This window comes from Solea senegalensis, linkage group LG21 (assembly GCF_019176455.1).
Source record: "Solea senegalensis isolate Sse05_10M linkage group LG21, IFAPA_SoseM_1, whole genome shotgun sequence".
Classification (NCBI taxonomy): domain Eukaryota; kingdom Metazoa; phylum Chordata; class Actinopteri; order Pleuronectiformes; family Soleidae; genus Solea; species Solea senegalensis.
The window spans coordinates 1,548,572-1,692,750 of NC_058040.1; the positions used below are offsets into that span (position 1 = coordinate 1,548,572).

Below are 144,179 nucleotides of genomic sequence, written 5' to 3' on the forward strand. Positions count from 1 at the left end.
TAGCAGACAGCAGCTCCTGTGTCCCTGCCAGCTAAAATCACTGATTTTCTCTATGAGGTTTGGTGTGGGAGAGTGAGTGGTTTATAAACTTCAGTTTCCTGTTAGAAAGGTGTGTCTAACAGTGAGATAAAGACGTGAACATGTTCTTCAGATATCGTAAACTGACGTAGATTTTATTTATTTGATTTTGAGTAAAAAGTTAAATAAGCAGAAACTTTGGAAACAAATAAACCAAATCCTTTCTTAACACACACACACACACACATACTGCCACTTTCTCAAATGCCACTTTGATCAGACATGTAACGTGAGCAGGTGAGGAGTTCTTCCTCTCAGAAGAGCATCTCCATTATTTTAATGCAACATCAACAGGTCGTTCCAGGTGATTTTACAGAGAGCTGCTCCTCGTGAAGGCGTTTTCATCATTAACATAAAAAGAGCAATAAAAAAGGTCGGTGCAGTGCACCTCAGTGTGCAGACGCCTCACACTGAAACTTAAAATAAATATCATTTTCTGAGTCAAGTCTCCTGGTTCATCCAAAACACAGTACAGTATTTTTAAATACGAGGAAGCGCCATAAAAAACTATATTCAATATTCATGAAAGAAAATAGGAATCACTAAAAACTAATATACAAAATATGACTCATCTTCACTGGGGGCTGTGATACAATTTGGCACTGGTTTGGATTTAGTGGGTCACATCACATGACATGGAGGAGAGATTGGTGTCATGGGAAAAAAAAGAGAAAAAAAGATCAATATCAATGTTTCCCTGGGGAAGGAGATTAATGTGGGACGAGGATCTGCTTGAAAGGCAGTTAAGTAGAACACTTTCCCTCAGAGGAGATCAGTCACATCTTAATTAGCTGTTAATGGAGCAGATAGTCATGTAATGTGTGTGTGTATTGTCAAACCAGAGGTGGCGCTGCTACTAACACTACATGCACATATGTGTATGTAAAAAAAAAATATATATATATAATGATATTAGCAGCAGCGTCACTAGCACAAGCAGCAGTACTAGCGCTACTAGTTAGTGTAACTAGTAGCAAACAATACTAGCATCAATAGCCACAGTAATAAGGTGGTACTAGCGATAGGCAACACTAGCAGCGGAACTAGCACTAGCAGCAGTAGTAGCACTACTAGCGGCGGATGTCACCACTGCTAGTACCGTTAGTAGCTGGCAATACTAGCAGCAACAGAGACAGCTGTGCTAGCAGCATTTGAACGGGTATGAAAGATGAGTGATAAATGCGCTGTAAGTCCGTGTGAATGGGTGTGAATGAATGGGTGAATGGCAAACTCGAATGTAAAACAGCTATGAGTGGTCATCAAGACTAATACAAACCATTTAACATTTACTAGTGGTACTAGCAGCACTGGTAGTACCACTAGCAGCAGCGGTAGGCAGACAACACTAGCAGAGACGGTGCTAGCGGTGCTACTAGCAGCAGTGTAAGTAGCACCAGCAGCCGTGAGATCGAGATGTGAACGCTGAATTAAGCTGAAGGTGAGACTTCTGTGGCTACGGTCAGTTTTTCCTTGTGTCTCCAGTCCTGGAATCTTGAACCCTCTCTTTAACCACTTCTCTATATGTGCATTTCCAAAGTGGCCCACTCAGATATTTATGGTACTTATGGTATTGTCAGGATTATGACTCATCACAGACTCATTAATGTGTAAATGTGTTTCCTGTCTTTGTCCTCGCTGCTGGAAGCTGCTGGAAAAGTGGTAAAACCCACAAGCTCCAAATCAACAGACTGGACGAGCTGCAGTGAAAGAGTGGGAGGACACTGCATTGTTTACAGAAGCGTAGTGTTTGACTCTGTGTGAGTCAGACTCTCCCGTCATGCAAAAATAAGAGTTTTCTCTGCTGATTATGGAGGTGATTAACACCCATTACTGCCCTCATACATCTCAGCTGTGTTTTTTCCCGCACAGGAGAGACACCACGGTTTATTTGTTGTACATGAACCTTCCCCCAGTGTTCTACCTGAGCTGACCTCTTTATTAAAGCATAAACATTGTGTTTTTTAACCTCATGAAATCCTCCACACTAAGTATCTGAGCAAATAATATTGGTCATCGCCACTTTAATTGAGTTTTGAGTGAATTATGATGAATGAGACCTTTTGTGTTCCTACATAACCTGGAGCTCTGGGCGTCACATGACCTATGAACTGCCATGTTGGCAGGAAAAGATTCAGCAAAAATAAACAGGACCGGAGCTGGATTGGACCTGTCAGAGTTCACTGTCAGGTGTAAACAACATTATTCCAGTATTCTGACATCTTCCTGATTAACTTCCCTTCACTGACGATGCTGACAGCACGCCTACATGCCTCTTTACATTCTGAAGTCACATTTAATCACAGGAGTTCTCCTGTTAGCATGTTAGCCTGTCCCCAACTGTTTTGGCACAACATCTATCCCCCCAATGGAGAGGAGTTGTCTTGACATATTGATTTATTTATGTGTTATATACAGTATATACATCCAAAGAAGTGAACTGTTTCATTTAGGCGTCACCTTGCTCATATGACATCAGCCTCCTGAGCTTTATAGGACCTAGAATTGAACCCTGTGGAACTTTAACACTTTAACGCTTTTTGATGAAAATTCACCTGAGCTCACTTTAAATTCTCTGTCTTTGAGACGGGATTTGAACCAGTTAACAACAGTGTCAGAAAATGATATCATGGTAAACACTAGATGGTGCTCTACAGTGCTTCAGAGAGCAGTGAAAATGCCAAGAACAAAGAAATAAGGGAAGGGGAGGTCATTATTTTGAGATCCTGGCGCCAGGTCCCCACTGCATGACATCCTGTGTGTGTGTGTGTGTGTGTGTGTGTGTCCATTCATTTACATGAACATGAATCCTTTAGTATTATGTGCTCCAGATATCCTGTGAGCTGCAAAAATCAGATTACACCCGATCAAAAAAAGGTTAAATGAGGATGACATCACAGCTCGTTACAGCAGATGAGAGATCTAATGAGATTGTAAGACGATATCTTACACAGCAACTTGGTCCTAAATCACTCAGACCCTCCTCGTGTGTCCGTGTGTCCAGCTGTGGCTCTGAAAAACAACACCCGCCGCTTTCTCACAAAAGCGTAAACAGCTGCTACAGTGACGTGAGGATCCTGTGGTGCTTCACACAGACAGAGGAACCTGCACATTTCTAAAGATGTCCACACAGACACATACAGAACAGAATGTTTTTGGTTGCCAAATCAATGTGGTTTATTCACAAATAATCCACAAATGAATCCTTGTAATCTTTGTTTCAAATACCTCCAGAAATCAACTTATCCTACAACTAAACAAGTAAACACAAATCATACAATTTTAATGTCATTTTAAAACAAAAACAACATACCCATAAGATAAAGATAAGGTCACATAAGATAAGATGATGCTATCTTCCATCTGTCACTGTTGTAATTCTGACGTGGGCGTTCCTTCAACAGAAAACCTGGACATTTGGAAACCAGGATTTGTCTCCTTCAGAGTGTCTTTGTGTCCTCTGTGTCCGCTGCTCTCTCTCGTTTCCCAGTGTTTTGTTGCCTGCTTTGTAAGCCTTGCTTTACCACATGTGTTGTTTGTCCTCTCTGTCTCTCAGTTGTGTTACAGCTGTGTCGGTGTCGTTGAAGAGCAGAGCTTGTTTAAAGTTTGGAGTCTGCAGACTTTTATTCCACTTCTCTCATTATCTTCTTGTCATCAGCCTTTTTATGAGCAGGGGTCAGTGAAGGCAGCAGACGATGGGATGAGTCATTTAAGAGAGACGTTAATGTGCTTCATAAAAGTTCTCTGCACAATGGACGTTCACTTTAATCCTGTTCATGTGTTCAAGAGAAACTTTTCACTAAAGGGATACATCACTGATTACCTATGACACTGACTTTTTTTGCTTTATTATTTTTTTGTGTTTTAAAAAAACTTCCCTCTCAAAACTTTACATGTCACTTTTAATTAATTCATTTTAAAACACCATCAATCCAACATTAAAATAATCCTGCTGGATTACCAGGAAAATTAAATCTATGTTGAACTGAGGAAAAGTGGTGTGTAAGATGTTGAATTGCGGGAAAAAGTATATACATTATATATAAATGTAAACAACATAAAAGTACAACATGGAATGCATGGTTTTATCTTCTAAATACAGAGAAATACTAGTTTTTAATTAAGGGGACAAACTATTTGTTTTGCACTGTGTATTAAAGATATGTTACACTTACTTTATTATTTTTTATGAAGCACCTTAGGCTAAAAGTTACTTTATACTTTCAGTAAATTTAGTCTCAAAAAAACTAAATTAGGTTATCTTAAGTATTTTCACAAGGCTTTCATAGGCAATTTATGATAATACACTACCACCAGAGGAAAACAGAAGAAAAACGCTCAGTATGATATTATTGCTAGATAATACATTTAAGGTCAGGACCCTCAAAATGTTAATATAACATGGAATGCATGATTTTAGGCTCTGAATACAAAATGTATTTACAATGGGTTTCAATGGGTACATTTTTGTACTTAAGGGGACTAATGTAACTATTTGTTTTACACTGTGTGTTATAGACATATTACACTTGTTTTATTATTTTTACTTTTTAAAAACGGGCCGCACGGTGGTGTAGTCGTTAGCACTCTCGCCTTGCAGCGAGAAGACCCGGGTTCGAGCCCCGGTTGGAACAAGGGCCTTTCTGCATGGAGTTTGCATGTTCTCCCCGTGTGGGCGTGGGTTCTCTCCGGGTTCTCCGGCTTCTTCCCATAGTCCAAAAACATGCAATGTGGGGATTAGGTAAATTGGACACTCTAAATTGACCATAGTGAGTGTGAGAGTGAATGGTTGTTTGTCTCTATCTGTGTGTGGCCCTGCGATGGTCTGGCGAACTGTCCAGGGTGTACCCCGCCTATCGCCCGATGTAGCTGAGCACCCCCCGCGACCCTCTGGTGGAGGATAAAGCGGTAGATGATGACTGACTGACTGACTTTTTAAAAACAACTACTCATCCATTTTATTTATAAAGCACATTTAAAAACAACATTGTTGATGAAAACATTAATTTACAATGCATTTCAACTGGTACATTTTTGTACTTAATGGGACAAACGTAACTATTTGTTTAAAACTGTGTGTTATAGAAATGTTGAAGTTATTATTTTTGTGTAGTATCACTTTTCAAAAAGAACTCCTTATCAACCCATTTTATTATATAAAGCACTTTTAAAAACACCATTGCTGATTCATTTACAGTGGGTTTCAATGGGTACATTTTTCAACAAGCGTAACAATTTCTTGTACACATTTTTCTATTACAGTCATGATACACTGTAAATGTCCACCGGGCGCCTTTCTTCTTCACAGCCATAAATTTGACTTTATGTATTTGCAGTAAAACAGACCCAATACCACGACCCTCGTGAATCATGCAGCATGAGAACATGCAGTATTTAGAGGGTTCAGAGGCTGCAGTCACACGACGGGGACCTTCAACTCAAACTCACTGCACCTCAGCATTAATGATTCACTCACAGTTACCTGGGGATTCAGTGTGTGTGTGTGTGTGTGTGTGTGTGTGTGTGCTGCTCAGGACGGCTAACGCAGAGATGATTGAAAACATGAAAAAGGTCAGTTGAGACTGCAGGATGTAACAAGCGCAGGGTTCCTCATGTGTCATAGAACTATGACACATGCATGAGGCTTCTTCAGTGTTTTATGGCTGTAGGCTTACAAATGTTATGTTACTGCCTTTATCTCACTGTTACACAGACTTTCCCGAGTTTTCTCCTCACACCAAAGTCCAGAGAGAAAATCAGTGATCTTAGCTGCGGGGACACAGGAGCTGCTGGTCTGCTGCTGCCTCGTGTGGTCACTTTATGTCACTGAGGTCAATTTAAACAAAGGATTTCATTCACCAAATAAGAAAAAAAACTCTTTTGAACTTAGTGATGGAGGCAGCAGTGGATCAACAACTCCTGTGTGCTGTGATGTGAGAATCACTGAAAATCACTGATTTTCTCTATGGACTTTGGTGTGGGAGAGTGAGTGGTTTACAAACTTCAGTTTCCTGTTAAAAAAGTCTGTGAGATAAAGACGTGAACACATTCTTAAGTTGTCTAACTGCCTTTTACACATGGATTCATGTCATGTGCTCATGAATGATACAGTAGACATGGTGATATCTGACAGAGACTTTTCTCTTTCTGCCACTGTGTGACGTCCGTCCTCTAACACACACACGAGGCTGCGCGCATATAAAATGACTTTTGGCCTCCATCTCCCATTGTGACAGGGCATCTGTCTGCGGCCACGGAAACATCATGAATAAATGGAGAACATGGAGAGAAGAGGCAGGATTTGTAACGTGTGGACCGGTGTACGGGGCATGCTTCCCTGAACCTCATCTGTAACATATTTGATGACAGTCGTCATGACTCATGCTAATACTGAGCTGGTTCAGAATACGTAAGGAGGCTCTCTCCTTCAACCCCGACGGTTTTAATCAGCATTTTTAATCTGTGCTTCCTTTTTTTATAAAAACATAAAATCCTGAAAAATGTGTGAACTGAAGCGGAAAAAAGTTGATTAAAAAAATATGCATGAAAGTGTTAGGTTGTAATGAAAAGAGGTGTAAAAGCATTACAAGAAAGGTATTCAGAGGTGACTTAAAGGAATGGTTTGGGTTTTTGGGAATGTGGCTGTATGAATCCAAAGAATCAGGGAATAAAATCAAGAGTTACTCAAGTCTACGATGTCTTCAGAACATGTTCAGACACACTTTAGCTCATAAGTGCGATGTATAAGTAAGTGTTGTCGTCGTCGTCTTAGTCGAGGACAGAGGGCACAAGGGAGGGGACAAGATGGATGCCGATGATGCCAAAACTCAGCTTAAACTTAGCTAAAGGAAGACAGTATTTAAAGTTAGCTTCACTAGGCGCCATGCTAGCAGCAGCTTGACACAGCAGCTCCCTTAGTGTATTAGTGTTTTCTTTTAACTTTTAATAATTAAAGTACCTTTTCCTAACTTATTATTTTCGCATCTGGAGTGACACTTTCCGGAACAGTACTCCACTACTTTTGTGAAGCCAAAGTGAGAGCCAAAGCGAGGAGGTACAAACCAGCCGTACCTGCAATAATCACGGGGAATGTGAGATCTCTGGGGACCCCGGACATGTTTGTGAGAAAGAGCATCTGTGTAGCCCGGACATGGAACTTTTGGCTGTGGGAATTCTCCTCAGAGAATACACCTCCATGACCGTTGTGGCTGTCTTCATCCCTCCCTCAGCCGATGCAGCGGCAGCAGTAGACGGTGTCCACTCTGCTGTGTCTAGATTACAGACACCATCACTGGGGATTTTAACCACACCAACCTGGAATCTGTTTTACCAACCTTCCACCAATATGTCGTCTGCCCCACCACAGACGATAAAACACTTGACCTTTTGTATGCAAATGCTAGTGATGCATACACAGCCACTACCCTTCCCCCCTTGGCTTGTCTGATCACAACCTGGTCCAGCTGACTCCCAGGTATGTCCCTGTCCCTGTAGTGAAGAGGCTTCCTACCTATGGCTCTGCAGGAGTGGATTCGAACTTGTGACCATTGCATTACATTACATTACATGTCATTTAGCAGACGCTTTTATCCAAAGCGACTTACAAAAGTGCATTTAAACATTTGGGTACAAATAAGAGCTAGAAGTAAGTAAGAGCTTCAAGTAGAACAAACTATGAAGTGCTAGTCATAAGTGCGAAGGTTTTTTTTTTTTTTGTCGTCTTAGTCGAGGTAGAGTGCATCCATGATGTATTTCGCAAACAGGATACCGGTCTTGACCACTGAGCCACTCCACACCCGCACTGTTCATTGCTTTCCCAACAACAAACCTTAGATTACCAGAGATCTGAAGACTCTCCTCAACAAAAAGAAAGAGGCCTTCAGACATTGGGACCAGGAGGAGCTGAGGAAGGTACAGCGTGACCTTATGGAGAAGCTAAGGCAGAGCAAAGACACCTACAGGAGGAAGCTGGAGTCCAAACTCCAGCAGAATGACAAGAGGGAGGTGTGGTCCGGAATGAAGACCATCACTGGATTCAACGTGAAGGAGAAACCGGGCTAACCAGCTGAACCTCTTCTTCAACAGGTTCAGTTCACAGTCTTCAACACAGCTCCCTGCTGCTTCCTCCACACATCACACCTCCCTCCCTCCCACCTGCCGCTACCCCTCCCCCCTCTGCCCCCCCCCGGAGAACTGCTTGGACACTGTCTAAGACTTTCAACATGACTCTGTGTCATGCCACTTGCAGAAGTTCTCCGATGACTCTGCGGTGGTGGGGTGTATGAGGGATGGACAGGAGGGGGAGTACAGGACAGTGGTAGCTGAGAAGTGGGCCAGTGAGAACCACCTGATTCTGAATGTGACCAAGACCAAGGAGATGGTGGTGGACTTCAGGAGGAAGAGGACAGCTCCACAACCTTTGAGGGTACTGGGGAGGACATTGAGATGGTGGAGGAATACAAATACCTTGGTGTGAGGCTGAACAACAGACTGGACTGGAAGGCTAACATCAGTGCTGTGTACAGGAAGGGGATGAGCAGGCTCTTCTTTCTGAGGAGGCTGCGATCCTTTGATGTATGCAGCGAGATGTTGGAGCAGTGCTGTAGTGTGCTGGGGGAGCAGCATGGGAGCCGGTGAAACTAACAAACTCAACAAACTGACAAAGAAAGCCAGCTCCATCATCGGCTGCAAACAGGACACCATGGAAACGGTGGTGGTGAGGAGGATGCTGAAGAAACTTTTTTCCATCATGGATAACACCGATCATCCTCTCCACCACATCCTCCAGGCCCAGGAGAGCACATTCTCCAAGAGATTCAGACAGATCCACTGTCACAAGGACAGATTCAGGAAGTCATTCCAGCCATCAGCCATCAGGACTTATAATAACTCTCTGTAAAAATAAAAACTGACTGCTCATTTGAGATCTGTTATGCCATTCCTTTATTATTGCACTATTTTTTTCCCACTGTGGCACTTTTTATATTTTATTTTTTTTTGTATTGTATTGCTGGTATGTTAAAACAATTCCCCTTGGGGATGAATAAAGTATTTCTATTCTATTCTATTCTTAGACTTGATTATCTGCTGTTATCAATTATCTATCTATCTATCTATTTCTCCGTAGGTTTTAGGATGTTTTTTTTATAATAATCTGTTGTGATTATAAAACTCAACAGTGTGTGACCACACACACACACACACACACAGAGACGTCAGTCAGTCTCCTCCTCCTTCACTGACTGATGGACGTGAAGACAAAGCAAAGAAAAGAAAAACACAGGAGGAGAAAGTTGACTGTCTCCATTTAATTACCTTGGCTTTTGAGTGAAGGCTGCAGGCTGGCATTTGTGTCGCACGCACACACACACACACACACACACACACACACACACACACCTCATTGTGCTTGTGTGTGTCATCTGTGTCCAGGAGACGAGAGTGATTAGAGGCTTGCAGTGACCTGCTGTCATCACACACACACACACACACACACGAGGCAGCAGAGGACCAGCAGTTCCTGTGTCCCTGTGAGCTAAAACCACTGGTTTTCTGGACTTTGGTGTTGGAGAGTGAGTCTCAGACTCAACAACGATTCCTGAACATTTGAATTCTGAAAACGTCACGTCCTCTGGTCACATGACTGAGTCTCCTAACGGTGCCTGTCATGAACGTGAGAGAGTAACTCAGACAGAGGGATGGATGGAGATTGTGGAGATGAAGATTCTCTCTCTCAGTCGTGGTGTCTTCCTTCTCTGTGCGTTTGCACATTTCACACCTTTAGCATGAAGACTTCTTAGCCTCCAGCTCTCAAACGTCTACTGCGGTGATGACACTGAGGACAATGGCGTGCGTGTGTGTGTGTGTGTGTGTGTGTCGCTCTGGCTCAGGGTTTGTGGTGTGAGACACTCAGTCGCCCTCTGTCTTTATGATCATGACATACACATGCATGCATCAGAGATCCTGGTTAATGGCTGCAGGCTCATTGTCTGTCTGTGTGTGTGTGTGTGTGTGTGTGTGTGTGTGTCAGTGACTGTAGCTGCGGAGACACAGGAGCTGCTGGTCCTCTGCTGCCTCATGTGGTCACTTTGTGTGCATTTTAGATGCTGGGTTAATAAAATCAGACATTAGAACTTGTGTGTGTGTGTGCTGTGATTAAAAGGCTGTTTACAGGTGATTTACCTGGGCAGCAGTCAGCTCTCTGTAACATCTCCCTGAAGTAAACACATCATCGAGTGTGTGATGAGTCATAAAATCTGACAGAACGTTGAGACTGTCTTTCATGTCCATCACTTTCATGACTGTCCTCTCTGTGTTCCCACTCACATACACATGCACACATGAAGTGTATTTACAGTATATAATCCCTCCCTGAGGAGCCAAGCACAAACATGAATATAATATCAGCACAGCAGAGTCTCTGTGAACTAAAGGTAGACACAAAACCACACTAATGATCATTGACTTCTCATGTAAGTGCGTGTGTGCGCAGCTCCTCAGCGCAGCTCCTCTGTGTCTCTGCTGCAGCTCAAAAAACAGCAGCAGCACTGTTCACATGAAGCCATGAGGTAAATTACAATTTATCAGATTTCACAGTGAGAGCTGCTGACTTTGACCTGCAATTTCTGTCTTTGTTCCAGAAGAATCCAGAGAATAGTGTGTGTGTGAGCACTGAGCAGCTAAATCAGTCGCTCATTTTCAGTTGTTATGCTCCGTCCATCAGCTCCACCTGCATGTTCCCGCCTCTGGACAGGAAGATTTTGTACCTCCCTATAAATAGCTGCAGATAGAGTACACTGAGGTTATGGAATAATCACACACACACACACACAGGCTCTCAGTGTGCACACGTTTTCACTTCATTTCCATGGAATCCCAGGGATTTGACACCAATTACATGGATCTGCACTGGGCTTCATTAATGTCAAATGTAAAATGAAGTGCTTTGTTATGGGACTTTCATGTGCTGAAAGAACAAAACCAGGACATCTCTCGCAGCATCGAACTACTACCACACTTCCACTGGTTAAAAATATGGTTTAATCCCAGGTTTAGTTTGGATTTTTAAACCATTTGAATACAATTTTTATCAGCTTTGCGGTGACACAGGAGGTGTCACCGCAAAGCTGTGGTCACTTTGTGTCACTGAGGTCAATTGGAATGAAGGGTTTTAAATGCAGAATTAATAGAATAAGACATTAGAACTTAGTGACGGAGGCAGCAGTGGATGTTAAAATCACTGGTTTTCTCTGTGGGGTTTGGTGTGGGAGAGTGAGTGGTTTACAAACTTCACTTTCCTGTTGGAAAAGTCTGTCACAGTGAGATAAAGACGTGAACACAGAACGTGTCCCCGCTCGCTGCCATGAGTGAACATTAGGGGGCGCTCAAATGCACTAATTCAGTCCTGACAGAACAGAGACGGTGTGACTCCTGTGGAGCGTCATCTCACTCTGAATGAAGACAGCAGCAGCAGCAGTAACAACAGCAGCAGCAGCAGCAGCAGCAGCAGTAACAACAGCAGCAGCAGCAATAACATCAGCAGCAGCAGTAACAACAGCAGCAGCAGCAGTAACAACAGCAGCAGCAGCAATAACATCAGCAGCAGCAGTAACAGCAGCAGCAGCAGCAGTAACAACAGCAGCAGCAGCAATAACATCAGCAGCAGCAACAGCAGTAACAACAGCAGCAGCAGCAGCAGCAGCAGCAGCAGCAGCAGTAACAACAGCAGCAGCAGCAATAACATCAGCAGCAGCGTAACAACAGCAGCAGCAGCAGCAGTAACAACAGCAGCAGCAATAACATCAGCAGCAGCAGTAACAACAGCAGCAGCAGCAGCAGTAACAACAGCAGCAGCAGCAGCAGTAACAGCAACAGCAGCAGCAGTAACAACAGCAGCAGCAGCAGCAGCAGCAGCAGCAGCAGCAACAACAGCAGCAGCAGCAATAACATCAGCAGCAGCAGTAACAACAGCATCAGCATCAGTAACAGCATCATCATCATCATCAGCAGCAGCAGCAGCATCATCAGCAGCAGCAGCATCATCAGTAACAGCAGTATCAGCAGCAGCAGCAGCAGCAGCACAGCATTATCAGCAGCAGCAGCATCATCAGCAGCAGCAGCAGCAGTAACAGCAGCAGTAACAGCATCATCATCAGCAGCAGCAGCAGCAGCAGTCAGCAGCAGCAGCATCATCATCAGCAGCAGTAGCAGCATGATCAGCAGCAGGCAGCAGCAGCAGTAACAGCAGCAGCAGCAGCATCATCAGCATCAACAGCAGCAGCAGCAGTAACAGCAGCAGCAGCAGCAGTATAAGCATCAGCAGCAGCAGCAGCAGCAGTAACAGCATCAGCAGTAACAGCATCAGCAGCAGCAGCAGCGTCGTCTCTCCACACTGAAGCAGGTTAATAGGAGACACATGACGTCCACAGATGTGTGTGAGGGTTTGTTTTGTCAGAAAATGCATGAGAAAGAAAGAAAAGGAAAAAAAGAAAAAGAAATAATTTATAATTCATAGAATAATTAGTTTGGTCTGAGCTGGTGTTTCTTCATCATTCTCACACAGTCTGTGTTTTTAATCTCACTGACTTCATGTCGTCCTCCACTCATAAAATAACAACTTTCACTGAATTCTGACCTTTAATTTGTGGTGTTTATGGTCAGAAACGACCATTGAAAATGGGTAAAGCTACGATATGTTCATTCAACAGCTGAAAAGCATTTACACTCACACAACCACTTTGATTGAACGATGAAGTTTGTATTGGACTCAACATTTGACATTTAGATGTTCCTGGTCATAAATGACCACCATTGAAGATGAATGGGTGAGACGACACTACACTCACAGACACCTTCACTTTCATGGAATTTTGAGTGGTTTATTCGACTTCGATTCAGAAGTGACCACTATTGGTAAATGAATGGGTTAGACTGATTCATGTTCATTAAGCACATGAAAAACACAGCCACGCATAATGTTTTCATTGAATTTTATTGTGGTTTATTCTACTGAAAATACCATTCATTTAAGATTCTTCTGTCAGAAGTCAACACACACACACACGCACACACACACACACACACATCCTTCTATATTTCACTGTAAACACAATCATGTGATTCATACGTTTCACCATTCAATCCTATTAACACGTGTGTGTGTGTGTGTGTGTGTGTGTGTGTGTGTGTGTGTGTGTGTGTGTGTGTGTGTGTGTGACTCACCTCTCCTCCTCTAATGGACCAGGCTCCAGCTTTCACTCTATAACTCTGTTATGATGATGATGATGATGATGATGGTGACATCGTGTGATTAATGAATCCATGAAATCGGGATGAGAAATGTCACTTGTGTGTGTGTGTGTGCGTGTGTGTCTGTGTGTGTGCATTATCTCTGCTTGTGTCTCGTCTGTGGTTCATAATAATGGAAACCAAATGTTGCCTCCACCTTTAATGGACGAGTGTTGACGAGTGTTGATGCACAGTGATCGGACCATAATGGCCCCGTCATCGCTTCATGTTTGTCCAGCTCTGCTTTCAGTGTGTGTGTGTGTGTTCCCTGTTGACGTTGTGTTGCCTAAAGTCCCCTAACATTCACTTGTTCATCTACAGAAGTTCCTACAGTGCAGGAAGTTCAGGAAGAGCTTAAAGCTGCAGTATGTAACTCCTCTAGAAGGCTGAACGTTATCTGTCATTTATGTTTCAGAGAACTGGGGTTAACTCCTTAACCTAAACGTATGGATCAACAGTCGTTTCATGTCACTTGCGTTTCAGAGAACTGGGGTTAACACCTTAACCTAAATTTCCCGCATCACTCTGTGTTTTTTTAAGTTACATACTGCAGCTTTAAATGCAACATTGTTTTCCTCAAAGACAAATAAATAATTTAAATTTAAGATTTCCATCATAAATTCATTTCTTGAGTAATAAAAATTTTTTTTTAAAGAAGTGATTCTCAGTCATGTCAGATAATTATCTAACTCGCTACACCTGCGTTGCCCCGCCCACTTCCTCAGCTGCAGCCATTCACTCGTTACTCCCTCACTTTGTATAAACACTGGTCCATGGGCACAGGTCATGGTTTTTGTCTTTTAGCTTCATTGAAACCTTGAGGAGAAACATTTTAAGCTTGTAAAATAACTAGAATGTGACATTGTGCTGTGTGTGGTCGTTTCATGTGTCACACTTTTAAACTCTGCAAACATCTGCTGAGTCATGTCAGAGCTGTCCAGACCTTTGAGAGAGGTTTAGGTCTCTGATCCAACATCTACTTACTTACTTTATCTTTTAATCCCAGTTTATTCTTATTTCAATCACAGTAAACAGAACATTTTCCCTTTTGTTGAAGAGAAGAGAAAATAAGTGGTTTGGAAAATAAATAAGTGGTTTGGACACAAACAGAGTCCTCTCAGATGTCATCAGATGAATTTTGTCATGTGAGATAAGCAGTTGACACAGTTCTGACTGTTTCTGAAGTTAATTATAGTTTTCCATTCCACTGGTCAAAAACCAACATAGTCAAATACCCAAATAAACCGGTCATAAACCTGTCTAAACCCAGGTAAAACATGTCAAATCCATTTCTATATATTAAAAACCCAGTTTAAACTAAGTAAAAATGGGTCAAAAAGTAATACAAATGGGATAAATTGGTAAAAACCCAATCAAATCGGTGTAAGTTAACTCTTATAAGACTGTCCAGTGACTCTATAAACACAGCTTGTCAAAACCCTGTAAAATGGGTCAAAATGGTAAAAATCTGGTTTAATGAGTCAAAACCCATTTAAATGAGTTAATCTGGTGAAAACTCTATTAAAATTCGGATAAAATGACCAAAAAAACTATTTAACCCGAGGTAGAACAGGTCAAAAACCCACTTAAACAAAAAGGTAAAAATGGGTCAAAATAAATACAAATGGGTTAAAGTTGTAAAAAGTCGTTCAAACAGGTCACATCTATAATCAAAACCCATTTAAATGGGTTAAAGTGGTGAAAAACCTGTTAAAATCCAGGTAAAACCCATTGAAACCAATGGATCCACTGGATGAAAACACAGTGACTGATCTTCTTCATTGAAACATCAATGTGACGTCACTAATTCTGCTCCTTTGATCCGTTGGCTGGAAACGAGCGGTGGAGTGGAGGAGTAGAGGAGTGTGTGAGCGGAGTGTGACTCGTAACCCTCAGTCCACTCCACACTGTTGCCTCACTGTTACCTCACTGTGGACGTCCTGTGAGTGAACAACAGCTGTGACGTGTTCACTTTTCTCTAGAAACCCTGAGGAAACCATCAATCAGCTGAGAAGCAGCTGATCAACGTTACACTGCAGCAAATCATTGGAACATGTTTATTCTTTGTCCTCGATAATGAATTCTGAATAACACTCCTGAAACAATACAGTTTTAAGGAGAGTGGATACATAGATGCTGTCTTCCTTAACTAAGTTTGAGCTAAGTTTAAACTAACTTTGAACAGATAAATACTGTCTTCTTTTAGCTAAGATTTGTCTGGATAGATAGATACTTCTTTAAGCTAAGTTTAAACTAACTTTGAGCAGATATATACTGTCTTCTTTTAGCTAATATTTGTCTGGATAGATAGTGCTAAGTTTAAACTAACTTTGAACAGATAGATACTCCTTAAGATTTGTCTAGATAGATAGTTAAAGCTAAGTTTAAACTAACTTTGAACAGATATATACTGTCTTCTTTAGCTAAGATTTGTCTGATAGATAGATACTTTAAGCTAAGTTTAAACTAACTTTGAACAGATAAATAATGTCTTCTTTTAGCTAAGATTTGTCTAGATAGATAGTTACTCCTTAAGCTAAGTTTAAACTAACTTTGAACAGATAGATACTGTCTTCTTGTAGCTAAGATTTGTCTAGATAGATAGTTACTTCTTAAGCTAAGTTTAAACTAACTTTGAACAGATAAATACTGTCTTCTTTTAGCTAAGATTTGTCTAGATAGATAGTTACTTCTTAAGCTAAGTTTAAACTAACTTTGAACAGATAAATACTGTCTTCTTTTAGCTAAGATTTGTCTAGATAGATAGTTACTTCTTAAGCTAAGTTTAAACTAACTTTGAACAGATAGATAGCCTACTGTCGTCTTTTAGCTAAGTCTAAGCTAGCTTGGCTTGACAGATAGATGAGCACCATTTCAAATGAATGGTTAAGACTGTTAAGTTATGAAAAACACCAATTTCATTACATTTAGAAAGGTTGTGTAGGTGGGTGTGGCCCAAAACCACAAATGAAATGACGTTTTTGTGCGATGTGACACAAAAACCTACCCGTGTGTGTGTGTGTGTGTGTGTGTGTGTGTCATCTTCTAAGGTTCTGCAGAGATGGAGTCTGACATTTAACAATGTCACACAAGAGCCTCGAGCACAACAGCTACTTTCTAACAGGATAACGTCCATACTATTGGATTACTCTCTCTGTCTGTCTGTCTCTCTCTTTCTGTCTCTCTGTCTGTCTCTCACTCACTCTCTCTGTCTGTCTGTCTGTTTGTCTCTCTCTCTCTCTCTCTCTGTCTGTCTCTCACTCGCTCTCTGTCTGTCTCTCTGTCTGTTTGTCTATGGTCTCTGTCTCTCTGTCTGTCTGTCTCTCTCTCTGTCTGTCTCTCACTTGCTCTCTCTCTCTCTGTCTGTCTGTCTGTCTGTCTGTTTGTCTCTCTATCTGTCCTTTCACATGATCAGGGGACACAAACAGAGCACAGAGACATAAATATTTAATCTAATATTTTAATAAACAATAAATGAGGACACTCTAAAGTTAACAGTCTCTGCTGCCGTCACTGCTCCATGTCTCCTCACGGTGGCGCTGTTCAGGGAGTTTACACACACACACACAGTGTTATGGGAGTTTAGTTCTGTGTGCGTTTCCAGTGCAGTTTTGTTGCTGCAGGTGCAGAGAACTCACAACACAATAATATCAATCTCATCACTCATTAACATATGAAATTCAATTGAATTTTAATGGTTCATTTAACACACGTGTTTCTGTTACATTTAAATAAAGGCTGTGTAATCTGTTTGAATTATTCACAGCACTTTTCTTCCCCAGTGACCGTGAGTTCACTTGTGTGTAAAGTCACTAACACACACGACGTACATGCACCAGCGTCCCGAGACTCATTATTATTGAACGTCTCTTTAACTACAGATGTGCTTAATGTGTCGCACATACATACTATATATTACACTGTTTATACTGTTTATACATTTTTTATTTACTTTTACTGTACAAAACACACCGACTACCATTACATCTGCCTTTTGTTGCACTATTTGTATTGTTATTTGTGTTGTATATTTTAGGATTCAATTTTAGTAATTTTTTGTATTTTAGTGTTAGTATTAGGAAATGTCTGTTGTGTCTGTGCACTTTAACTGTTTTCTCTGCGGGCGAATGAGAAACATCCTCTCGATTCTTTTTATGTCTGGTACATGTGAAGAATTGACAATAAAGCTGACTTTGACACTAATATACACTAACAGTCCAATAATATGACTGTGTTTTTTGTTTCTCTGTGCAGGAGGAATTATTCTCACGATCATGAACATCGTGTATATTCACTTCATCTCTTTTGACACAAACGTTCACCTGGACTCGAGGATCAGCTGATCAGCCCACTGTTCATGGTCAGAATATCTTACTAACACAGAGATGGAATCCTTTTGTCATTTAGTATAAACGTTCACTTGGACTGAAGTATGAACTCACTTGATTGTCAGGGTCGAATATCATATCTATTTATGTATGTATATATATATATATATATAGATATAGATAGATATATATCTATATATATATATAAACAGTACATATGTATATACAGTATATATATAGATAGATATACTAGATATAGATATACAGTACATTTTCTTTGACTAATCATCATAAATTCTTGGTTTAACAATAACAGAATCAGTTGAACACATGTTCACTTGGACTGAGGTATGAAGTGAATTGATTATTCACAGTCAAACATCATATATGGTCGCTGTGACCTTATGTGGATATTTCCTTTTATGTTAAGAAAGTCTGAAGGGGATCCTTTCAAATTTGTTACAAACGTTCACTTGGACTGAGGTATGAAGTGAATTGATCGTCATGGTCTCTGTGACCTTTGTACGTCTAATGAATGGATTATTTTAGGAATATTTTTTTGGCAGCCTAAAGTCACTGCGACCTCAGAAATCTGTTTATTTTCCACACAATCGTTACAATAACTCAGAAACGCCATGAAAACAATCATTTGAACTGTAGCACAAACGTTCACTTGGACTCACAAGTGACTTCATTGTCATGGTCAAAAGTCATGATCTCTGTGACCTTAGTAACTAAATACAACTAAACACTGGATTATTTTAAGAAAGCTTTGACACAATCCTTATCATAACTAACACAAACGTTCACTTGTACTGACTGATTTAAATTTGGGTGGTCAAAGGTCAACTGCAATGTTATTATCTTCATATCATTCACAGATTACTGTCGATAAATCTCAAGAAAAGACCAAAACCATTGGTACATAGGTGCGATAATGGATTGTTAAACACATGTTTGTTCGGACATTTAAAAATGAAAGAAACACTCGCAGGAAACATGAGGCAGTGAATCTGCTCCTCTGTGTCTGTCTGGCAACAAATGTGCTAAAGTGATTTTACACACAAGCTGCATTTGACAGCTTTTCATCAGCTTTTCATCAGCGTGTGCGGGTGTGTGCGCGGGTGTGTTGTCGGCCTGTCAGCAGCTGGTGTCTGTGATGTCACTGAAGCTGCTGCTGCTGAAGTGATTTATGAACCGTTGCTGAATGTACAGAGTCACATGGCAGAGGCTTAATGTGGCGTCATAAGAAAGACATTAAAAAGCCAATACCATAATGTCCCGGGGCTGTAAATCCATCACCATAAAATCACAGGAAATAACAGAGGACTTTCACTCTTCGACCGGCGTGAGGTCGTCTGAGTCACGCCGGTCTTTGGGAATTACACGATCAAACTTCTCCAGAAACTGCTCTTTCAATCAATCATTCAATCCTGAAATGACTAAACAAAGAACAGCTTCTCATTACATTGAGACAGAAGGTTAAATGTGTCTTCTGTGAGATATTAACCGTGATAAACAACACATCCCACTCCTCACTTAATTATCACCTTTCATTTGATCGTTTATTCATTTAATGTGATAATGGTTTTCTGGCTCAGTCTTTTGGAAAAAGAACAGTGGAATATTTTTTTTTTTCTTTCACATATTTATTCAGGTCAAATGTCACCAAAGCAAAGATAATTCCCCTGTGACATAGAACAGTGACGGTAAATGATTTCATGATTGTGTGAGTGCTCACAGTGGATCCACCCACTGCCTCTGAAACAACAAGCAAACACAGTCACTGTCACATTTACAAAAGTCTGTGTTTAACCCTTCAAATCAACACAGAAGCACAGCAACACGTCTCTCACTGAATCACAAAATCATTTCCTTTTCTTTCTTTGTTTTCAATTCAAACTGATTTTTTTATTGTCAACTGTAAAACACATAAAAGTCCATTCATGCTCAACATCACGTGTGTGTGTGTGTGTGTGTGTGAGTGTGCGAGGACGAGGGATGTAACAATATGATCAATTTCACAAAATCTGTCTTTTAAAATCTGCTGGTGCATTCCAGTTACATCAGAAGTGGGAACTGTGGCTGATTTCCTGTGAACGAACGCGTACAATCCTTGTCCTGTGTCGAGGTTTGTGAGGTTGCTCCGAACTTTCCTGAGTTGGAAATCTTTGGAAAACGTATAGTATTCTGAATATTCCTGACCTCAACTGGAACACACTGCTTTATCCCACGCTTACCCATCATCCTCTGGGTCTCCTGTCACTGCCTCAACATGGGAAAGAACATGAATATAGAATAAAAGAAAGAGACAAATATTTGTGAAATTGTGGATGTGGACGCACCAGCAGCTTTTAAATCTGATATGTCGGAACATTTCCGGCTTTTTTCTGTGTCAGGAAATGAGAAAGGACTGTGACGACCTGCACGTCTCCGAATATTAGACTGACGTCCTGAAGAAATGAGCGTGAAAGAAAGAACTGGAGTCAAGCAAAAAGGAAGTGTTTAGAAACCTCAGCAGAACATGAAGACCAAGATCTACGTCCGGATTCAGAAGGTTCGTAAACGTGAAGGAATGGAATCACTGGATCTGATATCAGGAAATCCAGGGTTCTCCTAGTCCTGGTCCCAGGTCCGTGTCAGGAAGAGCATCCGGCATAAAAAAGTGCTGCAAAATCAACGATGACGATCACTGGAGACATACGAGGACACAAGGGATGGATGATCTGCTGTGGCCTAAATCACTTCTGTTACTAAACGTGATCACATCAGGACTTTGTCATATTGTTACATCCCCGTGTGTGGATCTGAGATTCCAGCTGAAAACATGAAGAAAACAGCTCAGAGCTTTAGCAGGAATAAATAAGAGAGTGTGTGAGTGTCAGAGACATGTGTGTGTGAGTGTTTTTGGCCACATTATCTGTGATAAATGACATTTAGACATATTTGTTCTCTTCCAGTAAAACCCTCAGGCTCCTCGAGACACAAATGCACAGAAGCACATACGCCGTCTTCGTGAGGCTGAATGCAGACCCTGTTGTCCTCTTGACTTCTGTTTTCCTAATGTGATCAAATTATGCTCTTCAGAGTCACTGAACATACAATTACACTGTATTCGGAAATAACATTAAAGATAATTGATTTGGCCACTTTGCTGTGGTTTTCCAAAGTCTCCATCTTTGTGGGAGCGGCTGTGACTCAGCCGACGGACAAAATGGATGCAGTCTCCTCCTTTTTTTGAGTGTTTACATCGATTTTGTGAGCGAGGTCAGTCCTGGTCAAAAACATGAAGAAGTGGTTTCTGATGACAAACTCCTCTTCAGAAGAACGTACCCTTGCTATCTCTGCACAGAATCCTCTTGAAGGCTCTCCTGAAATCCTTGTTGAAGATGGTGTAGATGACCGGGTTGAGGCAGGAGTTGCAGTAGCCAATCCAGAAGAAGAACTTGAACAGAGGGTTAGGTATGCTGCAAGTCTCGGGACACACTGCCTGGAGGGAGTAAGTGAAGAAGAAGGGGAACCAGCAGATCACAAACACTCCCATCACTACGGCCAAGACAAACGTGAACCTCTTCTCCCTGTTGACCAAGGCCTTACGACGGGAAACCAAAGTCACCTGGATCGCAGGATTTCCTGCAGAAACCAGTTTAGTGCCGGATGATGTTATCATTGTGCCTTTGTACCTGGTGGCCAGGTTTAACACCTGCACTTTGAATCCTTTGCTTTGGCTTAATCTTAAGGTTTGCTCATCAGTTTTTCCTCTCTCTTTGTCGTCGTCCTCTCCGAGAACACCTTCCTCACCCATGTCCAGCTCAGAACCGGAGCTGGAGGTGTTGTCTGGGAGCACCTCCCTCCGCCCGTCAGGATGTCTCTGAGCGGTCTTGCGTGGAACGGCTGAGAAGACTTGGTTGTCACACTCAAGGATTGAAGAGGACGAGTTTGGAGCCGCTCCTGAACTCGAGCGAGGACACTGCAGAGCGGCGTCACTCGCGGTGCTCTCGTTGGGTTTCTGAAGCGTGGCAGAATCCAAGCAAGACAATTTGTGGATGGACCTCTCTCGCTGGCTGGCAGTCGTTCCTCCTCCGTCCCCGTTCTGTTGCGATAACTTTGTCACGGGTTCTCTAGTCACTCTCGTTCTCCCTCCTCCTGTTGATTTCTGCTTCAGCCCCGGTGAGCACCGCGTGTGCTGCTTAGCGATCTGGTAAATCCTCATATACACCAGGATCATTATCACGCAGGGGACAAAGAACGACCCGATGGTGGAGTAGAGGATATACCAGCGCTCGTTGTTTAGTTCACAAACTTCTTCACCTCCTTCACTCTTATCCAGGGAAAGAAGAGGCGGGAAAGAGATGACAGCAGAGATCAGCCAGACCACGATAATGCCCGCCTTGATGCGTGCGGGAGTACGTTTGGCGCCGTACGACACGGGCCTCGATATTGACAGGTAGCGGTCCAGTGCTATCGCACACAGGTGGACAATGGAGGAGGTGCAGAAGAGAACGTCCAGCGCCAGGTAGATCTCACACCAAATGGAGCTGAACGCCCAGTAGCCCTGCAACTCGTTTGCCAGAGAAAAGGGAATAATGAGCGTGGCGACTAAAATGTCCGCTGCAGCCAGAGACACCAAGAACAGGTTCTGAGCCCCCTTCAGGGAACGAGATGTCAGGACAGCAATGATGACCAGGATGTTGCCAACGATCGTCACGATCATCATGACGGTGATGGCGACCGCGAAGGCTGCGGTGGCCTGCGGGGTGTAGGGCGGCGTCCTGACGGTGCTGCGGTTGCAGGGTCGGGTGCCGGAGATGAAGCTGATGTTCCTGGTCTGGAGTCCGCTGAGCTCTGACAGACAGGGAGCATCTGGAGCAGCGGCCATGACGGCGACGGTGAAGTTGATCAATTGTGGAGGCGGAGACACAACGGAGCAAAGCGTCGAACATAAACCATGGAGACGCGCGACGTCTCCGGACTGAGGACCATTGACAGGTTAAGGTGAAGCCATGCGATGTTCACACCGAGAGGGAGATCTACAACACAGAGACACAATATACAACAATGAATATTAATATGTTGATATATTAGAGTCGCCCCCTGGTGGCTAACTTCGTCTTCCATCCCACTTCCTGGGATTCACATTTTTAAAACCATGAAGAAACTACGCCCATACGATAACAATAATATCAGTCACATTACAGTCATCGTTCATCTGTTGTTTTCAGCTGCTACGACACATTTATGCTGATTCATTGAACACAGAGTGACACAACAGTTTATGAAACACTCTGCTGCAATAAAGAAGAAATAAACGGTGCAGGGAAGCATTTAGGAGGAATTAGGGCGGGTTTGTGCTTTTCTTTTTCCAAAATACGCTAATTATTTTCATTTATACCAGTTGATTGGTTTAACTAAGAGCTCATTTTGAGCAGGTTGTAGGTCCAGTGTGTAAGAATGAGTGACATCTAATGGTGAGAGTGCCGATTGCACAAACAGATTTGGACACATGGAGCGTTCCATTTGTAGTAGGATTTGATGAGGAATGGAACACGTCCATTTCCACCTCAGAAATCTGCGTTCAGGACGTGTGTTAGGATGTTTGTGTGCACGTGGAACGACTTTCCCGACTCAGCTGTGGAATGCTGTGAACTTCCAGCTCCGACTTCCGAGTTCTGAGGTAAAGGGAACGCAGAATGATTAATTGGACTCTTTACTTTTAACGCATCAGATCTTACCGTCGATAAAAGGCTTACTCTAAATCAGTGATGTTTTTATTGTAAAGTGATTATACACTTATACAAACATACTTGTGGGCAGTTCATTCAATTTCCGCCTCCTAAATGTTACACACTGGACCTTTAAAATCTCATTAAACCACTGAAGCTTCACATCTGGACAACGTCACAAACTATAAGTGACCATAACTCACGACAGACGGCGACGAGGAACGATGTTTATTATTTTAAAACTGTTTATATCCCTTTTTGCAGCATCAGAGGAATTAAAAAATATATAAAATTAGCATTCTGTGCATTTATGAGATATGAATAAATACATATTCATACAGTAAATGCAGATATTTGTTATGTAACAAGCGTTGCACAATGTAACAGAGATTTAAAACATTTTAGAGACAAGTATTTGTCATTAAACGTGACTTAATGTCCGTTTATTTGTGTTATTGTGTTATTTTTGCAGAGTCACAGCAGTGAAGCTGAAACTAACGCAGCTTTGTGTTTTTTTCCAAAAAACTACTTTCATTTTTGCTGAAAATATAATGAAATCTCATTAAATCACCAGTGATCTACACAGAAACTCTCGTGTGTTTCCAAGAAATCCATTAATAACTGAATAAAAGATTCAGTCAAAACGTGAACAGAATCATAAAAACAGAAGATTGTAAAGTTACCGGAGTATGAAGAGCTTCATCGTCCTCACCACAAACAATCAAAGTTCATTTTATCCAAAATGTCCGGGGATATAAAGACAGAAACGTCCACATAAATGTCCACAGACACCGAGGAGAAGAAGAAGAAGAAGAAGAAGAAGAAGAAAAATGCAGCTTCAGGGGGGAAAAAGGAGAGAGCGACGACTAAAACGTCAGAGAAAAATAAATAAATAACAAGAAGCAGATGAGAAGATTTGTGTGTGTGTTTAAGATGCTCAGTCTCATCCCTGGTTACTGAAGACACTGAGAGACGCTGAGAGACGCTGAGAGACGCTGAGAGACGCTCTGCTGTGAGGCGACACACAGGAACACTGTCCACACACACACACACAGAGAGAGAGAGAGAGAGAGAGAGAGGGTGGTACAGCTGTTCTTCAACAAGCACTTAAGCAGTTCATCAGGTATGAGGTTCTGCCTCATTAAGACCAGGTTTTGGTCTCATGAGACAAGATCAGAAAACGTCCTAAAGAGCTTGTGTGTGCAGACATTTTCTTCATCTTGTCTTCAGAACCTGTCTTCAGAAAAAACAGGGATTTTTCGGTACCTTTAAGACCTGGTTTTAGGGTAAGATGTGGGTTAAGTTTACTTTGTTGTGATGGCTGAGGTTGAGGTATGATGTGTCCTCAGTAACATATAAAAACAAGAGTGAGTGTGTGTGTGTGTGTGTGTGTGTGTGTATAGCAGGTATGTTGTGGGGACCTAAACATGAGGACACACTCACATAACAGGGACAAAAATGAAGTCCCCATAGAATATTATTACATTTTCAGGTGAAGGCTGTTGTGTGGTCGTGTGGACCAGGTTTAGTCTGATTCCACACCTGTAAACCAGCATCTGCATCCACTATTCAATCTACTGGTAATACTCCACCATCTAGTGGTGTGGATGAGTTAGTACAACAATCACTCTTGTCTCCTACTGTTACCTCCCAGAATTCAAAAATATAAATAAAAATGACTTTCTTTTATCTATTATTATTGTTGTTTTGTTATCTTATGCAGAAAACTTGTAAGATAGTTTGTAAACGGAGATCAGAGTGGAGTAAGTCTGAACCCACGCTTGAGTTTGGTTTGTTTTTATTCAGAAAACAGAAGAACACACTGTAGTTAGAAGTCTTTCCTAAACACCACAGTGCATATTAATCTCGCTTATCAAAAATATTATTAATTAAAAGTTTTTTCTCTCGAGTGACAGTAGTGATTCTCACAGACGTTCATTTATGAGACGCATTTATTTGTATTTGTCCTTTTTCCAGTCACCAGTTTTTTTGTGTTTTAATATATAAAAATATGTTTGTTGTGATTATCAGGAAGGGAGGGAGGGGGCGGGGCTAGAGAAGTTCTACGTAATTAGCGGGGAACAGGCCGTAGTGTCCGTCAGGTCCGTAACCTCTCCACCAACCCTCGTCCACCATCTCTATTCCAGATATGATGTCCTCGGGGTCAAAGGTTATCTCAGTGTCGTCCACTGTGAGAGAGGCAAAAACAACGCATTACACGTGTGTGCATGTGCATGTGTGTGTGTGTGCGTGCGTGTGCGTGCGTGCATGCGCGTGTGCGTGTGTGCGGTTACACACCAGCCTGGTAGTCGTACAGAGCTCTGGCGCAGATGTTCTGACCGTTAGCGTCGTCTCCTCCACTGCGATCTTCAGCCTTTTTATTCATTTAAGACAAAGAAACAAATATTTCACGGTGTTTGTATTAAAGACACCATGACACTGTCTCAGCAGGTCAGAGGTCAGAGGTCAGAGTGGACTCACCGTGCCAAAGTGGTGCTCGACGTTCTCATACAGGTCCTCCACTGTTGCCGTTGATGGAGTTCCTGGTGTTTGTGCAGCAGCTTCATACAGGTCCTCCTCTGCAGATGAAACATTTACTCTAGATTTCTCAGAATTTGACTTATATACGTATTTTTCGCAGATGAAAGAAAACAAACAGTGTAGGTTTCCAAAAACACCGGTCACATGTGGATAAAAAGACTTTATTTGGAATTTAGAACTGCAGTCCACTTTCATATATTAGTATTTGCGTGTTTTTGCAGGTTTTTCTTACCTGGAGTGGGTTCATCATCAAACTCATCGGACCACTCGTCCTCCACTGCTGTGAGGACACAGAGGTCAGAGACACACACACACGTTTTTAAACCTGATGTGTCAACATTTCTAACCACAATAGTGAATTAGTGTATCATATTATATGTATGTGTATATATATACACACATACATATGTATATATACATATATACACATACATATGTATATATACATATACACATATATATGTGTATATGTATATACACATATATGTGTATATATACATATATGTGTATATATGTATATACATATATATGTGTATATGTATATATACATATATATGTATATACGTATATATACATATATACACATATATGTATATATACACATATATGTGTATATATGTATATACATATATATGTGTATATGTACATATATGTGTATATATGTATATACGTATATATACATATATACACATATATGTATATATACACATATATGTGTATATATGTATATACATATATATGTGTATATGTATATATACATATATATGTATATACGTATATATACATATATACACATATATGTATATATACACATATATGTGTATATATGTATATACATATATATGTGTATATGTACATATATGTGTATATATGTATATACATATATATGTGTATATGTATATATACATATATATGTATATACGTATATATACATATATACACATATATGTATATATACACATATATGTGTATATATGTATATATATATGTATATACATATGTGTATATACATATATATGTGAGATGGTTGTTCCTCTGTTTGTCCTGTGATGGACTGATGACTAGATAACTGATCATCCCACAAGTGTCTCACTGAGGACACACAGGTGTCTCACAGAGGACACACAGGTGTCTCACTGAGGACACAGGTGTGTGCGGCGCCATCTTACATGTTGTTTGGTTGAGAAATGTGAGAGATGTTGGTGATTGTGTGGTGACGGTGTGTGAGGTGCGTCTGACCTGCACCCTGAACAGGTGAACTGGGGACCTCTAGTGGTTCAGAAGACACCACTGCAGCCGGGGAATAAGACATGACAGGTGAGATGTGACGGACGGGGGACAGTGGACGGACAGGAGCGGCCATGAAGGACGCAGAGGGAGGAAAGCGGGGCTGCGTCGGTGTTTCTGTTTCTCTCTCAAAGGATTTCTGAGACGTGAACACACTCTGCAGTTTCCCTGAAGGACACAGGACAGACGTCACTGATGTCCAATCACCACGTCCACGTTCGTCGGCGTTTGTTTGAAGTCACATGTTTGTGTTGTTCACCTGGTTTGTGTGACGTGGGAGACGAGACGTCGCCGGAGACGTGGAAACTCTGCTCCCTCTGTTTGAAAATGTCTCTGGGATTAAAAGATCTCTGAGAAATCAGGGATTTAGCTTCCTGTGGAGGACAGACAGGCAGGCAGACAGGCAGGCAGGCAGGCAGACAGACAGGCAGACATGCAAACAGACAGACAGATGTTTGAGGAGGACGTTGCTGGAGTAAATACCACGTGTGTTTTTACTCACGTCAGCTTTCTGCACAGATGGAGCAGATCTGATGCTCGTCCTCTTCATTTCTTTCTGCTGCTGATTCTGAAACACACACAGTTTATGTGTGTGTGTGTGTGTGTGCATGTGTGTGTACGTGTGTCCAGGTATTACTAATGTTGTGGGGACCTAAACCTGTTTACATAGTCACATTATGGGGACTTGTCTTCCTTGTGGGGACAAAAAGCAAGTCCCCATAATGTAAATTACTACATTTTAAGGTGAAGATATGTTTTAAGGTTAGGATGAGATTGAGATTAGGGTTAGGGTTAGGATTAGGATTAGGCCAGTAGTAATTGTGGTTATGGTTAGGGTAAGTCTCCAGGAAATGAATGTAAGTCAATGCAATGTCCCCTCATGTCATGAATGTCGAACATGTGTGTGTGTGTGTGTGTGTGTGTGTGTCGCGGTGTGTGTGTGTGTGTGTGTGAGTGTGTGTGTGTGTGTGTGTGTCCGTGTGTGTGTGTGTGTTCTCACCTGTCTCTGTTGCTCTCTCTCTCTCTCTTCCTCTTCCCTTTGATTCTGATAAATCCTGAAAACAGAAACAAATCTTTACAGTGAAGCAGAATTATTGATCATGTATTGATTGAAGTTACATTAGATTAGATAGAAACTTTATTGGGAAATAGAATTCAAATGTAAATTAAATGACTTAATCTATTAATGATCTAATCAGTTTGATATTGATTGACGTGATTACTTTACAGATGAAACCAAACTTTTAACATAATATTGTAATACTTATATTTCACTTTCTTGTATTTATTTTTCCTCATGTGTTTATGTCTTTTTCCACATTAATATTCCTGTTTTTTGTTGTTTTCCTTGTAATTTATAAACAGTATATGTTTTTATCATGATGGGAATCTATTATTGATGTAAGCATTAAAAAGCATTTAGCATGGCGTTAGTCTTCCTACCATCTCTGTACTTGGTAAATGGTACTAGTACTAGTAGTAGTAGTAGTAGTAGTTGTAGTACTAGTCGTCGCTCCATTCCCGATCACATGATCTGAGTGTCGGTCTGACTCAGATTTATTATGATTCACACACTCATAAACCCTGAGTCCTGCAGCTGAAGATCAGTTGAGTGGTTTTGTCTCTTGTGTCCTGGTCCTGGTCCTGATGGTCTCACCTCTCCTGCTGGATCCTCTCCGCTCTCTCCTTGGTCAGCTTCTCCCTCTCCCTCGTCTGCCTCTCCTCCACCTCCTCCCTCTCCCTCTCCACCCTCTGTCTCTCCACCTGCGCTCGTCTGTTCTCCTCCTGATGACGCAGCTCCTCGTCCCTCTGAGGACGACATGTCTCAGTCAGTGAGACAACACGAGACAAGACGTTTGACCTCTGACCTCAGCTGCACCATTTGTTTTTCTTTTATAAAATGAGCAAATAAATGAAAGTGAAGTTAAAAACTAAAGACAAACCTGGGTCTGGACCCAGAAATCGTCCTTTTTAGTTTGCTGGATTTCCTCCACGGCGTTGACCTTACGATACACTGAGCCCTGGAGAAGCAGCACAGGTCCATTATAATGTGTGTGTGTGTGTGTGTGTGCACGTGTGTGTGTGTAAACGCGTGTGTGTGTGTATGTGTGTGTGGTCTCACCACAGGTCCTCTTGGTGCGTCTCTGTACTCTGTCTGTTTGTGGAAATTAAAGTTGGCTCCAGACGCTTTGGCCACTTTGGACAGGATTGTCTCTGGCTCCACGTCGTCCTCTGTGCGGGCGTTGATGGTCACATGGGCTCCCTGCGATCACACACACACATATACACATGTACATATTTACATATTTACAGATGTCACACACACACACAGAGAACACGGAGCTACCATGATTGTATTATTACAGAATCAGCAAAGAATCAGTGTTCTCTGTGTAAACATGGAAACAGTTTTTGTGAAAGGAAACTGACGTGTAAAGCACTCACTCTCCCACACACTCACTCACTCACTCTCCCACACCAAAGCCCACATCACACACACAGGAGCTGCTGGTCCTCTGCTGCCTCCTGTGGTCACTTTGTGTCACTGAGGTCAATCTGAACAAAGGACTTTAAATGTCAGAGTCAAAATAAGACATGTGAACATAGTGATGGAGGCAGCAGTGTGCGTGTGTGTGTGTGTGTGTGTGTGCATGTGTGTGTGTGTGTGCTGGCGGTGTGTGTGTGTGTGTGTGTGTGTGTATGCGTGTGTGCATGTGTGTGTGTATGTACATGTGTGTGTGTGTGATGTGTGTGTGTATGTACATGTGTGTGTGTGTGTGGGACACTGGTGTGTGTGGTCTTAGTTTCTTTACTTGTCCTGTTAGATCTTAGTGCTGCATTTGACACCATTGATCATGATATTCTACTGCAGAGATTGGAGCAGACTCTTGGTATCACAGGTGCTGCCCTCTGCTGGTTTAAATCATACTTATCTGATAGATTCCAGTTTGTTCACGTTAATGATAAAGCCTCACTACAAACACAAATTAATTGTGGAGTTCCACAAGGCTCAGTGCTTGGGCCTATACTTTTTACCTTATATATGCTTCCTCTAGGGAACATTATTAACATTATTATTACACAACATACACTTTCATTGTTATGCAGATGACACACAGCTATATTTATCAATGAGGTCAGATGAAATAAATCAGGTTGTTCAACTCCAGGAATGTCTCAGAGACATTAAGTCCTGGATGACCTGTAACTTTCTACTTTTAAACTTTTATACTCGGCCCTAAACACCTCAGAGAAAAACTTTCTGATCACATTGTCACTTTAGATGACATCACCCTGGTTTCCAGTTCCACTGTGAGGAACCTTGGAGTTACTTTTGACCAGGAAATGTCATTTGATTCACACATAAAACTCATTTCCAGAACAGCATTCTTCCACCTGCGGAACATTATGAAAATTAGAAACATTCTGTCTTTACAGGATGCTGAAAAACTAGTTCATGCTTTTGTTAATCTAGATTAGATTACTGTAACTCCTTATTAGCAGGATGTTCTAACAAGTCTGTTAGAATCCTTCAGTTCATTCAAAATGCTGCAGCACGAGTTCTGACAGGAACTAGAAAGAGAGACCATATAACTCCAGTGTTAGCTTCTCTACACTGGCTCCACCCACAGTTTAGAATTCAATTTAAAATCCTCCTCCTCACGTACAAAGCACTTAATGGTCACGCCCCTTCATACCTGAAAGACCTAGTCTTACCCTATCACCCTAATAGACCACTTAGGTCACAAAATACAGGTTTACTTGTGGTTCCCAGAGTCTGTAAGAGTAGAATGGGAGGCAGAGCCTTTAGCTACCAGGCTCCTCTCCTGTGGAACCAGCTCCAAATGATAGTTCGGGAGGCGGAGCCTCTCTCTGTATTTAAAGTTAAACTTCAAACTTTCCTTTTTGATAAAGCTTATAGTTAGAGCTGGTTCAGGGAAACCTGGACCATAAGACCTTCCCTCTCTCTCTCTCTGTATTCTCATCATGCAGGTTGCAGGATCAAGATCCAGTTTTCGAGGCTACGCTCATCGTCACCATTATTATTATTTTGTAATTTAAAAGTCGATATCAGTAACTGTATAAACTTGTAACTTGATACAGTTGTTGTGTATCTGCTGCTGGTCTCTCTCTCTCTTCTGTCTCTCCCTCATCTCCCTCTTGTCCTTTCTCTCCCCCCTTTCTGTCCCCCACCTCTCCACTGTCCCCCATTTTTCCTTTCACCCCAACCGGTCGAGGCAGATGACCGCACATCTCTGAGTCTGGTTCTGTCAGAGATTTCTTCTTCTGTTAAGAGGGAGTTTTTTCTCTCCACTGATGCCTAGTGTTTGCTCATTGTGTGAACTGTTGTGTTTCTCTGCTCTCCTTGATGTTGTCTATGTACAGACCTGAGATCATGTATGTTATGATTTGGTGCTATACAAATAAAATTGAATTGAATTGTGTGTGGGACACTGAGTGTGTGTGTGTGTGTGTGGGAGAGAGTGCGTTTGTGTGTGTGTGTGTGTGTGGGAGACTGAGTGAGTGTGTGAGTGTGTGAGGTGTGTGTGTGTGTGTGTGTGTGTGGTGTGTGTGTGTGTGTGTGTGTGTGTGTGTGTGTGAGTGAGTGGTTTACAAACTTCAGTTTCCTGTTGTTACAGTCCGTCTCACACTGAGATAAAGACGTGAACATGTGACTCAGATACTTAACCTGACGTAGATTTTATCACATTAAGTCTTTAGTGACGTGGTTAAAATAAAAGATTCCCCTTGTGTCTGGTTCTCACATATTAAAGTACAGTATGTGATAAATGTACAGAAACTCACCTTTAAGAAACTGGCCATGGAGCCTACGTGGTTAGCACAGATTCCTTTACGAGAGTCTTTCACTCCTTCACCTGTCTGTTACACACACACACACGCACACACACGCACACACAGTTCAATGACGTGTGTCAGACACGTTCATGTCTGTCTGATGCAGAAAAACATTAAAGAACAGAGACATAAGTTAATTCAAACTGAACTCAATAACTTTGATATAGGCTTAAATCATTTAATCTTAATCAGAAAGCTTGTCTTAGTATGTGTGCGTGTGTGTGCGTGTGTGTGCGTGTGTGTGTCTTACCCAGTTAATGAGGACATATTTGGGCAGACCAGAGTTTGGATCCTGGACACGACAGAAAGCGTACATGACCTTCCCACTGTTCAGCTCCTCCACCATCTCCTCTAAACCTCCTTCTACACACACACACACACACACACACTTTCCCATGATCCTCCTTGTTGTTGTGACATAAATGAAGCTTTTTCTTTAGCTGAAAATAAAGTTTGCATCATCAACTCAAACACAACTCTAAATAATAAAAAGATTAAAGTCATGTGAAGAGAAGAACTCAACATACCCTCACAGGCCAACACGTTCCACTTTGTAAAGGTTTATCATGTTTGTGTCATTGTTTTAAGATAAAAATAACCTTAGATTGTGCCACTATATCTACTTGAACAAAGTTATATAAATATCCTTTATTTAATATTGGGCAAAGGCTCATTGAGATTAAACTCAGACACGTGACAGGTACCAGGTTCTATCACTGATGGAAGAGGAAAAGCAACTTTAATTCTCTTCAACCTTTGGTTCTGGTGTCACTCGTCTTTTGCTCACGTGGTCAAATGAAGAACAAACTTAAAGTCACCATGACGCTGCAGTTTTGTCTGATTCACATTCTCTCACAGAATCAGCTTAAATTTTAGCAGTTTATTGTGTATTTATGTGGGAGAGTGAGTGAGTGAGTGTGTGTGTGTGTGTGTGTGTGTGTGTGTGTGGTGTGTGTGTGTGTGCGTGTGTGTGGGAGAGTGAATGAGTGAGTGTGTGTGTGTGTGTGTGGGAGAGTGAGTGAGTGAGTGTGTGTTTGTGTGTGTGTGTGTGTGTGAGAGTGAGTGGTTTACAAAAGTGTGTCTCAGTGAGATAAACACATGATCACGTTAAACTTAAACTGACGCAGATTTTATGACATAAGCCTTTAGTTAAGTGATTCTGCTGTGTTTTCACTGAGACTGATCCTCCATCATGTTTCAGTCTGGTTCTGGTTCTGGTTCTGGTTCTGGTTTTGGTTCTGGTTCTTCACCTCAGGGAGTAAAATGTGCAGAGAAGTGCTCACCTCCTGTTTCTGCCAGTCTGATGTCGTTACTGTTCCCTTCATACGTGAACAGAGCCCTGTGAGGACAGAGGACACATGTGAGGGCAGAGGACACATGTGAGGACAGACACATGTGAGGACAGAGGACACATGTGAGGACAGAGGACACGTAGAGGACACAGAGAGACAGTGGAGACAGTGACAGACGAGGACAGAGGAGACACATGTGAGGACACAGACATGTGAGGGACAATGACAGAGGACACATGAGGACAGGAGACATGTGAGGGCAGACACTGGGAGGACACATGTGACATTTGAGGGCAGAGGACATGTGAGACAGAGGACGTGAGGGGACACATGTGAGGACGAGACATGTGAGGACAGAATACACATGTGAGGACAGAATACACATGTGAGGACAGACGACATGTGAGGGCACGAGAGGACACAGCAGGACACATGTGAGGGACATGTGAGACGCGTGAGGGCAGAGGACACATGTGGGAGACAGAAGACACAGAGGACAGAGGACACAGGAGGACAGAGAGACATGTGAGGGGCAGAGGACACATGTGAGGACAGAAGACATGTGAGGACAGAGGACAGAGGACACATGTGAGAGACAAGACTGAGGGCAGAAGACACGTGAGGACAGAGGACACATGTGAGGACACAGGACACATGTGAAGACAGAGGACACATGTGAGGACAGAGGAGACATGTGAGGACAGAGGACACATGTGAGGACACAGGACACATGTGAGGACAGACAAGACATGTGAGGGCAGAAGACAGGAGGACACATGTGGAGGACACATGTGAGAGGACACATGTGAGGACAGAGGAGACATGTGAAGACAGAGGACACATGTGAGGACAGAGACACATGAGGACAGACACACATGTGAGGACAGAGGACACATGTGAGGACACATGTGAGGACGAGGACATGTGAGACAGAGGACACACAGAGACACATGTGAGGACAGAGGACACATGTGAGGACAGACGACATGTGAGGGCAGAGGACACGGAGGACAGGACGAGACATTTGAGGGCAGAGGTCACATGTGAGGACAGAGGACACATGTGAGGACACGGGACACATATGAAGACAGAGGACAGAGGAGACATGTGAGGACAGAATACACATGTGAGGACAGGTGAGGACGGAGGACACCGTGGTGAGCACAGAGACATGTGAGGACAGAGGAGGCGTGTGAGGAGACAAGACATGTGAGGGCAGAGGACACTTGTGAGGACAGACGAGATATCTGTGGGAAGAGGACACATGTGAGGACACAGGACAAATGTGAGGACAGACGAGACATGTGAGGGCAGAAGACACATGAGGACAGAGGACACATGTGAGGACAGAGGACACATGAAGACAGAGGACACATGTGAGGACAGAATACACATGTGAGGACAGAGGACACCGTGTGAGCACAGAGGAGACATGTGAGGACAGAGGAGACGTTTGAGGACAGGGGTGTGGACAGGTGTCACTCAGATAATAATAAGGAAGTGAAGTCTCTTTTTAAAACTCACCAGTTTGTGTCTGACTTGCCGTCCACCACCTCTTTATACGCCGCCATGAGCGCCGTGCCATTCTTATTCAGGTTCACAGACATTTTAGTCCACGTGTCCTCGGCCACGGTCCTAACACACACACACACACACACACACAACCTCCTTGAGAAGAAGTGGCGACAAAAACAAACTAAACCAAAATAAAAAACACACACACAATAATCTCAGGTGTGAGAATAAAAGTGTGAGAGCAGAGAGTGAGCGTCGGTGTCACCTCCTTCGTTCACTGTGAAACAGGTCAGGGGAGAAAACACAAACCTGACAAACAACATTCTTACACAACAAGTCACCTGTGGAATAATCTCAGCTCATCACAGTCTAAAAAAACATCTGCACGCCTTAAAAAACTGAACTATATTAAAAAGTTAAATAACAAGAAATATGTGTCTTTCCTAAATGGATGAAATATTCCTTTAATTAAAAGTTACTGACTTTGGTGTGGGAGAGTGAGCGGTTTATAAACTTCAGTCTCCTCTCGTGTCACTCCTGTTTCACAGTGTTACACTATTGTTGACATTAATGTGAATGCACACACACACTCAGTGTGTGAGGGGCTGACAGATGATCCTGTTAGTAAATGAAAGGGTGATTGATGGACTGAAGCTCAAGAGCAAATTACCCCCTGGGGCAATAACATACCCCGCCCCCCTCCCTCTCTGCTTATCTGCTCTGACGTTACATTGTCCTTCACACCTCCACTGTGTGTGTGTGTGTGTGTGTGTGTGTGTGTGTGTGTGTGTGTTGCCACTTTAAGACTTTTTCTCTGTCATAAACAGGACCAGTCAAGGAGACCAAAACCTGGTCCTAATGAGGCAGAACCTCATTTCTGTGGTTTAATGAAAGTCAATACAGAGTCTTGAGAAAATAGCTGCTCAAACCTCTGTGTGTGTGTGTGTGTGTGGGGTGGGGGGCATTTTGTCTGATTACCACAACTTTAAATGGCTTTTTTCACATATAAGACTTGGTTAAGTTAAGGGTTACGGTTAAGGGTAAAAGGGAATACATTATGCCTATGATGTGTCCTCACTAAGAGATTGTGTGTGTGATGTAGATAATGGCGCCCGACAAATAACAACAAACTCACAACAAACTGTCTTAACAGTTTAGTTACAGAGTCTCATTGTCTCATTTCCTCTTGGTTTCTTTGCTGTAATGAGCTCAAAAGCTGTCAACACACACACGCACACACACGCACACACACTTGCACGCGCACACACGCGCACACACACACACACAGGTCTCAGCATTGACTTCCATTCATTTCAACAGACTAAAATAAGTCTTATCACCAACTACAGTTCAAATCTGGTTCTGGTCTCCATGAGGACATGAGTTGTCATTCACACTGGTCTCAAACCAGTTTAAACCCGGGATTAAACTAGTTTTTGTCCAGTGTGTGTGTGTGTGTGTGAGTGTGAGCACCAGCTCCACGCTCCAGTTTCACGCCGACATCTCGAGCCGGACCAGATGTGACGAACCTGAGACCGACATCGGCCCCGGCGCTCACAGCTGGTTTGTGCGTTGCAGGACACACAAACCCAACTGTAACTGTAACTGTAACGTCTCTCACCGTCTCACAAATCCAGACACACACACACACACACACACACACACACACACACACACACACACACACACAGAGCAGCAGCAGCAGCAGCTGTGTACATCAGCAGGAGGTTGATACAGTGGGGCCTCAGAGTTTGACTTTGGCTCAAGTCCAGACACAGAAGATCCTCTTCCCTAAAGCAGGACATATGTGTGTGTGTGTGTGTGTGTGTGTGTGTGTGTGTGTTGGGGGCTGCATACCTCTGCTCAGTCGTAACCCCCAAAAACAGCCTCCTACTGTAACTGTAGGTCAGTGTCGTTGAACTCCTGCTCCAGTTAGCAGTTCAAGAGAAAACACATGTGATTGCGTGTGTATATGTTCATTCATTCATAAATTTATTCATTCACGAGTGTGTGTGTGTTTAAGAGATTTGAGTGTGTATGGGGAGGAAATCCCTCTTTTGTTTCCTGAGGAGGCCGAGAGTGTGTGTTTAATGAAGGATGAACACGTTTCCCTCTGACAGCTGGAAGGACACACACAAGCACACACACAGACACACACGTACACTCGCACACACACACATGCACACACTCACACACACACACTGCATGCATGCACACTCGCACACACACAGACACACTGCATACACTACACACACACACATACATGCACCTACACACTGCACACACTCCACACACACACACACACACACCGCACACACACACACACACATGCACTCCACACACACACACACACATGACCACACCACAGACACACCGTACAACACACATGCACATACATGCACACGCACACACACACTTGCACACACACACATACACTCACACACACATTTCGCACACACACACACTGCATGCACTCACACCCTGCGTACTTCACACGCACACACTCGCACACACACACACACGTACACTCACGTACACACACTCGCACACACCCAGACGTGAAATTCTTTGTGCTCAACGTTTTCACCGCGTTTCTGAATCGCTGCATCGTGGCTAACAGCTAGGCTAACGTCTGGGTCTGACTCCATTCCTCACCTTTAGAAATTCCATGTTCTGACTATAAGTGGAACGCAGCGTGACACGTGCAATACTCGCTGTCACCATTAGATGTCACTAACTCTTACACACTGGACCTTTAACCAGCTCTAAACTCTAGAAGTCTGACTATAAATGGAACGTACCATTTACAGATGTAAAGCAGTATCAAAAATAAAGTATAGAAGCATAGAATAAGAAATACAAGAAATTTTTTACAAGAAAAAAACTAATAATAATTAGGATTATTCAGATTTAAGAAGCTGAAAAATCACACAAACTGGTTTTAATTCTTAAAAAAACACTGGTATATAGATAGTGAACTGTGAAATGAGATCAAACTGTGTGGTGTCTTCATTGTACAAACAGACATCACAACACTGATTAATTGTCTTTATTTTCACAGACGCAGACACATGTGCTTCAAATATCCAGATGTTGCAGTGGTTTGATAAAATGCTTTTTGTGGCTGGATCAATGTTCGCCGGTGAAATCTGAGCTGAAGATATGAAACACAGTGAAGTCTCTAAAAGAGGACACGATGGATGTGATTCAACTCCAGCTTCAGAGTCTTCAGATAACAGTTTTCACTTTTCAAAAAGTTGCTACAAGAACATTTCCATGGCCACAGTGCTGCTGTTATTGTAAGAGTGTAACTTGTGGGAGGCAGAGCTGAACAAAGAGAGTTCAGAGCAACCTTGAGACAGAGGAGAAAACAAACAAAGACACAGAGGGAGGGTTCACCAAGCTGTAGGCGCTAATTACCACCAGGTTAATCTCCACAGGGAGGCTGCTATTTAATTGCAAGTGGGGGCATTAGTGTGTGTGTGTGTGTGTGTGAGAGAGTGATTACAATGCATGTGTATTTAAATTCAAACAACTTTATTTGTCCCACTAGGAGCAATTGTTTGAATATTTCCTTAGCATATCATGTAACCAATAGCAATAAAAAGTCAATAAATGTGTGTTTTCAGAGTCAAACAGCAGTAAATACCTCCTGAAAACAAATCCTGGAATGTTCATTTGCAGATGTTCTTAGAGAATCTCTTCACGCTGAAGTTGTCTGAGAGAAAAGGGAATAAAAAAGACAACATCATGGCTGCCAGCAGCAACACGACGTATTTCAGCCACTTAACAAAAAGCTCACCCTATAAAATCTAGGTAGGTTTAAGCCTAAAATGAAAATGTGTTTAAACCACTTTATCTCACTGTTTAACAGGAAAGTGAAGTTTGTAAACCACTCACAGAAAATCAGTGATTTTAACATCACACACACACACACACACACACACACAGGAGTTATTTTGTCACTTCTGCATTTAAAATCCTTCATTTAGATTTACTTCAGTGAGAAGTAACCGTGAGACAGAGACGTGAACTATGTTCTTAAGACATAATAGACTTAAACTGGCGTAGATTTTATGAAGTTAAGTGGTTAAATCTGTATGTTAGCATCTGGGCTTTAAGCTACTTCTGGCACAGTACGTGCAGCATATAAGCAAACCTTTAACACAAATCCGAACTGTCTCTTTAAAGTTGAGCAGAGTTTGTGAATGATTTGCTGCCACAGACAGAAAAAACTGCGCCTTTAATAACAAATCTGTGTTTCCTCAGCAAACAAACGGCGTCTACCTGTTGTTCCTGATCAGGGATCAGTACTTCAGTGAAGTGTCCTGCGGGGGCGCTGCTGAGCGGATCCAGGCTGTATGAAGATCCTCCTCCTCCTCCTCCTCCTCTCTCTCTTCTTCTCCTTCCACTCTCCAATTATCCAAGAAGAAAAACTTCTCCTCCAGACTCTGCAGAGATTGAGATTTTACGGGAGCTATCTTCGGGATTATGCTCGTTTCGAGCGGGAATAACGATGTAGGGAGTGAAGTGAAAAGAGGCCTGGACTTTTCTTTCCCCTCTGGACAAACTGCGGAGGACGTAAACTTTTTACGGCTTTCACTCCGCGGGTAATGATCGATATTTGTGATCGGCGCCTGACTCACTGCAGCTTTTCTTTGTCAATAAATGTACACATTTTTTTCAAAGAGCCTCGTCTCTATGGAAACAAGCTGAAGGAGGATTTCCACACCTCAGGAATTTTCCACGCCACCAAAAAAAACCTGAAGCGTCCGTGAACGCAGCACGGAGCTAGCTAGCTAGTTGGTGTTGTTGTTTTTTTACACTTTTAGCGTAAAACTACGACTTAAACGCTCGCTCCGTGTTACGTCAACGTGCGCTGCGATGTTTTTAACGCGGAGTTAACGTCACTAGGAGGCTGCGTGAACGTGGTTCCCGGTGTTTTGGGGAGTGTTTTTCTTTGTTTTTGTTGTTTTTTAATGAAAGTGTGACTTTGGTTAGCTTAGCGCTGGAAACATGCCGCAGCTGAGCGGAGACGACCTGGGAGCGAACGACGAGCTCATCCCGTTCAAAGACGAGGGCGAGCTGGAGGAGAAGCGGAGCGTGTCCGCGCACCGAGACCTGGACGACGTCAAGTCTTCTCTGGTCAACGAGTCCGAGACCATCAGCAGCTCCGACTCCGAGGTGCGTTCACTGACCACTCTCTGCGCCATCGATTAAGACCGCGAATAATCGATTAATCCTGTCGCACACAAGTTGCAAAAAATCGCGTAAATCTCACAATGAGGAGAAACAATACAAACATGGGCCTGACGGTTTAATCGTGACGCTTCAATGTAAAGGTTTTTAACGGTTAACTGGATTATTTGTCATTTGATCAGTTTGAGTGTTTTTTATATAATGAAGTTGTGTTTTTTTAGATTTTCAGCTTCTTAAATTTGAATGTTTTTTGGGTTCTTTACTGAAACAAATATATTACTTAAACTAAATAATTTTGGTTTGTCAACAAAATTAACACATTTAAGAACATTTCCAGGCTTTGGAAACAAAAATCAAACAACCAATCGATTAATGTATAAAATAATCATCAGTTTAATCGATTTACAAAAACAATCACAAGTTACATCATGTACGAAAGCGTGCTACTCTTACAACAAACAATGAATTAATTACTAACTTAATTCTCAACTAGTGTTCTTTTTAAAACTTTTTAAAATTACGTTAGTGTGATTTTTTTGTTTCAGCTTCTTAAATGTGAATAGTTTTCCTCCATAAAACAAAGAAATCATTAAAACTTAATGATTTTTGTTTTCGGACAAAAACATTGAGAAGAATCGACAGGTTAGTCGATAATAAAAAGTGCGTTGACAAGTGACAGATATATAAGTTATAATTTTTTATTTATAAAGTTAATTGTTTGTCAGATGGGGGTAAAAAGTTGTGTTCTACTCGCAGCTTGGTTTGTTTCCATCAGACTGTTTTTATATCCCATAAAAGTTTTTAAACTTAAAATTAGGGCGGCAGCTAACTCTTGCTTTCATAGTGGATTATTTTCCTGATTGATCAATAGTTGTTTGTTCCATAAAATGTTGAAAAATATTGATCAGTGTTTGTCAAACTGGGAAATGATGATGTTTTCTAAATGTCTTGTTTTTACCCACAAACACAAAATGATTAAGTTTGAATGATTTCTTTGTTTAATGGAGCAAATAAAGCTAAAAAAATATTCACATTTAAGAAGCTGAAAAATCGTGAAAGAAATTCACTCACATCAATCAATCACCAAAACAGTTTGCAAATTGATTGTTGCAGTTTTAACTTAAAGGGAGTTGTAAAAGTTGCTGGATTGATGAAAGGTCAATGAAAATTAATCCACATCTACACTGTTTGAAAACACACTCCATTTTAGTTTGAAAACTCCAGGACGGTATTTTAATCTGGACTATGGGTGGATATGATTGTTTGAGTATTTGCTGGATTATAAAAAAGCAGATCACTTACTGTGACGGTTCATAATTTTTTAAAATTCAAAGAATATTTAACAGGTTTCTTGAATGCATCTTGAAACTGCTCCTCTAAACTCAACACGCCATAGAAATCCAGCAGGAGTGATGACATTTACCAGGGTCTTTGAATGCATCTCGTTAGCTTTCACACACTGCAGTTAAGAATATTCAAATATGCGGGATTATTCTAGTATGTATCTGTCTGAATTATCTATGAATAATGCTATTGAATATTCATGTAGCATTTCTGCTAAAACAAAATCCTCGTCCTTAGTGACGGGAGGAAAATAAGAGTCCTTTCAAATTAAAGAGGCAGTTACACAAATTAACTTTGTTACTTGTTACCTTATTGGCCACAAATTAACTGTCAATTATGAATGAAAAACGCCTTCTTTCGCCCCCTTTTTAGATGAAAAGTAAATAATGTGGACGTAGCCATGTCTCCCCCATGTCTCCTTCATGTCTTCTCCATGTCTCCTCCATATCTCCTTGATGTCTTCTCCATGTCTTCTCCATGTCTCCATGTTTCCCCATGTTCCAGGTCTCCTCCATATGTTCCCCATGTTTCCTCAATGTCTCCTTCATGTCTCCTCCATGTCTCCTCTATGTCTTCTCCATGTCTCCTCCATGTTTCCTCCATGTCTTCTCCATGTTTCTTCAGGTCTCCTCCATGTCTCCCCCATGTTTCCTCCATGTCTTCTCCATATGTTCTCCATGTTTCCTCTATGCACTCGTCTTGTTTTTCTTTTCCAGTCAGTGCACACTGACTGGCCTTGTCCTCCTCCTCACATCAGGGTCAGAGGTCACTGTGAGGACAAGATAAACATAACAGTGAGCTGTTTAACAGCCGATGCAATAGATTTTAACAGGTTAAGTTTTATTAGTTACTGTCTATATTCTGTTAGCTTTTCATTTAGTTTAGTTTTAGTTATATAGCCATAACATAAAAAAATACACACTAATATCTTACTCCATGTTTCTTCCATGCTTCCTCCATATGCCCCCCATGTTTCCTCCATGTCTCCATTTTTCCCCCATGTCTCCATGTTTCCCCCATGTCTCCTCCATGTCTCCTCCATGTTTCCCCATGTTTCCCCCATGTTCCTCCATGTCTCCTCCATGTTTCCATGTCTCCTCCATGTTTCCCCATGTCTCCATGTTTCCCATGTCTCCCTCCATGTCTCCTCCATGTTTCCATGTTTCCATGTCTCTCCATGTCTCCTCCATGTTTCCATGTCTTCCATGTTTCCCTGTCTCTCCATGTTTCCCCATGTCTCCTCCATGTTTCCATGTCTCCTCCATGTTTCCCCATGTTTCCCTCATGTCTCCCCCATGTCTCCCCATGTTTCCCCCATGTTTCCTCCATGTTCTTGTTGTCACTCAGTGTTTCCTCAGACAACAGTAGCTAGTTTGTTTGTGTGTGTTTCTTCTGGCTCTGTTGACGTTTGTGTTTTGTGGTTTTTCTTCCACACACAGACACACATACACACACACACACACACACACACACACAGGGTCTGACTCTGTTGACGTTTGTGTTTTGTGGTTTTGCGTCCACACAGACAGACAGACGTCCCAAACCCCGCCCAGACCTGGAGAACAGGGCCAGACACAGTCAGCTGTTTGAAGAAGGTATGATGAACTCTCTCTCTCACACAGTAACGTGATTTCTTTGACCTCAGCGTCTGTCGTCACCTCCTTCATTAACATGTAGTCACTCTGTTTGTGGTTTGAAATCTGTCAAAGCTGAGGCTCAAAAACACTTTTCATCCTCGAGACATAATTGCACTCAATATGAACCTGAAAGCTGTCGTCTGTGACCGCAATAATGTGTTTGTCTCATACCATAAATATGTAAACGTGAGTGTTTTTTCTGTATTCATTCATTCTATTCATTCATTCTTGTTCTTTCGTGTTGGACTTAAATCATATCCAGCTTCACATGTTAATCTTTCTCTATATTGATTTAGAAGTAGAAAAACAATCATTTCTTTATCATTTTGGTTTTGATCACATCTTATCGATTCATTTTTTATGGAAATATTCGTTAGTTTCAGCACAGAAAATAATTATGTTGACGTAAAAGTAGAAAACAACAATAAACCGATGATATGATGATTCATTGGATATGTAAAGAATAAAATATGTTCTTGTATGTTTTTATAGAAAAGGGTGAAAAATTGGCCAAGATACAGCCCTTTGAATTTGTTCAAAGAAGTTGTTAAATTTTCTAGTTGCTTCAAACTAGAGGTGAAACAATTAATCAATTATTAATCGATTACTAAATTAATCAACAACAACGGGTGATGTCCGAATGTCATCATAATCTACCAACCAAGCTGGCAGACCCTGAACTGTAGCAAGGAGACCTCCGAAGACCACTAGCTCCTTTAGCTCGGCTTAGCTCGTTAAACACATTAAACACGGCACTTTACTCACACACTGCAGGTGATACACAGCCTCTCTTATTATTGTGCAGCTCTCACAAAGTGGAGTAACTCAAAGTTTGCCCTAACCCGGTGTTTTTGGATCCAGTAAAACAAGTTTCAAAGCGACAAATTCTCTAAATGCCACGCTTGTGTTTTTATGTTTGTGATTAATACACAACTTAGGCGTCAAAGATGTCTTCTTCGTTTTCTTCTTCTTGTGTTTGGGTTTTGTACAGAAATTTTTCAAGTATTTTGGTGTCATTTTGGAGGAGGTTACATCAGGTGTATGAGGACTTAAAACACTGCCGTGTGTATGTGGAAAACTGTAAAAGAAAAGGGTTGTTGTCTTCATGGAAAAGCTCTGAATTTTCTGCCTCTTTGTGGTATAGCGTTGAATGTTTTTCAGCCTTGAATCTTTAACCCTGTCATGACCATCGTGAGGATTTATTTAGATTTTATGGCTGGAGAGTGAGTTCTTCTACTCCTTCTTCACTTTCCATATGTGACAGTTATTCAAGCGTTTAGGAATCACAGTTCTGAGAAGCTGACGTCACAAACATGTGACACGCCGCTGAAGTCCTGAGATTCTACTGTAATGACAAGTATATGAGTGCAAAGCTCTGTTTCTCTGCTTTCCGTATCCATCCATCTTCCACTGTATCCTCCACACCCTGAACACATCGCCACTCCATAGTTTTTGAATTTTCCGTCTATAGGAGTTACAGTACTGTTAAAATCAGTTGACCTGACCCTCTGTTGTTGTTGTTGTTGTTGTTGTTGTTGTGTTTGTGCGTCAGCTCTGAGGAGGCAGCAGGACGCCGGTCTCTTCCAGCCCTCGCCGTACATGGGTTATCCTTTCTTCATGATCCCAGACCTCGGGAACCTCTGTAATCCCTACCTCACCAATGGAGCCCTCGCATCAAGTGCCCAGATGGTAAGAAGAGGCACAAACATTTAAACTCCAGTGATGATCTTTGAGCGTTGAATAATACTCACCTTCTAAATGTCACGTTCTTTAATTTTAAAGATATTTTCATGCTTCCTTTTTTTTAAAATAACACAGAAACCCTATTTGCTGCTGCAGCCGTCAAGTCTTTTATTGTAATGTCATCAGGATTAAAACCATCACACTGACACGCACACACACACAGGCACACACACACACACACAGAAGACAGCCTGCGGCTCTTCAACACACACACACACACACACACACTCAGTCAGTGTCCGCCCCCTTGTTCACAGCTCATTGTTGTCATTAGCAGGTTTGAATGGAGCTAATGTGTGGATCCACAGGGGGCGTCGTTATATCTCATTATACTGAACGCACACGCACGTGCACACACACACACACACACACACACTCACTCACTTGCTGTAGACATGAAAACATGAAGTTTGAAAATGATTTACTCTGCAAATAAATCACATGTTTATCTCAGGGCGGTCACTTTTGATGCTTTTCCACGCCATGGTCCCGACACGCCTCGGTTTGTTTTCCATGACTTCATAGTACCTCCTCATAGTGGGCGGAGTCATAGCACGGCTGAATGAAATCGGACGAGGTTCAGCTGATGTGACGTCGTCAGACTGGCGACCTCTGATTGGTCAGAGAGTCGTCACTGAAGAGTCATGAGCGCGAGAATCAAAGCAACAAATGTAGATCAAAGTGACTAAGACTTAAAAATACTACTTCCTGTTCCAGAATCTACTTCTACAGTTGTGCTTGTGTGTGTGTTACACACTGATTTGCGCTGGTATGTCCAGCAGCTGGTTCCAGTTACAGCTCTGATCGTGTGTGTGTGTGTGTGTGTAACTTTATTTATTGAAACTCCATAACTAACCACTCAGGGCCGCACCAAGCCTTTATGGGGCCCGGAGGTGAATTTTTTTTTTGTTTGTTTAAAAACTCTAAAGTGATTTGACGGCTTTTAACAGTTTACGTTTCATTTTTATTTATTTTGGGTGATTTGTTCTCATTTAATCCGTTCATCATCTGCTGCTTCATCCTCCACCGGAGGGTCACGGGGGTCACTGTGCCTCAGCTGACATAGGGTGACAGGTGGAGTCTCACCCTGATAAGTGAAGATCTATCACAGGTACACACACCTTCAGTCTCACATAATAATAATAATATGAATGTGTGTGTCCACAGTATCTGCCGTTTCAGTGGCCTGTCCTGGACGTCCCGGGACGATCGGCAGCCGTCAGAGACGCTGTGTCTCCTGCACAGCTGGTCAGAACACAGTATATTATAAATAATGTGGACGATGAGGATGAATCCTGACACCTGGTGGACAGGTGGCAGTGCTGCAGCTGTAGTAACCTCCTCTGTCCTCTCTGTAGTCTAACAGCGTCCCAGTGGTGCAGCGTCCTCCTCACATGTCTCACCTGCACCCTCTGCTGTCCTACAGCCCAGAGGCCTTCTCTCCTCAGAGAGCCTCACCTGGATTCTCTCCTGACGCAGGTGGGTGTGTGTGCGTGTGCGTGCGTGTGTGTGTGTCTGTCTTTCTGTCTGTGGCTTTAAGAACATTAAGAATGGTGGTGTCTCACCTGTGTAACAGGTGTGTCAAGGACTCTTCCCACTCCCTGCTACCCCATGTCTCCTGGAGGCATGACTCAGATTCCACACCCACTCGGATGGCTGTGAGTTACACACACACACACACACACACACACACACACATACATACACACAGAGGTCATGACCCATGTTTGTGATTGTGTCCTCAGGCAGGGACAGTCCATGTATCCCATTGCAGGGGGGTTTTCACCTGTTGCTCTGTCGAGGTAAGCGTGTTTGTGTCACTCGTGTCCTTGTCTCTGACGAGGAAGCCTGTTCACCTCCGCTACACTAGGTGGCAGTATTTTCAAATCACAGGAGGCGTAGTATTTGTTAAAAGCCCAAAAATGTGTGTTAAAATGTAATTTTGCTGAATTATTGTGGTGATCTTTGCACACGTCTTGTTCTGCAGACTAAAGAAAACTTGGTTTGGCACAAAAATCACACAGTTAATCATTTTAAATGAAAATGAGAATAATGACGTAAAAACTGAGCGTGCTCTCTGATATCGCAATTCCTGACAAGAAGAATCGCTATTAGATATTTAAAATTGTCTTCTTATTTTACTGAAGTGACTATTGATTACTTTGGGAAGTAACGGTTCATTCTGATTGTCAGAATGATTGTCAGAATGAACCGCATGCTCCCTCAACTGCAAAGTCAGAACAACCTCACAAACCGTGGCCACACCCCTTTACTTCGTAACTTTTCATCTTTGATGTATTTAGTACAAATTTTCGAGGGGTTTTTTGGTATGTGAGATTGCACGATGAATGCGCTCGGACGAGTTTGTACCTTATACAAAATGCGCAAATTGTGAAAATGGACGCCAAATCCAAAATGGACGACTTCCTGTTGAGTTGAGGTTGTGTTCCTGATGGACTCTTTTGTTCGTGTTGGGCTGCGACATGTTCCCACTAAGTTTCTGCAAATTTGGTGAATCTGTTTCACCATGTGGGGGCGCCACTGAGCCATTTTGCAGCACTTTTACACACATAAAATGAATCACACTTATTTTATAAAATAAAATAAAATCACACTTATTTTATAAAATAAAAAATTGCACCAGTTGTGATTTGGGAGCCAATTTTCGTCAATGTTTAGTTTATGTTAAAAATGAATAAAAAGAGTAATTCCACTGTGTCTGGAGCTCTGATGTTTAACTGCTTTTCTTTGTTTCCTCGTCCACAGTCTGATGTCAGGTGGTTTCTCTCCACGCTTGGTTCCCACGCCTCAGTCGTCCATTCCTCACCCGGCCATCGTCTCCACTGTGGTGAAGCAGGAGCCGGGCGGCGGCTGCAGCAGCAGTCAGCACGAGTACGGACACAGACACGTTTATCTTTGATTTACTCATGATAATAGTCACAATAATAATAATAATAATGATCATAATAATCAATAAAACTGTGTGTTTGTGTAGGAACGTAAAGTGTGACGCTGCTCAGGAGAAAGAAGACGATAAGAGAAACTACGTGAAGAAACCGCTCAACGCCTTCATGTTGTACATGAGGGAGGAGCGGCCTAAGGTGGTCGCTCAGTGCAAAGTGAAGGAGAGCGCCACCATCAACCAGATACTGGGACAGCGGGTGAGTGTCACGCACACGCACACACACACACACACACACACACACGACACTCAGTAAAGATTGTAATAAAAAACATATTGTCAAACTCATATATAACTGCTTTATATTGTGTTGCCACAAGGGGGAGCTGTTTCTCTCCAGTCATTCTTGAACCTCACCATTTAAATGATTCTTATGAAACATTTAATCATTACTTTGACACCGTTTCAGAAGTATTTACCGTACATGTCAGTTACACCAGTTTGTAAAATTATGTTCAAAAAGGTTTCATTTCCAACATTGTTACAGTTATTATTTTTATTATAAGATTTTTGACACCTTTCGTTAAAGTATAAAAAAACGTTTTTAAAACATTATTGTGACGTTCCAACATTAAATAATAAGAAAAAACATTTGGATAACATCTTTTGTTACAACTTGCAACATTATTATCAATTATCAGTTTTTAATGACCATCAGCGACGCAAACATTCCAACATTTTGAAACTGTTTTTTATGTCTTTCTTTGTTTTACAAATTGTTTTCTGATGATCACAAAATGTTTTTAGAATGTTGCAAAATTTTGTGAAAAAAGAAAATTGGCCCCTGATTAAAATGTTATTGCGACGTTCCAACATTAAACATATTTTATTTGATAACAGGTTTTTTTAAAGGGTATTGTGTGTGTCTGTGTGTCTCATGTGTCCCTGGTCTCCACAGTGGCACTCTCTGTCCAAGGACGATCAGTCCAAATATTACGACCTGGCTCGTAAAGAAAGACTCCTGCACTCTAAGCTGTACCCGGGCTGGTCTGCCAGAGAAAACTACGTACGTTTTATAATACGTTAAATATCATACGTTACATTTATAATAAAGCCGTGTTTCTCATCAGCTGATTCAGACGTTAACTTAACATTTTTCAGGGTAAAAAGAAGAAGAGGAAGAGGACGAAGAGTGAGACGGAGCAGATGGGTAAGAAAAGTGTCTCCTCTTCACTTCCTGTTGCCTCTGAACATTATTATCATTCTTTTGATCAATAACTGATGATATTGATTCTCAATAATTCTCTTTGATTTGGTGCCTTTAGCTGTGATGAAGAGTGTAGTTTTTACCTCACCACCAGAGGGCAGACTCTGCTGTGGCTGTAAATCTTTGTCAAATTACTATGACATCATTATTGTATTGTTTTGTCTTTTCTGTGGCTAATGTTAGCATCTCTGCGTTTATCTAGCAAAACCAAAGTGATGCTAACATTAGCCACACAGGTCATTCTGCTGCTAACAGTAAACACTAGCTACACATTTGACCATATTAGTGTTAGCCTCTTTAAACTGTTGCTAACAGTAGCTACAAATTTTAATCATAAAAAGTGTTAGCTCCTTCAGAATGATTCTAACTGCTGACTGAGGCGGGGCGGTAACGTATTGTGTCACTTCCTGTTCTTACATTAGCTACACAATTGACTTTAATAAATGCTGGCTTCTTTAAAGTGATGCTAACAGTACCCACACATTTAATCCTAAAGAGTGTTAGCCGCATTTAACTAGCAGCAGCAACGTTAGCCACTTTCAGCATTTTTTCATTGTTACAGTTTGCTGCGTATTCGCTAAATTTAGCTAAATGAACCCACATTTTCAAGCACTATAGTAATTATTATTATTGGATGTTTGTGAATCAGAAAATGCTAACTGTGCTAACATGTTTTGGTTCCCAGAAAGTTTCTAAAGCCAAGTTTGAATTAACATAACATAAACATTGACACGTTGTTTCTGACCCTGGTGAAGTCTACTTTGCCCCTAGTGGTGAATATTTGCCAGCACATGTTCACTCATCAGTGATTTGTTTTTTTTTTTGTTTTCAGCAGCAGACGATTTGTCCCCACAGCTGAAGAGACCGTGTGTCTCCACCGCGGCCGACGAGACACCGCACACGCACCCCCACACGCCGCTCGCACACCCTCCCCCACAGACTGCACACGCCCACAGCCGCCCTCACACCGTCTCCCACCTGACACACACACACCTGTCCCAGGCGAGCCCCGCCTCCTCGCTGGACTCCCCGGCCACGCCCACCACATCCCTGGCCTCGCCCGGCGCTCCAGCACCGACGCACACCGACCACGCGCACTCGTCCTTCAGCCACAGCGGACACATGTCGCCGTACGGCGAGCAGCTTCAGCCGCTACCCCTCACCACCAAACCCCACCGGCCCGCACATCTGCTGATCCACCGCGCTGCCACCGTCACCCCGGGACCCTCCACGCCGTCGTCCTCGTCCTCCGACACGCCCGCCCTGTCCCCGCTCACCGCTGCGTGCAGGAGTCCTCTCCCTCCTCCTCTCCTCTCTCAGCCGTTCCTGGCCCCGCCTCCTACCTCCACTCACCAATCAGCAGCGAGCTCTCACGGTGCCTTAGCTCAGCTGCTCAGACGAGCCCATCAGCCATGAGCAGCCCATAATAAAAACCTCTGTAAATAACTGTTTTTTTAAAGACTTTTTTAAAAAAAGATGATGTATCACATTTTATTTTGCTATAAAAAATTAGTCAATATTTGACTCTAACTTTTTAAAAACTCACTTTTTCTAACGACGTTTTGCAGATAATCACACGTTTGTTTTTAAAGCTTTTGTTTAAAAGGCTTTTTCTCACATGGTTGTTGTTCACTGACTCTTGGTTTGTTCTCTGGTTTCTTCCCTGTGTCAATAAATATTCACGAGTTCTGACGACGACGACATCATCATCATCATCTGGGTGTTTTTAAGCATGGATATGTGTATACATATACATGTGTATATATATATATCATGTATATACATATGTGTGTGTGTATATACGTGTGTGTGTGTGTATATATATATATACATATATATGTGTGTATATATACATACACATATATGCAGTGCCTTGTCCATTGTATTATATCTGATGAGCGTGGATTAATGTAACTCCTACATTAATGTATATGTTAGATTTACTGCTGTAGATTTTAGGTACTTGTACTTGACCACTTGTCTGGGTGGTTTAATCTACAGTGACACATCAGATTATACTGTCTAAAATGATGTGATTGTAATATGGCTGCAGAATCTCCTGCCAGATTTATTAAGGTTCCTGTAAGATAAAGAGTTCATAGCGTTACCATGTTTACTTTAACTCTTCATGTCTGTGTCTCAGGCTGAGAAAAATAATACGCCGGCATTGACGGTGAAGGTTTTTATGTGTTTGAACAGCATGATTAAAAAGATAATGAACTCTAAACTCTCCATCAAAATAAGTAAATAAACTAAACTCAATTAAAATGAATATATAATATAAAAGCTATTCAACTTCAAACAATACTACCAAACAACTTAAACAACCAAATAATAAATATATGATGAATAATAATTAATAAATTAATTTAAACGTACAAAATTTCTTGCTAGCTAGGGGGAGCCGTAGAGCTTCGAGACATAACCGCCAAATGTCGTCTACCGCCTGCCATAATTAGAAGAAGGAAATAGTGATGGGAAGTTCGACTCTTCTTACTGACTCGGATCTTTTACTCTCGGACAGTAAATTGAACTTTTCTTTTTTTGAGTCATTTCGTTCATTTTTACAGCAGGTGGCGCTGTAGCCCTCTTGTGGGCGTTGTAAAAAAGACCGCGGTTCACATGGTTTGCTTCAGCTGACAAAGTATAATAAACAAAATGCCACTAGCAATTCAAACCATGCGAAACCCTAGGAAAGCAAATACACACCACAATAAAGTGACTTGTGTCCTGTTTCCTCCCTGACGTTGTTGTTTAACAGCACAACGGTGACCATGTAGCTGTCACGTGACCTGAGGACGGACGCTCAGTTGAGTGAATCCCGAACTAATCATTTCTGTTTCCTGTCCTGCTAAATGAGCTTATGCTGCTGCCTGTCATCGTGTGGCGAAGGAAGGTACTGCATGAACATGAACAAATCACTCACTGAGACGACTCATTACTCCCGAGTCATACAAAAGACTAGTTCATTTTGAACGAATCGTTCACGAACGACACATCACTAGAAGAAAATGGACTATCTCATTTCGCAGCTTAACTTCCGGGTCCTCCGAAGCGGTCGACAGAGGACCGCGCACTTCGTAGGGTCCAGCCCCTTAATTGGGACACGGCTAATATCTCTGTCACCTGCATATTGTGACTTATTCCTCTTATTGTGAGAGCAGCACAATAATAAGAGAGTCTGTGTATCAGCCTGCAGTGCCGTGGTTTAGCGAGCTAATCCGAGCTAAAGGAGCTAGCGGTCTTCGGTGGTCTCCTTACTACGGTTGGGGGGTCTGCCAGCTTGGTTGGTAACACTGCAGACATCATGACTTGGATGTGGGGAGTGCGTGGAGAAATGATCCAGGCTGCGTTGGATACGGAGAGCCCGCTTGGAGACGGAGAAGCGCACAGCGCTCGCCATCCACTCAGAACACAACGTTAGCTACTACTCTTTAGCACAAACAAGTGTGTGCAGCATGCCTGTTGTGTTGTTTCCGGTCGAGCTAGATCTGGTGTGGTGTTGTAGTTTTTATAACGTTACTAGTTGTTGCAACAGCATGTGAAAAAAAACATCAAAAAGAACGTTAATCTCACGATAAAAAAGAGAAAGACGCCGTTAAAATAGGTTTGTGTTTAACGACGTTAATAACGTGCTAATAACACGTTTCACTGACAGCACTAAAAAAAAAAACCTTCTAAATATGAAACAAAGTCATGGAGAATATTGTTTTTAATCTTCAAACTGTCAGGAAACATCACAGATTGACTTTCACGGTGTATTAACATATAACTTTATATTACATGCTGAAAAACTAGTTCATGCTTTTGTTAATCTAGATTAGATTACTGTAACTCCTTATTATCAGGATGTTCCAACAAGTCTGTTAGAACCCTTCAGTTCATTCAAAATGCTGCAGCACGAGTTCTGACAGGAACTAGAAAGAGAGACCATATAACTCCAGTGTTAGCTTCTCTACACTGGCTCCACCCACAGTTTAGAATTCAATTTAAAATCCTCCTCCTCACGTACAAAGCACTTAATGGTCACGCCCCTTCATACCTGAAAGACTTAGTCTTACCCTATCACCCTAACAGACCACTTAGGTCACAAAATACAGGTTTACTTGTGGTTCCCAGAGTCTGTAAGAGCAGAATGGGAGGCGGAGCCTTCAGTTACCAGGCTCTCTCTGTATTTAAAGTTAGAGTTAAAACTTTCCTTTTTGATAAAGCTTTTAATTTTAAGTATTAGATGTTAATACGTGCTTAATAATGACTAATACAGTCTGGTATGCTACTTATGTGCATGTTATTAAGTAATAAAGTAATAATGGTGATTATGTGTTCCCTAATCTAAAGTGTTATCCATGTTCCAACATTTGCTCTGGAAGAATCAAACAGTTGTATGTTCACAGTGCGTTGGAGAAGAAGGTCGTGACCTTTAGCATCACGCGCTCCGCGTGTGTCAGACACAGAGCAGCAGCTACAGTCAGAGCCGCAGTGACGACCACAGCCGTGGTCAGACGTTTCAGTGCAGATGACGGTGTTTGCTGCGCCCGAGTCTCTTCACTCTGACTGTGTCGCAGTGTGTGCAGCTCCTCGCGGGTCAGAACCGCAGGACGCAGTTCAGACAGAACCTCCACAGCCGCTCGCTGTCCAGCCTGCACGGCGCCGCTCATGTAGCCGCACCACTGAGTGGCTGTTTCTGTTCCTGCCCAGTGGATCCTGGACGCCAACACAAAAACAATGAGAAACAATGTTACTGTTTAAACTCATCCATAAATGTTCATATTTACATACGAGAGCTGTCATGCATGTGTGAGCCAGTTTCTCTTTATAAATCAATACCAGTGAATACATTTTCATACAGGTTTACTTGTGGTTCCCAGAGTCTGTAAGAGCAGAATGGGAGGCTCCTCCTCTCCTGTGGAACCAGCTTCCAATGACAGTTCTGTATTTAAAGTTAAACTTAAAACTTTCCTTTTTGATACAGCTTATAGTTAGAGCTGGTTCAGGGAAACCTGGACCAGCTCTTAGTTATGCTGCTAGACTCACACTCACTCTGTCACACTCAGGGTTATGAATATGACTTCATTATATGTCATTAACTTTGTTCTTTCGCTCTATAGTTTCTCTCTCTCTCCCTGTGTCCTCGTCTTGCAGGTTGCAGGATCCAGATCCAGTTTTGAGGCTTACACCTTGACTATTATTATTGTGCTAGAATTACAAATTGATATTAGTATACTTTTATGAGCAGTCTCTGCTGCTGCTTATATAAATGACATCGCAGTTGTAGAAACATGTCATCACTGACTCTAACTGTCCTGTATAAACTTAGAACTTGATACAGTTGTCGTGTATCTGCTCCTGGTCTCCCCAACCTCTCCTCTGTCCTCCACCTCTCCACCTCTCCTCTGTCCTCCACCTCTCCTCTGTCCCCCATTTTTTTCCTTTCACCCCAACCGGTCGAGGCAGATGCTGCACACCTGAGTTTTTTCTCTCCACTGCCCCCTAGTGTTTGCTCATTGTGTAAACTGTTGTGTTTCTCTGCTCTCCATGATGTTGTCTGTGTACAGTGCCTTAAGATCATGTATGTTATGATTTGTAAAAGAGTACAAAACTGTCAAATGAAGTCTGAGCATATAGTTATTAATAATAAATATGGATTAAAAAATAGTAACATTTTAAACTAATAGATTTAATCAGAGTCAAAGTCAGGAAATAAAGGAAACATTGGTTGTTAATTGTCATTATTAGTCATTTATGCTTCTGGTTTATATGTTTAAATATTTCTTATTGAGTTTACAACATGTGTTCAGTTGTATGAAGAAGTTTTGTAAAAGTCAACTCAGCAGTGAAAACAGTGAGTCGACAGTTTCAGGTCCTCAGACAGGAGATCCTGGAACACCAACACAGCAGCACGTGATCCACTGTGATTCTGTCTGCAGTGATTCTTCAGTCAGCTCTCGTTTAGTTTTCTTCCTTCAGTTATTATTATTATTATTGTTGTTGTTCATCAATAAGAAAATGGAGATGCATCAATGTTGACACCAGTATCTCAGTCTGAGAGACAGAAAGTGACAGGGCAAATAAACCTGGTTCAGTATTTGCTGCTCTGCTGCACCACTGTGAAGATCGCAGGTACAATCAGAATCAGAATCAGCTTTATTGGCCAAGTAAGTGAACACATACAAGGGACTTGACTCCGGTCTTATCCTTTGTCGACTCACTGTATATTTATATATATATATATATATATATATATATATATATAAATATATATTACATTAATTACAGGGCTGAAACGTGTGGTAAGATGAGAAGCTCCGCCATGCAGGAGGAACCCAGAGGAGAGCTGCTGCCAGCTGAGACGGTTCTACTGATGCCACTAGAGGGCACCTGACACATCTAACTGTGAGGAGACTGAGGGATCTCAGTTAGAAGAAAGTGAGACACCTGTGAAAGGTCAAATAAACCTGATTAAGTGCATTACCAACACCTGACATGCTCTGCTGCTGCTGGCAAAGGATTCTGGGAGACACCATCTGGTTGATGAACATAAACTCTGAAGGATCCAGCCCGTGGACTGGGAGAGACAAACAGAACAAGCCGAGAAGCTGCTGGTGATCTTTGACACTTGCTGCAGGTCACTGTGTTCACCAGCAGGCGGCTTTAGAGCGGGGGATTAAAACAGCGGGAAAGTGAGCAGATATCAACAGCATCTCCACTGGACCACACTCTGCACACCACCTGTTTCAACTGTTACCATCAGGGAAACACACACACACACACACACACACACACTGACACCATGAGCAGAAATTAACATAAACCTGACCCTTTAAACCACTTACACCATTATAATCTGACTGTTTTTATTTATTATTGCTCTGGATGGATGATGGATGGATGAATGTATCACTCCACATACATACATTCACTTCACATACAACTTGTGAATATACTGTATGCTGTTTTTTTTTTTAAACTTTTATTCCAGTATTCTATTCCTTTCTTTGAACACCTGTAATCCAGGGTTCGTACAGCTTTTTAAGAGTAGAATTCAAGCACTTTTCCAGCACTTTCAAGATGAAATATCAACTTTTTCAAGGAACCCAAAGCTTTAAATAAACTCTGTATATACATATATATGACAAATAAACCTCCCTGTTAATGATCCTCTATTGTCGTTAAAGCATTGCTAAAACAACACATCTAATGGTGGCCTGACTAAAATGGACTCTATGCAACAATGAAACGGTATTTACTGCAACTGCACTTTGTTATTTCAAAAAGAAAAGAAACAACATCAAAAACAGATGATGGAAATATGACTACACTAGAACAGAATAAGCCACGCCCCTTCCTATATATTTTTTAAGTTATTTCATTTCAAATGTTAAGAGGTTATTATGTCCATTATATTATTATGTATTGCAGCTCACAAAATAGTGTGTGTGTGCTCCAGGTTCTGTGATGAAAAGTAGCACGTACGGAGAGGTGTGCTTCATCCTTTTGGCCACAAGATGGAGTATCAACTAAAGTGAGCAGCACATGTGTATGAGAACACTTTCCTCCCGGTTCCACAGTGATAGCGGTGCACCAGGTACCTTTATGTTATCATTTCTTTCATTTTCAGTGTGAGAACTACAATGTGTGGCGCGAGTGTGTGACAAAAGACCGAAAAGCGTGACCGTCGCACTCAGTGTGTGAGACGTGAGAGTAGCCCCCGAGCTAACGCTATCTAGCTAACAACATGACTGAATGATAACTAGCTGACCAGCTAATTGCTAACAGTTCTGAGCGTCAATTTAGCATACTATTTCTTTGTGTCGACAAGTCAATAACACACAACTCGGAATTTATTGTGACTTACAAAGAGCGACGAAGTGGTTCTGGATAATTCCTGACACGGTCGCTAGGTGAGGGGCGTGTGCAAGGAAAGAAAACACGGGGAGCAACACTCATACGAGGCGGCGGAGGAAAAACATTCATTTTATTTCATTAGGACACTGGTCAATATATAGTAAATCCAGCATTTTCCAGCACAGTGCTCAAATTTCAAGCACATTTCAAACCTAGAAAACACTATATTTAAAATCAAGTATTTTCCAGACTTTCAAGGCTCTGTACGAACCCTGCATTAATGCAATTAATCGTGATTAAATATTTTTATTTTGACAGCACTAACTGCTCGGGCTCTGTTTGATAAAAATGTGCAGCTTGTGTCAAATATAATGAAATGTCTTGTGTCTATAGAGGAAAACAGGAGATAATGACAGTGATGATCTTCTCTATATTTACTGTCGCTGAACTCTGTGACCCTGTCCACTGTCTCTGAGACTATGAACTGATTATTGGTGACACAGTTATCTTTGTCTGCTGTGGATCATAATTTTGTGATCAGGAGTGAGTTTTCTGCTTATCTGCTCACCCACAAAAACAAAGCGGATACTTTTTCTTTGCTTGGCTTTGAACGTCTCCCTCTCTAGGGGGCGCCACAGAGGATGATCCACATGATTGATTTGAATCTTCTGACGCTTCGTCACATTTTGTCTGAAGTCAATTTGAATTGAAACAAAGTTAATACATTTACACATAAACAAGTAAATAGTTGGCCATTTGATTTGCACTTCCGGGCCACCATAGATTTTTTTGAGTTTTCAGACTTTTGTGGTGTGAGTTAAGAGAAAAGCGGTGAACCGGCTCTGGAGCGAAAGCGGCATCAGACGGAGGACGCACGACATGAAAGGAACAGGGGGCCGAGCTCGCAGGCAAAAACTCCCCCGGAACACGGAGCGGCAGTCCGAGGACCAACTCTGCGGGTGAAGCATCCAGGTCCTCCTTAGGAGCTGAGCGCAACCCAAGCATCAGCAAGCATTGAGACATCGCAAAGGAGGGCGGGACCACCGTCTTGCACCACCACCTCCTCCAATGTGAGACCGGTACTGGTGGACCTAAGCGTAAGGATATCCGGGTCACCAGGCTGATCGGCATAGTGGAAAAATCAACCCCAAGATGCACAGGACACACCAGCACCCGCGACAGGCAATCCGCAACAGGGTTCGCTTTACCCGCCACATGCTGAATGTCCGTCGTGAACTTGGAGATGGCTGCCAGGTGGCGCTGCTGGCGAGCAGACCATGGCTCAGTCACCTTCACCATAGCAAATGTTAACGGTTTGTGGTCAACATAAGCCGTGAAAGAGCGGCCCTCCAGCAGGAAACGGAAATGGCGGGTAGCCAGGTATAGCGCTAACAGTTCCCAGTCAAAAACGCTGTATTTGCGCACGTTGTCTCGCAAACTACGGCTAAAAAATGCGAGAGGCTGCCATGCACCAGCCGCACGCTGCTCAACCACCGGCCCCACAGCCACGCCCGACGCATCGGTTGTGAGAGCAATGGACGAAAGAGACCGTGTGAATATACTGTATTCCACCACCAAAAAACCGTGGTGGAAGAAACACAGGTCGCCTTGCCGTCTCCTGGTGGAGTCTCCAGCCACCATCGCCGAATCCGCGCCCACCACCGTGGGCTGCAGGTAATCCGACTCTGCACGGAGACACGTCTGGAAGTCAGCAGGATCTGATCCGCTTCCTCAGCCAAACCTTGGAAGTCCCCAGCGGCCATGCACAGGGAGTTCGCTAGGGCTGTGCACACCGGCAGTGGGAGTTGGCGCAGGAAAATATGCGGGAAAAGGAAACTACTGTCCTCCAAGCCCAGTAACGACAGCATACCATCCATCAGGTCCACTGCCGAATCATCGCCCAAACACGGAAGCGAAAGCAGCTTATCCGCTCTTTCCACGGCTGACAGGCTGTAGCGCCGGAGGAGAAACTGCTTAAGTGCGGCGTACTTTCTGTGCCGTGGCTGATCCAGCGACCACCAAATAATACCTGGAGTCGTCTGCCATTATTCCTCGCAGGTGGAAAAGCGCCTTGATGTGCTTAAACCAATTATATGTGCCAATTATATAAAAAACAGAGCAGAGTGACCCTGCTCCATAGCAGGGTGGAGTGGAAAGGGAACCGTGGCCAAGTGGAAAGGGAACTTGACTTGTTGCAGGTTCAACTCCCCATCCGGCCAAAAAGGGCTGGGGTACCCCTGAGCAAGGTACCCAACCCCCAATGCTCCCCGGGCGCTACTCAGTGTGGCAGCCCACTGCTCCTAATTCTAGGATGGGTCAAATGCAGAGGAATATTTTCCCCAAGGGGATTAATAAAATTAAATTCTTTTAATTCTTTTTTAACGTTACTAGTTATATTTTTAATTGATCTAATGTCACGATGTGTATTTTTGGCAGACTGTTGTCGTCAATTCAATTTGATTATTTGATTCAATATATTCAAAGGAAATGTATATTCAAAATCAAATGTGTGTGTGATATGCGTGCGTTGTGTTTTTGTGGTTTCATCATATGTTTGCTGGATTAACGTCAAGGTCACAGCTTGTCCTTGAGGATCCATTTCCTATATGGAGGCAGAATATGGATGGAAGTGCGGCCTGGGGGGGCCACCCCCCCCCCAGGCCCTCCCCGCCCTCATCCATTCATCTCTGAACAGACTGTTATAAAATAACACAGATCTTCAGCAGATGTTTACTGCCATCATGATACAATCTGGAAACGCAGATTAATATCAAGAGGCGTGTCACGCTGCTGTGTTTCACTGTAAACTGTTCACAGGAAGTGAGGTCATTAAAGGGCAGAGAGAGACTTGTTTACCTGCCGCATGGTTTCCTCAGGCTGGGCTGGTAATACGTGAGCAGACCTGGTGCCATGACGTTGGTTGGGCAGCCTCCACTGAACTCCTCCACAGCCCAGTCCTGAACACAACAACACACCGTATAAAAACAACTGAACAGAACTCTGATCTAATGTTGTACTGAACTGTTCAACACTGTCTACGTCTTATACTGAAAGAGCTGTTTAATAATGTGCTAGTAATGACTGGGTTACTATGAAGTGCACAGTTTCCAGGTTTTAAAATAAAAATCATACAATCAGGTGATTGTACTATAAAAATTGAAGTATAATTCTGCCAAATGAAAATACACCCTGGACCTTTAAGATTATAATCTTTGCAAATATTGCACAAAGAAGAATGTTCCTGTTTTTAAATACAGAACAACAAGAAACTGTGGAAAACTCATATTCTCAAAATTTAAATAAACCCCTGATTCTGAGTGAGGGTGGGGATCAGTGCAAGGGGCGTGGCCTGAGAGTGAAATCTGTAAATACACTGATCTGCACATGGATCAACAAATAACACATTAATTGGACTGGTTTAAATGTTTGGTTGCACTTTTAAAGGTCACTGTTTTACTCACTTTGTCTTCATAGTGGATGAAAGACGCAGCCTCAGGACCGAGGTATTTGACCAGAGCTGAAACCACAGCGTGTTTTCTCTCTCTGGCCTGAAAACACATGGACACATTACACTGACTTTTCATCTGCAACACGTGACCACACACACACACACATGAGAGGCCCTTTAGGCAGCCAATCATAATCATAATCTCACACACACACACACACACACACTCTTCTGACCTGAACTGGAGCAGCTCTCACTCACACACGACCACAACTACTGCTCACTGTCAGCACTCCGTCCATCCACACACTCATCCACCATCGACGTCCGTCCTCTGAGACACTTTGAGGACGTGACAGCGGCTGTGGCAAAGCTCAGAGGTCAACTGCAGGACGTCCTGACCGAGACGTGGACAAACATCTCACTGGCTGTGACTGGAGTCGATGTTTTACTGACAGAAACAGAACCAGAACTAGGACTGTTATTACCTGAGGCAAACAGGATAAACTGTCTTACCCTCGTCACACAGACAGATTCACTGGTTGGTGTTGGTGTCAGGTTCTGAGTAAAGAGAGTCTGACTGGACGTTGTTACTGGGAGGTGGAGTGGACGAGGAGGACGAGTTGGTGTAGCAGTGACGTACAAGAACATCAGAAGATCATGGAGTTTATTTGGATCCAATGAAAGTGTTTTTGGACAGTATCTGGACTGACGTCCCAGGTGTTAAAGTCTCCAGTTTACCTGGACCACAGAGCAGAATCCAGACCACGTTCACTTAGTTTTGTTTATTCTTCACCTGGAGACACAGCTGAGTTAAACTCTGTGTTTAAATCTTTAACTTCTCTGCTCTCATTGCAACGACAACAATAACAGGAAATAATCCACTTTTTCCTGTTTTATGTTTAAATTCCTCAAATGAGAAAAAATGAGGCATTAAAACAGAAGTGAACTTTAGCTTCTTTCATCATTTCTTTTGTGTTATTATCACTGTTTTTTTGTTTTTGGACGACATGTGACAAGTGTCATCCTCTGTCACTGACAGAGGAACAAAGAGGAAGTGTCATCAGGTGACAATGTGCTTTAAAGGGTTATTAATGTGTTATTAATGCGTTATTAACATGTTATTAATGCGCTATTAATGTGTTATTAATGCGTTATTAACGTGTTACTAACGTGTTATTATTGTGTTATTAACGTGTTATTAATGCGCTATTAATGTGTTATTAATGCGTTATTAACATGTTATTATTCGTGAGTTAACTAAGACATTAATGCGATTGATCGCGAGTTAACCATGACATTAATGCGATTGATCGCGAGTTAACTATGACATTAATGCGATTGATCGCGAGTTAACTATGACATTAATGCGATTAATCGCGAGTTAACTATGACATTAATGCGATTGATCGCGAGTTAACTATGACATTAATGTGATTAATCGCGATTAAATATTTGAATCGTTTGACAGCACTGATTTATATAGAACAGGCTCATGGATTCTAACCCTGTCATAACGGAGAGAATGTTTTTTTTAACTCCTGATCTTCTTAAACTTGACTTTAACAGTTTAACAGTGACTTTTTGACCTCAGAACAGATTTAAGCGCCACTTTCATGAGCTCTTAACATTTCACCATCTGTTTTTGGTATTTATGCATCAGATTTAAAGTCATTTGGAAATATGTTTGAATGTCACCGGTGATACGTTTGATTCATACGAGTGCAAACATTGAGATGTGAGTTCATTTCTTAATAAATTCAATTAAATTAATAGCCGATGCCAAATAAACATCCTGTTAAAATGACACAGATGTTCCAGAGTGACTGATTATAGCTCATGTGATGGTGGGATTACAGCTGAGGTAATAATCTGTCATTTTTGTGAAAGCTGAACAAATTACAAACATTCTCGATCATTTAATGGATGATTTTGAAGTCAAAGCATCAAAACCTCAACAATGTCCACTCCACTTGACTGGAAAACCATTAATAATCCAGAGGCTCTTTAAACCTCAAATAAACATTTGTCCATTTCATGACGAGTGGGCTCGTCCACCTCCACCGTCCTGAGTGCAATGATGAAGCTTCTCTGTTTCACTGCAACTGATAAAATACTAAAAATAATAATAACAACCAGTTGAACCAGAATTATTGAGTTTTTTATTCAGTGAAAGTGTTTCAGAGTTCAAACTATGCTGTCAAAGTCTACATTTATCCTTTTAATTTATATGTTATCATGTTAAAAAGCGTGTATATAATTACATTTTTATGCATAAACAATCATTTAAAAAGTTAGTTTTTATGAGATGAAATTAATCACAGTTAATTCAACATTGATTGGCAGCTCTATTTCTTAATCTTTTAATTTTAATAACATAAGATTTGCCATTTAAAACACATTCTAATGACTGAAGTGCATCATCAGTTGAAAACACTGATGATTTAATAATTCAGTTATAATTATGACTGATGATTAAAGACACTTTTGTTTATTTCAGATGTGCTTAAAAAGACTGGGTTTGTTTTTCTATGTTAAAACTAATGTTTGTTAGTTTGTCAAACTATTTTCTAATTCAACCTCATGAGGTTAAAAAAGAAAATGTAATGGAAGCGACATTGGCAGAAATGTGACGGATAAAACACTAAACAAGCTTCTTCCACATGATGAAAGACAGTCGTGTTAATAGAGAGAGAGAGGTCACGTGAGTCGGGTTCTGAATTCTAAAGAATTCTATAAAAGGTGTTGAAAAGTTAATGCAAATGAAAGTATCACTGTGTCCCTGTGACGTCACGTTCACAAGAATAGAATGGACAGAAAAGTCTTTATGTATAGAATAACTCTTTACCTCCTTGGTCGTCCACTGAGACGCCTGCTGGCCGGCAATGAATCCCACCAAAGCAGCATTTCCTCTGGGAGTGGTGGCGTCAAAGGTGACGCAGAACGGACATTCAGTGGAAGAACCGGCCACGATTTCCCCAGAGAAACCTTTGTCCTTCCAAAAAGCCTGGAGGGAAACAGAGACTTTACAGCTTCATCAAGACACGAGACAAAAACAAGAACCACCAAACCGTTCAACAGATTTGTAGGAAAAACATACTAATTTAAAAGCTTTACATCATTTAACCCACTGGGGAAACATAAACTAAACTTCTCTGGAATCTTTTATGTAAACTTCAAAAAATACTCATTTACAGAGAAGCTGAGAAAATATCTTAACTTTCAGGCGTCTGTGTTTTTAATGTGGAATAATGTTTTTAATGTGGAAGTACCTGAAAACTGTATTCTCTTGGATGGCCATCAGGGGGCGACTCCTCTAGTTTCAATGTAAGTCTATAAGAACATTTGCTTCTACTTTTAACTTGATTTATGACACACAGTTAAACATGAAAACTGAAGCAGAAATTGTGTTAGTTTTTTGTTACTTGTACCTTTTGCACATGTGGGTAATCATGCTCTTTGGCACAATAACTGGAAGGTACATTCATCACAGCACTTTATTTGCCATAGTTTGCACAGTACATTTTACACATTGCAAATGTTTGGTGGTGCTGTTTATATATTGTAAATATATGTTATAGGTTTATTTATATATCATTAATGGAAGAGTCCAGTCATAGTTGTATATACATTATCTGTCTGTGCTGCTGTCACACGTCAACAAGATGAATCTGCATCGCGTTAAACTTCACGTATTCATAACGTCACGTGGGCTCCGCCTCCTGGATTACACTTGGCAGGAAAACGCGACACATAATAAAACTGCAGTTAATCACTACACGAGGCTGTGAACACATGAGGAGAAAATGACAAATACCTGTGTGTGTGTGTGTGTGTTAGCATTCAAATGCAGCTGGCAACAAACCAATGCACAAATTGAATAAATGTTTGCATGGGCAATAATGACCTGTGTTCATTACTAGAGACAAATTTAATCCTGTAACAAGGAGCACATTAAAACTTAATGTCAGTAAAACTGTGTGAATTAATTAAGACAGATCAGTGTGTGTGTGTGTGTGTGTGTGGTGATGAGTCTGCTTCAGTTACGACCTTCACTGAGTCTTCAACAGTCCACATGCAAATAAAATGGTTCTGTTTGTGAAAACATAAACCAGTGTGCATTTGGACTATCTGGGTATCTCATAGGACTACTGGAATTAAGCTAAGTATCACTTCTGTAGGTCTTTCTTATTTGGTTGCTATTTCATTATTTGCTATTTTATCTAACTGTGTTGCTTGACTTTTGTGACGTTTGACTTGTCTGTTTTGTTAAGGTGAAAGTTGTTTAAGATATTTTGTCCGCTAGGTCAAAGACAAAGTTGTTATTGTTGCTGCTTTGACCTAGTTTCTATTGAGCCATCACCATCACCAGGTGTGAAGTTTCACTGGCTACAGGGGAGTGGCCAACACAGCTGCAACCAATCAGCACCTAATCAGGGGTCTTTTAAAAAGCAGCACTCACTTAGAAGCGGCAGCTTCAATGGCAGACTCCTCAGACGAAGACTCAGGAAGACAAAGACAAAGGAGTCTAAACTGGAGTCAAGACTCAGGAAGACAAAGACAAAGGAGTCTAAACCGGAGTCTAACAAGGAGGCTAACGAGGCTAAGTACCCGTCTGCAAGTGTTTTTCTACTTTTCACATATGTGCCTTTTTTCCATTCCTGTTCATGTCTCTTCTCATAGATATTACAAACCTCACAATCACTCACAGCATCACCGTAACCTTTCCTCACTTATCTATCCCACCCGCTCCACACACATCCAACACCTTGTTGCAGGGGGCCTGTGGAACTGCCAGTCAGCTACCCGCAAGACTGAGTTCATCTCTAGCTTTGCTACTGAGCAATGTCTGGACTTCCTTGCTCTCACTGAGACTTGGATAACACCCTCCAACACAGCCACCCCTGCGGCTCTCTCCTCTGCCCACTCCTTCTCCCACACACCCAGATCCACTGGAAGAGGTGGCGGGACAGGTCTGCTCATCAACCCCAACTGGACTTTCACTCTTTACCCACTGCCTCACTTCTCTTCACAGTCGTTTGAATTTCATGCTGTAACTATAACTCACCCAGTAAAACTCATCATTGTTGTCATTTACCGTCCACCGGGCCCATTGGGACACTTCTTGGAGGAACGAGATGTCCTCCTCTCAAACATCCCAGAAAATGGTCCACCACTTGTTCTTCTTGGTGACTTCAACATCCAGTCAGAGAAGTCATCTGATCTACTTCTTCTTCTTTCATCTCTTTCTCTCTCACTTGCTCCTTCTCCACCGACTCACAGAGCTGGCAACCACCTTGACCTCATCTTCACCAGAAACTGCTCCACCTCCGACCTCAAGGTAACCCCACTTCATGTCTCTGATCATTTCTTCATTTCCTACTCTCTCACAATCTCCCAATCTGATGATCTCATCTCATCAGATATTGCACTTGTCCGTCGCAACATTCGCTCTCTCTCTCCCTCCTCTCTCTCCTCAACTGTTCTATCAGCACTTCCTTCAGCTGACTCCTTCTCCCTCATGCATCCCAACTCTGCCACAGACACCTTCCTCTCTACTCTGTCCTCCTCTCTTGACTCTCTCTGTCCTCTTACTTCCCGGCGGGTTTGTAAGTCCTCCCCAGCCCCGTGGTTGTCGGACTCAGTGCGTGCTGAGAGAGCCACGATACGGGCAGCAGAAAGAAAATGGAGGAAATCAAAACACCCTGATGACCTGCTTTCCTATCACTCTCTTCTCTCCACCTTCACTGCCTCTATCTCTGCAGCCAAACAATCTTTCTATCAGACTAAAATTCAATCCTCTTTCTCTAATCCCAAAAAACTTTTCTCGATCTTCTCTAACCTCCTTGACCCCACCTCCTGATCTCACCACTCTACCAACCACACATTCAGCTCCTTCTCTATCCTCTTTCTCCCCTCTATCTCAGGATCAAGTTCTTTCCCTAATAACCTCTGCCCGCCCCACCCCCTGCCCCCTTGACCCTATCCCTTCTCACCTTCTTCAGTCAATTGCTTCTGATCTTCTTCCTTTCCTCACCCACCTCATTAACACATCTCTATCATCTGGTTGCTTTCCGGACTCTCTTAAAGAGGCCAGAGTGACCCCCCTCCTTAAAAAACCCACCCTTGACCCGTCTGAAGTAAATAACTACAGACCTGTCTCTCTTCTTCCTTTTCTCTCCAAAACTCTGGAGCGTGCTATCTTTAATCAACTCTCCTCCTACCTTCACCGGAACAACCTTCTTGATCCTCTTCAGTCTGGTTTTAAAGCAGGTCACTCGACCGAAACTGCACTTCTTGCTGTCACTGAGCAACTCCACACTGCCAGGGCTGCCTCTCTCTCCTCTGTGCTCATCCTCTTGGACCTTTCTGCAGCGTTTGACACAGTTAACCACCAGATCCTTACTTCCTTCCTTCAAGAACTAGGTGTCTCAGGCTCTGCACTTACCCTACTCTCGTCCTATCTTCAAAACCGAACATACAGAGTAACCTGGAGAGGATCCGTGTCGGAACCCTGTCCTCTAGCTACTGGGGTCCCTCAGGGTTCTGTCTTGGGCCCTCTCCTCTTCTCTTTATACACCAACTCTCTTGGTTCGGTTATTCGCTCTCATGGTTTTTCCTATCACAGCTACACTGATGACACCCAACTCATTCTCTCTTTTCCCAGCTCCAACACACAGGTAGCAGAACGGATCACCGCTTGTCTGACTGACATCTCTCAGTGGATGTCTGACCATCACCTGAAACTCAATCTCGACAAGACTGAGTTTCTTTTTCTCCCAGGAAAAGGCTCTCCCACCACAGATCTAACCATCACCCTCGACAACTCTGTGGTAACTCCTTCTCATACTGAAGGAACCTGGGTGTGACACTTAACGACCATCTCTCCCTCACTGCCAACATTGCTGCAACAGCTAGATCTTGCAGATACATGTTGCACAACATCAGAAGGATACGGCCTCTTCTAACCCAGAAGGCGGCACAGGTTCTGGTCCAGGCTCTTGTCATCTCACGCTTGGATTACTGCAACTCCCTGCTGGCTGGTCTTCCTGCATGTGCCATACGACCTCTGCAACTCATCCAGAATGCAGCAGCTCGACTGGTCTTCAACTTACCAAAATTTTCCCACACTACACCACTCCTCCGCGCCCTTCACTGGCTTCCTGTAGCTGCTTGCATTCGCTTCAAGACTCTAGTGCTTGCGTTCCATGCTACAAATGGATCCGGTCCAGCCTACATCCAGGACATGATCAAAACCTACACCCCAGCCCGCCCATTCTGCTCTGCATCGGCAAACCGGCTCGCTGCCCCCTCACTGAGAGGATCGCAGAGGCACTCGCAGAACTCAAGACTGTTCACCGTCCTCGCTCCCAAATGGTGGAACGAGCTCCCCATCGACATCCGGACAGCTGAAAGCCTCCACATCTTCTGCCACCGACTAAAAACACATTTCTTCCGACTCTACCTCGACTAAGACGACAACGACGGAAAAAAAATAAAAAAACATATACATCCACTTATGACTAGCACTTCATAGTTTTGTTTACTTGAAGCTCTTACTTAATTCTAGCTCTTATTTGTACCCAAATGTTTAAATGCACTTTTGTAAGTCGCTTTGGATAAAAGCGTCTGTTAAATGACATGTAATGTAATGTCATTTTCACACTGGTGTGTCTACACACTGTCCCCGACTGTCCCCAATTGTCCCCGACTGTTTCACAACATCTGTCCGATGTGTTGTCAGACATACTGTATGCTGCACGTGAACAGCGACTGACAATATGACGTTGCTTGTGTATAATATAATAATATACGCTGTAATGAAAGTATTTGGACACTTCTGCAGCTATGTCTCAGTTAATAATCTGCCAGCACACAACACGTGTTTACTGATGTGAAGGCTTTAAACGTTTGATGACAATAAGACACACACAGAGGGATTTCCTCACCGTCTGGTAGGTAACAATGAATTTGATCATGTGACCCACAGGCATGTTCTGGGTAAGGAACTCTCTCTGGCTGGGCAGCGCTGGCTCATAGTGGATTTTTGCTGGTGGGGAAAAAAAGTAAAAACAAGAGTCTTTCAGCCTACGCTGGTCACACATGGACAAGACGGACAAAAATAAAATGATTTAAATGTTAATCTCTAATCTGATAATCTGTCCAAACACACTTTGCTTGGCTATGCTGATGATGATGATGATCATTTTTTTCTTTACCAAAAAAGGTCATTGACATTTAAACAATATTATAATAACATTTGAAATGATATTCAACACAAAACGAGGCTGACGAAAAATCCACATCCACTCATATTTTTAAAGGTCATTTCAAAACCCACATTTTTCATTTCACCTTCACTTTGACAAGGATTGTTTTTTTCATATTTTATCAATGTTTTTGTCAATTTTATTATTATTATTATTTTTTTTATTATTATTATTAACCGGGCGCACAGGCCGGCTGCCCACACCCGCAGGTGGCAAGTATTTTGTTTTGTATTTTTATATTTCAAAATATATTTCCATACTGGTGAAAAGCACCAGGGGGCAGTATAAGGATCAGATCAATCAAGTCTGTCAGGTTCTGTGATTTATTTACTGGATCTCAGTGAACTCACACAGACCAGCACCGGTGATGTTTCCCTGCCAACATGGTGGAGTACACAAAGTGATCATAGCTTTTAATTTAAGCTTGTACAATACAATAGTACCACATTAGAATGTTGTCATACACAACATTCTAATGACAACTGATCCAGTAACAGTATTACAGACAGAGGAAACACTGTTGTTTGATGATTTGTCCACGTGTTTGTCGCTGTGACATCACAGCAGAAAACTGATGATTTTAAAGCCTCTGCTTGTTGTTGTTGCCTCACTAGTGAGACGACGCTACAGTGTTTGACACTTTCATCCTCCCACTGTCCACACTTTAGCCCCCAGTGGAAATTCTGGCCTCAGTTCTTGCTCTGGTTCAGAATTTACTTCACACAGTGTTATTACTATTATTATTATTATTATTATCATCATCTGTTTATTATCATGCCACGCCCCCGAGTCATGGAGGACTGATGGTTTGCCAGGTTTCACTTCACATCACTTCCTTCTGCCTCACTGAGAGTTTCATTGACGCTCACTGACTTGCTAAATGAGGCGGACAGCTGACGATCACAGCCCGGCACAGGAAGGTGGCGGCGGCGGCGGTCGTCACTCTGGCCCACTCAGCGTCCTGGTCAAACACACACAGACAAACACTTGGGATGACTTGATTATGAAAATAATGATTTAGTTGCAGCTGTGCTTGTTGATCCAGACTCAGAGGTGATACAACTATAATGCGTTTCCTCTCGTTACAGCAGAAGTCAGAGAGAGAAAGTGACGAATACAAAAAGATTTGAAGAAGCAATAACATTAGATAACATTTAGAATATAATTAGCAATTCAATGAGAATATTAATCATTTGAAATCTACTGCATATTATTAGCAATAACATCGTATTTACATAATACACACTTTTACTACATGAATAATTGCATCATGTTTGGTGTTATTTTTGTTTTGTGACAGTTTTTGGACGAGGAGACCGACAGGAAATAGTGGAGCAGATACTGTCTTCACAGGAGGAGACAGTTATCTCTGGGTTACTGTTCTTTACCTGCCATATGTTTGTCACAGCAGAACCCAGGAGGATGCTCTGCCAGCCCACACGCTCTGCCAGAGTCTGAGAGAGCTGCTGACTTCCTCCCTGTGGAGACACACACAAGACAGACCAGACCTCAGACCTGAGACCTGAGACAGACCAGACCTCAGACCTGAGACAATCCAGACCTCAGACCTGAGACCTGAGAGAGACCAGACCTCAGACCTGAGACAATCCAGACCTCAGACCTGAGACCTGAGAGAGACCAGACCTGAGACCTCATTGACCTCATGAGACCAGAAGAGCAAGTCCATTCCTCAGTTACTTCTGTGGTTTTTTTTCAAGCTACTTTCTTTTTAAACTTCCTGAGTTTTGTCAGTCAGTCATCATCTAACCGCTTTATCCTCCACCAGAGGGTCGCGGGGGGTGCTGTGCCAATCTCAGCTACATCGGGCGATAGGCGGGGTACACCCTGGACAGTTCGCCAGTCCATCGCAGGGCCACACACACTCTCATTCACTCTCACACTCACTCCTATGGTCAATTTAGAGTGTCCAATTCACCTAATCCCCACATTGCATGTTTTTGGACTGTGGGAGAAAGCCGGAGAACCCGGAGAGAACCCACGCACACACGGTAGAACATGCAAACTCCATGCAGAAAGGCCCTTGTTCCAACCGGGGCTCGAACCCGGGTCTTCTCGCTGCAAGGCGAGAGTGCTAACCACTACACCACCGTGTGGCCCTCCTGAGTTTTGTGTTTCCGTTAATTTGACAGATGAAAAGAAGTGATTAGCTCAAGGTCTCAGGTTTGAGAGAATGTTGTTACTGACTCTGTGTATAATTAAAACTTTGGACTTAATCACCTCAAGAGCTTTTAACACGATTTCAATGTTCAGTGTTTTTGTTACGTTGTCATTATTCTCATCAAACCTTGTTAAACAACATCTAAATGTCTTTTGTTGCAAAACAGGAGGAAATGATGTTAGAAAAGACGTCTCATACAGTGGGCAAAAAAAGTATTTAGTGGTCTGTCATTTTCATCATAGGTACATTTCAACTGTGAGAGACAGAATGGAAATCACATTGTAGGATTTTTAAAGAATTTATTTGTAAATGATGGTGGAAAATAAGTATTTGGTCAATAACAAAAGTTCAACTCAGTACTTTGTAATATATAAACCTTTGTTGACAATGACAGAGGTCAAACGTTTAATGTAGGTCTTCACCAGGTTTGCACACACTGTAGCTGGTATTTTGGCCCATTCCTTCATGCAGATCTCTTCTAGAACAGTGATGTTTTGGGGTTGTTGCCGGGCAACACAGACTTTCAACTCCCTCTACAGATTTTCTATGGGGTTGAGGTCTGGAGACTGGCGAGGCCACTCCAGGACTTTGAAATGCTTCTTAAGGAGCCACTCCTTTGTGGCCTGTTGCCTGGGCGGTGTGTTGGGGTCTTTGTCCTGCTTGAAGACCCAGCCACGTTTCATCTTCAGTGCTCTCACTGATGGAAGGAGGTTTTGGCTCAAAATCTTATGATACATGGCCTCATTCATTCTTTCCTTAACATGGATCAGTCATCCTGTCCCCTTTGCAGAAAAACAGCCCCAAAGCATGATGTTTCCACCCCCGTGCTTCACAGTAGGTATGGTGTTCTTAGGATGCAACTCAGCATTCTTCTTCCTCCAAACACGACGAGTTGAGTTTGTACCAAAAAGTTCTATTTTGGTTTCATCTGACCACATGACATTCTCCCAATCCTCTTCTGGGTCATCCATATTGTCTCTGGCAAACTTCAGACGGGCCTGGACACGTACTGGCTTAAGCAGGGGGACACGTCTGGCACTGCAGGATTTGAGTCCCTGTCAGCGCAGTGTGTTACTGATGGTAACCTTTGTTACTTTGGTCCCAGGTCTCTGCAGGTCATAGTTCTGGGATTTTTGCTCACCGTTCTCATGATCATTTTCACCCCACGGGATGAGATCTTGCGTGGAGCCCCAGATTGAGGGAGATTATCAATGGTCTTGTATGTCTTCCATTTTCTAATAATTGCTCCCACAGTTGATTTATTCACACTGAGCTGCTTGCCGAGTGTAGATTCACTCTTCCCAGCCTGGTGCAGGTCTACAATTTTGTTCCTGGTGTCCTTCAACAGCTCTTTGGTCTTGGCCATGGTGGAGTTTGGAGTCTGACTGTTTGAGGCTGTGGACAGGTGTCTTTTATACAGATAACAAGTTTAAACAGGTGCCATTAATACAGGGAACGAGTGGAGGACAGAAGAGCTTCTTAAAGGAGAAGTTACAGGTCTGTGAGAGCCAGAGATCTTGCTTGTTTGTAGCTTATTTTCCACCATCATTTACAAATACATTCTTTACAAATCCTACAATGTGATTTCCAAGATTTTGTTTTCACATTCTGTCTCTCACAGTTGATGATGAAAATGACCTCTGTCATCATGTTAAGTGGGAGAACTTGCACCATCGGTGGCTGACTAAATACTTTTTTGCCCCACTGTACATGAATTCAGCCTCAGAGTTGCTTTGTTATGAACATTTTCATTTGCGTCAGTGGGATTAAAGGGTGGGAGTTAAAGGGTTCCTCTGTTATCCTGATATATCACTGATGAGGGCAAATCCATTCCACTTCACATTTGCTGCTGCTTTTACTGCAGCTGTGCTTCTGTCCTGCCCACAGCACTGTGGTCATTACATCCACTGCACAAAACAGAGGGAAAACAATCACAAGAAAACCTGCAGATGAAAAACATCTCAATAGTCTTTCACTGGCCTTCACTGCAGCAGAGACAGGGTTTCCAACAGCAACCAGTCAAACAGAAGCAAATACAAAATAACTAGTGCTGTCTAACCATTCAAATATTTAATCACGATTAATCACATTAATGTCATAGTTAACTCGCGTTTAATCACATTAATGTCATAGTTAACTCGCGATTAATCGCATTAATGTCATAGTTAACTTGCGTTTATTCCTTTAATGTCATGTTAACTCGCAATTAATCGCATTAACGTCATAGTTAACTTGCGTTAACTCACGTTTAATCGCCTCAATGTCATAATTAACTCGCGAAGAATCGCATTAACGTCATAGTTAATCACGATTAATCACATTAATGTCATCGTTAACTCGTGTTTAATTGCATTAATGTCATAGTTAACTTGCAATTAATCTCATTAATGTCATAGTTAACTCACGATTAATCGCATTAATGTCATAGTTAACTCACGATTAATCGCATTAATGTCATAGTTAATTCACGATTAATTGCATTGACGTCATAATTAACTCGCGATTAATCATATTAATGTCATAGTTAACTCACGTTTATTCCTTTAATGTCATGTTAACTCGCAATTAATCGCATTAACGTCATAGTTAACTTGCGTTTATTCCTTTAATGTCATGTTAACTCGCAATTAATCGCATTAACGTCATAGTTAACTTGCGTTAACTCACGTTTAATCGCCTCAATGTCATAATTAACTCGCGAAGAATCGCATTAACGTCATAGTTAATCACGATTAATCACATTAATGTCATCGTTAACTCGTGTTTAATTGCATTAATGTCATAGTTAACTTGCGATTAATCTCATTAATGTCATAGTTAACTCGCGATTAATCACATTATTGTCATAGTTAACTCGCGATTAATCACATTAATGTCATAGTTAACTCACGATTAATCGCATTAATGTCATAGTTAACTCACGATTAATCGCATTAATGTCATAGTTAATTCACGATTAATTGCATTGACGTCATAATTAACTCGCGATTAATCATATTAATGTCATAGTTAACTCACGTTTATTCCTTTAATGTCATGTTAACTCGCAATTAATCGCATTAACGTCATAGTTAACTTGCGTTAACTTGTGTATAATCGCCTCAAAGTCATAATTAACTCGTGATGAATCACATTCACGTCATAGTTAACTCACGATTAATCACATTAATGTTATAGTTAACTCGCGTTTAATCACATTAATGTCATAGTTAACTCGCGATTAATCGCATTAATGTCATAGTTAACTTGTGATTAATCGCATTAACGTCATAATTAACTCGCGTTTATTTGCATTAATGTCATAGTTAACTCACGTTTATTCCTTTAAGGTCATGTTAACTTACAATTAATCGCATTAACATCATAGTTAACTCACGATTAATCACATTAATGTCATAGTTAACTCGCATTCAATCGCATTAATGTCATAGTTAACTCGCGATTAATCGCATAATAATATAGTTAACTTCCGCGATTAATGCATTAATGTCATAGTTAACTCGCGATTGATCGCATTAATGTCATAGTTAACTCGCGTTTATTCCTTTAATGTCATGTTAACTCGCAATTAATCGCATTAACATCATAGTTAACTTGCGTTAACTCGCGTTTAATCGCCTCAATGTCATAATTAACTTGCGAAGAATCGCATTAACAACATAGTTAACTCAGGATTAATCACATTAATGTCATCGTTAACTCGTGTTTAATCGCATAATGTCATAGTTAACTCGCGATTAATCGCATTAATGTCATAGTTAACTCGCGTTTAATCGCATTAATGTCATAGTTAACTCGCAATTCATCGCATTAATGTCATAGTTTACTTGCGTTTAATCGCAATAACGTCATAGTTAACTTGCGATTAATGGCATATTCGTATCTATTGTAAATGTCTCTTGCGTCCCATTATTTCTTCTCATTTTAATGCTCTTATCAACATTGAAAAGTGGATCTTCTTGCTTTGTGCAGATGTTTTTTTTATTGAGACAATATCTCTGTCACCTGCATATTGTGACTTAGTACTAAAGCAGGGGCCCTAAAACTGAGCCCTGTGGGACTTCGCATGACAGGGGAGCAGTTGAGGATTCAGAACCAGCAAACCTTACACACATAGTTCTATCTGCCAGATATGACCTGTACCATTGTAATGCAGTACCACTAATGCCCACTAGGTGCTGTAAACAAAACAGTAAAACATTGTGTTTTAAAACCGGACTGAAACACCTCATCATCATCATCATCATCATCATCATCATCATCATCATCATCATCACGCTCGTCCACAAATCACTTTAGCTGACCAGAAACTATTTTCTCCAAGAGTTTGGAGAGAAAAGGTAGTTTGGAAATGGGCCTAAAATTTACCAAGAAAGAGTTTTCAAGACCCGTTATTATTATTAGTATTAGTATTATTGATAATAATAATATTCTACAGTGTATCTTCCTACCCACTGTCCTCCAAAGTCCCAGTGGTGGACACCGGTGGCTGCAGGTGTTTCCGTGGACAGAGTCCGACCTCCGACCCCCGACACTGTGTTTGATCTGCAGCACAAACACACTCAGCGTTCAGACTGAGGACAGAAAAACAATGATTCAGTATTTTTCTTCCAGGATCAGGATTCTCAGCTTGGCATCTGGCTTCTGAGCAATTGAGCGGCAGTGAGTCCAGAGAGTCCTGCAGTCGTCCTGCAGCTCTGGATGTTTTTTCAGTGCTGTTAAAGTGTGAAGTGGAACCAGAAAAGCCTACTTGTTTATTCCCTTTTCTTCTCCGTATCAATCAGGTTATCTAACAGTGTGGACCCTTTCATGCTTTCATAACTGTGACCCACTTGGCAGAGAATCACTTGTTTGATTTTTCAACAGTTTGAAGTCAAGTTTCGTGTCTTTGTGATGAAACGTTTAAATGATCATTCACTGGTTCTTTGAACATTCACTACATTTGTAAACCTTGTCAGGACCAGTCGTTCTCATGGAGACCAAAACTGGACCGGTTAAGGTTAAGGTTAGTCATAAACTGGCTATGGTTAATGTTAGTGACCTGGTCTAGTCGTGAGTCACGAGAAGAATGAATGACTATGAACGTGTGAGGGGAAAAAGCCGCTGCACTCAGATCATATAGACAGTCATAGAGGAGTGGGTGTGAATGAGTGAATGGAAAGACTGTAACGTGATTATCGAGCTCAGTTTCAATACAAAGTATTTAACAGGAAACACTTGAAACGCATTATAATGAGATTCTCCAGTTTCACGTGATTAAGTTTCATTTTTTACATCAATAAAAAGTATTTTTTGTCATTGATCGTGGACGAGTCGAAGCGGAGGATCAGCTGGTCACATGTTCTTTCTTTAGTTTTTATTTCAAATATTAAAGCAAAACACTAATGTATTGTTGTAAGTTGATATTTTTATAGACGCAGATAAAGATCAGTGATCCTGTGGTTGGTGAGTTGCTGTACATAAAACTTCCTCCTTCATAAATCCTGATAATATATACAAAGCCTTGGTGGATTGTGGTTTTGGGCTGAACAACCAGTTTCCTGTCACTTGAGACCCGGTGTCGTCTCTTTTTATTTGAAAGCGCGGCCGCCTGAGAAATAAGAGCTGCTGTGATTCTCTATCATTTTCTCTCACTGTAGGAGTTTTCGGACCGGATATTAAAGTCAGAATATACTGAATTTAGGTCAAGTTTAAACATGAATGACTGTAACTACTAAATGAATGAATTCATGTTCTTTTGTTTTAGCCACAATATTTACATTTGGTAACACGGGTCTCCTTCAATAACCTCAGGATTATTGCTTATTAGTAGTAAATAAGGAAGTTGTTGTAGCACCTTATAAAGCTCATACTACTCGAATAATTCGTACGCAACAACTTCCTTATTTACTACTAATAAGCAATAATTCTGAGGTCATTGCGGGAAAACTCTTAGTGAATGGCTTACTGGTTGTATAATAAGGTCATGCAGAAAACTTAATAATGACTAATTAAGAGCCAATATGGCGCTAATTTGCATGCTAATAATGGTGAATATGTGTTTCCTAATCTAAAGTGTTACCTTTACATTGCGTCTTGTTTTTTGTTTGAGTTGTAAAGATTTGAGTGAAACAGAAACCTTCCCTTCAGATGGAGGCGTGTCGTCCAACAGGTGCCTTTGTGATGATGATGATGATGATGAGGAGGAGAGGAGGAGCTTGTTGCAGCGGACACTTCACTGTCACTCTCTTATTCCGTCTCCACACGTTTGGAAGCGGCGTCTACTTCAGGTAACGTGAACACAAACGATGACAATGATGTGGACGTTGTTGTTTTTTAAAAACAAACTCAGAGTAAATGCATCCACATTGTTTTCATTTGAATGACTTAAAAGAAGAACCCGGTTTGTTAACGGTGCTGAAGTTTCACTTAAACACTTGAGTTGAGTTGTTTCAATAATTCTAAGATTTTAAATAAATGACAAAGGAGGAGAACTCGACATGGAAGAAGCTGAAAGACACGGCATAAATCCTACAGTTACCAGAGTTTACTTAGCTCAGCATCTTCTGATCCACGATGATTTCAAGAAAATGTGCAGACTTCAAAGCTCAATTCTGTCATTTTTCAGCTTCTTAAATGTGAATATTTTCTATTTTATTTCAATAAATCTAATATTTTAAATATGGCCGTAAAACTACACATTTGTGTTTGTCACACTGACCATTTGCCACTGATCGTTTGTCATCTTTACAGTAATGAGTTCCATAGAAAAACACAAGACTCTTTCTCTTCATAAATGTTTCTTGTGCACTGTACTGAAAGCAATAACAAAAGTGTTACACACACTTCAGCCTCTGCAGATTCAATTTGATAGAAAATAAGATAAATTATATTAAAGCAAAAAGTCCCATCTTTCATTTGAGTGAGTTCACATCAATAAATGAAGGAGAGGACGCAGATAAAACCTTTTTAAGACACGTTTACTCCGAGTCCAAACACCATCATCTCAGATTAACAGGAAAATCTATGTTTTTTAAGCCTTTGATCTTCACCAGGAGAAGAGCTTTGCTTTGTTGTTTTGTTGCCATGGCAACAGTGTTCCGCATCTTGTACTGGATGATGATTTTTGATGCTTTTGACTGAAACTCTGCACAGGCTGCTGTTGTCGTCTGGTGTGACACTTTTCTACATGTTACTCACAGCTTTCTGTTGATTCCTCATCACAAAGTCAACTCACCTGGAGACACCGAACAATCTGTGACTGATAAAACTTTGTGTCTTTCGGAAGAATTCCGAAGCACCGCAGGAACGCAGGTGACATCCACGGGTCCACAGACGCTCCAGAAAGCCGAGGGGGAGCGTGACTTTGGGCTGCAGCTACGAGCCGAGCCCATCAACATCGACATCTGTGGTCAGTCCAGACACCACACAGAAGGACCAGATGGTAAGAAGCTGAAAGACACGGCGTAAATCATACAGTTACCACATAATAAATGTGTGAAGTCAATAGTTTACTTAGCTCAGCATCTTCTGATCCACAATGATATCAAGAAAATATGAATATTTTCTCCTTTCTGTCAATTTTCAGCTTCTTAAATGTGAATGTTTTCTACTTTCTGTCATTTTCAGCTTCTTAAATGTGAATATTTTCTACTTTCTGTCATTTTTCAGATTCTTAAATGTGAATATTTTCTACTTTCTGTCATTTTTCAGCTTCTTAAATGTGAATGTGAATATTTTCTACTTTCTGTCATTTTTCAGCTTCTTAAATGTGAATATTTTCTACTTTCTGTCATTTTTCAGCTTCTTAAATGTGAATATTTTCTACTTTCTGTCATTTTTCAGCTTCTTAAATGTGAATATTTTCTACTTTGTCATTTTCTAGCTTCTGAAATGTGAATATTTTCTACTTTGTCATTTTCTAGCTTCTGAAATGTGAATATTTTCTACTTTCTGTCATTTTTCTGCTTCTTAAATGTGTATATTTTCTACTTTTTTCTACTTTTTAAATGTGAATATTTTCTACTTTCTGTCATTTTTCAGCTCCTTAAATATGAATATTTTCTACTCTCTGTGATTTCTCGGCTTCTTAAACGTGAATATTTTCTACTTTCTGTCATTTTTCAGCTTCTTAATTCAGAATTTTTTCTGCTTTCTGTCATTTTTCAGATTCTTAAATGTGAATATAGTCATTTTCAGATTCTTAAATGTGAATATTTTCTACTTTCTGTCATTTTTCAGCTTCTTAAATGTGAATATTTTCTACTTTCTGTCATTTTTCAGCTTCTTAAATGTGAATATTTTCTACTTTGTCATTTTCAGCTTCTTAAATGTGAATATTTTCTACTTTCTCTGTCATTTTTCAGCTTCTTAAATGTGAACATTTTCTACTTCCTGGCATTTTTCAGCTTCTTAAATGTGAACATTTTCTACTTTCTGTCATTTTTTCAGCTACTTAAATGTGAACATTTTCTACTTTTCAGATTCTTAAATGTGAATATTTTCTACTTTCTGTCATTTTTCAGCTTCTTAACTGTGAATATTTTCTACTTTGTCTTTTTTCAGATTCTTAAATGTGAACATTTTCTACGTTCTGTCGTTTTTTCAGATTCCTAAATGTGAATATTTTCACACAAATCAGCAGAAATAAAAGCTCAATATTCTCCTTTGCTGTGATGTAACATTGTATTCATATTGGGGGTTTTTTTATGAGTGTCTGTGCACTTATTAAAAATGAAGTTACTTTAATTTAATGCATGTATCTGGGAAACCCTGACACCACCGATTAATATGAATTAATAAGGATTCAGAAAAAAAGACTTAATACAAATATTGAATTATAGTTTTACAACACAAGCACCTTTAAAGCATGTTATTATTACTTTCTCTCATTTTTCAGTTACTTAAATGTGAATATTTTCTACTTTGTCATTTTTCAGCTTCTTAAATGTGAATATTTTCAACTTTCTGTTATTTTTCAGCTACTTAAATGTGAATATTTTCTACTTTCTGTCATTTTTCAGATTCTTAAATGTGAACATTTTCTACTTTCTGTCATTTTTCAGATTCTTAAATGTGAATATTTTCTACTTTCTGTCATTTTTCAGCTTCTTAAATGTGAATATATTCTACTTTCTGTCACTTGTGAATATTTTCTACTTTCTGTCATTTTTCAGCTTCTTAAATGTGAAAATTTTCTTCTTTCTGTAATTTTTTAGCTTCTTAAATGTGAATATTTTCTACTCTGTAATTTTCAGCTTCTGTAATATGTTTCTACTTTCTGTCATTTTTCAGCTTAAATGTGAATATTTTCTACTTTGTCATTTTTCAGCTTCTTAAATGTGAATATTTTCAACTTTCTGTTATTTTTCAGCTACTTAAATGTGAATATTTTCTACTTTCTGTCATTTTTCAGCTTCTTAAATGTGAATATTTTCTTACTTTCTGTCATTTTCAGCTTAAATGTGAATTTCTACTTTCTGTCATTTTTCAGCTTCTTAAATGTGAATATTTTCTTCTTCCTGGCATTTTTCAGCTTCTTAAATGTGAACATTTTCTACTTCCTGGCATTTTTCAGCTTCTTAAATGTGAACATTTTCTACTCCTGGCATTTTTCAGCTTCTTAAATGTGAACATTTTCTACTTTCTGTCATTTTTCAGCTACTTAAATGTGAACATTTTCTACTTTGTCATTTTTCAGATTCTTAAATGTGAATATTTTCTACTTTCTGTCATTTTTCAGCTTCTTAACTGTGAATATTTTCTACTTTGTCTTTTTTCAGATTCTTAAATGTGAACATTTTCTACGTTCTGTCGTTTTTTCAGATTCCTAAATGTGAATATTTTCACACAAATCAGCAGAAATAAAAGCTCAATATTCTCCTTTGCTGTGATGTAACATTGTATTCATATTGGGGGTTTTTTTATGAGTGTCTGTGCACTTATTAAAAATGAAGTTACTTTAATTTAATGCATGTATCTGGGAAACCCTGACACCACCGATTAATATGAATTAATAAGGATTCAGAAAAAAAGACTTAATACAAATATTGAATTATAGTTTTACAACACAAGCACCTTTAAAGCATGTTATTATTCAGGTTTTGAAGACGGTCTCAGGCTTTTAATTGCATGTTCTTGTGCCTCTGTTTCATAAAGCTCATCTTTATAGATTCGGACAAATGAACCAGACTCTAATCTCGCGATGCTAGGTTACCTTCAAACAGTCTAAACCTAAGCGCTCAAGGTTTTTTCATTTCAAAAGCAATTAGTTGGTTATCCCATCTGACTTTTAAATTCAATTAAAATCATTATTGTTGGAGTCTTAAAGGAGTTTATTATTATTATTATTTTCATTATTATTATTATAGTCTTAGTCCTTAAGAAAGGGACATTTTATTGCAGTCAATGCTGTGATTGATCCAGAGCCGCTGCAGATATATACACACACATATATAAGTCCGTGGTCAAGTGGAAAGGGAACCAGCAACCTTAGCATTTGACCCATCCTAATTCTAGGATGGGTCAAATGCAGAGAAATAATTTCCCTGAGGGGATACATTTAAAAATATATATATCTGACTTTGCTGAAAAAACAAACAAAAAAAGACTCATGTAATAAAATCCTCTGTCAGTTTAAGTCTGTGATGTCCTCTCACTGAGACAGACTGTTGGAAAAGTCTGTCTCACAGTGAGATAAAGACATGAACATGGTCTTAAAGACATCAGAGACTGAAAGTGACAGAGTCTTTTGTTAAGTGGCTGAAACCTGTTTTCTTCAGTCATGTTATCAGTGAGAGTGAGTGCCTTTGTCTCGGTCTTTGTCGTGCTTGCAAAGTTCGGGTTGATAATGCATGAATTCCTCATACAAGCACAATTCAAAACTGAACTATCCCTTTAAGTGGCAGATGTGACACGTTTTTCCTCTGAGCCTTATGTGGCTGAGCGGGTAGAACACAATGGATTTATCAGAGCTTGTTTGCTGAAAACAGCCGGCGGCTGCTGGAAACACTGAGTCTGTGCTACACAGTAAATGTGCCGTACAAATTCAATTCAATGAGCTAAAAGAGGTTGAAAAGTTCAGAGCTGCTGCAGCGTTGGTGGCAATTCTTGGCTGTTTGTTACTGTGAGGCTCTACGACATCATCCACTCGTTTCATTGAATATTAATACTACTTTCATTTATTAACACAAATCTAAAGCATTACATTTACACCCTGTGTTTTTCTCTTTCATTATTTCAGCTCATTTCCTTCACCGGTGGTAACAAATAGATCCATGGAAACCACCTTCACAGGGAGACGCCTCGCTCTCCATCGCCACGCTGTCGCCTGCTCACAGCGTCATCTACCAGTGTAAAGTGAAGACATCTCCAGGAGTTCAAATTACAACAAACACCTACAACACCTGTGTTATTGTTTTCTCATGTGAAGTCTTCATGAGTTTTCTCTGGATGTTATTATAATTAGTATAATTAGTTAATTAGTCAGTTAAACGTGTTATTAACGCAAACCCATTTTAACGGCGTCCATGTTTTTATCGTGAGATTAACGTTCTTTTTGGCCGAGGAAACTTTGTGGTTTTTTTCACATGCTGTTGCAACAACTAGTAACGTTAGAAAAACTACAACACCACACCGGATCTAGCTAGACCACAAACACGACAACAGGCGCGCTGCACACACTTGTTTGGGCCAAAGAGTAGTAGCTAACGTTGTGTTTTGAGTTTTGAGTATCCAACGCAGACTGGATCATTTCTCCCCCCGAACCGTAGTAAGGAGACCACCGAAGACCACTAGCTCCTTAGCTCAGATTAGCTCGTTATAAAAACCACGGCACTTTATTCACACACTGCAGCTGATACACAGACTCTCTTATTATTGTGTGGCTCTCACAATAAGAGGAATAAGTCACAATATGCAGGTGACAGAGATATTGTCTCAATAAAAAAACATCTGCACAAAGCAAGAAGATCCACTTTTCTATGTTGATAAGAACATTAAAATGAGAAGAAATAATGGGACATTTACAATAGATACAAATGTGATATTAATCACGAGTTAACTATGACATTAATGCGATTAATCACGAGTTAACTATGACATTAATGCCATTAATCTCGAGTTAAATATGACATTAATGTGATTAATCGCGAGTTAACTGTGACATTAATGCGATTAATCGCGAGTTAACTATGACGTTAATGCGATTAATCGTGAGTTAACTATGACATTAATGCGATGAATCGTGAGTTAACTGTGACATTGATGCCATTAATCGCAAGTTAACTGTGACATTGATGCCATTAATCGCAAGTTAACTTTGACGTTACTGCGATTAATCTTGAGTTAACTATGACATTGATGCCATTAATCGCAAGTTAACTATGACATTGATGCGATTAATCATGAGGTTTGACAGCACTAGTTATAATAAATGATTTCTTAGCTAATCACCTCCTAACGGTGGAGTTAATGTGGTTCATGAACGATGTTCATCAGACTCACAATGAGAATTAAATAATCTGTTTGACAAAAGACTGAATGAGCAGCAGTTTTAGGTAAAAGACATCATTTCCACTTTAACTTAGTTTATTTCTCTGACTTCAAAATGACAACAAAGATTAAAAAGCATCACTAAAAATAAATGTAATAATAAAAATAATACAAGTTAGAATAAAATATGTTGTTATTATTATGTTATTACACGACAGATAGAGAAAAATAAATGATGTATATGTGTGTGAAAATGATGTTCAGATTAATGCTAATGTCACTCTGCATAATTGAACTCCCAGAATAGAATGAGGCAGATTAACAGATTAAATAAGTGAAACCAGGTGAGTTCAGGTCATTTTTGTATGAAGGTAATTGTTAAATGAATCTGTTTGAACTCAAGTTGAAAACAATTACAACTTATTCTTATAATTGTTTTGCTACTTTTCATAATCAGTCTGAGGAGAAACTAAATGTCACACGTCGCTGTAAATACTTATTTCACATTTAACAACAACGCAGATTAAAATGAACTGAACTTTCTTTCCTGGGGAACTTTTGTTCTTTTTTTTTTATTCTTATTCTTTATGCTGAAGATGAAACTTTGCATTTCTGTATTTTGATAAACTATAAAAAAGACATCAAGATGTTAGAATTCAATGTAACCAAATCACTTCAGAATCACTGTAAATCTGATTAAATAAAAAAAACATGCCACAAACACGTATAACCTCATTCTCATGACAAAGATGTAGATGTATCTTCATCATGTGACATGTTTGACATGAAAGTAAAAGTAAGAAAGTAAAATAATTAAATGGCAGCAGATTTCTGTATTTAACACATTAAACATCACTCGTTAGTACTCACTCGAGCAATAATAAGATCTGATAATGAAGCCAAACTAAAAAAACAACCACAAATCATTCAGACTGAATCATTTAAAGAAGCACAAGCTTGTTTAACAAATCCTCTCCAACACTTAACTGAGTTCATTTATTTTTCATACTCTGACTCATTTCTCGGGACCTACAGTAGATTTCATCACTCAAATAAATAAATAAATAAATAAATAAATAAATATAAAGATGTAACTGCATCCGATCAAATCACCTCCACGGAAACAAGCAGCACCTTTTAAAAGAATCCTCCACGTATCAAAGCGTGAAACACCAACAGACTGTGTGTGAGCCTGAGAAACACAGGTGGTGCTGATGAATGAATGAATGAATAAATGAATGAGATCCATTTTCCTGAATTTCTTTCTGCTTTTTTTGTGGAAAGATTATGTCATAATTCAGAAAACCAGTCATGTGACTGCAGTATGCTTGTGGGTGTGTGTAATAACAACAAAGAAGAAAGACTCCGCCCACATAACCATATTAATTGACCCATGAAGGAGGAAATGACAAAGAACACATGGTTTCTGGGCTTTGAAGGCCACTGTAGTTTCCTGAAGTGACTTAGAAATGGGAGGAGCAACTGGAGGAGAGTCTGCAGTCTCACCATTAGATGGCGCTGATACTTACACACTGGCCCTTTAAGCTTTTACTCAAATCTACATGTATATAATGTTTGTGTATCATGTGTTTTTACCTGATGTGAAGAAATGATCCACTTTCAGTGAAGCCGTCTGTGCCTAAGTGTTGGATGGAGCTGGTCGGCCGCGCCGCAGCTCTGCACTGTCACTCCGCCACAGGCAACGCCCCCTTAAAATACCAATGGAGGAGAGAGGGCGGAGGCTCTATCCCTGCTACAGCCACACAGAGTAAGTGTGACCTCTGCTGATGTCACCACGCTACTGCACAAAAAAGACTGTGTGTGTGTGTGTGTGTGTGTTTCTGACCTTGTCAGGACTTAGGTTTGAATTGTGCTTAGGTTAAGGTTAACCAGTTAAGGTTAAGGTCAGGGCTAAGGTTTTTTCTAAATGAGTTGAAGTCAGTCTTAAAAGAATATCTCCACAGCTTTATGTCATTGATCAGAATCATTTACTGTGAACTGTGATGATCAGCATTAAAATCATTAAAGTTTATAATAATGTGTATAAGGTGAGACAGTCAGGAACATCAAAGAAACACAAATAAAAACATTACTTGCAAATTGGGGACACGGGGGAGTAGTGGCTAACACTGGTGCCTCACAGTAAAAAGGTCATCGGTTTGAATTCCGGTCCAGCTGACACTGGTCAGTTTAAGGACAAACCTGACAGACAACGACAGACACATGGTTAGTTCACAGCAAACTGTCACATGATCTAAACCAACAACAACAACAACATTGTCTCACTGACATGATTTAAAAACGCTCAGCATCTCCACGTGCTGCTGCATGTATTTATCTGTGCGCGTGTGTGTGTGTGTGTGTGCGTGCGTGTGTGTGTGTGTGTGTGTGCGTGCGTGACCGGGGAGCTGAAAATCACTAACCACTCACAGTTTGGCAGGAATCTACGTTTGTGAACAATGCTGTAGGAGCTGAACACTGCAGGATCAACCTGAGAGCAAGCACACGTAACGGTCACAGTGTAACAGTCTAACAGTGTAACACTCTAACAGTGTAACAGTCTAACAGTCTAACAGTCTAACAGTGTAACAGTTCAACAGTCTGTCTAACAGTGTGTAACAGTCTAACAGTGTAACAGTCTAACACAGTCTAACAGTAGTCTAACAGTAACAGTGTAACAGTCTAACAGTGTGTAACAGTCCTAGTGCAGTGTAACACAGTGTAACAGTCTAACAGTCTAACAGTGTAACAGTCTAACAGTGTAACACAGTCTAACAGTAACAGTAACAGTCTAACAGTCTAACAGTGTAACAGTGTAACAGTCTAACAGTCTAACAGTGTAACAGTCTAACAGTGTAACAGTCTAACAGTGTAACAGTCTAACAGTGTAACAGTCTAACAGTCTAACAGTCTAACAACAGTGTAACAGGTAACAGTAACAGTGTAACAGTCTAACAGTGTAACAGTTCAACAGTCTAACAGTAACAGTCTAACAGTGTAACAGTCTAACAGTGTAACAGTCTACCAGTCTAACAGGTGTCTAACAGTCTAACAGTGTCAACAGTGTAACAGTAACTAACAGTCGCAGTGTAACAGTCTAACAGTGTAACAGTGCAGTAACAGTCTAACAGTCAGTCAACAGTGTAACAGTCTACACAGGGCAGCTGTCTAACAGTGTAACAGTCTCAACAGGTAACAGTGTAACAGTGCAGTCTACAGTCTAACAGTGTAACAGTGTAACAGTCCAACAGTAACTAACGGTGTCACTAACAGTAACAGTGTAACACAACAGTCTAACAGTGTCACAGTGTAGTCTAACATAACAGTGTCTAACAGTCTCACAGTCTAACGGTGTAACAGTGTCTAACAGTGTGCTAACAGTCTAACAGTGTCACAGACAGTCTAACAGTCTAACAGTGTAACAGTGTAACAGTCTAACAGTGTAACAGTCTAACAGTCTAACAGTGTAACAGTCTAACAGTGTAACAGTGTAACAGTCTAACACAGTCTAACAGCTAACAGTCTAACAGTAACAGTCTAACAGTCTAACAGTAACAGTCTAACAGTCTAACAGTAACAGTAACAGTCTAACAGTAACAGTAACAGTCTAACAGTAACAGTGTAACTAACAGTGTAACAGTCTAACAGTGTAACAGTCTAACAGTGTAACAGTCTAACAGTGTAACAGTCTAACAGTGTAACAGTCAGTGTAACAGTAACAGTAACAGTGTAACAGTGTAACAGTGTAACAGTCTAACAGTCTAACAGTAACAGTCTAACAGTGTAACAGTAACAGTCTAACAGTCTAACAAACACAGTAACAACACAACAGTGTAACACAGTCTAACAGTCTAACAGTGTAACAGTTCTAACAGCTCAGTCACAGTGTCACAGTCTCAACGGTGTAACAGTGTCATGTAACAGTGTAACAGTAACAGTAACAGTCTAACAGTGTAACAGTCAGTAACAGTAACAGTCTAACAGTGTAACAGTAACAGTCTAACAGTCTAACAGTCTAACAGTCTAACAGTAACAGTGTAACAGTCTAACAGTGTAACAGTCTAACAGTGTCAGTCTAACAGGTAACAGTGTAACAGTGTAACAGTGTGTCAGTGTAACAGTGTAACTAACAGTGTAACAGTCTAACAGTGTAACAGTAACTAACAGTCTAACAGTGTAACAGTCTAACAGTGTAACAGTCAGTAACAGTCTAACACAGTCTAACAGTGTCCAGTGTAACAGTCAGTCTAACAGTGTCACAGTGTCACAGTCTAGTGTCACAGTCTGTAACAGTGTAACAGTCAGTGTAACATGTCACAGTCTAACAGTGTAACAGTCAACAGCAGTGTCACAGTCTAACAGTGTCACAGTCTAACAGTGTAACAGTCCAACATAGTAACACAGTGTAACAGTCTAACAGTCTAACAGTGTAACAGTAACTAACAGTCTAACAGTCTAACAGTGTAACAGCTAACAGTCTAACAGTCTAACAGTGGTGTCTAACAGTCTAACAGTAACAGTCTAACAGTCTAACAGTGTAACAGTCTAACAGTCTAACAGTGTAACAGTCTAACAGTCTAACAGTCTAACAGTGTAACAGTCTAACAGTGTAACAGTCAACAGTGTAACAGTCTAACAGTGACAGTCTAACAGTCTAACAGTCTAACAGTGTGTCTAACAGTCACAGTGTAACAGTGTAACAGTGTAACAGTAACAGTGTCTAACAGTGTAAACAGTGTAACAGTCTAACAGTGTCACAGTAACAGTGTAACAGTGTAACTAACAGTCTAACAGTGTCACAGTCTAACAGTGTAACACAGTAACAGTGTAACAGTGTGTAACAGTCTAACAGTAACAGTCTAACAGTGTAACAGCTCCAACAGTGTAACAGTGTAACAGTAACAGTAACAGTGTAACAGTGTAACAGTCTAACAGTGTGTCTAACAGTCTAACAGTGTCTAACAGTCTGACAGTGTAACAGTCTAACAGTGTAGTTAACAGTGTGTAACAGTCTAACAGTAACGTCTAACAGTAAACAGTAACAGTCTAACAGTGTAACAGTCTAACAGTCTAACAGTCTGTGTAACACCAGTGTAACAGCAGTGTAACAGTGTAACAGCACAGTCACAGTAACAGTCTAACAGTGTAACAGTCTAACAGTGTAACAGTGTAACAGTGTCACAGTGTAACAGTGTAACAGTCTAACAGTGTAACAGTGTCTATATCTATTCCTCAGTGGCTTATATTTCTCAGTGATAATACATGATTTTCACGACAACACAATTTATCATGACCAGTTGTGGGCAAAGATAAATTATCTTTGAAGCTGAAGGTCAGGAGAATAAATAATCTTTCCAGCTCCAAACAGAGCAGCAGTGATCGTCGGCACAGTTGTGGGTTCTCTGCTCCTCATCATCATCATCCTGCTGGTCTTCATCGGGCTGCTCTTCTGGAAACTGAGACACAGATTTGACTATGAGAAGGATTTCTCCAACGACATCAGGAATCAAACATCACATCACTGACACTGATGTGATGCAGCTTTAACTGAAGCTTCTGTTGTTCCGCTGAGGTTGTTTTTAAACGTATCATTCGTATCAAGTTATAATTAAAACATGAAGACGTTCAGATAGAACAGAAGCTTCAGTTAAAGCTGCATCATCTCTGAAAACAGCAACATATTGTTTTGGGAAAGGATCAATCATCTGTAGCAGATACACAGAGAAACACAGGTTTCTTTTTTATTAAAATCCTGCTTGACTTTTGTGTGAGAACTGAGACGAATCACAGTAAAAACAGAGCTGCAGGCAACAGAGGAACAACAGAGCGATGATGATTTCTGAATATGTGAGCTCCTACTTTTATGCGACTCATTATCTTTTCATCTGGCAACATGAAAAATGTTGTTCTTTAAGTTCAAACCACAGAGAAAGTGGAAGCACTTCCTGAAGTTCCATTAAAAAAAGGGAAATAACAAAAGAAGTCTGACTGACTTTAGGAAAATCTTATGTAGGACAAACATCGTTACAATCCTGGAGAGAAACACCTGACTGACGTCTACGCTTTAATTTGGGTGCATTTACACTAAGTTCTGTCTTGTTGCATGGCAACACGCCTACGTCTGAGAGTCACAGCCTCAAAGACACAATTTCACTGGAACTAAAGTAAATGTATTCCTTCACCAGCAAAAAACAGGAGAAAGTGCCAGAGCGGATGAGTTGTTCCGGTGTTTTCTTCCCGGGATGAGCAGATTCCTGCTGCTGCTCTGCAAACATACAGAAATACACAATGTAAAGAAGCTGCTGAGCTGAATGTTTGGCAGAGGGAGGATGGCAGTGTGCTCTTGTCAGGGTTGTTCCTGCAGAGAACACAAAAGTGCAGTGTCTCAGTGACAGTTGGCAGCAGGAAGAGCCGCCACACGCTTTCACTGTGAACAAACTGTGGTTTTACATGTGGATGTGGAACAAGAACAGCGATTCATTCAGTTCTTAAGACAATCTCACTATTGATTACATTTATTTTTAAACCTTTTCATGGACGTGGAGAGGGAGACCGCGCTCTCCATTGGTCTCAGTTGCCTCGACGGATGATGACATAATGGTGTATGTATGTAACAGTGAGGATCTGCATGATGATGATGATGATCGTGTCAAATGAATTAACACATTTTTTCATAGAAAAACATTTTTAATTTTTAATTAAATCTTTTCTGAATCTCAAAAGGCCTCAAAGGGTTTTTACTGAGGGCCACAGAACTCTGTCAAACTGTCACTGTCATTACAAATGTAGTGCACATGTTTTGAAACATGAAAAATGATCCAGCACTTATTTACAATTGTAAAAAAAAGCTTGAGGAGAGTAAATTTGAACAATGCAACGTTATCAAAATGGAAGTTAGGCTGAAGCTCTCACTCATTTACTCATGTAAATAAAACAAAACATTGAAATAAAATTGAATTTAGGCATACTACTGCCCTAAGGCTACATGACTGAGAAGAAGCCCTGCCCTCATGCAGCAGCAATGTGGCCTCAACACATGCTGAGGCCACATTGCCATCTAGTGGTCAAATATAGGCAGGCATGGACTGGCCATCGGGCGTACCAGGCAACGTCCGGTGGGCCGACACACATTTGTGGGCCGGCCCAGAGCTTTAAAAAAAATATATATATATTTTTAAGAAATACTTTTCAACTGAGACACGAAACACGGACCACTGGTTGAATTTCTTGAAGCACGTTGAGCTCGTCCAATGAAAGCTCTCCATCATCATCATCATCATCATCATCATCAAGTGCAGAAGCAGTCCCATCGAGTGCACAGGGGGCTGTCGGACTGACACATGTGCAAGTAGAGGAGGAGGAGGAGGAGGAGGAGACCCAGCAAGGACAGATCGAGGAGGTTTGACTGAGTAGACTTGGTGTCCAACTTACAGAGTTATTTTAGCTTGTGGTAAAGTAATAGTTTGCAGGTGTTACAGCTTACACTTATTATTATGTAATATTAAGGAAATGGATGATTAATCATTGTTAGGTAACCAGTGGGGCTGCAACGATTATTCATTTAATCGATCGTTAATCATAACTAAATGAATCGTCAACTACTTTGATAATTGATTCATTGGTTTTAGATGTGTGTTTTTTAACAATGAATACAAGCTTTCTGATTTTTCAGCTTCTTGAATGTGAATATGTTCTGGTTTCTTCATTGATTTGAGAACATCATGATTTGCAGGTTTGTTAAACACTGATGGACATTTTAACTACATTTTATGCACAAAAGAATACTCGATTAATTTTTAATAATTCATCATTTAATAATAATAATTAAGAAAACAGAGAAATAACACTAGCTCTCTTTCATTATTTTTTTTGATATTTTTTAAAAATGCCAGGGTCATTTCCTGGTCCCAGTCCAGCCCAGAATACAGGTGCTGCTGCAAAATAAGCGTTTCTTCAAGAACATTCAATGATTTTATGAGGTTAGGTTCATGTGTGCTGTTATTTCAGTATTTAAGTATATTTTATACACATTGATGAAAACAATAAAAAAGAAAATGATTTCAAACAAGACAGCAACAACAGTGTGTGTGTGTGTGTGTGTGTGTGTGTGTGTGTGTGTGTGTATTGTGTAGCAATTTACTATTGCTGTGTAGATCAGACTGACCCTGACACTGTTAAAGCTCTAAAGCTTTGTTCATGATACTGGCAAAGTGCTCTGTGTCTCTCCATCGTCACAAACCCTGTCGGAGAGCCTCTCTGTAGCTCGACGGTGCTCTCATAGCCCCTAGTGTTCTGGCGGTGAATTGCAATACCATACTGAAAACTGCAACGCACTAGCCCGTCAAAGCGTCTGTATGGTCACAGAGTTGGATACACAAAGTACTGTAACGGAACTCTGTGACATATAAATCCAAATTGACTCTTAATTGCTCCTTTAGGCCTCTTGTGGAGGGAGGTTTGAGGGTGGAGGGGGTTTATCTATAAGGTCGGATATTTAAGCAGCTGTTGCAAGATACAATATTAAGGCGAGGTGTGACACTTTCTCTCCAGAAATTGAAAATAAAATAAAGTGATACCTCAGTTATTACATTATCAAAGGATTTTTTTAATGCAAGGCCAATAACGTAATAAGTTATTAAGTTATTGGCCGTTATTACTTTATTGGTTGCTACAGGGTCAAATATAACAAAGTCAGAAACAACAGTTGCAGCGAATACTGTTGTAGTTTGAGCTGAATATTTTGATTTCACAGAGGAAAACGTTGTTGCTCGTGTTGAGGATATTTGATGCACATGTGCTGGTTCATCGTCACCAGCTTCTCTGGCTGTGGAAAACTGGCTGAGTTTATGAGTGAATAAATAAATAAACCTCAGAACAATTCAAAACAGAAGACACACTCTAAAGAAACAGTAAAAGAAAATTGTCTTGACATTTATGTAACGCTCACAGAGTTTTTAATGTGTTTTTGTAATCCTTTCAAACTTGCATCTCCCTCGCTGTTTTCTTGTACGTTATTTATTGCTTTGTGCATCTTTGTGTCCAGTAACTATTATAACAGAGAAAATGTTTGTGTACTCACTCGTCCGTTGACCTCTCCCTTCCACCAGCCCAGGTCTCCTACGATCTCACTGTAGATCTTCACGACGTCGCCCTCTCGCTGCGACGGCGCCCTCATGTCTCCAGCTGCAAAGTTTCCTCTGGCCACCGCTGTGCTGAGCACGCCAGGGGTGAAGACTGAAGAGTCCTTAAAGACTGAAGAGTCCTTAAAGACTGAGTCTGACTGAAGACTGAAGAGTCCTTAAAGACTGAAGAGTCCTTAAAGACTCACGAGTCCTTAAAGACTTAAAGACTGAAGAGTCCTTGAGAAGACTGACGAGTCCCAAAGACTGAAGAGTCCTTAAAGACTGAAGAGTCCTTAAAGACTGAGTCTGACTGAAGACGAAGAGTCCTTAAAGACTGAAGAGTCCTTAAAGACCGAAGAGTCCTTAAAGACTGAAGAGTCCTTAAAGACTGAAGAGTCCTTAAAGACTGACGAGTCCTTAAAGACTGAAGAGTCCTTAAAGACTGACGAGTCCTGAAAGACTGAGTCTGACTGAGTCTGACTGAAGAGTCCTTAAAGACTGAGTCTGACTGAAGACTGAAGAGTCCTTAAACATCTGAATTAAAATAACTGATCATGAAGTATTATGATGCATTTACAAGAGTGCTGTTAAATGATTCAAATATTTAATCACGATTAATCGCATTAATGTCATAGTTAACTCGCGAATAATCGCATTAAAGTCGTAGTTAACTCACGATTAAAGTCGTAGTTAACTCACGATTAATCGCATTAATGTCGTAGTTAACTCGCGATTAATCACATTAATGTCATAGTCAACTCGCGATCAATCGCTTTAATGTCATATTTAACTCGCGATCAATCGCTTTAATGTCATATTTAACTCGCGCGCTCATATTTAATCGCGATCAATCGCATTAAAGTCGTAGTTAACTCGCGATTAATCGCATTAATGTCATAGTTAACTCACGATTAATCACATTAATGTCATAGTTAACTCGTGATTAATCGCTTTAATGTCATAGTTAACTCGTGATTAATCGCTTTAATGTCATAGATGGATAGATCGATATCATAATGACGCTTTTTACAAAGCAGAATAAATGAGTGCCTGTAACATACAATAATATGATTATAGAAAGTTCTCTTAGTTAGACTAAAGTTAAATAAATGTTAGGGACATGGCTGGGGAAGAGAAAAAGGTCAAAACGAACATAAAAGTGATAATTAGTGTTGAGGAATGAACAGGGGAAGCATTGTTAGTTTCATGTTCAGCTCGGTCACAATCCAGCGCGCGCAGAAAGAACAAGACGTTTCATTAAGGGAAAGAAAATGAGTTTCCTTTCTTGATTCAATGAGCGGCTGTCATTCTGAGAGGAAGTGATTCTGAGAGGTCAACAGCACACAGTCTTATTCTGAAAGTACAGGAAGGAGAGGGAGGGAGGGACAAAATAAAAGGAGCTCGGAGAAGAAGACAAGTTGAGGACTTGTGGACTGAGGAAGGAGAAGTTGTAGGAGGCACAGGAGGCTGATGAAGGAAGGAGACGAGGAGACATAGAAGGAGACAGAGAAGGACATGAAGTTAGAGCAAGGTTCTTGAAGCACATGCATGCAGAAGAAGAAGAAGACGAGGGTGAGGTTCAGTCTGCAGCAGAAGACATTAAACAAAGAGGTGACTGTACAAATTTGTAATAACATCTGTCTGTTCATCACATATCTGTCCAACAGTTCACTCTGCAGCTTTCAAACTCAGCAGGTGACTCCGTCAGAGTGCCAGTGCGGGCGCCAGTGTGCGAGCGCCAGTGTGCGAGCGCCAGTGCGCGAGCGCCAGTGCTGCGCCAGTGTGCGGGCGCCAGTGTGCGGGCGCCAGTGTGCGAGCGCCAGTGTGCGAGCGCCAGTGCGCGAGCGCCAGTGCTGCGCCAGTGTGCGAGCGCCAGTGTGCAAGGTCAGACCTCCAACATTCCTCAGGAGAGTCAACAGAACACAGAAGCAACTTTCTTTTTTATCTCTTTTTCCACAGCAAAGAAAAAAACCATAAAGTTTTCTTGGCCAAAAAGAACGCTAATCTTGCGATAAAAAAAATCCGTGGACATCAGGAAACATGTTAGTGATGGGAAGTTCGACTCTTCTTACTGACTCGGATCTTTTACTCTCGGACAGTAAATTGAACTAATCTTTTTTTGAGTCATTTCGTTCATTTTTACAGCGGTGGGCGCTGTATCCCTCTTGTGGGCGTTGTAAAAAAAGACGGCGGTTCTCAAACACTTAACATGGTTTGCTTCAGCTGACAAAGTATAATAAACAAAATGCCACAAGCAATTCAAACCATATGAAACCCTAGGAACGCAAATACACACCACAATAAAGTGACTTGTGTCCTGTATCCTCTCTGCCATTGTTGTTTAACAGCACGATAGTGACTCGGTAGCTGTCACGTGACCTAAGGACGGACGCTCGCTCAGTTGAGTGAATCCTGAACTAATCATTTCTGTTTCCTGTCCTGCTGACTGAGCTTATGCAGCTGCCTGCCATCGTGTGGCGAAGGAAGGTACTGCATGAAAATGAACGAACCACTCAGTTAAGTGAATCCTGAACTAATCATTTCTGTTTCCTGTCCTGCTGACTGAACTTATGCAGCTGTCTGCCATCGTGTGGTGAAGGAAGGTACTGCATGAAAATGAACGAATCACTCACTGAGATGACTCATTACTCCAGAGTCATATAAAAGATTAGTTCATTTTGAACGAAACGTTCACCAGCGACACATCACTAAAACATGTGAGACAACAGGAGGGTCAAAAGTCAAATGTTCTCCTGTGACAAAGTGAGTGAAAACACTGACTTGATGCTGACAGTGAATGTCTCGGCCTCGGCCGTCCTCTCTCTGATCAGGGACATTGTCTCCGTCCCGCTGCTGTGGGACTTCACGCAGGTTGTCGGCCTGTTGTCGCTCCATGTTTCCAGCAAACCTGCAGCAGCACAGTCAGAACACTGACCTTCAATAACATTCATGTAACATCACATTCATGTAGTCATTCATCTTCAGGTTACACTGGTGTTCAGGCTCAGTTTGCCTTCAATCTGAATTACAGCACGGAATTAATATTAGCAAAGTAATTTCATTTAAGAGGACAGAGCTGTGTGGGACGTTCATGATACATATATATACACACACATATATACACATATATATATATATATATATATATATATATATATATATACACATACATACACAAGTTTAGAGTAAACTAGTTTGTCCTCAAAACAAAAAGACAGATTATTTACTGTTTTTTTCTGCATTTAATGACAAACCGTTGGGTCCAGATGTAAAAGCCCTGAAAACACACACTTTCCTCAGATCATGGGTGTTAATAACATACATTTCAGTACAATATCACAATATGTATCATTTCCCATAGTAAACATAAGTCCAAACATAAACAAGCATCAGTAGATTCTGTTGAAATATTACCTGGGAAAATGTGCATCAACATTACATACTTTGTATTAACATTATGTATTTTCAACCCTGAATGGAAAGATAAATCAAATATAGTAAAGCTCGGTAAATTAAAGAGTTATTATTTGAGTTAAACAAATGAAATAAAGTATAAAAATATACTCTGTTTGCCAAAATTAAATACAGCAATGCTAACACTCCAAGTCACTCAGTAAATCCATCATTTAAGTACAGTAAACACACAAAGGCCGAACATTACACACAACAACAGTGAAGTTTCCCACAGCTACGCAGTGCAGCTAGCATCGCAACAGGTTAGCTCGTGTGGCTCGTTCACTCGTCGTCCGCTAATTCACTTCATTCCATCACAAAACACGCACGAACTGCGTTACAAACATACAAACAGTCTCCTGAGCACATTAAACCAACACTGAAGTAAACAACAACTGTCACTGAAGAGCGGAGTAATGAGTAAAAGATGCACGGACACACTTTCCTCACATCACGAAGTGCAGCGTGTAACGTAGCTCAACAGCGCTACGCCTCCCCTACTGTTGCCCTCGGGTAATTACAAGTACTTTTAATACTGCTGGTATTAAATGGGCATTTTGAACATAAAGCATAAGAAAATACAAAAACACTGTATTCAAACTGCTATGACAGACAGTAAACATGATTAACTCTAAACTATTAAATACAATGAAGATTACCTCTATTATAATATGGAAAATAGATTAAATGTTGATTATTCAGTCTGCTGGTAATACAGAGAGTTTTACACATGAGCTGTGGACGAAGCCGCTCTTCTGTGTTTGTATCAGTGTCCCCTGAAAGAAAAAGACGAGAGAGAAAGTTTAATTATCTTTACTTAACACAAACAACACAAGATTATTACAAGATTACTTCAGTCTGTCTCTCTGTAGACTTCAGTCTGTCTCGTGTCTCTTCATTACTTCAGTCTGTCTCTCGTCTGTCTCGTGTCTCTTCATTACTTCAGTCTGTCTCTCTGTAGACTTCTGTCTGTCTCTTCATAGACTTCAGTCTGTCTCGTGTCTCTTCTTGAAGAGCAGAGGAATGTCTCTCGGGTTCCTGGAGTTAATCTGACATTAATCTGAATAGACGCAGCTCAGACATAATAAAAACACCTTCAGATTTAATCAGTTTTGTTTTCTCGTCTCTCTCGTGACTCACCTTCAAAGTAAATACCTGAGATTAAAACACACCTGAGTCTGAGTGACACATCAGACGTGAGACATGCAGCAGCAGCAGCAGCAGAAAGGTTAGTTTCCCGGAAAAGGAGGGACGAGGACACCGTTGCATAACGGTGTTTGTAAAACACAGCATGTGACTGTGTGTTTGGCACAGGAAAGACGTCCATATATGGTCCAGACAGGTGTGAGACGTGAGACTGAAGTCATTTACAGCTGTGCAGGGACACGACTGGACTGAGCTGCGGAGACACAGACGACGTCTGACACAGACAGAGGGACAGACGCAGTGTGTGAGACAGGCAGAGAGGGACAAACGACACTGAGGAAACAATGCTGCAGTGGAGGCGAGAGACAGACGGCGAGGGACGGTGTAACAGGGCAGTGATCGTGTCTGTGGGACGCTTTCACCCCGGGGTCGACCTCTGCAGGAGACCAGGGGCTGAAAAAGACGCCAAGAGACTCCACCGCACCCTGAGCAAACTGGGCTTCAGGGTGGACGTCCACAGTGACCTGAGTGGAGAGGACATCTACCAGCTGTTTGACAGAGGTGACACACACACACACACACACAAAACACCACACAGAAACACAGACATAAAGCACAGACACACACACACACACACACACACACACACACACAGACACATACACACACACACAGACACAGACACACACACAGACACAGAACACAGACACACACACACACACACAGACACACACACAGACACAGACACAGACACACACACACACACAGACATACACACACACACACACACACAGACAGGACACAACACAGACACACACACACACACACATACACACACACACACACACACACACACACACACACACACACATACACACACACACAGACACAGACACACACACATGCACACACACACACACACACAGACACACACACAGACACACACACACACACACACACACAGACATACACACACACACACACACACACGGACACAGACACAGACACACACACACACACACAGACATACACACACACACACACACACACACACACACACACAGACACACACACACACACACACACACACACACACAGACAGACACACACAGACACAGACACACACGCAACACACACACACACACACACACACACACACACACAGACACACACACACACAGACAGACAGACACATACACACATACACAAACACATACACACACAGACAGACACACACACACGCACACACACACACAGACAGACAGACAGCATGCACACACACACAGACACAGACAGACACACACACAGACACACACACACATACACACATACACACACACAGAGACAGACACACGCACACAGACAGACACACACACACACACACACACACACAGACACACACACACACAGACACACACACAGACAGACAGACACACATACACACACATACACACACACACATACACACACGATACACACACAGACAGACAGACACAGAGACAGACAGACAGACAGGCACACACACACACACACAGACACACAGACACACACACACAGACACAGGGCTGCTGCTTCTGCTGTGTGGTCACTTTGTGTCACCGAGGTAAATTAGTACTTTAATTACTTTAAATGTTGAAATGACAAAATCAAACATTAGAACTTAGTGATGGAGGCAGCAGTGTGTGTGTGTGTGTGTGTGTGTGTGTGTGTGTGTGTGTGTGTGTGTGTGTGTGTGTGTGTGTGTGTGAGCTGACGGTGAGCCAGTGTGGCTCTCCAGAGTCTTCTCCTGTTTCAACAACCAGCTCATGGAGAAGAAGGCCAAACTCTTCCTCATACAGGTGAGGAGGAGGAGGGGGTGTGGCCTCTTACACAACACACATCATTTATCTCAGGTGTCTCACAGAGGACTTTGTCTCCGCAGGCGTGTCGAGGACACGAGCTGGACGACGGCGTGGAGGTGGATTCAGTGAGTGACGCACACTCAAACAACTTCTCTACACAACTTCATGTTCCTGTAGATACAACTGTGATGTACGCAACTACTGCAGGTGACTACACTGCGCACACACTTTACACACACACACAGACACACACGCACACTGCTGCTACACACACACACACAGAACTGTAACAAGAATGTGACAGAAAAGTTCAAATGTTGGTGAACCCTGTGTCTAATGTCCTCGTCTGTGTGTCTCTCTGTCTGTCTGTGTGTCTCTCTGTGTGTGTGTGTGTGTCCTCAGGTCACGGGGCCTTCATGCACCCTCTGGGTTCCGTGTTCCTGCAGACGTTCTGCTCTCTGCTGGAGAGCGAGGGGAACCGTGAGCTGGAGCTGCTGCGCCTGCTGACCCGCCTGTCCCACCGCGTGGCCTACACCTTCCAGGCCAAAGGTCACATCCTGGGCGGGAAGAAGGCCATGCCGTGCCTGGTGACCCGGATGACCCGGGACATCTTCCCGTTCGCCGACCCACAGAAGAAAGATGGCAAGGGGGCGGGGCTTATGGCCACGTCACTGGTCGACTCCGACAAAGGCAGGAAGAGAAGTCCGTCCATCAGTTAGTGGGTGTGTCTGTGACTGTGAGGGGAGGGGCTTGATGATGATGGTGTGTGTGTGTGTGTGTGTGTGTGTGTGTCCAGTCCCTGTGCTGTAAATGATAGTTAAGGTAAAATTTAAGGTAAAGTTATAGTTATAGTTAAGGTTGAATCAGTAATAGTTATAGTTAAGGTTAGATCAGCAGTAGTTATAGTTAAGGTTAGTTCAGCAGTTATAGTTAAGGTTAGATCAGCAGTAGTTATAGTTAGGTTAGTTCAGCGGTTATAGTTAAGGTTAGATCAGCAGTTAAGGTTAGATCAGTAATAGGTTAGATCAGCAGTAGTTATAGTTAATGTTAGATCAGTTGTTATAGTTAAGGTTAGATCAGTAATAGTTATAGTTAAGTTTAGATCAGCAGTAGTTATAGTTAAGGTTAGATCAGCAGTAGTTAAGGTTAGATCAGTAATAGGGTTAGGGTTAGGGTTAGTTAAAGGGCTTTTTTAGGGTTGAGACCTGGTTTCAGGGTTCTCCATTATCACGTAACCATTTACCACAGTTTGAGAACTGTTTGATTATTTCATAAATTATTTATTTTAAACACTATTTATTACAACAGCATTGTTTTCATTTTGTTTTCCAAACCAAACACATGTTGATTTATTGTAATAGAATTTTTTCAGAATAAAAGTAACTAATAAAACTTTAGTGTTTGTCCAGTTTGATGCTTTTATTGCAGCTTTTATTGCAGTGAAGTCGTTAAAAACCACAAATAGGTCACGTCCTGTTCATCTGTGCACGACCATCACGTAACTCTGCAGACTGCACCTTTAACACAAAAGTGAAAGGAAAACTGTTTGATCACAAACCTGCTGACTCGTGGTCACAAACCTGCCGACTCGTGGTCGCCACATCGTACCAGACTGATAAGAGATCGTGACGTCCATGGGTCCAGGCTGATAAACGCCCGCACTTCCTGCTTCCTGCCAGCGGAGGGCGACAGATAAAATCACGTGTTTGTGGTTTTTTTTATTCACATGTTTATTTGGGTCATGTCAGTTAGATCACTCATCAGCACACATCATCTTATACACATAACCGAAAGGGAAAGCGGGAGAAGCAAAAGCTTATCTAGTCCCGCCCCCATTATCCACAGAACACATATTTTTTCTCGACTCGTTGCTCGGCATGTTCAACGTCCCAAAAGTCACAAAATAATCCAATCAATAGAGGTCAGTTGATCAGGTTAACTATTAACTTGGTGTGAGAGAGACGTTTTTTTCGAGAGCATTCCAATTGTCATGAACGTGAATATGTACACATCCTCGACGTCCTCTACATCCAGTGACTTTCCACTTTCCATCCCATCCGTCCCGAATGTAGCCAGCCACGAAGCTCCCATCTGGGCCACGAGGTTCACCAGAACACACTCTGTCGATCGCGTTCAGTGACCAGCTTAGCAGTTCCATCTTGGATCAATTGATTCTCCGTAGTGACTCGATTCACACTTCTCAAGTGTTGACATTTGTGCTTTTCAATGTCAGCTGTTGTTTGGGTACATTTGCTTCCACTGTCGTCTCCACACAGTGTCCACAGATTTCTGTCCCTGACCTTTGTCATACTTTCCTCCTGTGTCATTCTGTGTTGATTAATAGTCATCTCTACATACTTCTTTTTCATCTCCTCGTCCAGATTATTCCACTGTCTGACCCCTGTGGGTCTTATTAGGATTTTAATGTAGTTCTTACCCTTCTCTGCCTGAACCTCATGTTCCCTCTTAGACTGTGTCCCTCCCCTCTGGTCAGGAATAATATCTGTAGATTGTGAGGGAGGCTTTTGTTTGCAGCCCTGTAAATCATCTGCACTGTGCGGGATTTTATTAAGTCATATAATTTGAGTATTTTTGATTTGATAAATAGTTGATTTGTATGTTCTCTGTAACTGGCATAGTGTCGGATTCTCAAGGCTCTTTTTTGGAGTATAAACAGGGGATAAGTAGTGTTTTAATAACTTTAATGATAAGTGTGTCCCCAGACCTCTGCACAGTATTGCAGGTGTGGAGAGACTCGTGCGCATTACAACAAGTATAGTGCCTTCTGGTTTAATAGTTTTTTCCGTGCAGCTGTGGAATGTGCAGATGATGTGATACACGTGTGTAATCTGATGTTCTTTTCATTATTATGACTATAATTTGTTTCCTGATTTGATTCTGCTGTAAACCTGTCAGATAAAACAGTGTGTTACACCACCAGAACACTAGAGGGCATTCTTAAGAGATTATCAATGTCATAGAAAAATGCTCTGTAACCTGTGTTCTCTGGAATGGCCACCAGGGGGCGACTCCTCTAGTTTGTTTGAAAATTAACTAATAAATGAAATATTTTTGGAGATTCTGGGTAAAAGTGTACCTGCAAAATGTCACTAAAATGTAAACCTTTACTCAAACTTACACAACAACCATTTTGAACCTTTTCTTTCAGATTTCAGTTCTGGAAATGTATTTACATGTGTGTATTTTTAAATTATGAATGACTTTGGACAAGAATTAAAAAAAGAAAAAACGTGTGTCTAATCACACATGTATTTATATCCTTCATATGTAAATTGTTGTGTGGGTTAAAAATGGTTATTATTTTTTATTCTCTGTGTGTTCCCACAATCAAATAACCAAAAATATCACCAGAAGACGCTGAAAACATCCAGAGAAGATAAATGATGAGGTTTAATCCCATTAATCCGCCATTGAGTGAAATTCAGATGATCAAAGCAGCAACATGTTGAAAGAGATGAATAAGAATAGAAATAAGAACAAAATTAGATACAACTATTGAAGAATTGTACTATACAAACAATATAAGAATTCACCCTGATTATGTGTGACCATTTTCGCTTTTATTTTGAAAGATGCTTTTATTGTGAAAATGTGAAACATCAAACAGGAAGTACAGTGCGTTCATTGCCTCCTGTCCTCCTGACGTTGACGCGGTCGCTGCAGGACTATCGCGTGGACCTGACGGCAGAATCCACCGGGAGGCTCGGTCGTTTTCAAACCTCCGTCACGGATCCACATCCGCCACCGCTTTTATTTTCATCTTCTCATTTTTGGTTCTTGTTGTTTTTCTTCCTCCGGGTTGAAAAAACGGAGACATTCTGGAAGCAGGCGGAGAACCGCGGGAGACTACGGGGCATGGCTGCTTCATGAGCCCGGGCAGGTGCGAGGAGATGACGGCGGAGCCACCGGCGGGAACCGGCCGGGTGGTTCTGGTCAAGAAGATCATCATGAAGGACGGAGCCACGGTGGGTGACGACGTCGACCACCACCCGCCATTTTAGCCACAGTTTTCACCTTCAGCAACATTTTAAACGCACATTCTGTCATTAACGTGATTATTTATTTATGAAGCGTCGTCTTTTCATCCGACCATGACATAACAGCGGTTTAAAAACACATTCAAGCAATCGAATTACCAAAAATATCACCAGAAGACGCTGAAAACATCCAGGTTTACTGGTATATTAAAGATAAATGATGAGGTTTAATCACATTAATCTGCCATTGAGTGAAATCCAGATGATCACAGCGGCAACATGTTGAAAGAGATGAATAAGAATAGAAATAAGAACAAAATTAGATAAAACTATTGAAGAATTGTACTATACAAACAATATAAGGACGATGAGCTCATAAAATTTTGACAGATATTTAAATAATTTTCATTTTCACACGTTAGTTTGATCAAAACATAATGATTTAACATTTATTTCAAATCTGTCAACAAACAAAACACATTGTCATCTCCTTTTCCCCTGAATCACATAGTTCACTTTGGTTATTACAATTTTGACGATTTTTGCGATTAATTGTGTCACATACGCTGTAATGTGACGTAACAGACGCGACGTGTTTAAATGTACATGTAAATACAGGATATTGAAATGAATGAATGAATGAATGAGTGAATGAGTGATGTTGTGTTTGTACTGTAACGGAGTCTCAGCTCTGATGCTGATGTTGGGGAGGATGGAGCCATTGTCTCTTACGTAACACACACACACACACACACACACACAGCCTCCATTTTAATGTCCTGCCTTTTTCTCTCTGTGATCTCACCACAGAAATCCAACAAATAAACAGTAAAAGTGTCATAATCAGCCTGAAGTCCAAAAATAAATCTTTATTATGTTTAAAAACACAGTCTGATTCCACTGTTTCATCACTGTAAACTGAACAATACCATGTGTAATCATTATCACACAGATAACTGGATTAGAGATCAATTAGTGAAGGAAAATAATACGCATACATGTGTGTGTGTGTGTGTGTATAGCACATGTTTACCTTATTTTCAAAGAATGTTTTAAAAGGAAATGCATTTATGTTTGTTTTCCTCTCTTTGCTCTCTTTTTGTCATAGAATATATTTAAAATGGAATATTATTGCTATACTGTGAGAATAAACTGAGACAAATAAGTCTATTTTTAAATTGAAGTGATCATAAGCTGTTAGAACAGCAGCTAATTGGAGTGAAACACATTTCAAACACTATATCTGCTCCAATAATATTGGGAGTTAGTTCACTAACAACAACTTTTCCTCCTATTAAGTGTACAAATGACATTTTTCCAACTTTTCTGTGCATTTATTTTTTACAAATTAAATAAATACTGTACTTAATCAAACTATATATATATATAGAGAGAGATATATATATCTCTATATATATATATAAAAACAAGAAAACACTATGTAAAAAAAATATTAAAAAAACACAAACAAGTTGTACAATAAAAAATGGGAAAATCAACGTCATACTGGCTCGAAAGCCACAGAGTAAATATATTATTAAAAATTAAATAAAAATGGACAAATAATTTGGTTTGTGGACAAAAACAAAGACATTTGACAAACACTCATCAGTATGCTGTTGTAATAAAGAGTATATAAAATTAAATACGAATTAAGCAAATAATCTAACTAGTTAAAAATTCTTAGCCCCTTATCCTGACCTTTAACCCCTCAGTTCACAAACTGTGGTGCGTGTTACGTGATAATGGAGAACCCTGAAACCAGGTCTTAACCCTGAAAAAAAGCCCTTTAAGGTTGTGGGGACCAGACAAAATGTCCTCACAGAGACATAAATACAATTACACACACACACACACACACACACACAGTCTGGTCTTCAGAGGACATTTCATTGACTTGCATTCATTTCGTGCAAATTTACTTTAACCTTAACTATAACTACTGCTGATCTAGCCTTAACTATAACTACTGCTGATCTAACCTTAACTATAACTATTACTGATCTAACCTTAACTATAACTACTGCTGATCTAACCTTAACTATAACTACTGATCTGCTGCTCTAACCTTAACTATAACTACTGCTGATCTAACATTAACTATAACTGCTAAACTTAACTATAACTATTACTGATCTAACAACTATAACTACTGCTGATCTAACATATAACTGCTGAGCTAGCCTTAACTATAACTGCTGATCTAACCTTAACTATAACTATTACTGATCTAGCCTTAACTATAACTACTATCTAACATTAACTATAACTACTGCTGATCTAGCCTTAACTATAACTACTGCTGATCTAACCTTAACTATAACTACTGCTGATCTAACCTTAACTATAACTACTGATCTAACCTGCTATAACTATTACTGATCTAACTATAACTAATCTAACATAACTATAACTACTGCTGATCTAACCTTAACTATAAGTACTGCTGATCTAACCTTAACTATAACTATTACTGATCTAACCTTAACTATAACTACTGCTGATCTAACATTAACTATAACTACTGCTGATCTAAACTATAATATAACTACTTATCCTTAACTATTAACTATTAACTATAACTAGCTGATCTAACCTTAACTATAACTACTATCTAACCTGCTAGCTGATCTAACCTTAAATATAAGTACTGCTGATCTAACCTTAACTATAACTAAACTGTAACTATGACTGCTGATCTAACTATAACTACTGCTGATCTAACCTTAACTATCTTAACTATAACTACTGCTGATCTAGCCCTACTGCTGATCTAGCCTTAACTATAACTACTGCTGATCTAGCCTCAACTATAACTACTGCTGATCTATCCTTAACTATAACTACAGTACCACTGATCAGTGTTGTTATGTTCAGCTGCAGCAGGGCGTCGGCAGACCCAGTGTCTATCACGCCGTCGTCGTCATCTTCCTCGAGTTCTTCGCCTGGGGTTTACTCACCACGCCGATGCTCACTGTGAGTAACTCTGTCTGTTCTGTCTGTCTGTCTAGACTGTCTGTCTGTTCTGTCTATACTGTCTGTCTGGACAGTATCTGGTTATTATATCTACAGTAAGTATGATGACATCATGATGACGTATGAGTGACAGCTGCTGCTGATAATCATCATATTTATTATATTTGTGAGACACAAAAACACAAAAGTCACCTCTTGAACTTTATTTCTAATCAATAAGACAATAACAATAACAAGTTCATTTAAAGAAATATAGCAGGTTTTATCTGAAATGACAGAAATATTGATTAGATTTATAGAATTATAGATTATATCTATATAGATCTATATAGATATAGAATGACACCTGAGTGCTATGATCAATAGTTGTCCTTTTCTCGTAGGTTTTACACGAGACGTTTCCTCAGCACACCTTCCTGATGAACGGACTCATTCAGGGCGTGAAGGTAAGAACGTTGCCGTCACTGTGGGATCCACACGCTCTGCGTTCACGTTTGTAAACATAGACCCGTGTCACTTCCTGTCCAGGGTCTGCTGTCGTTCATGTCCGCCCCTCTGATCGGAGCGCTGTCAGACGTGTGGGGGCGGCGCTCCTTCCTGCTGGTCACTGTCTTCTTCACCTGCGCTCCCATCCCTCTGATGAGGCTCAGCCCCTGGTAGGTGGTGGTGGGCGGGGCGGGGCGGGGCGGGGCTTTAGATCATAATGTTTGACTTTATTTAAAATCATTTTACAGGTGGTACTTTGCCATGATCTCCATGTCCGGAGCGTTCTCCGTCACCTTCTCCGTCATCTTCGCCTACGTCGCTGACGTGACGACGGAGAGAGAGCGGAGCACGGCGTACGGACTGGTGAGACGCCGCCATGTTTGATGTGTACAAACATCCACAGCTGTCGTTTCATTTACGTCTTTATATCATTTAATTTATATGTATATATGTGTATATGTATATGTTTATGTACAGACTATAGAAGATCATAAGGAAAATAGAATAGACTTTATCCATTCTAGAAAAATTAAAATCCCAAAACATAGTAAGAACATTTAATCATCCTCCTCTCTCTCTCTCCTCCCCCTCTCTCCCCGCGCGCTCATCAGGTGTCGGCGACGTTTGCGGCGAGCCTGGTGACGAGTCCAGCGATCGGAGCGTACGTGTCGGCGTGGTACGGAGATAATCTGGTGGTCGTGTTAGCGACGCTGATCTCTGTGGCCGACATCTGCTTCATCCTGCTCGCCATGCCAGAGTCTCTGCCTGACAAGATGAGGCTCAACACGTGGGGAACGCCCATATCTTGGGAGCAGGCCGACCCCTTCACTGTCAGTAACACACACACACTGTAACTATCTAATAACTAAATACTGATTTCAAACAACTATTGAATGAATGAATGAATGAATGAATGGATGGAGTGATGAAATAAAGGGCAGATGAATGGATGATGACAATAATGTGTGTCTCCTTCAGTCTCTGAGAAAAGTGGGTCAGGACTCGACCGTCCTCCTCATCTGTATCACTGTGTTCCTGTCCTACCTGCCGGAGGCGGGACAGTACTCCAGCTTCTTCCTCTACCTGAGACAGGTGTGTGACACACACACACACACACACACACACACACACACACACACCGTCTAACTTCTCTGTTTGACACCAGGTCATAAATTTCTCCTCCACAACCATCGCTGTGTTTATCGGAGTGGTGGGAATTCTGTCCATCATAGCACAGGTAACACACACACACAGACACACACACACACAGCGTACAGACTGTTGTTAAAGCCACACACACGGAATCACTGAACCATGTCCGTCTGTCCGTCTGTCCTCAGACTCTCTTCCTCACTCTCCTGATGAGAACTCTGGGGAATAAGAACACAGTTCTGCTGGGTCTGGGTTTCCAGATCCTTCAGTTGGCCTGGTACGGCTTTGGATCAGAGCCATGGTGGGGACATGAATATGACGAGTTAATGTGTTCACGATGACTTCATTGTGTAAAAATCTGCTTTAAACTCTGAGGATGACACACTGATGTGATTAATGACTCTGTGTGTAATGCGTGTATTATTGTCGATTAGCGAGGGAATGCGGAGTGTGTGTGTGTGTGTGTGTGAGAGTGTGTGAGTGAGGGTGTGTGTGTGTGTGTGTGTGCTTGCGTCGTGTGCGTGCGTGTGTGTGTGTGTGCGTGCGTGTGCGTGCGTGTGCGTGTGTGTGCGTGCGTGTGTGCACAGGATGATGTGGGCAGCTGGTGCAGTAGCAGCGATGTCCTCCATCACCTTTCCTGCTGTTTCTGCTCTGGTGTCACAATCTGCTGATCCTGATAAACAAGGTGACCACACAGTTTATTCTTCTCTTCTGTCCTCTCCATCTACTCTCTCCTGTCCTCACCTCCTCTGTCCTCTCCATCTACTCTCTCCTGTCCTCACCTCCATCCTCTCCTGTCACTCTCCTCTCCATCCTGTCCTCCATCCTCCTCTGTCTCTCATCTCTCTCTGTCCTCCGTCTCTCATTCTACTCTCTCCTGTCCTCACCTCCTCTGTCCTCTCCATCTACTCTCCTGTCCTCACCTCCTCCTGTCCTCTCCATCTACTCTCTCCTGTCTCACACCTCCTCTGTCCTCTCCATCTACTCTCTCTGTCCTGTCCTCATCCTCTCCTGTCCTCACCTCCCTCCTCTCTCTCTCTCTCCTGTCCTCACCTCCCTCTGTCCTCTCCATCTACTCTCCTGTCCTCACCTCCTCTGTCCTCTCCATCTACTCTCTCCTGTCCTCACCTCCCTCTGTCCTCTCCATCTACTCTCTCCTGTCCTCACCTCCTCTGTCCTCTCCATCTCCTCTCTCCTGTCCCTCACCTCCTCTGTCCTCTCCATCTACTCTCCTCCTCACCCTCCCTCTGTCCTCTCCATCTACTCTCTCCTGTCCTCCTCCTCTGTCCCTCTCCATCTACTCTCTCCTGTCCTCACCTCCTCTGTCCTCTCCATCTACTCTCTCCTGTCCTCCTCCTCCTCTGTCCTCTCATCTACTCTCTCCCTGTCCTCACCTCCTCTGTCCTCTCCATCCCTCTCTCTCCTGTCCTCCACCTCCTCTGTCCTCTCCATCTACTCTCTCCTGTCCTCACCTCCTCTGTCTCTCCATCTACTCTCTCCTGTCCTCACCTCCTCTGTCCGTCTCCATCTACTCTCTCCTGTCCTCACCTCCTCTGTCCTCTCATTCTACTCTCTCCTGTCCTCCTCCTCCTCTGTCCTCTCATCCTACTCTCTCCTGTCCTCACCTCCTCTGTCCTCTCATCTACTCTCTCCTGTCCTCACCTCCTGTCCTCTCATTCTACTCTCTCCTGTCCTCACCTCCTCTGTCCTCTCCATCTACTCTCTCCTGTCCTCACCTCCTCTGTCCTCTCCATCTACTCTCTCCTGTCCTCACCTCCCTCTGTCTCTCCATCTACTCTCTCCTCCCACCTCCTCCTGTCCTCTCATTCTCTCTCCTGTCCTCAACCGCCTCTGTCCTCTCCATCTACTCTCTCCTGTCCTCACCTCCTCTGTCCTCTCGTCCTCCTCAGGTGTGGTTCAGGGCATGATCACAGGGATCAGAGGACTGTGTAATGGTTTGGGTCCGGCTCTTTACGGTTTCATCTTCTTCCTCTTTGACGTGGAACTCAACACCATGGACCCGATCCAAGGAGACTACGGCATCGACCCTCTGCCTCTGCAGAGCCCCACTGAGGTACTGTTCACCACTTCATCATTCACACGTTCACTGAGGTACTGTTCACCACTTCATCATTCACACGTTCACTGAGGTACTGTTCACCACTTCATCATTCACGTTCACTGAAGTACTGTTCACCACTTCATCATTCACCGCGTTCACTGGTACTGTTCACCACTTCATCATTCACCGTTCACTGAAATTCACCACTTCATCATTCCTGCGTTCACAAGTACTGGTCACCACTTCATCATTCACCCGTTCACTGAAGTACTGGTCACCACTTCATCATTCTGCGTTCACTGGGGTACTGTTCACCGCTTCATCATTCACCGCGTTCACTGAAGTACTGAGTCACCCTTCGCCATCATTACCAAGTTCACTGGTACTGTTCACTTCATCTCATCATTCACACCTTCACAGTAAACCACTGAGGTATTGTTCACTTCATCATTCACATGTTCACAGTAAAACACTGAGGTACTGTTCACTTCATCATTCTTGGCGTTCACAGTAAACCACTGAGGTACCAATTTAAAAGCTGTCATTCGCATGTTCACGGTAAAACACTGAGGTACTGTTCGCTTCATCATTCACCGTTCATGGTAAAGCACTGAGGTGCTGTTCGCTTCATGCGACTACGCGTTCTGGTAAAACGCACAGAGGTACTATTCACTTCCATCATTCCACCGCGTTCATGGTAAAACACTGAGGTACTGTTCACTTCATCATTCCGTGTTCTGGTAAAACCTGAGGTGTATTTCCTTCATCATTCCTGCGTTCACGAGTAAAACACTGAGGTACTGTTCACTTCATCATTCACACGTTCATAGTAAAACGCACAGGTACTGTTCACTTCATCATTCCGTTCACGGTAAAAACACTGAGAGTACTGTTCACTTCATCAGTTTTCGTTCACTGAAGGTACTATTCACTTCATCATTCCCGTTCACGGTAAAACACTGAGGTACTTTTCACTTCTGTATTCCACCGTTCACAGTAAAACACTTTGTACTGTTCACTTCATTCACATGTTCTGATAAAACACTTCAGGGTACTGTTATGCTTCATCATTCACGTGTTCACAGTAAAACACTGAGGTACTGTTCACTTCATCATTCACACGTTCACAGTAAAACACTGAGGTACTGTTCACTCCACTACATTCACACGTTCACAGTGTGAGGATGACTCTGTCTGTCCGTCTGTCCTCAGCGAGCGCTCATCCCTGGTCCTCCCTTCCTGTTGGGGGCGTGTACCGTGGTGGTCGCCTTCCTTGTGGCGCTCTTCATCCCAGAGAAATCCCCCTCCTCCTCCTCCTCCCCCTCACAGCTGTCCCTTGGTGATAAGCCCCACCCACAGAGCAAAGAGTCCATGTCCTCATTGGCCGGCGTCCACATCAACACGCCGCTTCCCGGCAGTGACGAGGAGGCTCCTCCCTCCGCTAGTGACGAGGACTTTGAGCCGCTGCTGCAGGACAGTATCGTTTGATGGACAGGTGGGACAGTCACATGGGGCGGGGCTTAACCTGTGTCTTTGTGGCAAAATGTTTTTGGGTTTTCTTGCTGCTTGGTGATTGACAGCAAGAAGCTCCAATAGCATTGTTTCTCTACCAGGAGGTGGAGCTAGAGGAGCATACCATCTGTCAATCATGGTTCTGTAATGTAGGGGCGGAGTAAAGAGCTACAAATAAGAAGTCATCATTATTATTATCATTATTATCATCATTATTATTGTTATCATTATTATTATTATTATTATCATCATCATTATTATTATTATCATCATCATTATTATCATCATCATCATCATTATTATTATCATCATCATTATTATTAACAATAATAATAATAATAATAGATTTTATTTGTATTGCACTTTACATTTGAACAACAAATCTCAAAGTGCTACATTTTATATTTATAACATATTATCGTTATTATCATTATTATTATTATTATTATTATCATCATCATCATCATCATCATTATTATTATCATCATTATTATTGTTATTATTATTATTATTGGGACCAAAAGGAAGACGACTGGTGAAAAACTGAACAAAGTTACATTTGATCATTTTTTTGGTGAAAAACAACAAAATGTGTTGGTTTGTTATTTTAAAGTTTCATTTTTTCATTTCAGAATCTGCGACATATTAACAGCTTCCAACATTTAAGTGTTAGTTTTCCCTTAACATTTCTATTTTGCACGTTCTCCTTTTTACCTGAGTTAAAGGGACAGTACAGGTTATGTGAAGTTTGTAAACCACTCACTCTCCCACACCAAAGTCCATAGAGAAAATCAGTGATTTTAACATCACACACATCACACAGTTGTTGATCCAGTGTTGCCTCTATCACTAAGTTCAAATGTCTTATTTTGACATTTCGGCTTGTGAAAATCTTCGCTCAGTGACACAAAGTGACCACACGAGGCAGCAGAGGAGCAGCATCTAAAATCACTGGTTTTCTCTATGAGGTTTGTTGTGGGAGAGTGAGTGGTTTACAAACTTCAGTTTCTGTCTGACAGTGAGATAAAGACGTGAAACATGTTCTTAAAGATGTCGCAGACTTTTATTGGCTCTTGTTTAGTGGTGACGATGGTGATGTCAGTGCCTCTTACAACAAAAAAACAGTGAATCATCCCTTTAAGGTGTTTTTTTTTTGTCCTTTTTAATGTACTGTATAAGTGATCAATGCCACAACATGAATGTGAAGATCTGATTTTTATTTTATTTTCTAACCCAGGACAAGAGAGAGAAAAATGTTATTAACTGTAGACGGTTCAGAAAAATGAATTTAAATTTAAATGTAAACGTTTGTCGCTCTACCTCAGATCAGTGTTTTTAAAATCACACAAGACCTGGAATTTCCTCACATTCCATCACCTTTGTTTTACTTTCATATCAAAGTCGTCACTTTATCAAAAACGTGGACGGAGAAAACTCACCACCAGGGGGCAGTGTGAGTTTTTTCTGTGAATGAATTTATACTTGAAGCAGCAGAGGTATAGAGAAGCAAGAGAGATGCAGAGTTTAACAGAATATAACCCACACAGAGTGTACATAACTATTTAATTTATGACCTTAACGTGTACATAAGAATGTGAATATTATGGTCTGTACATAATGGAAGTGAAGTCGAGGATGGGCTTGTTTTTTGTGGCTTATATGAAGGTTTCTTTTTCTTTTCCTTTCTTTTCTTCTCTTTCTTCTGTGATGGCTCCTCCTACTTTTCTCCTACTTATCTGAGTATGTATACATGCACTCTAGCATCTTGGTCACGTGACGTTTCCATGAAATTAAGTGCTTATTTTATAATCTTTAAAATAATGACACACGCCTGCTTTCAGTGGGTCGTTTACCTCATTAAAAACTCAAATGATATACATTATGACCATGATAAACGTGAGTGCGGATCATATTTAGGATGTTAGTGTGCATTTAAATACTCAGGGGCCTTTTTATCAACAGCTGCACCTGCTCAGTGTAAATACTGGACATGGACTCGATTTGCTGTAAATACACTTTCTGTCTGGTGTTTTGTCTGAAAGTGTTTGTTGTAAATTAAAATGGAACAAACGTTATATAACGAGAGCTTTGCTGTCGCACAGGTGAACTCATTAAAAAACTGTATGTTTTATGTTTGTTTTAGTGTGTACATTTATGCAACTACGTTTATTTGATTTGATTAGGATAAAGCACAATACATGTACAATAAGTACATTTTTAAGATAATAAAAGGCATCAAAAATGCCTTTTTTGCCATTAAACATTGTAATTAAGTTAATGTCATTTTATTTGATATCTTTTTATAGAAGATATTTAAAATGGAATGTTATTCATTTACCTTGAGAACAAACTGAGATAAATAAGTGCATTTTTTAAATGAGTTATCAAACACTAGAACAGTAGATTCAAGATTCAAAGTGTTTATTGTCATATGCACAGTAAAGAAACGCGTTTCCCTGTACAATGAAATTCTTACTTTGCTGTCCACTCAAAAACACCAGCATAAAGTAAAAAAGAGATGCTTTTGTAAAAAAAAGTATAAATATACATAAGAAAAATATAAATATTACAAAGAAACTAAAATAACATATATACATAAAATAAGAACTGTAGCAAAACACACTTTTGACCTAAAGCGTGACAATTTCAAACCCCACATTTACTGTAATTATAATGATGATTGATTTCAACACTTGAACAATACTAATTAACATTGGTGTAACAGAAAAATCTGAAGACAACCACTGATAAAATACACACATTTCAAGATAAAAGCATATTCATCGTCCCCTTTTTGCCTTTAGCCATTGATATTATGTTAAAAATGTTCTTTTATTACATATTTTTCATACAACATATTTAAAATGGAACGTTATCGCTTGACTTAAACTGAGCAAACTGAGATTTAAAGTAAAGTAATAGTCATCAAAAGCTGTAAAATAGCAGCTAATTTCACTTTACTAAAGCACTTACAAACACAAAACAATTTTTCATCTCACAGATGTTTTCTTTAGTTGTTTTATCTCGTTTAAAATGATTCAGTTCAACTTGGTTGTAAAATCCAGGTTTCCCTCTGACGTTGTCGTGTCGTCAGCGACCTCTATTGGGCAACACGTCTAACGTCCAATCAGCGCGCGAACTTCTAGTCACGTGACCGAGCTGTTTCAGGAAAGACGCAGCCGACAGCAACGTCCAACATGGCGGCGTCTCCGCTCCGGGTGAGCGGCGGCTTCACGGCGGACAGATACTGGACAGAGGACAAGGAGCGCGCGCTCATCGCCTTCTTCTCTCGTAAGTTCGCACGCGAACACACGCGTGACTCCACTTTCTGCGCCTTAACTGTTTTCTTAAAAGTTGCCTCGTTTTAAATCGACGTGTCGCCGGAAGCTGCAACGTTTCCTGGCAATTGTTGCTCAGCGAGAGCGACGAGCGACGCGGAGCCAAAACAGCAACTCACGTCAAAAATGTTCAAATACGTCAACGAAAATTCCGCGTTTGTGCTTGAAACACGCGTCACCTGTGGATGTGTGTGTGGTTTAATGAAATAAAGAGAGTTTGGAATGGTTTCCGGTCCAATTTCCGTGGTTTCTACATAGACGATGTGACATTTGAAAATGTTACCGCGATAACAGCAAAAAATACCGCGGAAAATGTGTTGGTTTTTTTAAAATAATAACAGATTTCTTAATTTGGATCATATAATATACACTCATGTTTAAAAAAAGAAAAAAAGAAAGTATTCCACAAAATGTAATCTTACAAAAAAATGTTACAAATGTAAATTTCTAACATTATAACTTAGTGAATATTTTAAAGTGAAAAAGAAGACCATTATAAATTAGTACTGGAACAAAAATGCAGGCTCCCCCTTCTGGCATACTGGAGAGTGAGTTAGCGATGGTCTGGTTTATGGTCTGCTTTACAGACCATAAACACAAACTAGACGGCATTTTTAATAAATTTTTTTATCTCATTAATATACAGTATATTTGTCATAATCAACTTATTGCGAGTGCTTTTTGTCGTCATAATAATATGTGTCAATCTGTTTTTATTTGAAAATGTGCACGTCAGTAATGATCTGTATATATCCTGACCGCAATATTTGTGATTCACATTGTCTTAATATCATAACGAGTTACTTGTGTACGATTTCGTTTATTCATTGATGAATTTTGTATCTTAAATATGTTTACGTTGTCGACTATTTATCGTTCCATATCAAAAGAAACACTTTTATTGTTGAAATGACTTGAAATATCATGGAAAAATGTTTATTATTGCGATTGTTTGACCAAACCTGACCCTCAGCGGCCTCCAGGTCCTTTGAGTTTGAGACCCCTGCTTTTGAGGATGTTTATACGACGCCCAAATGCGATCTTTGAAGGATCAATCTTGTAGATTAGCTGATACCGGTCAAAATCACTGGAGTTTAAAATGTAAAATCTGGCACAAACCAAGTCGACTGGGACTTTACAGCCCTGGCCTCCAGAGACATGCGTCACATTCTGGGTCTAGACCATAGTACTTGACTATGCTCAACGGGCACCTGATGTCCACGTACGTGGACACGTACACTGCCATCTAGTGGTTAGGAGAGCAAACAGAAGCTCAAGTCTTCACACAGTGATGCCACAGTTTCAGGTTTTATGTCTTCTCTCTTCCCAGAGCACAGCTGTCTGTGGAACCATAAGTCGGAGAGCTACAAGAACCGAGAGCTGCGATGGAAAACCCTGGAACACCTGAGAGTCCTTCTGTCCTCACACCCCCCGTCTGTCCCCTTCACATGTAAGACACACACACACACACACTCAAAGACATGTCCTCTTTAAAGTGGACATATTATACCCTATTTTCCCAAGTTCAAATAGTTCCCTGGTGTCCTAATGAACATGTCAGTGACATGCTTTGGTCAAAATACCATAAGGATGAAGCATCATAGCAGTTCAATAACCCTGCTAAACCCGCCCCTTTCAGAACGCTCGGTTTTGTGCATGGTCCCTTTATATGCAAATGAGACACAGGCAAACACACACACACCCACTTCTTCCAGGGGGTTTCTGATTTGTCCTCTTTACAGCGCTTTACAGCTCTATTTGTCTCCCCCTCCCTCCACTAGTTCTCTGACAATATCAACATGGCAGCGTGTGCAGAAAACAGCGAGAGTGCCGTCACAGGAAGAGACGTCCTACATAAGGATGGAGCCGAACACTGTCCAACTGTAAATCAGTTGGACAGTCTGTGCTCCAGTCATGGAGGACGTACTGAACAAATATGTTTAATTAGGACGTGTCAGAATGGTCAGTTATGACCTCTATGTGACCTTTTCTTAACAATGTGTGTGTTTGTACGTCGCTGACTAAATACTGATGTGAAGTGGTGCGAACACACAAACACATGTTTGCTGACTTTATCCGGCACATTAGCTTCATATATAAAATCCTCTGTAAAACACTGTGCTCCACTGTGCAGCCACCAACAGCACACTTGTCCCTCCGCGTTGACATAATACTGCTCTTCCTCCCTCGCCTGCACTCTCGCATTTTATAGGGCCAGGTGGAGCTAAGGTGGAGCTAAGGTGGAGCTAAGGTGGAGCTCTCGAAGTAAACTTACTGGTGGGGTGGTAACATTCGCGCATGAATGTGCATGCTGCCGTCATAAGCGCAGAGAATTCAACATTGCGTGTTTTATGGCCTATACTTGCACTAAGCAGGACCACGAAAACATGAAGACTGAGTATTCTTTTTCCACACTTTGGTGACTGGTAGGGCCTCCAGAGTCCCAAATATAAGTATTGAAATGGTTAAAAAGTTGATTTTGCATAATATGTCCCCAACCTAACGCTGAGCTTTATCTCCAGTGGAGGACATCAAGAATAAGTTCAAGAATCTTCGTACCACCTTCCAGCGTCAGTACAAGATGGTGAAGGCGAGTAAAGTGTGTGGGACGCAGGATGTGTTTGTGCCGCAGTGGAAGCACTACCAGCAGCTCATGTTCCTGCAGGGCTGCTGGGAGCAGGAGGAGGGCGCCGACGAGCCGCCGTCGCCTCTGAGTCTTCCTCAGGACGAGTCCCTGTCTGTCCTCACGTCCTCAGGAGCCGTCATCTCCTTCATTCCCAAAGCGATCACCTCGTCCTCCTCCTGTGTCTCCTCTAGCTTGACGGTGAAATGTTGCTGGACAGAAGAGAAGGAGCGAGAACTGATCGACTTCTACGCCGGTAAATGAATCCCACAGAACCATGATGTGGATTCTTCCTGTGACGGTGTTTGACGCGTGTTCTTCTTCTTCTTCTTCTTGTAGAACACGGTTGTCTGTGGAACAAGAAGTCTGAAAACCACAACAACCGTCTGCTGCGTCTGAGGCTGCTGGACGCTCTGAAGGTCCAGCTGTCTGACCACGCTGTGTCCTTCTCAGGTAAATGGATGGAGGTTAAAGACTCTAATCCTCATGTTTTTGGACTGTGGAGGAAGCTGAAGAACCTGCAAAGAACCCATTAGTTCCATCAGTGATAGAACCTGAGCCGATACTAACATGTGACGTCAACAGACTGAAGGTCACTGATTGGGTCAGAGAGTATTGAGTGTGACTTTAAACTACTTTACAAACCGGTGATTATTATTTGATCTAATGTGAGTTCTGTGTTGTTTCTGCAGTTGAAGACGTGAAGTGCAAGTTCAAGAACCTCCGGACAGTTTTTAACCGTGAACACAAGGTGGCGCAGGCGAGCAGAGGCTCCGCCAAACCCTACGTGTCTAAATGGAAACACTATCAGCAGCTGCTCTTCCTCTGCGAGTCCTGCGACGAAGACGACGGTGTCATGGACGAGCTGCACATACTCATGACACCAGAGGACAAGGACGTGGAGCAGGGCGACCTGACGCCGTCCTCCACACTCAGCACCTCCTCCAGGAGCTCCATCATCACCGCGGGCGTCTCCTCCTCATCCTCAGCTCCCAGCAGCTCCACACAGAACAACGCCAGGAGCGGCTGTAACTCCACGTCTCCACACGGTCTTGTCCAGGGAAGTCAACCTTCTGTTCGCACTCGTCCATCGTCTCCATCGAAGTCCTCTGCTCTGAGTTTCACTGTTTCTGTTCCTCTGGAGTCAGACTCACGCTGCCACTGGACTGAGGACAAAGTCCAGCAGCTCATATCCTTCTACTCGGGTGAGTGGTGTGAACATGTTCACTGTTTTAACATCACAGCACACAGGAGCTGCTGCTCCTCTGCCGCCTCGTGTGGTCACTTTTGGCGCATTTCCACCGGCTCTACTCGCCTCGCCTCGGCACCATTAGGTTGGATCTCCACTACAAAAAAGTACCTACTTAACGTGGGCGGAGTCATCACTGCAAGGTGACTTTGTTGTATACTCGCGATCGGCGACGCTGTCCCTAAATACACCACTCCACTTTAAAAGACTCCTGTTAAACATAGAGGTTTCCCTGGTAGTTGTTGGAGATTAACCCACGTTGTTAGGATTGTTAAGTAGTTTTAAGTCATCTACAGTTCGGCGCTGTTCGCCGAAATGTTAATTTCCCCGAGGGAACCTCCCAAAGGGATCAATAAAGTCGTCTGTCTGTCTGTCTGTCTGTCTGTCTGTTCGGCTTGATTTGTGTGTGTGAGGTCTCTTCCTGTGACGGGACTCACAGGAAGAGACCTGCTTTTAAGTACCTGCTTTTAAGCACACTTGGAACCTCATCTGACCACCAGGTACTAAAAATAGTACCTGGTACTAGGTAGTGGAAACGGTACTTAAACCGTGCTGTGGCGAGGCGAGGCGAGTAGAGCCGGTGGAAATGCGCCAATTGTGTCACTGAGGTCAATCTCAATCACAAAGGATTTAAAGGATTTTAAATGCCGAATTTATTAAATGACACATTTGAACGTGATGGAGGCAGCAGTGGATCAACAACTCAACATTTGGACGGTCAAAGGTCAAACAGTCAAATCCTTTAATGGCAACACGTTCATGTATGAAAAGGATTTGAAGCAACTTTCAGCTCAGATGTTGTAATTATATTCTGTGTGTGTGTGTGTGTCGTCCTGCAGAGCACAGCTGTCTGTGGAACCACAGTTCTGAGAGCTACAGGAACCGTCTGCTGAGGCAGAGTCTACTGGAGACGCTGAGCAGCCTCCTGTCTGACAGTGAGACCGTGTCCTTCACAGGTAACTGCAGCACTGACAATCATAATGATAGTGTTACTGATAATGATTTATTTATTTTATTTACATGTTTATTTGGGTCATGTCAGTTAGATCACTCATCATCACTCATCATCTTATACACGTAACCGAAAGGGAAAGCGGGAGAAGCTAAAGCTTATCTAGTCCCGCCCCCATTATCCACAGAATATATTTTCATCATACAATACATAATTTTTCTTTTTCTTATGACATTTTGACAAAACATGTTTCAGCATCAGGTAGCACTCAGAGATGTCGTCTAGCTCTAGACAGTCAATCAGACTCCATGTGTGTCTGATGATAGTGTTAATGATAATGATAGTGTTAATGATAGTGTTAATGATAGTGTTAATGATAATGATAGTGTTAATGATAATGATAGTGATAGTGTTAATGATAGTGATGATAGTGATAGTGTTAATGATGTGTTAATGATGATAGTGTTACTGATGTGTTAGTGTTAATGATAATGATAGTGTTAATGATAGATAGTGTTAATGATAATGATAGTGTTAGTGTTAATGATAGTGTTAGTGTTAATGATAGTGATAGTGTTAATGATAGTGTTAGTGCACGATAGTTAGTGTTAATGATAGTGTTATTGTTAATGATAGTGATAGAGTTAATGATAGTGTTAGTGTTAAAGATAGTGTTAGTGTTAAAGATAGTGTTAGTGTTAATGATAATGATAGTGTTAGTGTTAATGATAGTGGTAGTGTTAGTGTTAAAGATAGTGATAGAGTTAATGATAGTGGTAGTGTTAGTGTTAAAGATGGTGTTAGTGTTAATGAGAGTATTAATCATAATGATAATGTTAATCATAATGATAGTGTTAATCGTAATGATAATGTTAATCATAATGATAATGTTAATCGTAATGTTAATGAGAGGACCAGCAGCTCATGTGTCCCTCCCCAGCTAAAATCACTTTTTTTCCATTTTTCTCTGTGGACTTTGGTGTAGGAGAGTGAGTCACTGTCTCACAGTGAGATAAAGACGTAAACACATGTTCTTAATACATCTCAGATGTAAACTGACGTAGATTTTTAAGTGTTTTAAGTCTTAAGTTGAGATAAATCCCTTAAATGAAGAAGAGAGTTGTAGGAGAAATGAGTGATGAGTGCTTCATCACTTCTGCTGCTGTTCACTTTTTAGTGGAGGACATCAAGACGAAGTTCAGGAACCTGAAAACCACGTTCCAGCGTGAACACAAATCTGTGAGCGCCAACAAAACCTGCGGCTCCGAGGACTTTTATCTTCCCAAGTGGAAATATTTCCGAGAGCTGATGTTTTTGTGCGACTCCTGTGATGAGGACGACATTCCCGGAGACATTCCCACCCCCCAGGCCCCACCCCCCTGCCTCTACTACCACGCCAACAGTCAAACATTCACAAAGCTGCAGCAGGGCTTCGACGCCCCGCCCTCGCCGACGCCCCCGGACTCCCGCCACTCCTCCCCCTTCTCCTCCCCGTCGGCGTCCTCCTCCCACACCGACACCCGGACATCTTCGGCACGCAAGCGTGCATGCTCGCGGGCTCCGCCCACCGCCGGGCAAATGCTGGACGTGATGAGGATGTTCTGTCAGAGTCAGGCGGCGGTGGCGCCGCACGCCGGTTTCCTGAAGTACGTGGAGGAGTGTCTGAACGAGACGCCGCCGGACAAAGTGAGGAAGATGAAGAAGAAGATCATCGAGACGATTCACGGCGTCGCTGAAGAACTTTAGTACGTTTATTCCCCTCGCTCGTCTCTGAACCTTCACGTTTCTCCACGTACGCACGCTTGGTTTTCCTTTACTGTAGTACTTCCTCAACGTGGGCGGAGTCAAGACAGCACGGCTGTAACGTGGTTTTCTGTGCGACACAAACACAAAGAATTTAAAAGATTATTATTATTATTATTATTATTATTATAATAAAAGATGAATATTTAGTCTAAAGTCTTTTACTGAAAACTATTCTCACTGTAAATGTTTCAGATTATTCCTTTAAAGAGCCTCACGTGAAATATGTATGACAGCGATCTCTAGCATTTAAAACGACTTCTGCAGTCCCAGTACAAAACACTGGAGGGCGCTGTTCACACACAAACATCATTTTCAGTCACAAAGTGACACAGAAAGATTTTATGAATTATGAATTTACCTTTAATTGTAGTTTCTAACACTCTAATTATATTTCAGGAGTAGCTGTTGAATTGAATTAAATGAAATGAAATGAAATGAAATGATTAAAATAAAAGTATTAAAGTGTGCAGGTTCACTGGGTTATTCCAGTTCATAAACTGCAGATAATCTGAGGTAATCTTACATAGACGTGCATTTTATTCCGTTTAATGTTCAACTCTTTTTTTTTTTTCACTTTGTGTAGAGCTGGAAATGACACAGTTTTTATTGTTCTTTTTTGTTGTGCAACAGCCAGCAGGTGACACTGTCTTTGTCTCTGAACTGCTCTGTGATTGGTCACAATCTCCCTGTGACATCACAGATTTAATGTAACCGCAAAACAAGAATTTACGAATTTAGCTCTTAAAAAACTTTCAGAGTAATTTAAAATCTATCATTTACCTCCTAATTTATTCTGTGTAGCCTTTGTTACCAAAACATCAAACTCGTCAGTGACTTTGTTTACATTAACAGTAGTCAGATTAAGATAATAGTCTGATTGAGATGGTAGTCTGATTAAGATAACAGTCAAATTAAAATAACAGTCTGATTGAGATAATAGCCTGATTAAGATAACACATCAAAATAACAGAGTAAGATAATAGTCCGATTGATCTAATAGAGTAAGATTATAGTCTGATTAAGATAAATCAGATTTAAACATGGAATTCAGATTATCCTACTCTAAAAAAGTAGTAATCAGACTAAGACTAATATGGAGTACATTATGGAAAGGTGTATTAATCTTAATCAGATTCTAATGCTATAATAATCAGACTAAGGTGTTTTTTGTATAAAAACATGAACATAATTACAGTTGAAGTCATATTTAATGATTTATATATATATACATATATAATCCAGAGTCAGATTATGAAACGATCACAGACTTCAAATGTTTAAGAAACACTTAAATGTTGTTTGAAGTTGAATGTTTTATTTTCATTTTTCTATTTTTAAGATCCTCATCATGTTCTGTAAATCTTTTATTTTGTTGAAGTGTTTAAAATGTTCTGTTGAAAGGTTTTGTTGAAGTTTAAATGAAGCAATAACGTTTATTATTTTTTCTTTTGTGTGAAGACACATTTATATTAGTTTGACTCTGTGCCTTATCACCTGGAAATGTGCAGGAAATCAGCTCTTTATATATTTATTATATATCATAAATATTAAAAGTATGTTTACACAGAAAGCTGCAGAAAGATTTTTCCGTTTTTATGTAAAGTTTAAATTTTACAGGCTTCGATTTAAAGAAAATAATTGTAAACATTAAATAAAAAATATTATATTTTTTGACTAATAATATAATGTAAAACACCATTAATCTACTGATGGCACTACTGAGCCATGTTGCACTACTTACTAACCTATTTCCTTTCTTTCAAAACTTTTGTTTAGCCAGTCCTGATTTGTGTTTTCTTTGCTTACGCAAGCGTTTAGTGTCGCAAAAAATGCCATCATCAAATCATTGGCAGTTCATTCCTGGCCCACCAGGGGGCCACAGCCCACACTTTGGGAACATAAATCATGAGTTGCTCAGCTCTGAATCTATTTTCAATTTTATAAAATTGTACAATTTTTACAAATCAAGTTTTTTTTTTTTGCTTAATTTGACAGCAGTAAAAAATAAAATCATAAATTCTGTCATTAAGCCACAAATGTTATTTTTTTTAACCAAAATTACGCAAAAAACAGAAAATATATAAAAAAAAATGTTTTGTATTTCAGATCAGATTTGATCTGCTATTTATTGAAACGTGGGTTGCTTTTCTTTTCTCTTGTTACTTCAGTGTACAAGTGATTCTCCAATGTTCCTCTAGATGGCGCCCTGTGCTCACACACTGCAGCCTCTGAGAACAGGTGAGTTTTCACTGTTTCATAAACTTGTCTTAATTTTCTGTTGATGGAAAAAAAACTGGATCGCAAGGTTTTAAAAACTGAGGAATAAACCTTTAAAACTCTTCATGTTCAAGCACTTTCAAGGTCCATTTTCAAGCTTTTTCCAGCGTAAAAACATGTGAAAATTCACACGTTACTCAAATACAATTATACTCCAAATATATGATTTTATCTCATTGGAAGAGAGAATATTAAATTATAAAGTAAAATAAAACCAAAAGCATGTTTTTAAGAGCAGAATGTGGCCACTTTATTAGGCACACCTGTTATCTTTGGTCACACAGACAGAAGACGAGCTGCTGGAGATGAAACAGCATCAGATTAAAGAAGTTTGTTGTCATGACGAGCAGCAGAAAATACATTTGAGGGCAGAGATGGAACATTTTCAAGCATAAAACAATGTCAAAAATAATAAAACACAAGTATGAAATCACATTATCAGCTATTTTCAGGAGCAACAGCAGCCTCTGTGTCTCTGGACTTTGGTGGGGGAGAGTGAGTGTGTTACAAACTTCACTTTCTGTCTCCATATAAAAAGTTTGGGTGTAAAATGATGACGTCCAGCAGGGGGCGTGAAACCATTACATGCTGTGGTCAGTCAATCACTTTTTTCATTATTTTATTAAATCAACTCAGTTATGATACAAACAATAATCCAGATTAAAATGGAAAAAGCTTAACTTTTCTCTCCAGTTTGATTTATATTTTAAAAATATGATAAAAAAAATTATCAATTTAACTCTAAATGTATGGAATTAATTCATTTCAATTTAAAATTCAGTTGAACTGCAACAACAAGGGTTCCCAAACACTGGGTCGGGGTCCACAGATGGCTCACAGGATGGACATGGATTAAATGAGTTCTAAAGTTACTAATTAAATATTCATCAGATTAAGTCCGTGAATGAGTTTGGCCTCGAGCGTCTGAATAAAGTTGAAATGTTTCTTTATTAAAGCAGGAATGAAGAATAGATTAAAGAGAACACAGCTGTTTATACACATGTTTATAAACACATGTTTATACACATGTTTATAAACATGTGTATAAACATGTCAAAAATAATGAAACACACACACACACGTTTAAAGTGTAGAAATGACTCATTGTTTTTATTTGAGTCATAAAGAGTTTTAAAAGAAAGTTTATTTTATTTCCTTTTCTTTTTTCCTCCTTCATTTCCTTTCTTTTCTCTCTCTCTTCCTTCTCCCCCCTCCTCCCCCTCTCTCTGTCTCTCGCGCGCGCGCACACACACACACACACACACTCAGTTTAGCATCACAATAGGTTAAACTGCGACTCAGAGCTCGAGCAGAAAGAGAGAGAGAGCTCCGGATTCTCTCTCTCTCTCTCTCTCTCTCTCTCTCTCCTCACGTCTTTTCTGCGGCGGCACTCTTTCATGTTCTCTCTCTTTCTGTCGGTGAATTTTCTCTCTTTTGAAACTTTGTTACTTTGTTTCTCTGGACGAATTCACCGCTTCATGAATGCACTTTGCAGGAAGCAGCAGCTCGTCTCTCTGCTCCTCCTCCTCATCTTCATCACCAGCTCCTCTCAATGAGCGGAGGACATGCTCTCCTCCTCCTCCTCCTCCTCCTGACGGAAACCCCGGTTTCTTGCCTCCGGTTCCCGCCGCCGCTGAGGAGCTGAGGAGGAGCCCGGAGAGAGCGCTGTCTGCCCGGGCATGGAGCGCGGCGGCGGCCGGGGCGGAGGAGGAGGAGCGGGAGGAGCGGGGTGGGCGCTGGTGGAGGCCCGGCTGCAGGGAGGAGCACCGTGGGGTTTCACCGTCCAGGGAGGACTGGAGCACGGAGAACCGCTCCTCATCTCCAAGGTAAGAGTATAACACTGTTATTGTGATGATAATAATGATAATAATGATTATTGTTGTTATTATTTACACTGTTATTGTACAAATGTGTGTTTACATCACAACGAGGTTCTTACAGTTCTAAAAACTTAGGAATGAGGAAGTCAAATGTTAGAATGACTGAAATACTGTGACACACATGACAGACACAGGGAAGAGGACACAGGGAAGAGGACACAGTGAAGAGGACTCAAGGAAGAGGACACAGGGAAGAGGACTCAAGGAAAAGGGAAGAGGACACAGTGAAGAGGACACAGGGAAGAGGACTCAGGAAGAGGACAGGAAGAGGACACAGTGAAGAGGACACAGAGGACACAGGAAGAGGACACAGGAAGAGGGACACAAGGAAGAGGACACAGGAAGAGACAAGGAAGGGACACAGGGAAGAGGACAAGGAAGAGGGACACAGAGGAAAGGACACAGGAAGAGGGACACAGGGAAGAGGACTCAAGGAAGAGGACTCAAGGAAGAGGACACAGAGGAAGAGGACACACATGTAGAGGGACACAGTGAAGAGGACACAGTGTAGAGGACTCAAGGAAGAGGACTCAAGGAAGAGGACACAGGGAAGAGGACACAGTGTAGAGGACAGTGTAGAGGACTCAGGAAGAGGACACAGTGAAGAGGACACAGGGAAGAGGACTCAGGAAGAGGACACAGGGAAGAGGACTCAAGGAAGAGGACACAGTGAAGAGGAAGAGGACTCAGGAAGAGACACATGAAGAGGACACAGTGTAGAGGACACAGTGAAGAGGACACAGTGTAGAGGACACAGTGTAGAGGACTCACAGGGAAGAGGACAAGGAAGAGGGGAGAGGACCCAGTGAGAGGACCCAGGGGACACAGGGAAGAGGGACTCAAGGAAGAGGACACAGGGAAGAGGACTAGGAAGAGGACACAGGGAAGAGGACTCAAGGAAGAGGACACAGGAAGAGGACCCAGGAAGAGGACACAGGAAGAGGGACTCAAGGAAGAGGACACAGGGAAGAGGGACAGAAGAGGGACACAGGGAAGAGGACACAGGGAGAGGACTCAAGGAAGAGGACACAGGGAAGAGGACTAGAAGAGGACACAGGAAGAGGACACAGTGTAGAGGACACAGGAAGAGGGGAAGAGGACACCAGGACACCCAGGAAGAGGGAGGGACACAGTGTAGAGGACACGCAGTGAAGGAAGAGGACACAGGTAGAGGACACAGTGAAGAGGACGAGGGTGAAGAGGACACAGTGTAGAGGACCAAGGAAGAGGACACAGTGAAGAGGACACTGAAGAGGACATAGGAAGAGGACAGTGAAGAGGACACAGTGAAGAGGACAGTGTAGAGGACACAGTGAAGAGGACACAGTGTAGAGGACACAGGGAAGAGGACTCAAGGAAGAGGACTCAGGGAAGAGGGCACAGTGAAGAGGACTCAGGGAAGAGGACTCAAGGAAGAGGACTGGGAAGAGGACACAGGAAAGAGGACACAGTGAAGAGGGAAGAGGACACAGGCAAGAGGACACAGTGAAGAGGACACAGGGAAGAGGACACAGTGAAGAGGACACAGTGTAGAGGACACAGTGAAGAGGACACAGGGAAGAGGGGCACAGGGAAGAGGACACAGGGAGGACACAGGAAGAGGACTCAGAAGAGGACTCTGGGAAGAGGACACAGGGAAAGGGACACAGTGAAGAGGACACAGTCTAGAGGACCCAGTGTAGAGGACACAGGGAAGAGGACAGAAACCTGGAGGCGGAGACTTCTGGGTCAAACATGGACGACTGTGTTAACTCGTCGTCGTACTGTACAAAAAACCCCACATTATTCACATTCTTGTCCTATTTTACAGCCGTTTGGCCTGTGTCCCAGAATCACACACACACACACACACACAGTGGCCTGCTGATTTGCATTTTAATAAAATGAGGACACAGGGAAGAGGACACAGAGGACACAGGAAGAATCATTAGTGATCATTTTCCTTGTTACAGAATCGTTTCACATTAAGACACTGTCCTGATCTAATAAACACAGAGACACCAGATCACCTGATGGACAGTTTTTAGCCCCTCCCACTTCCAATCTTCAGAAAAGCAGTGATTTTAGCTGCTGGTCCTCTGCTGCCTCGTGTGGTCACTTTGTGTCACTGAGCTAAATCTGAACAAAATCAGACATTAGAACTTAGTGATGGAGAGATTTGTTAAATCATCAGCCGGACCACATACTGATGCTGGCCGGCCAGTTTTGGCCCACGGGCCACAGATTGCTGACTACTGCTTTACACTAAACTGTGAAGAACCTTTGGAACGACACGAACACATGAACATGAACACATGAACATGAACACATACACTGGTTTACAGCTGATTTAAAGGTTCATTGTGGAGTCATCACACGTCTGAGCACTTTGACTCTTTCAGGAACAACTTTACCCAAATAAGGCCGGCTGCATCCCTGTGTGTGTGTGTGTGTGTGTGTGTGTGTGTGTGTGTGTGTGACTCTGGTATTCCAGCTGAAGTTCATTATCCTGCACATGAAGAATCTCCTCCAAACAAACAGTCGCTTCACACGTGACTGAAAACACTTAAAGTTTAAACTTAAACTTTTGACTCGGTTTGTTTCACGTGAGACGACTTTTGCCTCCTGCAGGCCACCGTACACAGCTGCTGCACATGAGACTCACAGAGGATGAATGTGAACGTTTTAGATTCGGGACGTGAGTCAGACACGCCCTTGTTTTTAAAAACCCAGGTGGGCGGGGTTTAATATATTTTTGACGTTGTTGGTCAGTGACAGGTGGATGTTCAGTAAAACCTGTCACTCAGGGGACAACGTCTCCAAAACACACACACACACACACACACACGTGAGAGACATGGTTGGCAGCACTGATAAAGGAATGGAGTCATGTGCTGATATACAGTACAGTGTGTGTGTGTGTGTGTGTGTGTGTGTGTGTGTACTATGATTCTTCACTATCAAAAAAACCCAACCCTTCACTTAGCCCCACCTCTTTTTCCTAAGCCTGGTGTGTGTGGTTGTGTTGTATCACATAACATGAGGCTCGTCATGACTTTAAATTAAAAGTTTCTGTGATTTTTTTGGTTTCTTTGCTTCATAAAAATAAAGAAATCATTAAAACTGAATCATTATGTTCATATCACACACACACACACACACACACACACACACACCTCTTCCACAAGAATAGAAACAGTGATAACAGTTATCACTGTGATTGTGACTCTTCAGTGTGTCCAGATCTGTCTGACTGAGTGTGTGCGCGCAGGTGGAGGAAGGCGGTAAGGCGGACACTTTGGAGCGCCCTCTGCTGGCGGGAGACGAGATCATCGCGATCAATGACGTGGAAGTGAGTGGATTCAGACAGGAGGCGGTCGCTCTGGTGAAAGGATCACACAAGACGTTGACACTCACTGTCCGCAGGTACGTGTGTGTGTGTGTGTGTGTGTGTGTGTGTGTGTGTGTGTATGAAAAACCACTTTCTCACACACACACACACACAGCTGTAAAACCAGTATCAGGAAGTGTAAAGTTCACAGAACTCTAATGACCACTTTTTGTTAACTTGAGTTGAGTTGTGTTAACTGTTTGTTTGAATTTACGAGGTTTTGTGAACACATCTCGTAGTTACTAAATATCAACACAACGGCCTTTGAAACCAGGAACAGTCACAATCTACACAATCTAACACCTGATCTCATGTCATCATGTAGGTGTGTGTGTGTGTGTGTGTGTGTGAGTGAAGTCGACACCAAACACACCTGTCAGACACCGGCTCGCTCACCACACCTGTTCACCTGCTCTCTTCTCAGACAGGTGAAACGACAGTAAAGCACAAATACCAATATCATTGATTTAAAGTTAGCCTTTGTTACAGTTCTAGTTTACTGTCATTGTTACATTTACAATCACCACTGATATCTGATTTATGATTTTATCATCAGTTCATCTGACGACTGTGTTCTCGATTAATCGTTCGATTCAGAAAATGTTTGTGTGAACGATCACTTTCATTGAAATTCCTTTAATTGTGTTTAGTGGAGCAAAGAAACCACAAAATGAAAAATCCTAAACTTTCGATACAAACAACTCAAACACTAACAATAGTTGACGATTCATCATCATTCACGAAATCGATTAAGTTTAAAAGTATCAAAACTCACTGGGCGACATTTCATCAGTCAACAGGACAATAAACAAACCAAGCAGTCACCTGACTCAGGTCACGTGACCTCTCATATATCAGGATATAGACTCAAACTATCCACATAATATTTATAAGACTTACAGGAACATTAACACATTCATAAAAACCTCATTTCTCAACCTGAATCAAAAAGATATTATTAAAATGATTTCTTGTAAATGTTATATTTATGAGTAAGTTTGGCACTCGTGTGCAGAGATCACTGTGTCATCAGCGTAGAGAGTGATTCTGCAGCATGAACTTTTGTCACTATCCCAAAGTCTAGTTTAGTCCAGATCATCATCAGGTTTTATGTCACGAAAACCCATTTAATTCCTATTTATTTTGATTGTCTACGTGGTGATAGAATGTCCATCGTTTGTCTTCAATGTAAGAGAGAGACGGCAGAGAGGAGATAAAACAACAACAATGAATGACCCAGGTTTGGTCACTAACTGGTTAAGATGAAGACTTTATTTAGGCTGTTAACATGAATATATTGCTCTGTGTGTGTGTGTGTGTGTGTGTCTGTGTGTGTCTCCTTACACTCCGCTTGGCAGCTGTTTTGTCTAATTGTCAGTGAGCAGCAGGAACGTGCATCACTTCACTGGTGTTACGTTACACACAAGTCACATGACACTTTACCAAAGTCAAAATGTGACCTGACTCAACAGCAATTCAATTATATTATATTATATCAGACTTAATTGATCCCAAATAGGGGAAATCCCAATGTTACACCTGCGAATGGGTCAAAGGTCAATCAGTGACAAATGCAAAACAAAGGTCATCAAAAGGTAAATGTCATAACTTACTGTGTTTGCACTTTAATTAAGATGTTGATGACAAAACAACTCCAAACACAAGAAGAACACAAAGAACAACCACTTTATTGTATTCTCGTTTCCTCGTTTCCTCGTGTCCTCGTGTCCTCGTGTCCGTGGACAGACACACAAGGTCAGCTCAGTCTGTCTGTCCTTCTGCTCTTCACTGGCTTCAGGATTTGCACACGTTTTGTTTGTGACTCAGAGAAAATGCAAAAATCCTCAGTGTAACACGGACGTAACACTTGTCTCACAGTCTCTGTTCAAATCCGTGTCTCCACGACTTCATGTCTTCTAAGTACAGAAAAAGGAAAGGAAAAAAGGAAATGACAAAAGACATCAGGAGTGGAAGGTGACAGATTTAAATCTAAATCTTACCCATCCTAGAATTAGGATCAGATTAATCTGTTAATCTGTCTTGACAGTGAAATAAAATCTACTGGATTTGATCACGTCATGAGCAGAATTTGAACGATGACGCATTAATATAGTGTTTAACCTAAAGGTTAGAGGAATGCTCCCCAAACACTGGGTCGTGACCCACTAATGGGTCTTGGGAGATGATTTCTGTGGTGTCCCTAAACTAATTTATAACATTTTGCCAAACTTTTATTTCAGATTCATGTGTTTATGAATAAATAACGTCCATCAAATGAAGTTGTAAATGATTCATTTACCAAATCAAAATGATATGATTCAAATTAGTAGCTATACATTATAAACACATTTGCTCTTGTCCTGATTTTTATTGTTATTGTTCAGCTTTAATTTATTCAACGTAAAACATGATCATGTGCAGAGATCACTGTGTCATCTGCGTATAGACTGATTTCTTCAGGTCCATTTTTCTGGGTTTTGTTGTCGTTTAGTTAAAAATACACTTTTCTAATCCCAATATTACCCCGGAATATCGACCCAACAAACACGTGTTTGTCCGGCCTTTATGGAATTCATGGGCACCATATCAAAAGTTTTAGAACAACTGGGTTAGAATGGTCAATTTTTACATCCCAGAATCATAAATATTTGCTTATTTTACCATTAAAGTTATGAATATGTTGCATTCATTAATGATTCATCACAGTTATTAGTGATATAAATGATTTTATATGTTGAAACATGCAAGTTTAAGGACTTTTGTTTGCTTTGCAGACTTGAATAAACTTGTATGGTTTACAAAACATTTCAAAATCTGAAAAAATATCAACACAGATGAACATATTTCACCAAAATAATCTGCAGATGAATCAACAGTCAATAGTTTACTACTTAGTAACTGGACTAAGACATTATACAACACCAGTGGTCACCATGGTTACTGTAGCTGCAAGTTCCAATAATTATGTAAAAGCTGTTTTCTTTAGTGTGACATGATGACACGAGTATTCATATCTTAGTTATTTCATGAAACGTCAGATTTGGTTTTAAAGAACAACACTCTGACTGGTCTCAGTGACGATGGAGCTCTAAGAGGAATTTGAACACTTTTTGATCTCAGTCGTGTCGTTGTCTCACCCCCTCCCCCCGCGCCTCCCCCCTCTCTCTCTCTTTGTCTTCATCCATTCATCTCCAGTGTTGCTCTGCTCTTTTGTCGTCGGCTGACGTAATCGAGCCGAATGAATGTTTGAGTTTCTCCGCTCAAAAAAAAAAAAGAAAAGAGAAAAGGAAAGAAGTCATTACAGGGACGGACCGCCACAACGCTGTTGCCCCGGTAACCGCCACGCTCTGTGTGTATCTACGTGTGCGCTTGTGATTACAACGTTGTGATGAGCGAGTTCCGTTCACACGCTGATTGTGTAACATAAGGGAACAGTTACCCCGAGTAGACACGTGAGACACAAGAGACACACACACACAACATCGCACATGTCTGATTATTGATTATTATAACTCTGAACAAAGATGGTGGATCGACCGTGTTTGTCATTTAAACAAAAACAAACCTGTGTTTTTATAGAAGACCTTTGTTAAGTTAAATACAAAGACTTTTAAAACAAATACAAATGAGTGAATATTAAAGAATGAAAGATTACATTTATTCGACTTAAACCATGATCACGCCCGTGTGCAGAGATCACTGTGTCATCAGCGTAGAGAGTGATTTCTTCAGGATCAGATTCTGGATTTTTGTCTGTTCATGTTCAATTAAAAAATAGACTTTTTGAATCCCAAAATAAAAACCTGCAAACCTACTTAACAAATACGTGTTTTTGAAAGAGTAGCTGCTCCCTCAGTGTTAAACAGGCTCATGTTGTGTTCAGTCTGTTCACATTGTATCAAGACAGAAAGAGGAATATGTTTAGCAGCTCATTTTTCCCAGAGGGCCAGAGGTTAATCCTGTGGATTATTATCAGAGTCACAAATCCTGGGATTGAATGTTGGAACTTAAATCATTTATTTATTTGTCTGTTTATTTTGTTGTTTCTGAGCGTCGGTCTTAAACGTCATGTTAAATGTTTTTGTCGTGGGAATAACACAACGTGTGTTTACAGGTCACATATTCAGGCTTTAAAATCAGTTTTCACGTGTGGTTAGGATTCATTTTATGTTGCATTTTCAGCTGTGATATTAAGTAGCAATCATTTTCTCTTTTGTTTTTCTTCATTAAAACTTTTCCAAATGTCACAAATTCCATGCGATTTTAAACGTTATGATATAAGACATTCTTGTATGTTGATATAGTGTCTTTATAAATCTTTTTCATCAGATTAGAATGTGCTGGACAAAGGTCGTAAGGTCGTTTTAACACAGTAATGAAAGAAAAGCAGGTGAACATGTTGTGTGAGTGTGTTAATGTGGCGACACGTGTGTGAGGTGAGGAGGAAGCAGGTTTCCCACGCACTGTGACGACAAGTGTGTGTGTGTGTGTGTGTGTGTGTGCATGTGTGTGTGTGTGTGCATGTGTGTGGTGATTTGTGGCACATTCCTTTGACCAGCTCGACAGGTTTCACTGTAACGTGCCTTTCTATCTGTGTGTGTGTGTGTGTGTGTGTGTGTGTGTGTTTAGATGCCTGCTGTTGTCTCTTTTGAACACACAGCAGTGGAATGTTCTCAGGTAATAATACAAGTATGGGTGTGTTTCTCTGTGTGTGTCTGTGTGTGTCTGTGTGTGTGTGTGTGTGTGTGTTGTTTTTTTGTCCATGTGCAGATTTAAAACGTTTCTTTTTAGATTGGAGGAAAGAAAAATAACAACACTAATGATAATAATGTTGATGCTAATTTTATTGCTGCTGCACCTTTAAAAACACACACTGAAGTGGTTTGAGTAACAAAATAAAAATTAGTGACAAAGACACACAATTACAAACATCTGTCCAGGAAGAAGAAGAAAGTAATAAAACACTCATGTGGTGTAAATGTCAGATGAATTATATCAACATTAATAATACAGTAAATCAACTCATAATGTTTTTATTATTTAAATGTTTCTGATGTGTGTGTGTGTGTGTGTGTGTTGTAGGTATGTTGTGGAGACCTAAATCTAAGTCGTCATGATGTCATTTATCACATGTTGTTGGTTAAATTTAGGACTCTAAGTAGATGTAATGTCCTCTGAAGTCATGGAAACCAGACTGTATGTGTGTGTGTGTGACCTTTGAACTGCACAGCCTTTAATGAATGACTCGTCGTGTGAATGGGACGTTTTACACGAGCAGATAAATCTCAGTCTGTGATACTGTGGTACTGTGATACTGTGGTACTGTGATACTGTGGTACTGTGGTACTGTGGTACTGTGGTACTGTGATACTGTGGTGTGTACTGTGGTACTGTGGTGGTACTGTGATACTGTGGTACTGTGATACTGTGGTACTGTGGTACTGTGATTGTGATCTGTGTGTGTACTGTGGTACTGTGGTACTGTGATACTGTGCTGTGTGATACTGTGGTATACTGTGATACTGTGTGTGTACTGTGATACTGTGGTACTACTGTGTGTGATACTGTGGTACTGTGGTACTGATACTGTGATTCTGTGGTACTGTGATACTGTGGTACTGTGGTACTGTGCTGTGGTACTGTGGTACTGTGGTACTGTGATACTGTGATACTGTGATACTGTGATACTGTGGTACTGTGATACTGTGATATTGTGGTACTGTGATACTGTGGTACTGTGATACTGTGATATTGTGGTACTGTGATACTGTGATACTGTGATACTCTCGTTGTTTTGGTTCAGTTGAAAGAAATAAAAACCAAATCATCGACGTATCTATAATCTGTAATCTGTCACTGCGATCAAAGAAACTCAGCTCGTCCTGAACTCAAATCAACATGAGTTTTATGCTATAAGATCATTTTTGCAAAAATATTCTATTTTGACTTAAATATCATGACTTCAATATCGTGATAAAATCATGACTTAAATATCGCGATTATATCATATCGTGACTTATTGGGTCTTTGTCTCCACAGACAGTTTAATGAAGGTTACACCAGAGAGTCTTCACCTCCTTCACTGCCTCCTCCTCCTCTGTCTCCACGACAACAACAACAACAACAACAACAACAACAACAGTCACCAGTGTCATCTCAGCACAGCCGACCATGTTCTGCAGGAGGAGTCCAGTTACGCATCAAGAACAGGTACCAGTTACAGAACCACACTTTATTTACACCAGTAGTTCCCAAACACTGGGTCGGGACCCACACATGGGTCACGGGAGATTTTTTTGGGGTCCCTAAACAAATTGGCAAAATTGTGGCAAAACCTTAAAGTTACACTTTATGTGTATGTTTAGTTCAATTTCTCTTAGAAATCGTTCATCACAAGTGACTTTTTTAAAATATAATTTTTGTCCATTCCATGTATTTATATATGTATATGCATATATACTGTACATATACGTATATACTGTACATATATGTATATGTACAGTATATATACTGTACATATATATATATGTATATATGGAGGATATATGCAGGAAAAGTCATGGCAGATTTATATTGTGATTTGACTGTCATTAAAAAGTGAGTCACCATGGAGAAGGTTTGGATTAAAGAAACATCACTGACTGCAGCTCATTTACATACAAGGGACAACAAAGGCCATTTTATCAACTCTACAACAACATCTTCATTCTCTTACGTCTACGTTCACGTCTTTATCTCACTGTTAGACTGAAGTGTGTAAAGCACTCACTCTCCCACACCAAACCTCATAGAGAAAATCACTGATTTGAACATCACACACACACACACACACACACACACTGCTGCCTCCATCACTAAATTCTAATGTCTGATTTTGTCACTTCGGCTTTAAAATCCTTTGTTCAGATTTCGCTCAGTGACACAAAGTGACCACACGAGGCAGCAGAGTGTGTGTGTGTGTGTGTGTGTGTGTGGGTGACAGACTGAGGGCAACTTTCACAGTTCAGCTGAACTCTGAGTGGGTTACCCTGGCAACAGACTCTGTGAACCTAACCTCACCAGTGACTGTGTTTATATTTACACATGAAATCTTGTCGAGCAAAATGTTTTCATGTGAAATAGAACATGGACGATGTTTTTCAGGTTCCAGCTGAATCAATATCTAACCTAATGTAACACATGCATTTATCATCATTAATGAAAGGATGAATGAGTGAATTACACTGTATCAAATGGAATCTCTTCACATAAATGTCATGTGTTCATAGTTCTGGATTCAAATGGAGGCTGTGCTCTTTGTTGACCTGTTGCCATGGTGAATCGTAGTATCAGAGCTCCATTGATGAGGATTAACTCAGAGTGAACTGAACTCATGCTGATCAGATGTTCTGGAACCAGAACTCACAGTTCTGAAACGGGCCCTGGTCAGTAAATGCAACACGTCCGTTAACAGGAAGTGACGTCAGAGCAGTGACAGGTTTAGTGCTCTCTGCTCAGGAGGTCATGACCCTCGGTGTTAGGATGTCCTGTCTGTGTGTGTGTGTGTGTAATGATCATCACAGCCTCAGGAGGGCGCTATAGTTTGACAGTAGAATTGAAGCCTTGTTCAAAGATCAGATCATGTCATGTGACCTCACAGCGTCAGCTTATAAACCCTGCTTTTATTGTGAAAGTGTGAACAGTTTCAGCTTTTCATTCATTTTATATTTGTATCCCGTATGTTTATGAATTAATTATATTTATTTAACCTTTATGATATAATATAACATAATAATAAAACCAATAACAATAATAATAATAACTTTTTAAACCTTCATTGTAAATTATTACCAAGGTTTCACAGGTTTTAACTGTGATTTTTCATCATATTATAACAATGTAACAGGATTTATGCAGTTAAGTCTTTATATTAAATTACAGTTAATATACTGTGTGACATTACAGTGACCTGCTCGGAATGGAACCAGAATCAGAACCAGAATCAGAACCAGAATCAGAACCAGAACCAGAATCAGAACTCTTTGTTGATCCCTGCAGGGAAACTGAGTTTTTGTTTAGATTAAAAAATAAAAATTGGAGAATTTAAGTATCAACATCTGTGTTTGTGTATTTTAAAACGGAATCAAATTAAATTCTCATATAAACAAAAAATAAACAGTAAATAAAAACAGCTGCGTTGTTGATGTGATAAAATAAGTGAAACTAACGATAAACAAGAGTAGGTTGTCTGGACGCAGCAAGGCATCATGGGATTTGTTGTTTGCTCGTTTTCATTTTAGTTCAGTGTGTCGTCGTTACACAGTACACACACACACACACACACACATGTTCTTCTTCAACATCTTCCTTTTATTCCCACTCATGTGTTTTTATTGTGACACACAGAATCCAGAATAAGGGGATAACCCTTATTCTGGATTAACATTAATCCCATTGATATGACATTATTCCTAATCCTTCTAAATCTCACCTGTGATTATTCCAGTGTTCCACGTGTCATGTGACTCTTTTTTCTCATTCCTACTTTAAATCCAGTCCATGTTTTGTTGTTTGCTGAGCTCGAGTTTCATCATGAGACTGAACCTTAAAATCCATTTCTGTTCAAACTCATCAATAATCCACTGTTGTTAACCTCGCTCTCTCACTCTCTCTCTCTCTCGCGCGTGCTCTCTCTCCTCCTCCTCTTCCTCCTCCTCCTCTTCCTCTTCCTCCACTTTAACTTTATTTTGACCTCACGATGAAGGAACGACAGATTCTCTCTCTTTTGTGCCGTCCCTTCTTTCCTTTATCTCTCTCTCTCTCTGTTTCCTCTCCTCCTCTTTATCAGTCAATCTTCTCCCCAATGACTCTTATCTTTCTTCATCCTCCCTCCCTCTCTCTCCCCCTCCCTCTCTCCTCACAGTCTCAGTGTCTCTCGCTCTCTCACACACACACACACACACACACACAGCGAGGATGTTTACTGCGTTCTTTAATCGTACGTCGTCCTAATGACACTTAATTACTTCATTTGCTTAACGAGCTTCAGGGCGAGTCCGCGTTCCAGCAGAGACCAGAGAGACAGACAGACAGACACAGAGACGGGACCTGGAGAGATGATTTCTTGGAGCTTTGATGGAAAACAGGAATAGATTTTTTAGTCTTTGTGGAAATGCATCGTTTTTAGAAGAAAGTTTGAAATTTGAGGGAAAACTTGAAGAAAACGCCTGAAAGACAAAGAAACTTCCCTAAAGGAAAGTTTCTTGACTTGAGTAAATTTCAGTAGGACTGGAATCATGGAGCTGCTGGAAGTTTTCTATCGCAGGAAACTGCGCAAGAAGCAGAAAAAGTCAGCGCTGGGCCGGTCAGAGGGGGCGCTGTGCCGGGCGCCGTCTGAGGCCGGCGTCAACGGCCTCGCCACCGGTCTCATCTCCAGAGTCCTCAGGTTAACCAGCAGGTAACAATAACCAGCACAGCTTTATTAAGGCTTTATTAAGGGTTTAAAAAGGGTTATTAAACAGGTTCATTACTCACTGACACTTACTTTAAAACATGAATTATTAAAGCTGCAGTGTGTAACTTTTAATGACTTTTAAAAGGAGACAAAGACATGAGGACATTTTATGATGTGAAGACATCTAGGATGTGAGGACATTTTATGATGTGAGGACATTTATGATGTGAGGGCATTTTTGTGATGTGAGGACATTTTATGATGTGAGGACATTTTATGATGTGAAGACATTTTATGATGTGAGGACATTTTATGACATGAAGACATTTTATGATGTGAAGACATTTTTGTGATGTGAGGACATTTTATGATGTGAAGACATTTTATGATGTGAGGACATTTTATGACATGAAGACATTTTTATGATGTGAGGACATTTTATGACATGAAGACATTTTATGATGTGAAGACATTTTTGTGATGTGAGGACATTTTATGATGAGGACATTTTATGATGTGAAGACATTTTATGATGTGAGGACATTTTTGTGGTGAGGACATTTATGATGAAGACATTTTTGTGGTGAGGACATTTATGATGTGAGGACCTTTTATGATGTGAGGACATTTATGATTTGAAGACATTTATGATGTGAGGACATTTATGATGGGAAGACATTTTGTGATGTGAGGACATTTTATGATGGAAGACATTTATGATGTGAAGACATTTATGATGTGAGGCCATTTTGTGATGTGAGGACATTTATGATGTGAAGACATTTATGATGTGAGGCCATTTTTGTGATGTGAGGACATTTATGATGTTTTATGATGTGAGGACATTTATGATGAAGACATTTATGATGTGAGGACATTTTGTGATGTGAGGACAGTTATGATGTGAAGACATTTATGATGTGAGGACATTTTTGTGATGTGAAGACATTTATGATGTGAGGCCATTTTTGTGATGTGAGGACATTTAAGATGTGAGGACATTTATGATGTTGGACATAAACAAATGAGAGATTTGGAAATGTTATTTTTAAACCTGACAAAACTGTGTATAAATGAGTTTCAGGGAAAATGTCATTTTGAGCAGATTCTACTCAGTCCAGTTCAATTCAATCCAACTTTATTAACTTTGTAAACAAATTGTTTACAAATGCAGAATGTTTATTTAACGAGGACGCTGAATTTCAAATTGATAATTTGTTTGTGTTCAAGTCACGTCCGGTCATTACCCACAATCCCGTGGTCTAAAAAACTGTGATTATTACGGCTGTATGTCTGTCTGTCTGTCTGTCAGGTAATAATGAGCTATCTAAGCATGAAGTTAGCTTAAACATGACATTGTTGACAACAGTATCTTTATAGCAAGCTAGCTATTTAGCTTCTTGTGACCTGTCTGTATAAAAGTGAAATTAAAGTTAGCTAAAAGATGATTTAGCGGACGGCTAAATCTGTCTGTTTGTCTGTCCGTCCTTCCGTCTGTCTATCTGATGAGTTTTTTTTCTCTCTCCGCTCATTGTATAAAACAGTCACAGTTGTAATGCATGTGAGATTAAAGGTGGTTCAGTTTAGTAAATCTTGTCTTACAGACGCAGCGAGCCGGCGTCTCGTCCTCACTCGTGGCACTCAGCGAAGCTCGGTGAAGGACAAAGACAGTTGGACCAGGAAGACGTGGACACCATGAACACCTGGCACAACAGCTACCACACCAGGTCAGAGGTCAAAGACGCTTTCACCTGACGTTCTGAGGACTTGTGTGTTTTCTTGTATTTGTCACCTTGTCAGGACCAGTAGTCCTCATGGAGACTTAAACCTGGTCCCAATGTGGCAGAACCTAATTTCCGAGGAACTGGTTAAATTTAGGACTAAGATTTGTGGTTATAGGTAAAGTTAGGATTAGTCATTAACTGATTATGGTTATGGTTAGTGATACAAGTTTGTATAAATGAATGGAAGTCTATCAATAGAAAGACCAGAATGTGTGTTAACAGGCCATTGATGTCATGTGCTGTAGACAAGGGCATTCCTGATGCCCCTCCCCCTCACCTCTGTCTCCCAGTCGCACACAGACACACTGTATCCTGTTTGTGAAGTTGTCTTTGACTTCAGTTTTTATGTCACACACACACACACACACACACACACACACACCGTGTTCGGTTGAATGACTTTGTGGGTCAGACTGTGACGTAAACACACACACATTGACATTCCAGTCATTTTCTGTGGAGTGAGGTAACTTTATAACTTTTATCTTTTGTTAATCTGGCACAGATGTTCACTCAGACTCACAGATTATCTGTTGAGATTAGAGAGGCCAAAGGTCACAGTGGCCTCATAAAACGTGTTTTGGGGGCTTGCTTGACATTAAATGAACCATTTTAAATCATTCTTTGTATATGATTATTACCTGGTACCAACAATGCTGAACTGTAGATCAGTTAAACAAAACCACTGATTGGTCAGAGAGTGTCGTCACTGAAGAGTCACGAGTGCGACGTCAAAGCAACAATGTCCAACTGTAGATCAAAGTGAAAAAGACTTAAAAATGGTGAAAACATGAACGGTCATCTGCAACATTTAGTAAATGTGTTACTAACAGAGGCGACAGCTGCTGAAAACCATGTTTTCTTACTTTCTCTCTGTCTCACTGTCTCTCTCAGTGCTTCGACCACCAACCTGTCCAGCGGCTTTGACTCGTCCAGCGGCGGTTACCTGAGGAGGAGTCCAGACCAGTACAGCTCTCGAGGCAGCATGGAGAGTCTGGATCCTCCCCAGTCCTCGCAGCTTCACTCTGGAGCTCAGCAGCACCACAGTGGACCCCACCCGGCCTACGCCTCCTGCCACCAGCTGTCCTCTGCCAGGTGAACAAACACACCTCGAGGAACAGGGGACGCTTTTAGGATTAAAGTCACAATCTGCAAGTTTGATCACACTTTTAACAAATTGTTTTGTTTTTTTTGAAGGCTTAAGCTACTTAGAAAACTTTGTAAAGCACTCACTCTCCCACACCAAAGTCCATAGAGAAAGTCAGTGATTTTAGCTGCTGGTCCTCTGCTGCCTCATGTGGTCACTTTGTGTCACTGAGGTCAAACTGAACGTTGGATTTCAAACACTCAAGTGACAAAATAAGACATTTGAACTTAGTGATGGAGGCAGCAGTGAACCAACAAGTCCTGTGTGTGTGATGTTAAATTGTTGACATTGGTGCGGGAGAGTGAGCGGTTCACAAACTTCAGTTTCCAGGAAAACAGTCTAATGGAAAGAAAATGTCACAAACACATTGTTAAGATATTATAGAATATTTTAAAACCTGATCTATTTATTTATTGCTGTTTCAGATCCTCCAACAGCATCGACCACCTCCACAGCAAGCGAGACTCGGCTTACTCCTCCTTCTCCACCAGTTCCAGTATCCCAGAATACCTCGCCTCAACCCCGTCCTTTAGTCCCGAGCGCTCCTATTCGCTGGAGACAGTCTCTCATAGAGGAGGCGAGAGCAGAGAGATGCACCAGGCTGATCTTCATTACATCCGGACAGTTTACGATGTGAAGCAGGGCTTATCTCAAGAGCACGAGCTGAGTTCCTCCTCCGCTGCGAGAGGTGGAGGAGGCACGAGGTCCGGGCAGAGCCGAGATCTGCAAGGTAAAGATAGTGTTTGAAGTTTTCCGGTGTTGTAATAGTGATTTGATGACGTCAACGTCTGTCGGTTCCGATAGTCTGTTACCGTGGCAGCAGCAGTGGCAGCAGCAGCGGCAGCAGCAGTGGTGGCGTGCCGGCTTCTAACCGACACAGCGTCGGTCCAATTTGGGGTCCAGCAGCTAACTGTAGCTCCTATGAGAACCTGAAAGGGGTGCCAGCCCCTCCGCGGCGCAGCGACAGCTACATGGCCATCAGGAACCACGACAGACCAAACTCCTGGTCCAGTCTAGAGCAAGCTAGATCACTGCGGTGAGTCTGATCTGTGAAAACAGTGTGAAGGAGAGGATTGAACAGAACAGAACTATTCTTTACTAACATTATTTAATCTGGATTGTGTGATCAGGTCTCTGCAGAAAGGTTCCTGGCATCACTCCAGTGGCCCTGTGGCCTCGGGTGCAGGTAAGTTAATCTCTATTTGTATGTCCTTGTCCTTACTTTGAGCGGTGGGTTGTACAGGTGTGGAGACCTTCTCGCACAACCTCTCTTCCAAGCACAAGTCTATGATTTTTGTCGTTGCAGTCGTCTTGAAACCAAAACTTGGTTGCGGCACTAAGTGAGCTGGTCCACATGGTCACACAATGTTGGAGAGGTCACATACATCCCCACAGGGTTGTGGATGTTGGAAGAATGAAAACAGCCTTACTGTTTTTTTGTTTCAGCAAAAGGCTCTTATGGTGCAGAGGGTCTTCTCCACACCGTCATAGAGAAGAGTCCAGAGAGTAGTCCTACCACAAAGCCCCGGCAGGGTGGAGGGTTTGTCCAGCCTCCGTCGCCTCCTGAATTTTCCTCTGGATCTGCAGGCCACACACCGCACTCTGGCCGCCTTATACTTCCCACAGTTGTGTACCCCGTCCCCCAGCCTGAGCCCCACTACGCGCAGATGCCCAGCTCCAATCCTGGTTCCGGCTCCTCTGCAGTCTATCCTGCTCTCACCAAGGAGAACAGTCAACATCAGTACCAGGAGTCGCAGGGAACTGGACTGAGGGATGAAGGAAAGATATCATCTTCAGAAAATAACATTTCTTGGTCACATTACCCTCACTCGTCGCATGCACCATCTGCCTTGTACGAGCTCAGGTGATGATGTTATTTAATATTTGTAAAGTGGTTCATCCTCAAACCCCATATTTCTAACTCAGCTTTTCTTTTATCAGGCTTCAACAGGAAGAGTCGAACCTCAGACATAACAGACCGCACATGAAATCAGATGGAGACAGAGCAGAGAGTCAGACAAGAGTCCAAAGACCTCTCAACCACCAGGAACCTCACAGTCAGAGCTTCCAAGAGTCCTACACTCTTAAAGGCCACGGACCTCATGACGTAGTGTTCCAGGAACAGAACCACGGTTTCCATGTTCCCCAAATCCAGTCGTCATCCGGACCAAGGCCTTCATCCTCACATGAATGCAGGGACGCACATGTACCTGTGCAGCCCAGGGACAGGAGCAGGTATGGAGGGATGAGTGTCTAATAGTGATAGTTGACAAAGTGCACTCTCGTACAGTGAGTCAGTCTAATCAAACTTTCTTCTTGTTCTTTCTTCTTCCAGATCAGTGGACCACACCAGCTTTCATACAAACCCAGGGACACTCTCCAGGCCAGCTCAGGGGCAGGTACCATTTATCCACTCACTTGTTCACCCTCAGTCTCAGGCCCCACCCACCTCTGCCACCCCGTCTTCTCCTCGTCACCTCAGTGACTCAGTACCACTGCAGTACCAAGACTGGGATCACAGAGACAAGGATGACGACAGAGAACATCCCCTGACCCGTCTGGAGAATGCCCTTGCTGAGGTCCAGAGATGCAGCAGCTCTGACAGCATTATCTCTGCCAGTAGCCAAAATGGCAGCCAGATGCCGACACGCAGCCTGTCTGTGTTGGAGAAAGTCAGTCGTTTTGAGCGTGGGGAACAAGCCGGAAAGAAGCGTAGTTACAGCACAAGCCATGCAAACAACAAAGCCACCCATCTGAGGGTAAGATGACTGTGAAGGTTCTCAGTCATCCAGGTCATTATGTCTTCAAGTGCTCTTTCCTCTTCTTTTTCCGGCTTCTCCGTGTAGGGGTCGCCACAGCAGATCATCTGCCTCCATCTTCTTTTATTACACCAACTGTCCTCGTGTCCTCCTTCACAACATCAATCAACCTTCTCTGTGGTCTTCTTCTTTTCCTCCTGCAGCAGCTCCATCTTCATCATCCTTTGTCCAATATAATCACTATCGCTCCAAACCATCTCAACCTTGACTCTCTTACTTTACTTTCAAATTGTTCAACCTGAGCAATGCTCATTTCCATCAGTTGTATCTTCAAGACTGTAGAAATAAGCAACTTTACTTGAATTTAGCTTCAGCTATTTCACCTCTCATCCAAGACGCTTCTTAAGTTTTAAAGAATCCAAATATTGCTTCATAAATTTGAACACCTTACATCCAATTCACTGTTTTGTTTCTGATACTTAATCAGACGACTGAAAAAGGCCGGCGCTCCCCTTGTGGAGCAGACGACCTGAGAAACATGTTGGAAAGAAGCACCAGTAGTGCCAAACCCCACAGAACCATGAGCTACAGAGGAAGAAGCAA

At 41.3% G+C, this 144,179-nt stretch overlaps 8 protein-coding genes and 1 pseudogene across 14 annotated transcripts in view; 6 read left to right on the forward strand and 3 right to left on the reverse strand.

Annotated features, from left to right (window-relative positions):
• Positions 1-19,634: 19,634 nt before the first annotated feature.
• Positions 19,635-24,804, reverse strand: LOC122757993 (alpha-2A adrenergic receptor-like). Its single transcript, XM_044011767.1, has 2 exons — positions 24,097-24,804; positions 19,635-22,720 (listed from the first exon to the last, which is right to left on the reverse strand). The coding sequence occupies exon 2, from the start codon at positions 22,567-22,569 to the stop codon at positions 21,010-21,012; it is 1,560 nt and encodes a 519-aa protein (XP_043867702.1). The 5' UTR covers positions 22,570-22,720; positions 24,097-24,804; the 3' UTR covers positions 19,635-21,009.
• A 390-nt stretch (positions 24,805-25,194) lies between these two features.
• LOC122758447 (drebrin-like protein) lies at positions 25,195-39,253 on the reverse strand. Of its 2 annotated transcripts, none has more exons than XM_044012643.1 (17): positions 39,193-39,253; positions 38,555-38,623; positions 34,915-35,025; positions 33,382-33,437; positions 32,349-32,461; positions 32,048-32,122; positions 29,364-29,504; positions 29,185-29,262; positions 28,899-29,050; positions 28,242-28,296; positions 27,744-27,809; positions 27,501-27,615; positions 27,194-27,409; positions 26,187-26,231; positions 25,895-25,992; positions 25,712-25,787; positions 25,195-25,602 (listed from the first exon to the last, which is right to left on the reverse strand). In XM_044012643.1, exons 2-17 carry the CDS (start codon positions 38,581-38,583, stop codon positions 25,466-25,468), a joined length of 1,563 nt encoding a protein of 520 aa, XP_043868578.1. In that variant the 5' UTR covers positions 38,584-38,623; positions 39,193-39,253; the 3' UTR covers positions 25,195-25,465. The 2 variants fall into 2 exon arrangements, with proteins under 2 accessions (XP_043868578.1, XP_043868577.1); XM_044012642.1 differs by having other exon boundaries at positions 26,187-26,234.
• A 39-nt stretch (positions 39,254-39,292) lies between these two features.
• LOC122758446 (transcription factor 7-like 1-B) lies at positions 39,293-50,698 on the forward strand. Of its 2 annotated transcripts, none has more exons than XM_044012641.1 (12): positions 39,293-40,089; positions 42,974-43,043; positions 44,638-44,774; positions 45,996-46,076; positions 46,187-46,307; positions 46,405-46,486; positions 46,574-46,630; positions 47,595-47,720; positions 47,824-47,989; positions 48,689-48,796; positions 48,892-48,940; positions 49,833-50,698. In XM_044012641.1, the coding sequence occupies exons 1-12, from the start codon at positions 39,922-39,924 to the stop codon at positions 50,411-50,413; spliced, it is 1,746 nt and encodes a 581-aa protein (XP_043868576.1). In that variant the 5' UTR covers positions 39,293-39,921; the 3' UTR covers positions 50,414-50,698. The 2 variants fall into 2 exon arrangements, with proteins under 2 accessions (XP_043868576.1, XP_043868574.1); XM_044012639.1 differs by having other exon boundaries at positions 39,294-40,089; positions 49,830-50,698.
• A 2,589-nt stretch (positions 50,699-53,287) lies between these two features.
• On the reverse strand, positions 53,288-72,105 carry si:ch211-127i16.2 (probable flavin-containing monoamine oxidase A). The gene is made up of 10 exons (XM_044012885.1): positions 72,009-72,105; positions 71,277-71,436; positions 70,129-70,135; positions 69,949-70,038; positions 69,434-69,521; positions 68,240-68,340; positions 63,139-63,297; positions 60,304-60,390; positions 59,699-59,799; positions 53,288-53,701 (listed from the first exon to the last, which is right to left on the reverse strand). Exons 1-10 carry the CDS (start codon positions 72,103-72,105, stop codon positions 53,386-53,388), a joined length of 1,206 nt encoding a protein of 401 aa, XP_043868820.1. The 3' UTR covers positions 53,288-53,385.
• Positions 72,106-77,864: 5,759 nt separating this feature from the next.
• LOC122758622 lies at positions 77,865-88,934 on the forward strand (annotated as a pseudogene).
• An 8,152-nt stretch (positions 88,935-97,086) lies between these two features.
• On the forward strand, positions 97,087-100,063 carry LOC122758623 (caspase-7-like). Its single transcript, XM_044012886.1, has 5 exons — positions 97,087-97,507; positions 98,681-98,769; positions 98,853-98,979; positions 99,175-99,656; positions 99,792-100,063. Exons 1-4 carry the CDS (start codon positions 97,276-97,278, stop codon positions 99,489-99,491), a joined length of 765 nt encoding a protein of 254 aa, XP_043868821.1. The 5' UTR covers positions 97,087-97,275; the 3' UTR covers positions 99,492-99,656; positions 99,792-100,063.
• A 2,375-nt stretch (positions 100,064-102,438) lies between these two features.
• On the forward strand, positions 102,439-110,990 carry LOC122758607 (hippocampus abundant transcript 1 protein-like). Of its 2 annotated transcripts, none has more exons than XM_044012868.1 (12): positions 102,439-102,758; positions 105,648-105,746; positions 106,130-106,192; positions 106,275-106,402; positions 106,481-106,595; positions 106,844-107,062; positions 107,211-107,324; positions 107,398-107,469; positions 107,573-107,685; positions 107,972-108,069; positions 109,295-109,458; positions 110,659-110,990. In XM_044012868.1, exons 1-12 carry the CDS (start codon positions 102,660-102,662, stop codon positions 110,932-110,934), a joined length of 1,560 nt encoding a protein of 519 aa, XP_043868803.1. In that variant the 5' UTR covers positions 102,439-102,659; the 3' UTR covers positions 110,935-110,990. The 2 variants fall into 2 exon arrangements, with proteins under 2 accessions (XP_043868803.1, XP_043868804.1); XM_044012869.1 differs by having other exon boundaries at positions 105,654-105,746.
• Positions 110,991-114,138: 3,148 nt separating this feature from the next.
• LOC122758606 lies at positions 114,139-122,931 on the forward strand. Its single transcript, XM_044012867.1, has 7 exons — positions 114,139-114,249; positions 115,627-115,746; positions 116,819-117,175; positions 117,259-117,372; positions 117,612-118,124; positions 119,008-119,124; positions 120,298-122,931. The coding sequence occupies exons 1-7, from the start codon at positions 114,156-114,158 to the stop codon at positions 120,864-120,866; spliced, it is 1,884 nt and encodes a 627-aa protein (XP_043868802.1). The 5' UTR covers positions 114,139-114,155; the 3' UTR covers positions 120,867-122,931.
• Positions 122,932-124,477: 1,546 nt separating this feature from the next.
• The window catches only part of shroom3 (shroom family member 3), a 30,494-nt gene continuing 10,792 nt past the window's right edge, over positions 124,478-144,179 (forward strand). For 2 of the 4 annotated variants that reach the window (XM_044012863.1, XM_044012864.1), the window contains exons 1-12: positions 124,478-125,029; positions 128,334-128,488; positions 134,493-134,663; positions 139,491-139,613; positions 140,565-140,765; positions 141,243-141,547; positions 141,622-141,853; positions 141,948-142,003; positions 142,264-142,681; positions 142,759-143,052; positions 143,153-143,576; positions 144,064-144,179. The exon at positions 144,064-144,179 is cut by the window's right edge and continues 6 nt beyond it. In XM_044012863.1, coding sequence (XP_043868798.1) covers positions 124,883-125,029; positions 128,334-128,488; positions 134,493-134,663; positions 139,491-139,613; positions 140,565-140,765; positions 141,243-141,547; positions 141,622-141,853; positions 141,948-142,003; positions 142,264-142,681; positions 142,759-143,052; positions 143,153-143,576; positions 144,064-144,179 — 2,642 coding nt within the window. In that variant the 5' untranslated portion in view covers positions 124,478-124,882. Of the gene's footprint in view, positions 125,030-128,333; positions 128,489-134,492; positions 134,664-137,398; positions 137,890-139,490; positions 139,614-140,564; positions 140,766-141,242; positions 141,548-141,621; positions 141,854-141,947; positions 142,004-142,263; positions 142,682-142,758; positions 143,053-143,152; positions 143,577-144,063 lie in introns of those variants that run through there. The other 2 variants (XM_044012865.1, XM_044012866.1) reach the window with 2 other exon arrangements.

What these genes read in the sequence shown, in the direction of transcription:
- LOC122758623 (XM_044012886.1), top strand. Translation starts at nt 97,276, where the DNA reads ATGCTGCAGTGGAGGCGAGAGACAGACGGCGAGGGACGGTGTAACAGG. An exon ending in CAGAGGTGACACACACACAC is followed by an intron (nt 97,508 to 98,680) that starts ACACACACAAAA and finishes TGTGTGTGTGAG; the next exon opens with CTGACGGTGAGCCAGTGTGG. An exon ending in CCAAACTCTTCCTCATACAG is followed by an intron (nt 98,770 to 98,852) that starts GTGAGGAGGAGG and finishes TTGTCTCCGCAG; the next exon opens with GCGTGTCGAGGACACGAGCT.
- LOC122758447 (XM_044012642.1), bottom strand. Translation starts at nt 38,583, where the DNA reads ATGAACATTCCAGGATTTGTTTTCAGGAG. An exon ending in TCCCACGTCACACAAACCAG is followed by an intron (nt 27,410 to 27,500) that starts GTGAACAACACA and finishes TGTGTCCTTCAG; the next exon opens with GGAAACTGCAGAGTGTGTTC. An exon ending in TCTGTACGACTACCAGGCTG is followed by an intron (nt 25,603 to 25,711) that starts GTGTGTAACCGC and finishes CCTCTCTCACAG; the next exon opens with TGGACGACACTGAGATAACC.
- LOC122758606 (XM_044012867.1), top strand. Translation starts at nt 114,156, where the DNA reads ATGGCGGCGTCTCCGCTCCGGGTGAGCGGCGGCTTCACGGCGGACAGA. An exon ending in CCCGTCTGTCCCCTTCACAT is followed by an intron (nt 115,747 to 116,818) that starts GTAAGACACACA and finishes CTTTATCTCCAG; the next exon opens with TGGAGGACATCAAGAATAAG. An exon ending in GCTCATATCCTTCTACTCGG is followed by an intron (nt 118,125 to 119,007) that starts GTGAGTGGTGTG and finishes GTCGTCCTGCAG; the next exon opens with AGCACAGCTGTCTGTGGAAC.
- LOC122757993 (XM_044011767.1), bottom strand. Translation starts at nt 22,569, where the DNA reads ATGGCCGCTGCTCCAGATGCTCCCTGTCTGTCAGAGCTCAGCGGACTC.
- si:ch211-127i16.2 (XM_044012885.1), bottom strand. Translation starts at nt 72,105, where the DNA reads ATGGCCAAGACCAAAGAGCTGTTGAAGGACACCAGGAACAAAATTGTA. An exon ending in CTGTGACAAACATATGGCAG is followed by an intron (nt 69,522 to 69,948) that starts GTAAAGAACAGT and finishes GTGTTTGACCAG; the next exon opens with GACGCTGAGTGGGCCAGAGT. An exon ending in TCATCCACTATGAAGACAAA is followed by an intron (nt 59,800 to 60,303) that starts GTGAGTAAAACA and finishes TGTTGTGTTCAG; the next exon opens with GACTGGGCTGTGGAGGAGTT.
- LOC122758446 (XM_044012639.1), top strand. Translation starts at nt 39,922, where the DNA reads ATGCCGCAGCTGAGCGGAGACGACCTGGGAGCGAACGACGAGCTCATC. An exon ending in TGCAGCAGCAGTCAGCACGA is followed by an intron (nt 47,721 to 47,823) that starts GTACGGACACAG and finishes GTGTTTGTGTAG; the next exon opens with GAACGTAAAGTGTGACGCTG. An exon ending in GGTCTGCCAGAGAAAACTAC is followed by an intron (nt 48,797 to 48,891) that starts GTACGTTTTATA and finishes AACATTTTTCAG; the next exon opens with GGTAAAAAGAAGAAGAGGAA.
- LOC122758607 (XM_044012868.1), top strand. Translation starts at nt 102,660, where the DNA reads ATGAGCCCGGGCAGGTGCGAGGAGATGACGGCGGAGCCACCGGCGGGA. An exon ending in GGAGCACGGCGTACGGACTG is followed by an intron (nt 106,596 to 106,843) that starts GTGAGACGCCGC and finishes CGCGCTCATCAG; the next exon opens with GTGTCGGCGACGTTTGCGGC. An exon ending in TGCTGATCCTGATAAACAAG is followed by an intron (nt 108,070 to 109,294) that starts GTGACCACACAG and finishes CGTCCTCCTCAG; the next exon opens with GTGTGGTTCAGGGCATGATC.